We start from the raw sequence: 144,179 nt of genomic DNA, 5'->3' as shown, positions 1-144,179 counted from the left end.
CATAGGCTGCAGAAGAGTGCAAGGCCACTAGATAACACTGTGAGTTGCATTAGGTTAAGTGAGGAAGAGGAAAGGTGCAGTGCTTCAGTGTTCAGGCTGCAGATGTTTAACAGCTGCTCTGCTTTGAGCAAGGATTGACGCACTTAAACTTCTGCTTTAGCGATGTTTCTTTCTTCCTGATACCTGCAATATTGCCACATGTTTTTTAGAAGGACAAACAGCAACAATATGGTCAAAAGAGAGGTCACAGAAAGCTTAGAGAATCAGCAGTGACAACCTGCAGCAGTCCTTTGCTGATTGTTTTACAGTATGTGAATCTGTGGATACAAACAAACAGTTTATCACATCATGACAGAGAGGAATATGCATGACATGTATTGTGAAAACATGTAATAGAGCCTCCTGCTTCCTGATTGCCTTTGTTAGCTCTGTGCACACAAGGGTCTTGCAAACTCTACTATTTTGCATCTTGTTCAGATATGGAATAGCTCCAGCAGGCTCATTTCCCATCTCATCTAAGTGCCTTAAACAGTAATGCATATCTTGGATGTGTTTTCAAAGCCCTGTGGTTTATTTGCTTGAGTATTGTTATCACTAGAAAAATCAATGTCACTTCAGCTCTGGCCTACAGATCCCTTTTTACAGTATGCTGTTTCTTACAGTCTTGTAAGAAGCAGCACACTTGTTGTTATGTAAATGGTTATTTGTGCCCATTAAATTTGATCTCCCTGGTAGGAAAGCATGCAGTTCCTGGGGACAGAAATCATATATTATTTTTAATTTCATTGCCATACTCCTTGTAGTGCTTTTGAGCTTAAAAATTGAGTGCTACCATTTCCTAGTGCTCCCATCTTACTTGCCTATGTCAGTGAGACAGGAAATGGGTCCAAACTGTTGCTTTCAAAAGCTGGTGGTGGATGTTGTAAAAGCTTTCTTCTTCACAGTTTTTCCTTGATCCCTCCTGCCACAAAGCGGGAGGAACCACAGGGGCATGCACATACCTTGCATATAGATGTGAACCGGTTTGTGCTTGCAGCCAAGGTAAGCATGGTGTTCAAGGCTGGAGTTTATTTTTCCAGTTAATATAACCAGTGTCCTTTCTGTCTGAGGATAAAGCTCGTTCTGGGTGCACACAATGTGAGAATCTTTTTGCTTCCTTACAGCATTCAGCTCAAGGGTGACATCCTTCAGACAGGCTTTGGCACCAGAGTCAGAGCAGGGAATTGTCACCAAGGACATAATTTATGATTTTTCCTGCAAGGAAACATTTTGGTGTAGGACCAGAACCAAAGGATCAGCAAGGAAGATAACCAACCCACCCTGCCCTGCCCTGACACAGTTCTGGTATGGATGGTCCTGGTGCCCCAGCGTCAGTGCAAGTGTGAAAATGAAAACCAAGAAAGGCCAAGATACAACTTTAAGAGAAAGCACAAAGCCACAGACAATGGGGAGGCATTTCCATCAGTAGGACATCCAGGGTTCATTGTGGGTCACATTAAATGAAGGAACATCATCTGCACAGGATGCCAGCTCCAAGACCAACTCTTATGTAACCATGGGATTATGTATGGGACCTATGGTTCAGATAAGATCTTTAGGGACATGCAGTCTGCTGCAAAAATGCAAAATTGTTTGGCCAAGCACAGGTTCTGACACTTCGCCATTGAATGAAAGCCTGCTGTGTCTTCAAAGGGAGAAGTAAAAGGTCCCTCCTGTCTTTCTCTTGCTTTGACCAAGGATGATAAAAAACATTTAAAGCAGCAGCAAAATTAACACATTAGGATGCTATCAGCAAAATCTGCAGTTCTGTGTTCTGTCTCCCAGGCAGAGCGGCAGGAAGCCAGCAGGGGTTTTCTGCATGCCAAGCATTCCCAAGCATTGCGGAAAAATTTTCCCATCCTTTTTTTCCCAAAGCTGCCTGTTTTCCAACAGTGATTGAGTGCTGGCAGTATGTTTCTGATTGCTTGGATGTGAGCAGACCTGTTTGTGCTGATGCACTGCAAGGTGAAAGCTATTTTTTGTTTTCAGAGGATAAAAATGGCAGTTTTTTCTGTTCTCCCCTTATCAGTCCAGAACTTCTATTGCTGATGAGTGTTAAACAAACTGTGGGTATACCTGTAACTATTGCAGTTATTGCTGGCTCTTTCCAAAAGTCCTGGATTCGCTTCCCTCCATACCCCCCGGGGGTTTTTTAATCTTTTTCAGTTTGCTATGAAGTGTAGGATTTGGGAAAGTTTCGAAAACGCCTGTGCTGCTCTCTGATTTGTCTGTGCCATTGCCCTTGTGCTGAGTGGCTGTGGGGTTCTTGCCTCACCAAGTCACAGGCAGTTCAGTCCCAGCATTTGCATTATGTTTACCCTGGTCAGTGTCTGATAATGGCAATAGCTGGGGCTCCACCTGATTTCAAGGCTGGGTGGAAAATGTTATAGCAGAGACAGGTCATATAACATCCCATATTGGCACTGCAAAGCCATGTTCTCTCATGTTCAAGGACTGGAAGTGCCTCTAACATTTACCAAAATTTTGTTTCTGTCATCACATCTGGTGGGAATCTGGCCACACTATATCTCCATCATTGGAGGGGCTGTGAGGTCTGTGGGTTGTCTCAACAATCTGGTGTTCACAGCAATCTCCCTGCCTGTCCCTGAGAATCTTTAGCACACTGAAAAATTAAAATACTCAGTTTATGCATTAAATTTTGAGGGCTGAAGATAAAATTTCTGCTACAGATTGAATGGTTTCATGTTTAGAGGCAGACAAAACACAAAAAATACAGCAGCAAAAAGTATCTAAGGTAAATGTGAACTTATCTTTAAAAGTTTGGTTTGATTTGTTTGTTTGCTTGCTTTCCTGCTGTAGTGCTTTCACATTCCCAGAGGTTTTAATAGCACTTCTGAAATCTGCACTTTGGCTCTGCAATTAGAAGAAGAAAAAGATAATTTGAGTGGATGGATTTTTTGAGTTTGATTGAAAGGCTCTGCTCATATAAATTAAGCTGGGCTGACTTATACCAGAATATTTGGCCCAACAACTTAGTATAACATCACAGATGGCATATTATCTGTGATCTGACAGTCATTTGCTATTCCATTATGGTGCGAACCACAGTTCGTTAAATAAGACATAAAAACTACACTTTTCTCAAGTTCCAGGAAAATGAACAGATGAATTCTGAAAATAATGAACTACAAAGATAAAGTGGCTATGTTCAGCATTAATAATAATGAAAAAAGAATTTGCATCCTAAGCAGAGCTTCTCTATGTCTTTCTGCTAGAGATTGATGGCATCGATAAAACCTAATGTCACTGAGAACAGGATTTCCTTGAGCAATACAAATGAGAAAGACATACTACTAGAGCAGCATTGCATTCAATCAGAAGGTCAAGTTCAGTGTAATGTTTTCCATTGAACAAGATAGAAGTTATATAGTCCTGAGCCTGTATATTTCACAATCAATGTAGAACTTCATTGGCATGCACTACCTATGCCTGTGTATAGTGCACAGCCTGGAAACAGGACAAATGCAGATCTTGGGAGTCTGAGGGCTTTGTGGTAAAGCTTCTAAGATAGTGTGAAACCTGGCTCTGAGCCCAGCAGCTACCTGGATATAAAAGTGATGGAGATGTAACTACATGGAGAGACTCAAAAAATTTAAAAAGAAGGAAAGGAGCTCAAGCACTCCAAGGCAGCAACATTTCCCATCAGGTCACAACAATAGATAAGCAGTGGTGGAAGAAAAACAACTCTGAGGAATCTGAGGCTACTGCTGTTCCTGTCCCAGGTCCCAGCAATGGTCTAGTAACCATAATTGTTTTCAGTCAGGCAACCATAAAGTTTCCCTTTCTCACCTGGATGTTACAGAACGCCCTGGTCAAAGAATCTCTGCACAGAATTACAAAAATAAGTTAAGATGTAAAGGAGAATGAATACTTTCCCTCTCAGAAGAAAATATCAGTGAGTAAAAGGACAAAGAAAAAGTTATTTTGCTGAGAGCACCTCAGATCATGCATCCTTCTGTTTACTGCAGCATATGTACTGTAGGTCCATGTAGGTAGTAAAAAAAAGTTTAAAAAAGTAAAAAAAAAAAATTGATGTAGCCATCGCTTTTGATGGATGGGTAAGAAGGGAAATTTTCCATGTTTCTTTTGCTTCTGTGTTTTTCTCTTCTTTTCTTTATGACTCTCTGCTGTTCTCTTCAGTTTTGCTCGACCTTTCTTGGATCCTTTAAGCCTCTTCAGGCCCAAATTAAGACAGAATACTCCAGGCACAAACTCTGAGATTTCACTCCCAGTGTGACAGAATGAGTGCTTGCTGAGGGAAGCATCTTCATCCTTCAGATCAGGTCTCCTGTAATCACAAAATATGACAGGCCTGAAACTATCCATCAAAAAACCTAAGTGTGAATGTTATAAAATTAGGCACATTAAGAAATGTGTACCTGTGCCTGGTGTGAATGTGTACATTTTAAACCAACAGAAAATTACTAGATTTCAAGATAATAATTTTATTGTTGATTATTGAACCTGTTTCATTACTTCTTATTGCTCTGAGAAAAGCACTGTATCTCAAGCTTAAGTCATAGAGGTAAATAATTGAATGCCAATGTCATCTTGCTATCCTAGAGATTCATTGTAATTTTGTAATTTCATTATCACTTTTCCTTTTCGCTATTCTCTTTTTTATAAGAATGTAAGGAAATATCTAAAGGAAACATTTCTTTTCTTTTTTTTTTTTCTTGATTAACAAAATTACCATAATCTTAGCTTTGCAGCTAAGAGGAAGGACTGTATTAATTGCAATATGTGCTGTACTGGGCCAAGTCTGAAAGTCAATCCTTTAGCAGCCAGTGTTTAAAGTTCAATTTTAAGGTAATCTGGGGGGTTTTTTTAAAAAGACCTGGTATATTATTTTTCATTCATCTTGAGTGAGGTGTAGAGCTGGAGGCACCTTCAAGGAGCATGGGGGATGGGTGAATACATAGCTTGCAGTCCACCCCTTCCCTTACAGACAAGCACCTGTGACTATTACATGAAATTTGCTTAGAAATTTCTTTGGACCAACAAGATACAAAACCAGAGAGGTAGTCGTGTAGTATTTTTTTTTAAGAATATGTGCATCTGGTTTTCTCTGTGATTGCCTGGGAAAGGTATCTAGAAAGACCTTCAGAAGGCAGTCTCCTCAAGCTCTCACAAACTGCAAGTTCTCTGATTCATGATTCATTATTTTCTTTCTGTAGCTTCTTCTTGTTGTTGTTGTTGTTTGGTTGGGGTTTTTTGATTTGATATTTCTCATGCATAACACTCCAAGTGACCAAGCTGAGAAAAGCAAGAGCCCAAGTGTCCAGGTTGTGTGTCCCAGTCAGGCACTGACTCAGCTTGGGTGACTCATGTCATTCCTCATGTTTCATTTTCTTCCTTACACAACAAAACTACTTACTTCCAGACTGTTGTCTTAACACTTAATTTATTCATGATCCTGAAGACCTTAAAATCATCAAATGAAGGGCATTAAGTAAATGCAACATGTTACTGATGTTCTCCTTACTTATTATTCATCATAACTGAGAATGGAATGAAATCCAAATGTTAGGATTAAATATTGGTATTGGTAAATATAGCTAAGAAGTGTATTCCTAAACTTATAATTTCAAGGTTATCTATTTTCCTTTAATACAAAGAACAGATTTGACCTGCAAAAATTAGGGCCTGACTCAGTCAACCCTCCTGCACGTAGGTAAATGCACTGTGATGGAGTAGTTAACTAGATGAGAAAGCCAAATGAGATCCTTAATATTTTCACCTTCCTGCATTGAGGTTTGTATTTCATTACATTAATTGAAATATTCTCGTGTATATTATCTCTTTGACCTATACCTATAATTGATGTTAATAAGACTTAAGATGTCACACCACACCAAAAAACTACTACAGGCTATTAGCTTTGAGTCTATCAGTATGATTTCCACCTGAAAAGTAGTACACTATATCTTTAGCCTAAGTAGGCTCTTTGTATAAGAACTTCTTGACTGATTTTCATGTATTTCACTGATTGCCAACCATTCTTGTTTTGCGTGTTTGATGAGGAAGTGCTGCTAAACTCCTGCATGCTTGACATTAAATTATATCATGGAAATATTGAGAAAGAAAATTATCCCATTTAGATTAAATAACATTACTGCTTTGAAAAGATATCCAAATTTGACAGAATAACAATTTCACTAAAGCTATTATACTTTAGGAGATGAGATGACAGGAATTCTGAAGCTTACTGTATGTGTACTCAGGCTGACCTGATGCCTTTTAATCTATCAGTGATATCAATTATGGGGAAAAAGTAACTAAATTGATTGATTGATTGATTGATTGATTAAGTGGGACATGACCTTGAGCTGAATGGAATAGGTGGGTAGACTTTGACTGGGTTCTGAGCAGGGACTTTGCACTGAGATGGCATTTGGAATCTGATACTTCATACTCTTTGTCCCTGACAACACTGGGAACACTGTTCTTGGAAAAATTCTGGGAGAAAAGCGGCCAAGAAACAGATATATTATCTTGTGAGGACCCTTTCTAAATGAGTTGTCTAAAACTATTTTCCATCTGTATTATCTGCTTCAGATGAAGGTGGGGATTTTACATGTCTTCTTTGTCCTCTTTGTACTTAGGGAAAATTTGTATCCCACTGCAAGTCTACACTGAAACTTTTGCAACTACATTTTCATTTTGAAGTGGTGGTGGCTGAAGGAAAGACCAGAGAATGAGATCAAGCTATACAGAGGGGTTCCCAAGTTCAGAAACACATCCAGCAGCCCTCAGGCCTCATCACAACTCTGAAACCATTGGACAACTAATGGCTTCGTTTGGGGCATGGCAATGAAGTGAGGACATGGAGGGCAGTGAGGACAGGGCAGCACAGTGAGGGCACGGCAGTGAGGGCAGGGCAGGGCAGTGAGGGCAGGGCAGGGCAGTGAGGGCAGGGCAGTGAGGACAGGGCAGGGCAGTGAGGACAGGGCAGGGCAGTGAGGACAGGGCAGCACAGTGAGTGAGGGCAGGGCAGAGCAGTGAGGGCAGGGCAGGGCAGTGAGGACAGGGCAGGGCAGGGCAGTGAGGGCAGGGCAGAGCAGTGAGGGCAGGGCAGTGAGGGCAGGGCAGTGAGGGCAGGGCAGGGCAGTGAGAGCAGAGCAGTAAGGGCAGGGCAGGGAAGTGAGAAATGGCAGCTCCTGCAGGCAGGGCGGGTGGGAAGGCTGCCCTCTGACCATCTGAGGGTAGTGAGTTGAGTGGGGAAACAGTCCCAGTAACTGGTAAGGAAGAACAAAGAGGTCCTTTCAGTCTTTTTAGCATACTAGATTAAGCTTCCTCAGATACGGTATTGACATGCCCTGACGCTCAGTCCCCTGTAGCTGTGAGGGTCACTGAGCCAGCCATGTCAGAGGTCTGCAGACAGACAGACCCGCCGATGGTAGATGCAGCTCTCCAGATCACTGGCTGCTGGGAGTGTCTGATGTCTCTGTGAGGCTGGGACAGAAAGTCTGCAATGGTTGTGGAGCTGTGTCACCAGGTTAGGGAGCTACAGGAAGAAGTGAACAGGCTACATAGTTTTCAAGTGAACCAGTTACTTTCAGAGATGCTATAGCCTTAAGACTCTCAGGAGTCTTGAATCCCTTTTTAGTTTAGAAGCAGGTGGATTTCAAACCCTGTGGGGGAATTAGTCAAAGGACTGTTAGCAAAAGGTCTGTTAAAGATGAAAGCTGGAAGCAGGTCATGGCACATACCAGGGGATACCATTCCTCCTCCTTCCCAGGATTTGACAAAGAGGACTTGTACATTCCACAATAGGTATGAAGCTCTGAAGACAGCTGATGAGAGGGGTGAAGGTCCATCTGGAAATGTGGAGCCTCCTAAAATAACACTAACTGTACCCCACATCATGATCTCCTCTGTTAAGAGGAAAAGAAAGGTAGTTTTAATAAGAGACTCCCTTCTAAGGGGAACAGAGATCCCAACATGCAGACCCTAAACTCACTGGGAAGTCTGCTGTATCCCAAGGGCTCACATGAGGGACATCATTTGAGAACTCTCCAGACTAATAAGGCCCTCTGATTACTATCTGGTATTGATTGTTCAAATTGGAAGTGACAAAATTACATATAGAAGTCTGAGGGCAAAAAAGAGAGTTCAGGGTCCTGGGATGATTGGTAGAGGGATCAGGAGCACCTCAGTTTTTCCAGTAACAATGAATAATATTGCTAGGACTAGGCAGATATGTGAAGTCAATGAATGGCTCCAAGGTTGGTGTAAGAGGAAGAAGTTTGTGTTTGTTGACCATGGGATGATCTATTCAACACCTGGTCCCAGATGGGACACACCTATCTCAGATGGGAAAAATAGTTGTAGCACAGGCTCTAGCAAGGCTTGTTGACAAAGCTTTAAACTAGGTTATAAGAGGGAAATTGTCAAATCCAGTGATGAACAATGGGATGGTGTGCCAAAACGTGAGGAAAGGAGCACTAATGAGATGATTTAATATGCTTCACCAGGCATTGGCCACAATGTACCACGCTTGAAATGTTTCTACACTCATGCACAGAGAATCAGGAACAAATAAGAGGAGCTCAAAGCTTTGGCCCAGTCCCAGAGATTTGACATCACTGGAATAAATGAAATCTGGTGGGATGACTCCTGGGACTGGAGTGTTCTGATGGATGTTTACAGGCTCTTCAGGAGAGGTGGGCAGGAAGGAGAGGTGGGGGGCCAAAGGGCCCCACATTCCATACATTCTAACCCTTCTAAAGTATATAGAAGGGTAAGATTGTATGGAGTTCATGGTTGGCAATGGCACAGTTGAGAGCCTCTGGGTAAGAATCAAGAGGCAAACAAATAATGTCATCATGGGAGTCTGCTATAGACCATCCAGCCTGGACAATGGTGCTGATGATTTATTCTTTGAGGAACTAAGGGATGTTTCCAAGTCTACTGCCCTTGTCCTTATAGGGGACTTCAACTCATCAGAAATTAACTGGGAGCATCACACAGCTGGTGCAAGAAGGGTGCACAGCTGGGCCAGAAGGTTCCTAATAAACTTGGATGACAACACTGTGGAACAGGTCCTTAGAGAGCAGGCTCAGAAAGATGTCCTTCTTGATCTTCTGCTTGCCAAGAGAAAGGGTCTTGTTAGTGAAGTGGAGACTGGTGGCTGTCTTTGCCTCAGCAACCATAAAGGGATCGAGTTTAAAATCTCTGTTGACAAAAGGAAAAGTGCCGGCAAAACCTCAGCTCTGGACATGAGGAGAGCAGACTTCAGGCTGCTCAGGGAATCAGTCAGTAAGGTACCCTGGGAAAATGCTTCTGCAGGTGCTGGGTCCCATCAGTGCTGGTCACTTTTTAAACATCACTTCCTAAGGGCAAAGGAGCAGACAATTCAAATGTTGGAAGCTATGCAGGCAAGGCAGGCCAGCTTGGCTGAACAAGGATCTTCCCTTGGAAATACACCAAAAATGGAAGGTGTATGCCAGTGCAAACAAGGTCAGGTGATGTGGGAGGAATACAGATCATCAATGTGGGGAGACAATTTATGCAGACAAAGCTCAAGTGGAGTTGAAGCTGGCCACAACTGAGGGGGACAGTAAAAAGAGTTTTAAAAAAATATATTAATGGCAATTGGCAGTGTAAAAATAGAAGATGGTCACATCACAAACAAAGACAGTGATACAGCAGAGGTGTTTATGCATTTTTTTGCCTCTTCAACACAGAGGATGCATCAAGGGAGCCTAAGTGCCCTGAGCTGGAGGAACAAGAATGGAGGACCAAGAGCCTGGAGGACTGCAAGAGTGATCAATTCCTGTGCAGGACCTGCTGCTTCTGCTGGATTCCTACAAATCTATCGGGCATAATGAGATTCATCCGAGAAAGAACAAAGAGCTGCTGATGTCATCATAAGACCTCTCTCAATGATTTTTAACCAGTCTTCAGAACCCAGGGAAGTTCCAGCTGACTGGAACCTGGAGAGCATTGTCCCAGTTTTCAAGAAGGGAAAAAAAGGAGGACCCTGGAAACTACAGGCCTATTACAGTCTCACTTCAGTTCCTGGTAAAGTTCTGGACAAAATTATTCTGGGAGGTATTGAAAAGCACCTAAAGGATAATGCAGTCATTGGTCACTGCCAAAACAGGTTCATGAGACAAAAGTTCTGCTTAGCAAACCTGATTTCCTTTTACAGCAAGGTAACACACCTAGTTGATTGAGGGAAGCCAGGTGATGTAATCTTTTTGGATTTCAGATACTGTCTGTCACAGAATATTTCTGGACAAAATGTCCAGCACACAGCTGGATAAACAATCAAGTACTGGATGAGCAACTGCCTCATGGGTCAGCACAAGGGATTACAGTGAATGGAGTGACATCAGGCTGGGGACTTGTCACTAGTGGGGTTCCACAGAGCTCCCCCTTAGGCTTTGTAGTCTTCAATATCTTCATTAATGAGTTGGATGCAGGACTGGAAGGGATACTAGGCAAGTCTGCAGACAATGCAAAACTAGGAGGAACTGTTGGCTGTCTTAGAGGCAGAGTGCTCCTACAGAAAAACTAGATGAAGTGAAGGGCTGGACAATCACCAGCTCTGTGAAGGTGAACAAGATTCTGCACCTGGGATGGGGCAGCCTTGGATGTGCAGACAGACTGGGGAATGAGATGCTGGAAAGCAGAGACACAGAGTGGGACCAGTGGGTCCTGGCTGATGGCAAGTTGAACATGGTCAGCAGTGCCCTGGCAGCCAGGAGAGCCACACATGTCCTGGGGGGCATCAGGCCCAGCACGGCCAGCTGGGCAAGGGAGGGATTGTCCTGCTCTGCTCTGCACTCCCATGAGGGTGGCCTCACCTCGAATGCTGGGGACAGTTCTGGGTGCCACAATAAAAGAGATATACACAACTATTGGAGAGCCATGAGGGGAACACTTACAAGGAGCAGCTGAGGTCACTTGTTCTGTTCATCCTGGAGGAGACTGAGGGGACACCTCATAGCAATCTACATCTTCATCACGAGGGGAAGAGGAAGGGCAGGCACTGATCTCTTCTCTGTAACAGGTCTCAAAAGAGCGGCCTGAAGTTGTCTCATGGAAAGTGTAAGTTGGATAAGAAAAATTGGATATTAGAAAAATGTTCTTCACCTAGAGGGTGTTTGGTCACTGGAACAGACTCCCCATGGAAGTGGTCACAGCACCAGCCTGACAGAGTTCAAGAAGCATCTGGACAACATTCTCAGGTATGTTATGTGGCTACTGGGGATGTTGCTATGCAGGGACAGGAGTTGGACTCAATCATCCTTCTTGTTCCCTTCCAACTCAGGATATTCTGTGATTCTATTATGAGTTGCACAGGACTCATTGCTAACTTTAGCCATCACTATTGAAATAATGTTGTGATGTGAATCCAAGTGGTTTTTTTGGGGGTTGTTTTTTTTTGTTTGTTTGTTTGTTTGTTTGTTTGTTTTTTGTTTTGGTTTTTTTGGTTGTTTTTTTTTTTGGTTTTTTTTTTTTTTTTTTTTTTTTTTTTTTTTTTTTTTTTTTTTTTTTGTTAAGTTGTTTAAACTAGAAGAAGAAAAAAAAGTTTTGAATGGATTACTCACCTAGCTAAAGCTTTTCAGCCATGTCACTCTGCTGGATCCTCCCTTCTAACCTTCTAACACACAGGAGAGAAGTCACCTGTCTTCCTTTTCACAGGCCTTCCATAGGCCTCTCTGTCTCCCATTCAGTATAACAAGATCAGCTCCCAGATCTGATCACTCACAATGATCCTACAGAGCTCCATGATGGATCTTCAGCACAAGCTCTTTTCTGCTTGTTCTGGTTATCATTTAAACCCAGCTGGCAATTAAGACCAACTCATCTGCCCACTCACTCCCTCACTAGCAGGACAGGGAGAGAATTAGAAGAATAAAACTGAGAAAACTTGTGGGTAGAAGCAAAGACACTTTAAAGGGTGACCAAAAGCCACACACGCAAGCCAAGCAAAACAAGGAATTCAGTCACCACTTTCAATGGGCAGGCAGTAGTTCATCCATTCCCAGGAAAGCAGGGCTCAAGCACACACAGTGGTGATTTGGGAAATGGCATCACTCCAAATGTGCCATCCTTCCTCCCTCTTCCCCCATCTTTATTTGCTGGATATGATATCATGTAGTATAAGAAATCCCTGTGGTGAGCTGGGCTCAGCTGTCCTGGCTGTGTTCCCTCCCAACCCTTTGTGCACCCCCAGCCTTCTTGCTGCCAGGGTGGTGTCAGGAGCAGAAAAAGCCTTGATGATGTGCAATGGCTGCTCAGCAATAACCAAAATGTCCCTGTGTTACCAACACTGTTTCAGCACAAGTCCAAAACATGGCCCCATACTAGTCACCATGATGAAAATTAACTCTATGCCCAGAACTTGGACACTGCTTTATGTTTTGTTGCTCTTTACCTCTCCTGCTCTGCCTGAGATCAGACTCATCAACTGTCCTCTTGACACCTACAAAAGACTATCTCTTTCTTAGAGCTAAGTTAATAAGTCTTTGGCTCATCAGGCAGGATCTTCTGCCTTGTAATTTACTGCCTGACAACACCAATTTGTTTATTTTGTCTTACATTAATTGCCAATTTTTTGTTAATGAAGTCTCTGTTTGTATGTACCTGCAAGTTTTGGGACATCAGTTTGGTTTCATTTCTCTAAACAGGAACATTACCTGTAGGCAAGAGAACTGGAGAAGAGCACCACAGCTGAATAGATATCACTGCTATTATTTACAGAAGCACAACACGCAGCAAGGCTTTGTGAAAATCACTGTGGAATGCAAAAAAGAAATAAACAAGTTAAAGGAAAAAAAGGGAGAAATAGGAATAGGACAGAAGAAGACTAAGACAGTACAGGAAAAATGAAGAAATATGAGGCAAAAAGGAAAGAGCGAAGCTGAAACTGAAGTAAGAGCAACAGGGAACCTGGGGACAAGAAAATATATTAAAAAAGCAAGTCTCTGGAAGGTCATTTCACTGATGCACCACTATATTATTAAGCTGAGCTGATGGATATTAGACATTTTGCCATGTTTTTTCTGTTCCCTGTAGAGAGACTCATAAAACTATTTCCATCTGCCTATAAGCACAGCAGCCAGCCTAGATCCTCTCTCACAGTAGCCCTGTCCTAGGACACTGGAGAGCTCGACGCCAGATCCTCCCATGTACCCCTGTGCTTCCATCCACACACTCCATCTACTTCTTGGCACAGCACAGATAATTTTTATTACACTCTTTAGTTTGGGTGTTCCCAGTCTTTCTTCCCCCAATTTTTCCTGTACAAACAACAGATTGCATTGCATCCAACATGTCAGTTTGATCTACAAAGGGAAAAACAAACTAATAATCCAGCTTTTCTCTTCTTCTGTCAGGCCTCCCATGCCTCCTTTGCCAGATGTTTTTTCTTGGACTTCTTCCTAAAGATTTCTATTTCATTTTCAGTACAGCTATTTAACTTGGCTTTCTATTGGCTGTCTGTGTTTCTTCTACATTGCTTTACAAACGCCCTGCTAGCTCTTCCACTCTGCTTAAAACAGTGAGACATTGCTCCCCTTTCAAATACAGGGAAAATGAAGGAGGGAAGTTGTGAAGTTCACAGAAAACACTGCCTGCACCAGACCACAAAACCACAGTATGATCTCTTATTATTACTGTAACAAATGTTCTGTGTCAGATTCTCATTCCCAGATTTCTCCTTCTGAGTATCATGCACATAAAGACTTCAGTGCCTATATATTTTGGTCATAAATAACTTTCTTTGAGCCTGGACTGCAGTGACATTTACGAGACACTCAGTAAACTCCGTATTGCCTGGTAATATGAGTACAAAATCAACTACAAGTACTGTACCCTGGGAAATTGAATAAACTGTGTTGTTTCACTCTGCCTTTTTGCAGGAGCAATGCAGTCTTAAAGATGTGAAAGGCTCAGGTTGGTGGCTTGTTTTGGTTTGTTTTGGTTTGGGGTTTTTTGGTTTTTTTTTTGTTTGTTTTTTTTTGTTGTTGTTTTTTTTTTGGTTTTTTGTTTTTTTGGTTTTTTTTGTAGTTTTTGTAGTTTTTGACCAAATGGAACTGGAGAGAATTTTCAACAAACAGCAAGGGAGAGTAAAAGCTATTAATTCACCTTAAAATACTTAAATATAGAGCTAATTTATGTAGATGATTATTTGAAATATTAATACCTGTGGAAGTATATCTTTGTCGATCAAATAACATAAGTTCTTTTTTTGGACACAATGTGTTCCGAAATGCTGTTGTGACAACTACAGAATTAGTTTGCTTCCACCCCTCTAAACCAAAAAACCAAACAGTTCACACACATGCTCCCTTCTATCTGAAATAAAAATTCTGCTATAAGTTGATTTCAACTCAAAACTAAAGCCTAATAGTTTTTACATGAAATTCTCATTATGTGAACAATTCCCATTGAAGTTCATAAGTAAGATTGCCTTTTTGCATGCTGTCCTGGTTTAGGGCAAATTATGGAGGAAACTTCCAAAGGGGTCCCTCTGAAAAACAGATCCAATTTGTCCCTTCCCCCACTGGTTTGGGAAAATACTTCCTTGGAGATAAGTGGAAAAAACTGGTTTTTTAACAAGCAAAGTAGCCACAACTATAGAAAATGAATAACATTAAACAATAAAACCTCCCATTGTTCTGAAGAGACGGCAAATTCAGAAATTTGTGTGAGCTGTAGCTCAGCTTTCTCAGTTTCTTATCGGTCCCTCCTGGGCTGGAAAATACCATGTCCCAGGCCCTGGTGGGCTACAGGTGTGGGCTCTCAGTGTTTTTCTGGGTTTTCAGTCCAGAGCAGGCCCAATCAGCTCCAAGAAAAAGAAAAGCCACAGTCCAGGGAACTTCTCTGCCTCAGCTAGCTAAAAAAAACTAACTAAAAAGCAAGGGAGAGCTCTCTCCTGCTGTCCGTGCTGCAGGCAACACAGTCTGTGAGCAGTAATGCTGAAGCTCTTATCTCTGTGTTTTTGAATGCAGTCACCTCAGACATTCCACTGCTTCTCCTTCTGCCTCCCTTCATTCTCAGATCTAGTTTTAAAGGTGCAAAACTTATTTCTGGGCTAAACAGATGAATGGAGATACCATTCAGCATCATAAAGACACCCCAGGACACATGCCTAACCAAAACCTGAATTTTATAATTGCTATCAGAAATGCTGTCATATATGGGAACAGAAACAATGTTACTGCTAAAATTTCACTGTTTCATAAGAACTGAGTTAAAGGATAAGATTTAACTTAATTACATGCAATCCTTAAAGTAAACAGCACAAACAGAAATTGGCTAGATAAGTTTGAAAAAAATCTATTATTGGACATTTCAGCAAAAGGAACTAAATTCTCTGATTAAATTGCTTGGTCTTGTTGACCTTTTACTAATAATGTATTCTGGATGGTCCTTAATTTTTTGTGAAGGACACAATTCTTATTCCACTTACAGTAATGTACATTCCATTCTTCTCTGAAATGATCTATACAAAGAAAAAAATGTTTGCTCTATTGAGACATCTTTTTTAACAGAAGGATGTTTTTTTTAACCTTGTCTGTGCTGCAGGGTGCTGGAAAAGGCTACTTTTTCTCAACAAATATTACAAGCACTTGGAAGGCAGATGATTTGATCAGATGATGAGTAATGAAGTACATATTATGAGCAAGTTGGGGGATATTTGTCAGCAGTTGTTTTTTCACTTGGACCTACAGTAACTATTGTTGCATTACTAGAAAAAAAGCAGTGAAAGTTATCACCTGCCTGACAATACACAAATGAGCCAATTCTGTAGTAAAACCACCAGCACCATCGTTACTGGTGATTCATTCACAATTTCTTTCCAATAGTAATGAAGAATATATTTCATTCATCATTGAGCAGCTAATTTTATACTTATTTTTCCTGATTCATCCAGTCTTTCATGACATTCATATCCCCGAAACACAGAACTCTTTTTTCCCCAGGCCTTCAAAGGAGAATCTATAAAACACTCATGCAGAAAAGCAGTGTCAGATCAGATAACCTGAAAGGAGGTCCTGTGTCTTTCTTTACACAGCTCTACAATACATTAATGTACAGAGAGTCCAAAGTACCACTTCTGGCAATAGAAACGTATTGACACAAAATCTTAGGGGCTTTCAGAGCTTTCTTGAGAGTAGATAAATTGAAATAAGATAATTAACATATTTTTGAAGTTAACATGTAATTTCAAATATTAAAAAAGCTTATGGAAGGACATGAAATCCCCTAGTAGTCCTTGTCTTAGTTGCAAATGCATCTACTTTTCTTTCTGTCTCAAAGCAATCAACTTTACACATAACTCCAGCGGTCCTTATAAGAAACACATTTCTTCTTAACATTTTCTCTGGGAATAAATTAGAATTACACCTGGCCCTGAGGGATTTCCCCTGTATATTATTTCTAGGATTGCATTTGTCTGTGTTGAGAAAGAGATACTGTGATTATCGTCATCTGATCATTTCTGCAGCAGGAGGGCTCTTGCAAATTCCCACCAATAATTTGACTGTATAACAACATTTACACATTCATTTAATGAGTATTCAGACTAGTTCAGTCCTGTAAAGTCATTGTTTTCTGATTTGCTTGTATTCGCTCTACTGGAACTCATGTTTAACCATATTCTCATGTCACTCCAAGAGAGAGTGATGCTTGCCTAGACTGCTGATATCTTGAAATTGGTATTACAAATGGCACAGACAAAGACTTTTTTGGCTAGGTTATTCACCAAATGCCTGTGTTCTGGTTCAAGAATCTAAACTTTCATTTTCTGATAAAGACTATTGTTTTCCTCATTCTATTTTAATTAAGTTTAGAGTAAAAATCCCACCCATTACTTGCAAATGTGACTGATGGTACTTAATTCTTCAGAGCTGCACCGTTTAGCTGTTTGGTATTGATGAGCCAAAGCAGATTTTTGGCTGTTTGTCTTTGTAAGGTGGGCTTGCATGTTGGTCAGCTGTCAGGTGGGAAGGCACCAGGATGGTCAAGGTGCTCCAAGAGGTGATGGTTTCACTGGCATCACATCATGGTGAGACACATTGCCAGAAGGCAGCAGTGAAACTCCTCTCTCCCCAGACCCTTCACAGTAAATCCTCTCCCAAGCTCGTCTGAAAAAGGGACCATCATTCTTCCCATACTTTGTTTCCTTCATTGTATTTACCCAAAACTTGATAAATACATTCAGTATTTACATTCATCCATAAGTGAGTTGTATGAGGCAGCCATGCTGAAGTATATCTAGAGATCTAAATACACACTGTTCAAAGCTTTATTTCAAGACCAATATACACAATAAATACTTCAACTATTTTTTAATTTCTAAGTCCCTGTAAGGCAGCTGAAGTGAAGGTTTCCTGTATTTGTACAAAGCCCCTCTCCCTCACATCAGTATTTCTCTTCCCTGAGGCTTCAAGTTGTGGTTTTATTATTTATAAAGAAGCTCAAGGATCTCTCAAACAAACAGAAAGATGGTTCCTCACATCAGGAGTTCACAATCTAAATAATAAAACCTTGGGGTCAAATCTACTGCTGACACAGACTGCACAGCTCCACTTCATTTAGCTGAGTTGCACTTGCACATTCTAGCAGCAAAAGCTTAATCTTTGTGTTCGTAAAATCAGGTGTTGTTGTTTTGATGTAGTGAATTTCATTAAATTATTTTACAGCAAGAGGAAAAGACTGCTTGTCTGTTGAAGTGTCCTCATTTATTTCAATGAAGTTCCATAACTAATATCTGAAATAATGATTTTAAAAACTAAACAATGATATGCTTGCTTCATCAGGGGCGTGTAAGTTAAAAACCAAAATGTTTACATTTTTCTTCTTTAAGTGGAAAAACAAGATTTAAAAGATATAAGAAAATTAAAAGATATAGGAAAATTTAAAAGATATAAGAAAATTAAGCTAAAGCAGCTTAATTGGAACTATATGGTTTCAAGTGCATATGTGAGCCAGATCACTCTTTGTGATGAGCTGAAACTTCAATTTCTCTTGAACAATTGGTTCAAGAGAAATTGGTTTTCAACCATCTTGGTTTGTCTTTCAGCCTATCCTTCTGTCATTAACCTCAAAGAAGCAAAAAGGCTTTACATTCCTTATATTCCATCAATTATCATTATATCCTTAGTACTGCAAGTATAAGCACTAAACTTTGAAATGTGTTAACAATCATAGGAGTTAAAGTTTTCTCAGAATGCATACCACAGGCAAGTAACTGATTTTAGGTATTTCATACTTGCAGTGGAGATATAAAACCATAACTCCCAGGACTGCTGTCTCCATAAGGGAAATAACAGAATGTACACTATATATTTTCCAGACAAAGTTTTCACTGTTTGACCATTTTGGGCAGTCCTTAGTTTGCTTAGTGATTACTGTCTTTTTTCTGCTGTAATTTTTTTTTTCTCTTTACCAGATCTTGATGGGACATTACTGCTCAAAAGGACACCTGAGCCACACTATGAAACTATGAAGTGTTAAAGAAGAATGGTCAACATCTGCCTCATTTTGGTGGAGTGGCTTTTGGCCCTTGCTGGGGGCGTCACAGTCAGAGCCCAGACAGAAAGAACAGTCAGTGGTCATCTCTGTTCAGCCCTTCCTCAACACGATGCAGTTGAGGAGTTCCTGGAAGTCACTACAGATGATATTTTGCAGAACAATTTCCCCATGTTTTGCTTTTTGTTTCTTCACAGAGAGTAGGAAGGCTCTAACACACAGCCCACCCTGCAGGAGACCCCACTGAGGATATGGCAGGATACAGTGTCAGAGGGAGTCACTTCCATGGGGAGCTTTCTCTGAAAAAAAGGAAGTAAGAATTATATAAATCTCCCTTTTTCATTCTTAGTGCACTTAGAGCCACTCTCAGAGAATAGCAGTAGAATCAAAGCCACATAGTTCCTGCCCCAGTTATCTGTGTCCAGGTGATGGCTTTTGCCTCTGAGTTCTCAACTAGAATGACAAATGTAATCATTGCATATACTGTGTATATTCTCAGCCATTTCTCAGATTTTCAGTAATCTCAGAATATTGATTTCATGTCTTTTCCTCAAGAGTCATACACAAGTCAAGAATGACAAGCACAATAACCAAACTATTTCAGATTCTTCTATCATTTTCACATCCAATATTCTTATTAATTTTCTTATTGACCACTGAAGTAGGATGTTTATTACTTAACATTGCAAAATACACCAAATAAAATGAAAACCACCATTAACAAGGCTTTTGTGAATTTATGTCAATTACAAAGAACATAAGTTTATTGCCCTGAGATCTATCTGCATGTTTATATTCTGTCAGATGTTTTTAACAGAGGCTTAAACAGACTGCATAACTGCTGTGCCTCTCTCTCTGGCTGTGCCCTGGAGTGTGCCTTCTCCCAGACCCAACCACTTCCTCCTCAGTTCATAGGACTGATCTCAGTGTGACAATTCTACTTTATCCATCAAATCTAGTGAGATGTCAGGGTCCTAAAGAGCAAGAATGAGATCAGCAAAACTTGTCTCTGAGTGAACACAGCCTTGCTAGTTGGAGTATACTCACCAAGGACCTCTCTGCATCCTTGGTCCACCTCCATTTGGTGAAAATAGTCCTGCACTCCCTCATGCCCAGTCTGAACTTGTCTGTGGTCAGATGAGTGCTTTGTCATACAGCTATGAATAGATTTATACATCTGTAACTGTTTGTAAGCTCTGACCCACAGCTTGGTGGAATCACCACATTGCAGACAAGTTTTAAGATTGGTTTTTTTCAAGCATTTAATATACTTGGCATCTCAGCTATGGTTTTTTACTACATTAATTTAGATAACAGTCGCTGCCACCACTTGGTCACCATGATGTCATCTAAACTAGAATCTGATCTACTGCACCACAAAGTCTCCAGAGTAATTCTAAATTAGCTCAGAGTGGCTTGGAATTGAGCAAAACCATGTTTATTCTCATCAACAGGTTTTGAAATAATTTTCAAATGCAATCCTCTTGCTCATATGCCTAATGTGACGTGTAGACACATTATGTTATTAGAATGCCATTGCAGATTTTGCTTTGATCTCTACATTTCTTTTCCTGCAAGTTAGATCAAAGCCTATAGGATCAGAAAAAAATCTGAAGGGAATGAAAAATAAAGAATGGACCATTTTTGTTAAGATATTTTTCATTATTATTGCTACATTTAGTTTATTTGAAGAGGGAGGGAGGGAGGGAGAGGTGGTACTTATGCAAACAGCGCATAGGTCCAACCCACCCACAGCTAATTGTCATGAAGCTCAAGAAACAGCAACACATAAGGCCTCCACTTATTTTGTGGGTAATATGTTGTACTTTCTGTCAACTTCCAAAAGAAAATAAATACTGTTTTTCTGTAGAGGTCTAGATGGACTGGAAAAACAATGGAGAGATGAACAGAAAAGCAAACAAATTCTGCCAAGTGGATATTATTTTACCTCTCTCTGAACAGTGTTCACTAATTAGATAATTGAACTGTGAGGTTATAGCAAGTAGCTGAACTTCTTAGATCTATATATAATCAAGTTTGTTTTCAAACTTTTTCTAACATATAGATGCAAATTGAAATGCATGAGAAGATGTAATAATTTGCAGAAATATATTTGCTTTGTGTTCTAGCAACACTTATAATCCATGCTTCTGGACCCTAGGGACATGCTGACTATTTCTACAGTCCCCAAAAACAGAGTTAAGGGTGTCATCTCTGCAGCCAATAGGTTTATCTACTTCCAACATTCTCTGGAAAATTTTGAGGGATCCTGAAACTGTGCCCAGTGAAACCATAAGTCTCCATTCTATGCTACTTCAAAATTAGGGTATCTTAGAATTTCTGATGAGACATCAGAAATAAAGAGAGAAATCGCGCAAAGTTTCAATTGCTGGACGCTTCTTTCTTCAAGGGGCAGCACTGATCCGGTTCATACAGTGGTAAAACGCTCCCAGGTGCCCAGGGACTCTGTGTGTGCAGCATCCCTGCCCGCAGGCAGTGAGATAAGTTCTTCCCCTGCGGATCTTGCCGGGACCCCTCCCAGCCCCCAGCATGCAGCTGAGGGCGTCTCCTGGCTCCCCGGCTCCTTTCTCAGGGCCCCAAGCCCCTCGGCAGACAGCTCTGCTGTGGCTTCCTCCGGCTGCCCCAGTCCCTCCCGGGTGGGCAGCGCCCCGAGCGGGGGCTCGGGCTGCGGGCGCTGCCCTGGCGCAGCCGCGGGCTGATGGGGCCGGAGCTCTCCGCTCGCTCGGGAGGCACACGCACGCCAGCTCGGGGCGCCTCTTCTCTCGTGCTGAACGTGCCAGCAGCATATGGTTGTTGTATTTCACCTCAGCCGGGAGTTGCGTGGCCTGGCCAAATGTCAGAAACTGTGTCAACAAATGTACAGATTATTTTTTTTTTCTCTTACACAGCAGAGCTGTAACAGCTGTGTTCATGTTTACTCAGCATGAGCATGACTGTGTTGCAGTGAGTAGAAAGCTGGGGGGATTGGTTCCATTTTTGTTTTATTTTCCACCTTTTTTTTTTTTTTTTTTTTTTTTTTAATAGAGAAGAAAGAATGGATTTAACCTCCCTAGGAACACAAAAGCTCTTCTACATTCCTGTTGACAATGCATCACTGCTAGATTTTTTTTTTAAGCTTCTTGAAGCACATAATCAGATTTCTAAGAATAGAGCATTATTACATCATATGCACTTATCCAAAACACAGGAGGTTTGCCGAGTGTCAAGGGATGGGATCAGTTGCTAGAAAATGTGATGCTTCTAGAGTCATGGAAACATGGAAATAGAGCACCCTGTCGTGCACAGAAGGATTGGTGTAAAGCTTATGCACTGGTGGTACAATTTCATTGATATTATTTTTCAAATGTTTTCTTGCTTTTTTATTTTTTTTTTTTTTATCTTGAAAGATCCAAAAAACTGCAAAAGACTTATTGAAAGAGAAAGAGAAATCCACACCACTCACATTTTGACACAGAGAAATATTAAGTTATATGCCTATTCCCAAAAGCCTCATTTTTATGAGCATATAATAACTATTATCTATTTTATAATATATAATTGTATATATAAATAATACTATAATATATAATAACTATATGTTCCTAGAGTATTTATTTGAAATTGAATTTTTCTTATTCTCATAATTCTAGCAAAATTTTTGTTACAGTCACTGTGAATCTCTAATTGTGTTTGTAGCATTTGCCCAAGGTGGTTTTATTATTTTTTAAGAAATTATTAATTATTATATGAAAGAAAATTTTGTCAGCATTTAAAGTAATATCACATTATGCATATTACTGGCTAAATGATAAGTGAATAACACAGGAACAACAGCATCAGCTTCTCTATTCATTCCAGTGTCAGGAGACACTGACTGGTTTTGTCCTCTGCATTTTACAAAACATAAGTACCTCAAAGGAAGGAATCTTCATAATCTAATCTGATCTCATGGAAAGGTGGTCAGTCATATAGATCTTTCAAGAAATATTGAATTCATACAAAAATGTGTCAGATCAACAACTATTTCATCTGAATATTACACACAGAGGAATATTTCTGCTAATACATTACATTCATTAGATCCCATTAGAAGGGCACTTTATTAAACCCAAGTATTTAAAAAGTGATAAATGTATTGTTCTGTTGTGAAAAAAGATGGAAAACCAAAAGTTGTTTCAACTAGAGGAGGGAAAATTAATTTTTCTGGTTTTATGTGCAGTGAAAAATGGCAATATTTTGAAGTAATCTGATGATTTAATGAAAAGTAATGAGTGCAAAAATAATCAAGCCATTTCCTATAAAGTAGTGATTAATTTCTTTAAAAGTTATTTTCACTATTCGAGTTCAGAATACGTTTACAAGAAGAAAGCCATTGTCAGTAAGTTGTGATATTCCATAAAAACTGGCTAAGAGAATGACCTGCAATAGTGTATCACACAGCAAAATCTAGGACAGCATTGAGTCCTAGAGTAAGGGGGTTTTTTAAAATTTTTTTCCAGAGTTTCAGCTTATATATAACTGATTTGTGTTGTCATAAGAATGCTGTTAAGTATTTCCAGGAAATAATTTTATTTGTGAATTTTGTTTTAGACTATGAATTGCCTTAGTAAAATGTGCCAAGTCTGGTTAATCCACTAAATACTAATCTGCAGAGAAAATACTTTCTCTTGTTACTCACGCTACAGTTTGTATCTGGTAAATTAGATCTCCACACCCTCCACCTTGTGTGCTTCATACAGAGAGCTTGACCAGATAACTTGCTAGTCTTGAGAAGACACTGTGATTTCCAGTCCCCTTTGGCAGAATGAGTTAACCCACATAAAGGTGAAACTTCTTGGTGAAATATAAACGGGGCCACAAGAGCAGCTGGAGCACAGAAGCTGCTCAACTACAATCAGGCTGGACTGTTTCCCGTAGCAAGGCACCAGAGAGAGCCTTGCAGTTGTGCAGGCCAACACAGGGGGTGTGCTACACCTTTCCATGGTGAGGATGAGCAAGAGGAAATGAGCAGAGTTCTGCATTATGATGTTCTGTTGATTCTGTTGATCTGAAAGCTTTGCCAGGGGATGATCCACAAAGTGGGTGGGGAACTTACAATCAAATCACCCGTGGGCAGCTTTGAAAGAGCTCTGCTTTGAAGCAGGTGGCATAGTTATGTTCCCATTCTGCCTACTTTTGTTGTGCACAGGACCATGGCATTGTGCCATTCTTAGTAGGATCTGCTGTGTTACCTGTTGTGCTGGTAAGGCTCTGAGACATGAGTGGTTGGGCACTAGGCCATGCTCCTGCTTCTGTGCCAGATTCATCCCAAGCTGAATTAAACATCATCACCATTGGGGTCATGGTAGATAGCTATGAGAAAACTCCTACTGGCCTTGGCATTTAAATCATTGTCTAAATACTGGAAACATGGGAGTCTTTATGAGCATTAGCAAGACAGGAGAATGGAGTGACTGGAGGGCATGGGGTTAATGGGAATATGAAGATGACTCTGTAGCAGCTTTGTCAGGGCTGCTACAGCTGTTCGTATCATTGCTTCTTCTCTTGTGCTGGAGTAGAGCTTTCATGATTAAAGCTCTTCATTCTTCCCTGCTGGTGTAGTCAGACTAGAATATATTATTTCATAACACTCCAAGACTTAGAGCAGCAGCAGCCTTGCCTATAGCTGGACTAAATCCAGAAAACAGCTCTTAAACCGCTCCATGTAACAGCAGCCAAATCCACATACCAGTTAGAAAATTCATGCAATGTAGAGATCATCCAAGTGCTTGAGTGCTCTGATACTGACAAATATATTCAGCTATTCCATTTTAATTTGCTGCAAAATCTTGGCAGAGCTTGAAATGTATTCACTTTCAGACTTGGAGTCACTACAGCCTGGGGTGGGCAGCAGATAAGGCTCCTTTCACAGGATACCTTTCAACGCCATCTGTGCTTTTCTTTGGGTTGTTGAGATCTGACAACTACAGTTTAAGGACAGCCTATTGTTTTTAAGTATTTATTGGGTTGTTAGGAGTAAGGTAGATTTTTCTGCTCTTATTTCACTGTTTTTCATAAATTAAAAAAATCACTGCTGATACAAAGTCAACCTTAATCAGAATTTAATTTTATACCAAAACAATACTTTTTCACTAATTTTCTGACAATTTGCTTAAACTAGAAGCACAATAGGTGTCTTGTGCATTGCTTATGTCTTGCAGTTACAGAGAATTCTGAGGCTATGATATGCAGTAATTGTTCTGCAGGACTCACAGTAGCTGTTAAATACTTAAATGTTCACATTTCATTACCAAGAAAGACTTTTTTATTATTTTTGTGTTTTCTTGACGATGTACTGCAGTCTCCGATTCAATGTGCAAAGTACTATAAATTTCAAATCAGATCCGTGCATTAGCTGTTTTAAAAAAGAAAATGGTTAGTCAAACCTTTGCCAGGTAACAGTTGATGGAAAGACTTTATTATATCCTTGTATTTGTTGGTCCCAGAGGAGAAAACTGTGCTATGGAGCTGTGTACTTGGGAACCAGAGTGTTTAAATGATAACTCAGATGAAACCATTTAACTGAGCTGTCACTACAAATACAACCTAAGGATCTCGGTGTTCTTTTTTACAATACACAATACTATACTGCCGCCTAAAATCCTCATTTAAAAAGAACTGTGTCATAGGGGTCACCTCTTAAGGCCCATTACATTACAGTAAATATAGGTAATGTGATTTATAGTTACAGATAGATAGATGTATGGGTGGATGGATGGATGGATGGATAGATAGATAGATAGATAGATAGATAGATAGATAGATAGATAGATAGATATGATATGCAATCATAGTCACAAAAGAAAAATGCTGTCTTCTTAAGTTCCAATAAGAAATCTAGGACCATGAAAGTTAAGACAAGACATTAACATGGAAGGGATTTGACAAAATATCAAACAGCTTTCTGATCTGTTGTCCACAATCATACATTCAGCTATTTTGAAAACTATGTCCCATTACATGTGATCTGTGCTTTCAGACTGTTGGTGCCTTTCTGATTTATTCAGCTCAGTGAGAGACAGCCAAGATGCTGGCATTTATTTCCAAAGTCACTCAATTCCCTTCAGAGCTGTGAAAGCCAAGGTGTCTCGGCTGAATCACAAAACAGTTGTGATTGGAAGGGGCCTTCTGCTCAAAGCAGCGTAACCAAGGGGAGCCTGCTGAGGCCATGCAGAGTTCGGGTTGTGTTTATCCAGAGATGGAGAATCCACAACCTTCCTGGGCAATCTGTTCACTGCCTTGTGTATCCCCTGCAACCTGTATTCAGAGAAGGAGCTCCACTGAAGTCACCAGAATATTCACTTCTAGTCCCACAGACCTGAGATGGGACAATATGATGACAGCAAGTCATTTTGACGTAGTGAGCAGTCAGCTAGACAGACAACATAATCTCAGGCAGATATATTACTGACAAAACACAGGAACCAACTGGCAATATTAAGTGTTTAATATTAGAAAGTTTTTTTAAGAGGTTGTGTGGGAAGAACCTATAATATATGAAGGAAAAGTATGTTATTACTATCATCTAATTTGACTCATAGTTGCTTTGCAGTTGACCTATAGCACTGGCTTTAACCCTTTAATCAATGTATTTAATTGCTATATACTTTCAGAGCTGTTTCATCCTCAGTCCAGCCGGTTAGAGATCTGCAAGGCAAAAATGTGCACTTTTTCCTACTAAAAAAGTATATAATATGATGTCTAAATACTCAATCTCTTTCTAAATGTTCAGCTTCTATAGCTATAAAAAGGATCTTCTGGACCATACAAGTAGTTGCATTCTTAAACTCTCTGTCTATAAAGGCTTTTCAAACCAAATTTTTTTCTATTATTATCATCCTGGAATTTGATAGTGCTTTGCAACAATTACAACAGAACTTGACATGTATTTCTCAAACTTAGGAAAGAAAGCTCTGTACACCATCACTGTAACTCCTAGTAACAACAGCTTAGCATAAAATATCAGATTTTGCTCTACATATGTAGTGTTTCCGGTTTTTTTTCTAAAAAAAAAAAAAAAAAAAAAAAAAAAGAAAAGAAAAGAAAAGAAAAAAGCTAGTAATTTTTAAATGTCATCTTTCTGGTTTTTTGTCTTAATGTCCATTTCTAGTGTCATTCCCAGTTATGGACCAGTTATTTTTCATACAGCTGTTTTAAAATAAAATTTAAACAAAATAAAACATCACCTGCTATGGATGACCAGAATATAATTCCATTGTAGTAAAATGGAATTTTAATGTTACTCAGAAAAAAATTTATTTTTTCATGAAAAAAATGTGTGAAAGAATGCTGACATTTTCTGCAAAACATAACTTTGACCTCAAATTCTAAGATGGCTAAGCTAATTAACATTTCCTGCTAATGCTTTCTAAATCTGAAAAGAGAATGACAGCACAAGAAACAGCTACTTTCCTTTTAAGCACAAGATGTAATACTGGTATCTAAGTGCACTTTAGCTGGAGATATACCTGAATTCATATACACCTGTATCTAGAACACTGCTCAGAGCACAAATGTTTCTCTACAATAAGCTACTTCCACATGAAACGTTTGGAACTGTATTAGAAATGGGAACAACACCGTGTCTATCTTCTGCTGCAGTTTGCAACAGCCCCGAGTAGAAGGTCTGCTTGTCTCTGCAGAACAGATCTCTCAGACACAGAAAGCAGCAGTACCTCAAAGGTAGGAGACATCACCCGTAAGTCACATAAGTCATAAACCATGTGGGGTTAAGTCACACTCGCTAAATCTAAATAGCAGGAGTTTCAGTACAGTACTATTTCAGTCCACATTTCCACTCCTTGAGGGGCTGGAGAGTGGCCTTTGGAGCATGTGTTTATGTGGGTGTGATATTCAAACTCAGCTTTTACACCTGGAGTTTCAATGCTCATGTCCATTTTAATAATTTATGGTCATTTGCTATTGCTTCAAAAAGCCTCACAGATCTTTCATTTTTTGTCAGCTTCAGAATATGGTGAGGTGTCAAACCTAATTCTTCTCACAGCTCCTGCATGGCAGTAGTTTGCCATCAGAAAAGATACTGAACTTAGTCACTATGCAATTTCCATCACCCCAAAAAAAGATTGCTCTAGGGGTTCTTGTCTTCAAATAGATGGCAAAGAAATGTGAAACAGTGTCGTTCCAGCAGCACAGGGTACTGCAGTGTTTCATGGTCATTGCTATGTTTTGTGCTGGGAAGCTGTACTTTATGGTAATTGATTACATAAAAATTTCTCAAAATTTAAAGTCAGCTTGAAACAAAACAGAAGCTTGCTTTGTACATGGCTTCAGTTTGCCAATTACGTGTAAAATTCTACAAGCAATTGTGGTAGGTGTTGGCTACTTTACTGCTGGCACTTCCATCTGAATACTGGTACTTCAAAGTTGGTGAGCTTCATTTGGTGGAGACCCACAGCAACAGAAAGAATTCATGAAAAAAATGCTTTGAATGCACACCTGAGTATGCGCACCTGCACATGCAAGCAATCAGGGTTCCCTGAGCAGGAGTCTGCTGAGAGGTGGCTTGGCATCTCCTCCCGCAGGTTTTGGCAGACCTAGGCTAGCTCTCTCACAGCCTGGTGGATTGTTGGTTGCCATCAGTAGTAGGGACCACACCAACCTGCATCCCTGCTGATGGTACTGCAGGTCGCAAGTCTCGGCTGCAGGGACAGCATTATTACATGGCTCAGGGCACAAAAATCTCACATTTTTCTGAAGATTGTTGTGGTGGACCACATCTGCAGGACTCCTGCTTCTAAACATCTCTCCGGAAAAGGAAAGAAGTTGTCAAAGTTATTTGGAGAAGAGTAAGATCTCTAAAAATGCAGGCCCTTGGTCTCGCCTTGGGGATGTGCTAATAGAAAAAACAGTCTTAAACAATTCTTGATGATACAGTAATTGGAAATTAGGTAAATGCTTAAACACTTAATAGAGCATCATATTGAATGGTTGAACAAACATGCTCTGTAGCTGTGGGAGTCTATGCACGTTCAGCTCATCAGTATCTACATGGGCCCCAGAACCGGCATGTACAAATCCACCTTTGCTCAAGCTCAGGTGAAGGATGAGGGGCAGGGTGAAAACCTGACATGAGAGAGAAAAGATGGAAGGGGACCAAGAATGTCACTATCCTTACAAAAAGATGAAAATAGTTTTCCTGTCATCACACACCAGATTTCCAGTGATGGCTTGAACACCCAAACTGAGGATTACATAAGTAATTGCATCAGGACAGATGTGAAGTTTCTATACTGACTGTCCCAGTTTTTAGAACACTAGGCATTGTTCCCTTAAAGTAAATAACTGCATATATGAATTGTCAAATTATATATTGCATTTTATATATTACAGAAATTATGTATTGATATCTCATAAGTGGAGTTTAAGGTATATATTGTTCAAATGTGCAAATAGATACCTGATTTTCTTACCATTTTCAAAAGCACTGATATAGTATATTCACATGCCTGTGTAGCTTGGCAAGGGCAGTGATGTAACCTCTGTTTGTGTAAATAATTGTAGTGTTTTGAGCCTGCGTAACATCGTTGAAGAACCCAGAGATCATGTTAAGATTTATGATGCCATGATTTAGCAAATGAAATTTGGATCTCTATATGGCAAGAGACAGCACAGATTAAAGCAGGTAGCCAAGCTCATTCCTCAGGTGATGGATTTTGGTAGGACTGTAGAACCAGTTATTTCATCCAATGTCTGTGGATATAATTTTACCTTTTTTTTTACAAAATGTTCAGTGGGAGCAACTAGAGGATTTCATAGAGTAATGTGAAATGATGAGCAATGATAGGAAACAGAATGGAGGTCATCATACCGGGTTAAAATTTTAATTAAATTCACCATCTATATAAATGTTATTTCTCCTATTGGTCTCAGTAAACGTAATGATAAAAATAAAATTGAAAACCTGAACAGATTTCTGGGCCTTGTGAACTTCATTTTCAGAATTAATAATGAAGAGGAAATATGTTTGAAAGTGCTTGTTGCCCCTTAGCAGGACATGTGGAAGGCTAAACAAGACAATGGGATGAAGTAGCAGACTGAATAAAAAGGAACCAAATAAATGTAACTGATGGAATGGAGAAAAAATAACAGGAATTCTTCTGTGCCTGGATCTTCCTGATCTTCGTGGATCTCTTGAAATATTGGTAGTAAACTCCCAATCATCCTCAGGTAACATCTTCAAGTTGGTGAAAAGTACTATTAAAGAGATGTTCAACAGTTTAAATAGCAGACTGTTTAAAAACAAAATCCAGATGGGTAATTTGGTGACTTGACGAACCATTTGTCTTGTTTTTCAGATGCACTGGAAAAGTACCATAACCTTTCACAAGAGTTAGCAGCCATGATAGTTTGAAAAATTAGCTTAAGTGAAGGTATCTACTCTGCGCAGTCATTTCATTAATCAGATTTAACATGTTATCTGCAAATCAGGATTCAAGCAGTTTGTGTTTACATTATCTCTTTGGATGGATTTTCTCTCTGAAAAAAAACATGTTTCACAAAATGTTGAAGACAGCTTCCGTTTATAGTTTTGTGATTTGGGTGAGTGCTTGGACAGCTAAGAATGCCAGACTTCCTCAAAAATAAATGCATTTTCACAGACAAAGCCAATAACTAGGTATTCAGGAAGAAGCAGAAGGAATAATGGTGGACATTTTCCCACGTGTTGTCTCTAACATCAGACCTTTCCTACATCCCTCTCTACTACTACTAGGCAAAACCAAAAGTTATCATCACTGCACCCAACAGCTTGACAAATATTCCTTCTTCTCCTTTGCCAGTAATACCTTACCTGGCTGCAGACACATTGCAGCCATTGCTCATACCGTGATCCATTGCTCATACTGTCTCTTTGCTACCTAAAATGTACATTCGTTTCATTCACAATTTCAAGTATTGCAGAGCACAAGTCTGTCTACTTGTTAAGACCATGGCAAGGTTGAGAGCTGCTTCTGTCTGTAGAGCTCCTGGGAAGTTTTGTAAACTGGTATCTAGTCAGGATTCTGGCCTCCAGGCAGAACATTGGTCATGCACCACTGCCCAAATGCAAGGCATTTTTCTATCCTTCTACATTTCTATATGATGCTGCAGAGCATTGCTTCCACCAAGATACTGCTCCCGTTGGTTTCATTCTGCGGAGGTTATCCTGCATGAAAATTGTTCTGCAAGGTGTGCCCTACATGGGTGGCTTTGAGCACACCCATGTGTGTTCAAAGGGTATGCTCATGGGTACAAGTATTGAAAAAGGTTTCTATTTCTATACTTCTGGTCTACAACACCACAAACTTTCTTTGAGAAGCTCACCTAGATGATACATTGAACTCCAGGAGTTGCAAGTGACCTGAGCAGATGTCACCCCCTGCCTCATAAACTCAGGCCAAAATTTAATATAATTGATAGATAAATTTCCAGCCATACAGTGAAGATTCTACTGGCCTCAGAAGTTCAGAGACTATAAATGTACAGACAGGCTTTAGGAAACACCTGGCAAAAGGAATTAAATATAGGCTGGGTGAGAAAGTTATTCCGGAAAATTCAGACAGGCCAAAGTTCTCTGTACTTACAAAAAGTGAACATGGCTGTTGTCTATGATAGCAATAGAATTAACTGAGACAATTTGCTGTTTTAAGTGATTTACTGCTAGTTGTAACCATTCTTCACTGCCATTGCATTACCAGATAAATGACTCATCACTTACGGTAGGAGCAACTGGCTTTTCAAGCCACTCTTTCAAGTGGGCAGAAAGCCAGCCAGCTGCTTCAACAGGCATGCTGTAGTCTCTGACTCCTGGATCAGCATACCACCCTAGGAGCCTCTAGCTGAAATATGATGAGCACAATCTGCTTCAAGTTAGTCCCAATTACAGATAACCTTCCATCATATTTTTATTATACAACTAAGAGAAGGTTGCTCCTCTACAGCACTTTGTCTGACACATGAGTCTTTCAGAGCACAAACTGCCTATTGAGGCAAAGACTGAAATAAAGAATTGGTCACAGCTGTACCTTTCACCTCTGAATGAAATGTGGAACATTTCCAACCTCAAAGCTCTACTAGGTTGCATGCTGTCGTGATTTGCTACTGTTGGCAAGGCTTGGTCATCAGTGCTGCATAGGCCTCTGTAAATGCCAAGGCTGCAAGCTGATTACAGTGCTGGAGCTGTTGAACTGTTGCCAAAAAAAGCCATGTCTCTACAACGATTGCACTGCTGTGCACTTGTTAAAAGTTCATTCCTTTAACTCACATATTACTCGGCTAAGAAGCAGTTTTTTCTAAAATGCTTCTAATGTTTTCAAGGGTCTACTCAAGGAGTAACTACTACTGAGGATGACTAATAACAGTACAGTTTGGGGCTTTGCTCTTAGTGGTATTTTGCAGCTTTAGGGATTTCTCTTGTTAAAATCACATGGACATTTTGTAGCTAGTTTCAACATGACTGTGTGAATATTAAATAATTAATTCAAAATTAATGCAGTGATATAGAAAATTATCCATTAATGCCCTGACTATCTAAGAGCTCTGTTCATCACAAGACAAGAATTTGGTATAAGAATATTGCCCAAGGCTGTTAAAAAATTTTATCTTTAGAGAGTGTTACCATGTATGTTTTGTGAGCTACTTTAGTCAGCTGCTTCTTGTACCAATTTTGACAGACATACGGCAAAATTTGTCCTTCTGCCCAGAATGCAAAATAAGTCCCAGTTCTCAGACTGGCTTTCTCTCAGTCCTTAAAGATTTTTCTCTTAATGGTTGCTTTACATAACTTTCATGTGTGTCTACCATCTATCATATGGAAGGCTTCAAATCAAGTTTTTAATTTGTGATTATATTGTTGGTCTACTTCAACAGAAATTAAACATTAGAAGGTGTTTCATATGTTTCTCTGCTCTCAAAAATTGTCTCCTAAACAGTTCTCTGTATCTCCACATAAAGTACTACCACTGTAAATTTCATGGTTTGTAAGAGCAATCACAAAAGAAAAATATATGAGCTGTGACAGGGAGGGCAGTTGTTTTGTTGCTTAACTTAGAGTGACAGACCTTTCTTAGCCCTTCCAAAAAGCCCTTTAGCAGAGGATTTATTTCACAATATTTTATTTGTTTGGGTAAAATAAACCTGTGTTATGTATTTTTAGATTAAATAATTCCACATTAAAATGCTATAAACTGACCTACTGTTGACTCAACTGCAGGAAATCAGATTTTTAAAGTGACATTTACAAAACACTTAATAAGTAAAACAGTAGTTAGAACTTCAGCACTTACACTGACAGACTCAAATTAGTTTCTAGTTTTAGCAGGGAGGCTTGAGGTATAAAAATACAAAATTTCTGATGAGAATTGGTATGAAAGCATACTCTTACATTTATGTATAATTCTTCTTTTTGCTGAAGACATATATATATGTCAATACATACAATACTAAAAATTTCTAATCCAGTCAAAGTACTGGGGCCCTACAGTGGTTCTTCTTGTATACATTAATAGCTTATACATGGAGAAATTCATATTTCCCTTTTGATCCTCATGGGTATTGCCATGAAATAAATAATAACAAAGTGAATTCAGCAGGACAAATTCTGTAAAACTATGGGACTGGGGCACAAAGACAAGTTTTCATGTCCAATTTGTAGCTGGCTAACTGTGCATATGCAGAGTCTCTTTGGCTGAGACTCTAAGCATTGCAGCATTACAAATCAACAAGACTAGCAGCTGCACTATCTTTTCTGTCTGTGTTTCAGGAATAAGCATGATATTCAGGAAGCTTTTATGTGCTGGTCAGATGCCTTACTGCATCCAGAGTCAGGATGAAAATCATGGTAATCAGCAACACAGAAAAAATAATCAAATTGTGGCAACAGAGAGTCAGTTCTACTTTCCGGCTAGATGAAGTGAGAAACATGAAGGAAGAATTATCCTTAGTATGTTCTCAATCTCTTCCTTATTCTGACTCTTGAGCTTCAAAAGCCATAAATCATAGTCAGAGCTTCTGAGGTATTTTTCTTTTAAAGAATCTCCTTTAAATACTCATAAAATATTTAATAAATCTTCAGTCTGGGCAGTGAGCCAAGAAAACATCACTAGGCAATGCTGCAGTCTAGTTCAAGACCCCAGCACAACTCCAGTACATCACTAGACTGTGGTGATACTGAAACTGAGCAAATGATTGCAGACAGGAGTTTCTGTCCCAGAGGAGGAAGGGACACTGTACCTTTGCAAGCATGTAAGCAAAATTCACAGGACACAACTGAACCACATGACACAGATTTCTAGTAGGCACTAGTAACACACGGTGCTTTCTGCATAGGTTTACCTTTCACTATATTCCTGTGGGAAAATTGTTCTAAATGACCAAATTATTTCTGATTTGTTTATGCCGCATACATAACATACCATCCCACAGATAAAACTTCCCACAGATAACTTCCTAATGCATTGAGGTATTTCCCAAACTATATTTGAACATTTAATCTTCTATTCAGCCCCATCTTGCATTGCATTCAATCTTCTTCTTCTCAATACAGAGCTGTCAAATATGGCAGTGTAGCATCAGCTTATTTCCTCTTCAGTTTTCTGATTTTGTCTCTGTTCTTACTGGCTTCTTGCCTTCTTTCTATTTAGATCTTTTTCAGAGACCCAGTTTATTTATGATCTCACAGACACAGTAATCAGCTGTCTTTACCACCCACATATTTAAGATGAAGAAAGTGAAAAGAAAAATGGTGACATTTTCTAAGGGAGTGTCAGAACATTCTAACTTGTCTGCATTTATTTCCTAAATAGCTCAGACAGAGACACTTGGGTTGGGTTTGGTTTGTGTTTTTTTGGTTTTGTGTTGTTTCTAGGGGTTTTTTAATACAGAAATAATATCTTTTAAAAAAATAGAATTACTATGTATTTCAGAACAACACAGTCTAAAAATCTGTGCTCTATGCAGCATGCATGTTGCATTTATGTATGTTGCAAAAAATATATATGTTTATATCCTGTGAATATATAAAGAAATTCTTGTCATGAAAGCCTTAGTGAGTTTATAGTGTGAGGTTTATAGATTCGTATTTTTCTTATTTCTTTATCAATACATTGTTTTCATGCCAGTCTAAGAAGGTTTTTCTGGGAAATAGGATAAGTTGAGCTGGTTGAAGCAGTGAGCACTCCCTCATCTAAGCCCTTAAAGAGTCTGAGAACCTCTGTATTTAAAGCCTGCAAATCATAGAAAATTTCTTCAGTGAATGACAGCATAACTTGTCTTTTTCAAGAGAATGTTATCACAGTTTCTAAGGACCTGCTGGGAAGATTACTATCAGTAAAATAAACCAAATGCTGTCATGAGAATATATTTGTGACACATTCTGCACCTCCCTTCAACTTTATTTCATTGTTTCATCACCCTGCTCTCTGATGTGCTGGGGATGGCGTGAGCCCTCCGGAGCCAGCTGCTCCTTCTGACAGTAAGGAGGACCATCAATATGTAACTCCTCCTGCTGCACAACTCCAGTTATGACTGCAAAGACAAGTCACCCAGAGTTTTGAACCATGGAGTTGCTAACACTGTAACTTACTTTCTGCTATGGGAAGAACACAATGTTCTATTCTGGGAGATGGCTGTTTCCCCAAAATGTTCTCATTTGCCTAATGCATTTACTGAAAGATAGGACATTATCAGCCTACGCAGAAAATGCAGGAGTGGTGTTATTTCTCCAATATGCATTATTCATTCAGAAGGAGAAAGCTTTTCTTGTTAAAAGGAAGTTTGTTAGGCTGAGTTGATGTGCCTATTACTAATAAAAAACTGAAACATGGTTTTAGTCATCTAAACACAGAACAATGCATTTTATTTGTTTAAAAGCCAGAGCCAAAATAATAACCAAAAGTTAATTTTGGTAAAAAGAATACAGTAAATTCTACAGAAAGACAAGTTTGTTACAATACATTTTTAGCTGTAGAAATGGAAGTGGGGAGGAGGGGGAAAGAAACAGCATTCTGAGAGTTTACAGTACTGAAATTCTACTTTTGATACTACTCTTTGTGAAAACAACAGGGCATTAAAGCCAGGCAGGAGAAGGCCAAGATCAACCAGAATGACATCATAGAATGGCTTGAGTTGGAAGGGACGTTAAATGTTTTCTAGTTCCAAGCCTCTGTCATGGGCAGGGATGCCATTCACTAGATCAGACCGCCCAAAGTCCCATCTAACCTGGCCTTGAACAATTCTGGGAAGGGGCATCTGTGGCTTCTGTGGGCAATCTCTTCCAGTCTTTCATCAGCCTCTGAGTAAAGAATTTCTTTCTAACATCTAATATAAACATGCCATATTTGAGTTTCATTCAAGCCATTACCCCTTGTCCTGTCACTATCTGCTCATATAAAAAGTTTCTCTCCCTTGTTTTTATAAGCCCCCTTAAGGTATTGAAAGGCTACAACTGAGGCCTCCCCAGAGCCTTCTCCAGGCAGAACATTCCAGAGATTCTCAGCTTTGGATCATCTTTCTTGCCATCTTCTGGATCTACTCCAACAGGTCCATGTCTTTCTTCTGCTGAGGTCCCCACACCTGGATGCAGCATCCCAGGTATGTCTCATGAGAGCAGAGTAGAGGGAGAAAACCCCTCCCTCTCCCTACTGGCTGCTCCCTTATGGTGCAGCCCAGGACAGGACTGGCTTCTGGGCTGTGAGCACACACTGCTGGGTCATGTCCAGCTTTTCATCCCAGGGAATCCCCAGGCCCTTCTCGACAGGGCTCTCAATGGGTTCTTCTCCCAATCTGTCCTCATATCTGGGACTGCCCTCGCCCAGGGGCAGCACTTCACACTTGGACTTGTTGAACCACGTGAGATTCCCATGGGCCCACTTCTCAAGCTTGTCCAGGTCTCTCTGGATAGGATCCTGCCTTCTCAGTGTCTCAGCTTTGTGTCATCTATGAACCTGCTGAGGGTGCACTTGATGTCACTGTTGATGTCATTGATGAAGATACTGAAGAGCACCAGACCCCAGATCTCTGTCTGCCCTGAGAAACACCGCTCCTCACCTGCCTCCACTTGGAGGGTTCACAAGAGCCATTGACCACAAGTCTCTGGCTGTGTCTGTCCAGCAGATTCCTTATTCACTGAATAGTACATCCATCAAATAATTTCTCTCCAATTTGGAGGTAAGCATGTCCAGTGGGACTGCATCAAAGGCCTTCAGAGGCATAGATAGATGACATTGGTCAGTCTTCCCTCACCAAAAGTTGCAGCCATTCCCTCACAGAGGACCACAGATTGGACAAGTGAAAATAATGTTGGCTGCCTCAGATCATGCCCTTCTTTTATGTGCCTTACTATATCTTCTAGGAGGATCTGCTCCATGATCTTTCCAGGCACAGAGGAGAGGCTGTAGTTCCCTAGACCTTCCTTTCCTCTCTTTTTAAATATGGGAAAGCTGTTTCCCTTTTTCCAGTCATCAGGGACTTTATCTGACCGCCATGACTTTTCAAGTACAATGAAGAGTGGCTTGGCAAAAATATCAGCCAATTTCCCCAGGTCTCTCACACATCCCAGAGTCCCACTGACTTGTGGCTATCAGAGATGATCAGAGCCAGGCAATGGGCTGCAGAACAGGCTCTCAAGTGTTCATTGTTACAACACTTCATGTGCTTCAAGGCAGCAGCAGCCAGAAGTTCAATACATCTGTGGTTTAGAAACTGCCCTTCCTCTCCCACCTCATCAAGACAGACAAAAGGCAGAGATTAAGGGTTGAGATAAGAACAATTTACTAAAATCAACAATGAAATAAGAAAATGAGCAGGAACAGCATAATATTAACAAAAAAAGTGTACAAAGAGAGGGTGATTTACATGCAAAATATGCTCACCCTGACCCACTGTACCACGTTCTCAGGACAGTGCTCAGAATGGTGAACCAATCCTCCCCAGCCACATTTTTCTTTCCAACCGCAACACACCTCTCCTTGGAAGTGAGAGTCCCTCAGTTCCACTCCCAACAGTGTGTTCATGGTATAGAATAACAACCTAGACATGCCCACATGGCTGCTGGCTACACAGTTGCACAGCTAATGTGGAAAAATGAACTCTGGCCTGGCAAAAACCAGGACAGTATCTCACAGGACTGTGACATTTGCCACTGATGGGTTTAACATGTGAAGTATTTTTTTTTCATATTTTACAGAAGCATAAATTTGGTATCACTCCCCATCACAGGAAACCAGCTGCATAGAAATTTAATACTTTTCTTTTTGTCCTGCTATCTTAACAGCTTTTTACTATTCTGCTTTTCTTAATCAATTCATAGTTAGAGCTTGAAAGTGTGGGAAGAAATATTTGGAAATACAAAGTGAATCTCTTCTCCAACATTTTTTAGCTGAGGCTTTGATGGGAGTTGGGAGTTGGGAGAGACAAAGACCCTTGTCCCCTCACATTTACACATTCAGGTAATACGAAACTCCTCTCTGTGGTGACACTGTTTTGTGCTACTTCAAAGAGTGCAACCTAAATCTATCTCTCTGTCAGTTTCCCTTCAGCAGTATTAAAATAAATATTTGTGATAATGTTTGATACTTAAAGACATAACAGAGCTAGATGAAGTAAATAAAATTATTATTTGACACTTTATAAATATTATTTGATATTTAGACATGTGAGTTTAAGATAAACTGTGTTGACCACGAATTTTTTTCCTAACATGTCTACCTGCTGTATTTCCTACAATCTGGTGTACATATGTGCTTCTGTAGTTATAGTAATAGTGACATGTTGCAGTGATATTATGCCTGTTAGCAAGTTGTTATGTCAGTTTTGCATGACATACATGACAGTAAAGGAATGGATAGATGAACAGTCTGCCTAAGTCTATCTGCACCAGCTTTCCAGCGAGAAGTCCCTTTTGTTTGGTACTAATGTCACAGTGATGCACCATGGGTTTGATTGTAGCTGTGAATATTCATGCAATATTGTGTATTTGTACTTCAAAAAGAGCTGAACTCACAGACTGTGAGGATTAGAGATAACCACACTTTATTTCTTTGGGAAATCTGGGAAATCTATTAAGAGACAAAAAAAAAAAAAACCCACAAAACGTGATACATTCAAAGAAATTCTGCAGAGTATGGCCAACTTAAGCAATGGCTTAAACAAACAAAATCAAAGTGCATTCAGGGGATACACACTCACCCTAAAAACTAAGTATAGACACTTCCTTCAGGCTGGTATTTGATATTTAATACTTTTTAATGAGATGCTTAAATTAGTGGGTTTTTTATTATTCCCAGAGCACACATATTTTCAATGCATCAAGTGGAAATAAGTTACTAAAAAGTAACTTAAGAAAAGAACATAAAAGATTACAGTACAAATATTTTACATTCTATACATTCCAATAGACATAGTCAATGGCAACTGTAGTGGCAGGTCTAACTCTAAGGTACACAATTCATTCCTTCTAAGAAAAAAAACAGCTAGGACAAACATGGATATATGAGAACTTATTCTCACAGTAAGTAAGCTTTTCCATCTCAGCAGAGGAAACACTTGTGTAGGGTTAGTTTCTGTGGCATCATGGAATATCCCACTTCACAGATGGTAATTTCAGAGGACAAGAGAGCATGTTTACTTGAGAGAAGCCTCTCTGCACACCACAAGCAAGCCACTATGAAATAAACTTTTTAACTTATTTGGTTTTTTCCTGTGGTTTAGGGTTTGGTAGTGTTTTCTGTGTTTCTATGTGTTTCTGGTTTGGTTTAAGATTTTGCGGGAGGGAAGATTTCTTCAGAGTCCCAATTCCAAAAATTCACACATACTTTTCATGTTTTAGACAGAGCTTCACTTGTCTGTAACAATCTTGATTACAAGGTCTGCATATTAGGTTTTTTTAAATTTAACTGTGTATTAATACATCTGCCTGGGCACCTGACAGGGTAGATACCCCCACTTTATATGATGAAAAGACCTGAAAACCCAGACCTGTCTGAAGAGGAAGAAAATTCTGGCCATGAGCTGCATGCTCTTCTCCCACATACTGTGTTACTTGGGTAACTGATTGCTGATCTTTTCCTCCTCCTTCCACTTCATTAGCCTTGGTATCTCCTTATGTCTTCCTGACTTCACTGATGTCTTGTCTTTCATCAAGGAGACTGTTTTGCCCATCAGCTTTATAACTGCCTAATCTTCAGCTTTACCTCTGACCACAGCTCCCGCACAAATTCTTGGAAAGGGGCAAATTTCTCCATTTCTTGACCTACTGGCTTCTGGACATCCCTTGTCCTACTGAGCATGTCACTTGTCTCTACCATGTCTATCCATATCAAAATAAATATTTCTCTGCAACAGCAAAGAGGTAATAGTCTTGTAATTTCCATGTTGGAAAAAATTTCTGAAAACATTGTCTGTAGTGAGTGCTTTCACTCATTCCTTCTGCTTAGATAAACTTCCAGCTCAGTGTAAACAAGAGTCAAGCTGGGGCATCAGACATCATGCAATATGAAACTAAATGTGATTTTTGACAGGCCATAGAATTGTCTGAACAAACATGTTTTATAATACACTTCCATAGTCGTCAAGACAGAGTGGAAGTTGAGATGCTTTTCATCACTATCAAAGATCAAAATCCTAAAATGGTTGTAGAAACAGAATCCTAGTTGCTGCAGCAGCTACTACCCTTCACTGTCTTTTCAACCCTTTCACACATTTTTGGTGGGAAAGAGACTAACAGAGCAAGAAAAGAAGGTGGATAATTTGGTAATTCTGGCACCAAGTGAGCAAGCAGGCTTTCACTTGGCTGTGAGCACAGTTTTTGCAGTGCCTCTAGAACAAAATTAGCTTCCAAGAAGTTTTTGAATGCAACCTTGCATATCAAATGACAGATCCTTTCATTTCACCTGCTCTCTGTTCTCCCTCACTTAATTGTACAGATCCTTGTCCATTAAGGATCTGTATGAATGTCCGTGAATTCTTAAAGCAGTGAATACAGTGAAATACAGTGAAGATAATTCTTGAAGCATTTTGTTACAGTGGGTGTACGAGACCAGAGCCTTATGAATTTTTTCTTCACTGAGTACACTAGCCTCTCTTCAAAGGAGCGGAGTAAGTCTATTACAGGACAATTTCTGGGATCAGAATGGCATTTATCCAGCATGAGACAAACTTGCCTGACTAATGACTTAAACAGCTATAGCCAGGGTTAGGCTAATTCTTTATTCCTTAATTTGACTAGATAAAAGTCATGTGTCTTGTAAATGCTCTAGTTGCTCTGTCAAACAGAAGACTAATAAATCCGAAGAATTTCTATTATTTAATAATAGAGTCTAATAATAGAGTCTAAAAAAGCCAATTTAGTGCTGAGAATGGAGTGAAGGCTAAAAAGTAAAAGTCTTCCTCTTCTAGCCATCTTATGTAATGCAACCCTTTACATGAAGAGGAAGTAAAAATTCACACCACTGGCAATCTCATACACCATTGATGTGTCATTGTTGACATTCCCACAGAATTAATTTTCCCAGCTTGGGTGTGTAAGCTGTAAGGAAATAAAATTTGGATTTGCTATTCTGGTTATTGCAAATAGAGATCGTTACTATTGGAAGCTAGCCTCTTAAATACCCATCATTTGAAACAGTACCACGTTTTCTTTCACAAAACAGATCTTTTGTGTTCTTCAGCACTCTTATTTGTGATTTTTTGGGATATTTTGGGAACCATTTTGTAGGATGGTTTCCCCAGCATTTTGCTGCATATAGGATGCCTCAGAATTGACCTCCTGAAGTTCCAAAGGACAGAGAGAAAACAGTAGATACAGGAAGGAGGTAGAAAGGGCATAAGTATGTATGAGGAAAAGGAAAAGAAGTGGAAATAATTTTATAGGAAACTTAACTAACTATACCTCTAGGCTTAGTCAGTCCCTGGTGCCTCATTCTTCCAGTAATGCAAATACAAATCTTTTTGTTCTATTGAGTCAATGTAATCATGTACGCCTGCGTCACAGTCTGTCTAATATTATTCCCAACCATTTATTTTCAGATGGAACTTCCCACAGTTGAATGGTCCATAACTTTAAAATTTTCACTCTGGTTTCATTCAGAACCTTGTCAGCTCATTCTTCATTGCTCCAAAGCCTCAAATAATCCTTTAGCACAGAGCCAATGCAAACTTTTTAAGCAAAGTAGCTGGGAAAAAAAATCAATTTGCCAATTTGTCCAAAACTGCTTTTTCCTTTTTATACTCATGAGAAACTCCTGAAGAAGATACTAAATTATAATTTTAATAATTACTGAGCCATTTTAGTATACAAGCTTCCTTTGGTTGCCTCAATAATTACCAAATAGCTACAAATTAGGAAAAAAATTGCTCTTAAAAGAGTTTACTATTTCAGCAAACAACTAATGATGTTATCAACATTGCAATTTTATACCCTCAAATTAATAACTGGAATTATATGCTATTTCATGTAATAAAATTATGCCAGTATTCAGGTAAACTGCATCCAAAATTTTTATGGTATTTTTATTATGTTGATTTCCAAAATATATTTAGGAATTTGCAAATCCAAACATCATTTGTAGTGTCTCAGATTTGTTGAAAAAACAGTTGAACTATTGTTCCAAGAAACAAACCACAGAACAAATTTGTCAGATTTGATGAGACAACTCAGATATTTACTTGCAGGGAAACAGCACAGTACTTGGAAGGATAAATTAGTTATTTAATTGCAATTTCTTTATGCATGAAATATGCAAATTTCTTATGTTAAACAAATGGTGGTTCTTCTCTTTCTTTACATTTTTATGTCCATTACAATGTTCCTAAATACTGTCTTAAAAGTTGCTTTTAGAATGCAAATTCCATTCATTCTATTGTTAGGGGCTAAAATGTATCCAAGCAATTAGGTCAGTATGTGCATATGTGCTGAAACAAGTTAATCTTTAGAAAGTGAAGCTATTTCTTATCCCATGGCCAAACATTCTCTTTACTGACTCAAAAATTAGAAGAATCATTAAGTAAGAAATGATAGTCAAATAAGCATTTTTTAAAATGATAAAATGGGACATGGTGCTCTGTCAAAAATAAAATGCATCATATGTTGTTGTCATCTGGCTTTCCTGATAGGCTACTTTCAGCCTTTATTTCACTAATTTATTACCAGTATTTTTTTAAAATTATTCTGATGTAGAGCTGTGCCTTTTTATTTATAGTAAAGACTGTTCTCTTAATTACATTACTAAAAATAGCTTCATGAATGGATAGCAGCACAGAGTATAACACAGTGCAGTCTGGGTTAGGGTCATCAACAGATTATCTCCAGATCATCAGGATTACGTGATTACCCCTGTGAAATGTAGGTGTGTTACAAATTAAAAATTAATTAGATTTTTACAAAAACTATTATTAAGTCAAGATAACAAATGTTGGCCTACATATATTTAAGTCATTATGTATTTAAGTCATGATGTGTTTTAGGGTGGATTTGATCAATAATACAGTGAAGCACAAAAAGAAAGCTCAGATTTTTAAAAGGTCTTGTACTGACTATACTGAGTAGCCTTGGTATAGGGGTTTTGCTGTTATTACCCTTTCCATTCCCAAGTGAATTTCAAATATGTCTTTATCATGACCATTTTTCCCTCCTACAACATTCTTCTAACATTTTTAACAAAGCCAACTTCATTTTTTCTTGGCAAGTTGGAGATTTGATTCTCCTTGGAATATAGAACAGAAAAAGGCTCCAGCATTTCCCCAGCTATGTGAAATTCAGTATAATGGATCAAAAATGTTTTTAAGGCAAAAAATTCCTTTGGAGTTCTTGTGAACCAAAATGCCACTTCCATAAGACCTCATGCTCTGACCAGCCAAAACAAGTCCATTTCAAGGGATTCTCCGAGAAGTCTGGCTCATAAAAATATTCTATTCTGCAGCAGCTGGGTGCAAAATTCACTGATTCCTCTTCTTGGGAGGAACTTATTTGATGAAACTGTGGTTCTTCATAACATATCTGTGTGCACATAACATTTACACACACAGATACCGAAACTCTTTCTTCACCTATCAGGTAACAGGAATTACCTTTCTAATAAGGGACTGGAAAATAAATCAAAACACACCTTCAAAATTAAGTATACAATTTCCTTGCACCCTTCACTAGGAAAACAAACCATGTTACAATGGTATTGCTAACATCACTTGTTTAAATATGATATGTACTGGAAAATGGAAGCATAGAGATGTTTAATGCTGTTCTGACTGTGCAGTATGGGACCTCAGCCAAAAAAAGGAACTACATGAAAATACTGACTTAGATATGAAGGTCAAATTTAGTTCAGTCAGATTTACAATGAAACAGTTGTGAAATCAATGGAACCACTCAGAAGAGACAGTTGAATGACATGAAAATATATTAAAATAATATATTTCTATTCTTAATCATTAAGTACTCCATGTGAAGGGAATTGTATTTCTCCTGCCCTAATAATTGGGTCCAAAGTCTGTAGGTTAGCAAGGTTAATAGAGAAACACATAAATGGACCATGATGGAGTCAACTTGAAAGCTCTTCCGGACATGCTTAAAAATTACTTGCTATTTGTAACTTATCTATGTGTGATTTATTCATTATTTCACTGTTTCTAATGCAATCTAATTACTATTCACATATCTACCACTGAAAATTTTCTCTACTGTTTGTTTTGATTTGCATGCTACCTGTGTTTTTGGCAAAATAATTTTGACATACTCAGATGTCATCTTTATGAAGTACTCTGTCAAAGACAACAGCTGTCAGAGCAAACTCAGAAGTCCTGGAGAGACTGAGGGGGTCAGAGGTGATTCACGATTTGCTCCTGTAATAGCTTCTTAACAGTGGTCATGAAATTCTGAACCATTTGTCCATTATGACCAGGCTGAAAACTTAATTTTTTTGGCTCATAGCCTTGCAAAAATCAGCCTGCAATTTTCTAGCTGTTTAAGCTTGAAAATCTTATGTGGACTTTAATAAGTTAAGAGCCTTCAATATGCGGTGTATACTACCAGCCGTTAGATACTACTATGGAATTTGAGAATGCCAGCACATCAATGGATATATGCAGAATCTTCCATGCTTGCTTCCATGCATAAAAGGCTTAATGGCCTGAACTTCATTGCCATATATTTATATTTCAGCTTTTACAGAGAGAAAGGCAGTCATATATTTCACCACTGTGATATATTATTATTATTATAACATCATTGTTATATAAAAATTTCTATAATCTCTTACTTTGTTGTTTTCATGATTAGAATTTTTATCAAAAGGAAAGTATTGGCAGACTACCACTGTGATATTTTAATTGCTACTCTGGATAGGATTACTGATACCATTTCATGGCACCAGCATACATGTCTACAGGATTTATTACTCAGCTCATGTCCGCTCTTTTATGGATTTCATCCAAGAGATGTTTGAATATCAAGCTCTTGAAATGTCTCCCTTGTGGTGATTCAACTGCACTGAGCTGCATCAGCAAATAGGATTGACACGAAGGCAGCAACTGTTACATTCCACCACAGTTTGATTTAGAGCAGAATTTTTTTAGATATGTTCCACTGTAACCCTTTTCTACCCATTACTTAAAGCAAGTCAAGTCAAAATATCAGTTTAATGGCTTTAAAGAGATTCTGATATTCCTCTGAAATTTCATCTTGCAAATATGAAAAAATAGCTTAGGTATGATTCATCATGTGAAGAATAATCCAAATGCACTTTATTTTTTCAAGTAATGCTTAAGTACTTAAAGAAAAAATGGTTTAAGAAATCTTAGTTGTCAGAATATTTTAAAGGTACTTCAAAATATGTAAAATCTAGAATGTGAGGCACAGAATCTCTAGGCAACTAGCATTTTTGTTTATATATTCTGTTTCAGTGATGAACTGAGGGTATCAAATAACATTCAGTAAGTCTGCTGCACACATAAAAGTACTTGTGAGTGAAAATTTGGCTGTGGAATAATTGACACTTCATTAAATATTTGGCTCTAAACTTTACACTGGTAGGTCAACATGCAACAAATATAAAGCAGGTTAAACGAAGAGGTCAGTATACTGCTAGTTCACTAATCAGCCACTGGCATCTTACCAGAAACAGCACGTAAATCTCATTAAACTGCTCTTTATCTAAGTGGGGGAAGAATATACCTCAGCTGCCTTCGTTGAAGGACAAATTGCATACAAGCGCTAAGACTCTTACTGCTCTCAGTGGTAGAGGCAAAGAACAAAAATATAAGTACAAATAGAATCTGCCAGGTGTCATATTGTAATTGTTAAATAATGGAAAACACTGGAATAAGAAAAGACAGTGGCTGAAACCTGGTGACAGATATGAATGAAACATTCTCAGTTTTGTAATTATAAAGTGCAAGTCTCAGATCTGATAAATTAAAGTCAGTTTTACCATGGCACAAATTTCCACAGCACCATGTGAACTTCAACACTAAATCCTGCATGTCAATAGTGATTAATTTATAGATCTTGTCCTGGGGAATTATTAGCTGTGCTGAACTACAAAACTGATACGCTAGAGGTGGGGTATTACATGGAAATGATCTCTAATTATGTACTACAGGTTAAAGAGTGAAGTAAATGCTGTTTATGGTTGTTTTTAGAAAAATTACTATCATGACATTGTCCCTGAGAAAAGTACAGGAATAACAAAAAGAATATATTAAGTGCTGGGGGGAAAAAAGGAAGCTAATTTTCTACAAGCAAGTCTCTTATAAAAAAACCAAAACAGTACAAGAATGTGATTTCTTACGTAAAGACATTGCTGCAAGGAAGGCTAATGATACCCTGGGCTGTATTAGAAGTATTGCCAGAGAAGGGATGTGACAATGATGAGGGGAGAAGAGAATGCTCAAGGGTAATGTCATCAGTGTATATAAATACATACAGGAAGGGAAGAGGTGTCCAGGCTCTTTCCAGTGGTGCCCACTGACAGAACCAGAGGCAGAGCCAGAGAATATTCCTCATGAATGTAAGGAAAACTCTCTTTACTGTGCAAATGACTGCACAGTGGCCCAGGTTGCCCAGAGAGGTAGCAGAATCTCCAGCCTTGGAGATTGTCAAACATGGTCCCAGGGAACCAGCCCGATATGACCCTACTTGAGCACAGAGGTTGTACCCGATGATTCCAAGAACTGCTTTCTAACATCAACTATTCTATCTATGAAATATATTAGGATTTTAAAAATATCTCCAAAAGAAAATAAAGCCATTTCTGTAGTTTATACGGAATCATATGCTGTTATGTATTCAGAAATGAAATTTTTCTCACCTTGAACTGCCATAGCCATGTGCTTCTTCTCTTGACAGCAAATTATTTAGTCCATCACTTCTAAAATTAAGCATACCAAAGGAATGAATGAAACATATTAAACCGACTTATTGTACCAAAACACATTTTCTGGTTTATACAATTTTTTTTTTCCTAATTGGTATGTTGAGGGATATTTTTTTATTATTTTTCAGAAAGGATGTAGTACAAAGTTACAAACATGGGAAATCAGCCTTGAAAAATTATATCTATGAAGAAAATTCTAAGCACAGGTTTTAAAGAAAGAAAAATAAGGCCTTCTCCAATTGGGCAGTAATGCAAATCTTGTGAGAAGAAACTTCAGTAACTATTTTATTTTTAATTGCAAGGGAAGTAAATATATTTATATTTGATGACTATAAATTCAATTTAAAGATGTCAGGCAGAAAGGATGCTCACCTCCCTGTGCAGAAAAACAAATAGGTTCACTAGAATGTAGTATTTCCTATGGAGTAAGCACACTGCCTGTTGAGCTCTGCAGCAAGCTGATGTCTAGGGAAATTATTTCCAACATGAAACCACTGATGATCCATGTGGTCATGATAACTGATCACAGACATATAGGGAAGGAACAATGAAAGCCAGCAAAATCAAAGATGTGGCATTAAAAAATTTAATGTTAAATAGTGCAAAAAAAGGGAAAAAATGCCATATGAACATTAGAGAGGTGACAGAAGTCAGTCAAAATGTGTAGGAAAGAGTTTGTAGTAATGCCAGGAAATCGATAGAGTTTAGGTCTGCAAAACTATTACAAACTCCCCTTATGACAAGAGGATCTACATATAAACTAAATTCACAATCTGAATATGACAAAGATGAGACATGAAAGAATATCTCAAGATACCTAAAGAATCTTCTTAAAGAACAGAGAACTGCTTGAGACTTAAAATTACATAGTAGTTGGAGAAGAAAAATATGTTTTTACAGCACTGAAAGATTTCAATCTAGAAATGTTAGGGCTAAATTTTTTATGATGATTTTTTATTGATTTTTAACAGAAACAAAAAGTCCAGTGTTCTAAAATTCTGCCCACTGTGGTTGCTCTTCCTTTCAACAACCAAAATTAGAAAATAGTACTGGATGAAGATCATGGGAGCCTTTTACTGTAGGCCAGTGAAAGAGAGTCACAGGCATTGCATAAGAATAGATTAAGCATATAGGTTTTCTCTTTTGTAAATGAAAACATTATCTAATAACAGTGCTATGAAGATTGAAAGATACAGACAGCTGACTTTCACCCCTGATGGGGCACATTCCTTTCCTCAGCTCCCACATCTCCAAGGGAAGTGTGCCTGGTGCAGAATGAAATACCACCCTGAGGGCATTTGTGTGTCTTCTTGGAAGTATCCTTTCCAAAGTCCAGGCTCTCAGAGGCATTGAAAAGGCATGTGGGATAGGACCACAGCTACCATGTACTCCTCACTCCTTTACATTTGGGATGGAAGTGAAAACCAGCCATATTAAATGTCCGAATATATGCAAAAGGAATGAAAGGCTCTCATGTGACCTCCACCCTTCCTTTTATATTTACAACATGATCAGGCACAATTTGCTCACAAACAGTGAAATTATCATTGCTTTCCAACTTCCACAGTGAGTTCAAGGGAGATTGTGCAATAAATATCCTCCATAATCTCTGGAATAGTTTTGGACAGCAGTCAGAATGCCTCTGGAGATCATGATGAAATACATTTCAAATCAAGAACTCTGCTGCCATTCAACCAAGCTGAATGTCTCATATATTACAAATTAACTTAGCTTGGTTAACATCTGTTAAGAACTATGATATTTTATAAAAGGTCAGTAAATCTATTTCCAAACATGTTTCCTTAGCAAGAATGTTGATAGCTTTTACTGGAATGCTTTCCAGGGGTGCTTGTCCTTTGACAAAGTTCCAATATTCGAGTAAACTTAAGTCAAATTACTCATTCTTTCTTTTGGGGGCTTAGGGAGAGGGAAAGATTTTTTACTCTCATGTGTGACATATTCATAATTCTGTCTTCTTTTTTTTTAAATCAGATTTTAATTCTGTATTTCAACAGCCATTTTTACTGGGAAGAAAAGAGAGTGGTGCTTTTCAATTACAGTTATTCTGTCTTGATAAAGAGATGCTATTAGACTTATCAAAGGTGGTTGCCACAGCAGTACTGTGATAACACAGACTTATTTTGGAATTATTTTTCTGACTTAAACATAAGAATTTTATTAAATACTTGACCTCATTATTATATCTAGGTGGATATTCCCATGTTTAAAAACTTGATGCTCTTGAGAAATTCAATTCTTTGGCCTTTTGATCTACACTGGGCACTGAGTGAAATTCTGGTACCACATAAAATATCGGAATGGTGCCAATGCCTTTGATGAAGTCAGAATTATTTAGGGACTATGTCATAATTTTATATTTACTATACAACTTACCTGACTATCTAGACCTAACTGTGACTTGAATGCTGCAATATATTTTAAATTGCAATTGTGAAACCCATATAATGTCTTCTTTATATTTGTAAGCATAACAAAAAAACTGCAACAATTTAAACAGAAGAAAAAACCTAGGCTTGTTTGTAACACTGAGACATTTGATAATATAGTTCTTATACTTCTTGAAAGTTACATTTGCCATGTCATCATTTTATAAGTTATTTGCAAACATGACATGCTGGAATGCAAACAACTGATTTCTCTATTTTTATGTCATCACTTGGGATCATGTATCCTAACAGTTCAGTAATTGTATTTATTCTTAATGCAGCATAATATGTAAGAGGACAGACAAATGACAGGTGTGTGAAACCTGGCACAAATCTAGCTGACCTGTCTACAGATAGAATTTTATGGTTTGGATTTTTTTCATTCATAAAATGAATGTTAAGCAGATTTCTGAGAAAGAAATAAAATTGTTGTATTACTTGAGAAGAATACTGCAAGTATGTATTTTTATCAGAACATTTAGGAGCACAAACAAGTGTGTCCTTTGATATCCCTTGTATCCAGAACCTTGAAAATACGTCTGATAATTTTTTAAGTGTTTGGTATTCACTCTAGATGCCAAAGACAGTGCACTGTGTGTGGGACTTCCAGTTATCACACAAACCAATAACCTCTGCAATTTCTAGGCCACTCTTTCCCCAAATCTTTTTATCCAAAGACTCTTTTCAAAAAAATTAGTGGCATTCCAGAGTGCTCATTCAGCATCCCATTCCTGTCACCACCTCTGCTTTTCCCTGCCAGCTGTACTGCAGTTGCTAAGAGAACCCTCACCCAGTCAGGCTGACCAGGCAGGCAGGCAGACAGGATCCTGCATCAGCACTGCAGACAGGTCTGCCCTGGCTCCCCAGCACACCTGTCCAAGGAGCACAATGCAACAACACCCAGGCTGCTTCTCCAGGCCAAAATGGCTTCACCAAGTATACTCCATACTTCATAATTTGGAAAATGGTGCTTTCATAGAATCACAGAATCATGGAATGGTTTGGATTGGAAGGGACCTTTAAAAGTCACACTGTCCAACCCTCCTGCAATGAGCAAGGGCATCGTCAACTAAACTTAAGTGAGGCATAATAATTTTTGATTTCTGCTGTTACCACAGCCATTATCTTGAATAATTATAGAAATGGGCATTAAAATAAGCAACCTCTCAAAATCTCATGGAAAATCTCCTTTTCCTCTACCATTTTCCATTAAGTTGACATGCAATTACAAAAATTGGTAATTTAAGTATTTCTGAATTTGTAGTTGTCATGCATCATAATTCTGAATGTAACACTTAAATCATCACAAGTAACTGAAAACATGAGAAAATCCTACCCTAAAACTTGACCCAAATAAATAAAATCACTGAAGATGAATAGTCTTGTTGAATTCTGTTGAAATTAAGCTCCTTTTAGACTTAGGTTCTAACAATTCACAGAAATGGTAATCAAGGAGCAACAAATTAAGTTACAGAACTCTTTTTCACAAGAAAGAACTAGCTGAAGTAAAAGGAAAATTAGAGACTTGGCAATACTTCTCTTTCCTTTCTCTAAGTCCTTGTTATTCCCAGCTTCACTGCTCACAAATCTTAGACACCTACCCGACATCTTCACTAATTAACTCTAGTTATTTTCTATAATTTTTTTCATCTTTCTCAAATTAGCCAATCTCTAACCTCTCATAATATTTTCTTTCAATCTCCAGCACAACTATCTTGGAGATAACTCACATCCCAACCTTCACCATCGGTTAATGTAGTCACCGGCACTGCTCCTGAAAAGAGGAAAAGATGTTTTCAGCACTCTTACTGCTGTTGCCTCCACCCCCTGTAAAGACAAAAGCAAGAGGACTGTGCCTGTGTCTGTACAACACTCTGTAAATTTTGTCATCCCCGCAAAACAAATCTTTGGCAGTAAGCACTTACATCTTTTCTGCTGTTCTCTACTACTCTATGCTCTTGGCAAAGGAGTTGGAAAATAATGCAGTCATAGTGACAACAGATTATATTCTTCATGTAGCTCATTCAGCTCCTTCAAATATCTCCAAAGATTTCTTCTCAGAATTCCTGCTGCTTCCAGATGGACAAACTAACTTTATGAAATATGAATCAAAGGTTTCAGTGTTCCATTGAAAAAACTTCAGTGGCCAACCAAGAACAACACGAAGATTTCAGAAAATGTTCATAAAGAATTTTCTGTTAAAAAAGGTACCTAGACAGATGATAACAGTTCTTTTGTGTCTGCAACTGCTAATGACCTTGATTTATGTGTTTGATGGCCTGCTTCACAATTTTTTCCCATTCATTTCTTTAACATGGCAATTTTCAACCCTTCTGACCTTCAGCCAGCCCAATTAAACTATATGCCTAAAGCATATATCTAATTTGTTTTAAAGTTTAAACACATGATAATCAATACAATTTGACATTTATTCCAGAACATTTATATTTTAAATTCCACTTAACATGTACTTGGCATGCTATGACTAATCTCAGAGAAACGGCTGGTGTAGACTGCTTCAGGCAACAACAGCTTTAGTTGCTACTGCTAAATTTATCTTCAGTTGGGAAGCAAAACCTTTAGGAAAGCAGCTTATTCCTTTGTAGAGATACAAAATAGAAACTAAGTTGAAAAATACCTCAACAGCTAACACTAAACACCATCTTGCCAGTATATAGTTAAAAAATATTTTTAGCTAAAAAAAAAAAAAAAAAAAAAAAAAGGGAAAAAATTCCCAAAAAAAAAACAAAAAAAAAAAAAAAGTGGATCAAATTCCTACAAGCAATGACATAAACACAAAAAATTTATATGTAAATTCTCTTAACAGTGAGTCCCCATATGAACAGAGATAGTTCATGAAATTCACTAAAAGTAAATACTCTTTGAATAGGCAAAATAGCAGTGATATTTTCAGATTCTTGCAAACCAGGAAATAATTAAGTTTGTAACTGGACAATACTGAAAATCTATTCAAAATTTTGTCTATGATATTAATTAATCATGCCTATGAAATCAAGTAATTTGTGTTATTTCTGTCTAACCAGCAAAGCTGGTTAATCCTGTATTTCTCACATTTAGTGACAAGGTCTTGGCCAAGGTTATCATCTTACTTTGTCTTCATATATAATGCTTCCAAAATATATAAACTGCATATTGTCGAAAAAATCCTGCTTCATTTTATGATAGGAATTAACTGTACATGAATATGTACATTTTACTTCTTATATATTCCTTCCTTCCTTCCTTCCTTCCTTCCTTCCTTCCTTCCTTCCTTCCTCCCACACTCAGGCTATAAAAAAGCCTTGGAGACACAATTTAGCACCATTCATACTGGTATGGAGTACACATTTCCCTGCAGTTTTTTGTCTCTACAGTCTAGCAGCCATAAACCAGAGGTGCAACACTGGGTAGCACTTCTTCATTTTGCTCTCAGAAAGGGCTTTTGTAAATTGCCCACAGAACTTCAGCTGTAGCACAATCACTGGGTACTTTGGAAATAGTGCCAGAAACTAAAGAACAAAAAGTGTACAGCAGCTGGAGACTGATTGGGGAAAAAAAAAATAAAAAAAAAAGAAAATATAGTCTTTTCAAATTAATCCTGAGATAGATTATCAGGCTTCCAGAAGAAGTAGTTCTATTATCAGATCTAACAAGGTAAGAAACATCACAATACAAGGAAGAATATGCAAAAATGAAAAATGAAAAATGCCTTTTCTTCATATTTTGTGGAGAGTCACACATTTTACCACATTAGATGCCCAGTCTTCACCTGTAAACACATGAAGTAATTTCAGTACTGCAGAATGTTAATCAGACATCAGAGTCCATGAGCATACTTAACTGAGCAAGATAACCAAGAAAGACCAGAACAAATGCTGGATTTATCTTGCCATGTAAGCAGAGGCAACACTGCAGGTAAAACTGCTGTCAAATGGTCATTTTGAGAAACCACCAAATTCAAACCTAGTGCCCAAAGCCACGTTCTTGTCCACCTCTGACCTGAATAAGGCTCACAGTCCTGCTCTCCTAACTTCATGCATGTTATAAGATGAAAACACATCGTCTTGGCTTTGATAATCAACAAAGCAGTGATACTAGCATTGAAACATGATCCGTGACTATGTAAATTGGTATCTCACTGATATGTATTTGGCAGTAATACCTCTTCCACCTGCTGCTTTCAAAATTGCTAACTCACTTTACATTGATTTCTAGGTTTTATTCAATCCTAACTTTACACTTATAAATGGAAGACAAAATCAAAAAAATTACACGACACTATCAGCATCTGTAGAGCACCTCAGATTGTTTCCGATTCCTCTATACAACTCTTCAAAAATTCACTTAAGTCATTCTTTGTAAGCTGGAGGGCAAATTTTCATGGGAACCGTACAGCTTCCTTTATTACTACGAAATTATGTATCTCCATGCTTTTAGGTGATGAATCTCCATGCTTGATCCTGTCAAGTAAAATCAGGTGCTTAAAAACCAACAAATGATAAAAAATGATAGTGAAAATAACTAAGTATGCTCCTAAAAACAATTTGCAGCCACACAGACAGACTTGCAGTCTAAAATTTTCAAAAAATTAAATGTATGTCTGTATAATGCATTATTAGCACAACGTAGAATTAAGCTGGTTTCAAATAAACTTATTAATTGTTTAGCACACACCTTTGGCTTTCTCAGTCAAAATTATTATACTCAGAAAAGAGATAAATTAGCTCTGGCTTGCTATGTGCTATCATGACTAGGCTGCATCAAATAGCTACATACCTTACCATCCCAAAAGACATCAGTGCCATGGAGACAATGCTAATTTTGCAATAACCTGTTTACTTCATGTTTTGTTGATAGAACACAATCAGCAACTGAAACAGATCACCAAGGAAGGACCTTCTTTTGTATGGAAGATGCCTTTCACAGATGATTTCTTCCAAGTGTGCATGGAAAGCAAAACTTTTTAAACATACTCTGCAGTAATCTATCACTAGAGTAAAAGGGATACATAGATTATAGATTTATTTGCCTTGTTTAAGTACAGCAGACTAGTGCATCAGGTCTGAAAATGCATTTCAATGAAGTATAGCTAACTGAAAATTCATTGCCTGTTTCTAATATTTCATTTTATTTAAAGAAAGAAATCTTCAGAAAGTTGTCAGGAAGTTAGTAATCTGAATTTATCTTAAATCTGGGTAAAGGTAGATCTTATCTTTCATTCTTCCATTTCTTGATCTCTAGCTAGTGGAAGGACACAATGGGCCTGGATAATTTTAATTATGCCACCAAAAAAGCAGTTTGGGAATTGGAGATTGTGATGTAGAGTAGCAGTATGGCCACAGAGGTTTCCCTGTCCCCTTTAGAGGAATACTTGAGTAGTTGACTATGCTGCTTTTGTAGCCTTCTTGTACTATGAACTAGTTTAAAACAGCTGTTTTAGGTACCAGAACATGCACCACGATTTGAGTATTTGTAGCTCTCCTCTGCATATCAAATAAACCCTGTTTCCACGAGCTCACTCCCACATCTTTGGGCAGACAGCTGGGCCTGAAACAGTATTGCAACTCTCATTTTAAATTATTTGTGTGGGCTGGACCAACTAGTATGTTGGTACTGATGAACTGGCAGGATATCAAACAGGCAGAAACTATCCCTTCCTTTGATCAGTTCCAACATTTCCTCATAAGCACAGCCCCTCTTCTACAGCTGGCTCCCTCCTGTTCATCTCAAGACTTGGACTTTGTTATATTTTGGAGACCCTCATGTGTCAGATTTGACTGCAGCTGACTAACAGGTTGAAAACTGTCAGGGAGAGAATAGCAGAGGATTGGGCATCCAGGCAGATCATGATCACACAATCTTTTCAGAAGGAAAACAGGCCAGGACTTTGCCAGCAGATTGCTGACAAAGGTGGAAGTAAGCTATAGGACATATGTTCTGTACTCAGGAAGGCTAAACTGGAAGATACAGCCCCACATACCTACTTTCCTGTAAGCGGAGAGATTTTACTATGACATAATGAATTTACTGTGATTGTTACAGGTGTAAGTATTAAGGTATAAATCACAATTCAGTATATAACTATTACAATCTGCTCAGAAAAATACACAGTAAAATATTACTCAAGAAAAATAATTAGTATGTAATTTGACTGTGGGCAGGAGTTTCAATAGAGGGAAGAAGCATTTTGAATGTGTACGTAACAGATCTTCCTGCGTGAGATCTTCCTTCAGTACATAGTACTGAAGTGTTAGTATTTGCAAGATTACCAGACAGATCACAGGAAAACATACAAATTGAGGTAACTGAAGTAATAGACAATGAATGTATTATGAGTATAAAATTCTGGTGTTCAGACCAGTTGTGTTTTCAAATTTTCCTCTGCAATAATTAGGAAATGTAGTGTGGCGCAATACTAGAGCTGAACTTATGCAGCAACATTTGAGTGCTGACTTAGACAAGCGGCTGGGAAGCCCCATTTATGGAAGACACTGTCAAAAGCTTTTGTTGTTGTGAAATCATAGTAGTATGTGGGGTTGTGGAAGGGTTATGTGTATACCAAAGAGGCAGACTGAGAGGATTGTTTAAATGAGGATTGAGAGAAGAACATGAGTTTCCAAGAAGACACACAACAGGACCATAAGAAAAGTTGCCAACTGAGTTTGTCTCAAGAACGTGCTTTTCTAAACGGTCTATAAGCTTTAGAAATTGGGTGAAAATTATCAGCTTTCACTGTTTAATAAAAAAGTAGCTAGTGCTTACAGTCAAGGAGATAGGACGGCAGCACAATTAGAGATTGCTACTGTAACTTGTTGGGGTGCCCACAGCCATGAACAAACATGCAGCGGTCTTCTTGCCACGACAACTGGCCACACATCAGAGAATTACAGAATACAGTGGTTTGGGTTGGAAATACTCTCCTTTGGACCTGTTCCAACAGGTCCATGCCTTTCTGGCATGAGGGCTCCAGAGCCAGATATAGAAGCCAGAGGGGAAGAATCACCTTCCTCAAACCTGCTGGCCTCATGTTTTTTGATGCAGCCCAGTGTTCAATTGTCTTTGGGCTGCAAATGCACCTTGCCAGATCATGTCATTTTTCATACACCAGTACCGCCAAGTCCCTTTTCACAGTGCTGCTCTCAATCCATTCACTCAGTCCATTGGGAAGACCCTGTGCGAGCACTTGCACTACCTGCCTAAGATGAAAGCAGGGCGCTGCACCTTTGCTGAATAGCCCTCAGCCTCATTTTTGATTCTCTGTTACTTTTGGTGCAGCTGCAGCTGCGGCCGGAGGGCTGCGAGCGTGAGGGGGTGCGGGGAGAGGAGGCCGGCCTGGGGAGCCTGGCGGGGCCCCAGCGAAAGCAGTCCAGTGCAGCGCCCCTTAGAGCTGGGGGGCCAGGCCGAGGCAGCGAGCGGCCGCGCAGGGCCGGGCGGCCATTTCACCGCCGCCTCCATCCCGCCCGCCGTTGCCAGGGTGACCGGGGCAGCGGCGCCCCCGCCCCCGGCCCCGCCCCGCGGCCAATCGAGGGGCGGCGGCGGCCGAGCGAGGTTCCCTTTGTTCAGCCATTTCGGGGGCCGGAGCGGCGCCGCCGGAGCTGTGGAGGGAGAGGTCGGGCCGCTCCCTCGCCACTCCCCTGCCGCCGGGCTCTGGGATGGTGTGGGTACGTGTCCGGGTTGCGAGGGGCGGGGTGGGACGTCCCATCCCCGGTAGTCGCCAGCACCGCCGCGTGCCCCGGCCGATGTCAGGGGACTTCGCAGTGCTGTTGGGCGGGGAGCCGGTGGGGTCTCGGCCGTGGGCTGCCTCTTCCGCTCTTACCGGGGATGGACGGACGGCTGGACGGCTGGATGGACGGCTGGATGGACGGCTGGATGGATGGATGGATGGACGGACGGACGGACGGACGGATGGATGGATGGATGGATGGATGGATGGATGGATGGATGGATGGATGGATGGAGTTACGGGGTAGGCAGCAGCTGGAACCTGAGGATCCGGGCAGACCCCCAGATACCCCCTCCAGCCCCCCCTTTCCGCCGGCTCCTCCCGGAGTGACGGCTGGCGCCTCTCCGCAGCATTGTGCCGGAAAGTGAAAGTCGCTTCAGGATAGAGGAACGTGGCCCTATTTCCTACAGTAGTTTCTGGCATGTGTGGGGTCCTTCTGTACCGATTTTCCTCGGTGGGGTTTTAAATTTTTGTTCCGAAATATTAGGCAAGAAATCTTGTGATTGTCTAGTACTTTCGTTTGCATAGGAAGGTCGTTAATTTAGGTACTCGGTGGAAATTGACAGTGGAACTTGTGAACCTTCTGTGGGGTGACTGTACAAAGGACAGGAACGCTTTCTGGGCTGATTAGTCTGCCATATATTTGTTTCCTTGCTGTGAAGGCTATAATTCCTCTCACTTGACTTTCTGCTCGAGACCTGAGAAATCCTCCTACTACTCTGAGGTTTGTTCTGCGATGAATTCAGGCCACCACAGCTTCTTAACCTGTTTGCTTGTCCTCTTGCATAGTTAAGTACTCCTTAATGTGGCATTCGAATACATCAAAGGTGTGGTTAAATCCTTACAACCCGCGTTGAATAAAAAGTTGACTTTTGTTCCTTCTGTAAATGAGTAATTGAACAGAAAAAAAGAGTCATATACCCAAACTCTTAAAAGGAGCCTTTGATAGAATTAGAAACTGAGCCCATAAGTCTTCATTCTACATCTGCTGTGTGAACTGTAGTTATTTTTGAGTGGTATGTGGGAGGATGGAGGAAAGGTGCCTACAGTTGAGAAGAATAGTTTCTGTATTATCAAAATTACTTAAGAATGCATTTTTCAAGATTCAGCTAGCTTATACTCAAAGCAGGGTAAGAAAAAGAATAGTTATGATGGTGCAAAGACAGATTAAAAGCAGTATGTTGACTGTGTTAAAGGAGGAGAGCTTAGATTAGAATGAATATTGACTAAGGACCATGATTACTGTTGGATACAGGAGATGGCACCTTTCATTGACTAATACAGATGCAAGCACAGCTGCTAAATTGAGCTATGCCTTGTGACAGGGAGGTTAAGACAACATAATAATGGCTTTATGAATGTAGGCTTTTACTGGTTTATCTGACACACTTTTCTGTTGTATTTATTTAGAATCCAGTTAAGGAGTTCTTTTATGTGGATATTCAATAAAGCAGATATGTGTCCTTAATTTTTAGCTTCAGGGATGGGGCCTGAAACCTTTCATAGTCAGGTGATAGGTATGCACAGAACCGTTCAGCATACTGGCAGTGCTCTGTGGTAGAGTATATCCTGTTCATACTTCAGGCACACCAAGATGCTATGGCTACAAAGGAGAGTGGAGGGAAGGCTAAGTACAATCCTCCTCCATCAAAGCTGGTGTTCAGAATCTTCCCAGTTAAAGATTGGGGCTGAAATAGAGACTGGTATTTTATCTTTTAAATGTCTTAATAATAAAGATCTTCTGTCATGGATCCAGTGTTGTCAGTGTCATAAAAAAGGTTTATGTCATAACAAATTTTACAACAGTTTTATGAACTTGATATGCACTGATCAGTGTGTTATTATCAAGTTGTGACAGTAACATAAAACAGGGAGGATTTTTTCTTTGTTTTATGTTTGAAAGGCTAGGACTGCTTTTCTGTTACTTTCATGCCTTAATATGTTGTGATCAGTTTTGATCACAGAAATAAATTCCACCCATTAATTTCGTTCCAAATTCTACAAGTATTTAAGTACATGTTACAGTAGTATGCTCCAATCACTGAATCCACTGCTTTCCACTCACTGTTTTACAGTATTGATTTGGATAATTGTGGTAGCTTTTCTACATACATTGATAGATTTCAGATATATACTATACAATGTTTTTATTGCATGTATTGTACATATATAAATAATACATTCATATACAGAAATATACTAATATAGCTATATTATACAAGTCATACTGAAATTATTTTAAATGTCTCATTGAAAGAGATATAGTTGTGTAGATCCACTGTTTATGTGTGTGACCTGTCATGTACATGATAAAACACTGTACATATTTATGCATGTATACATGGATGCCATGGAATATGGCTTTTTCTACTAACAATATGAAATAAACCTCCAAATGTCACTTTTAGCCTTTAGAGGGTTTTCTTTTCCAAACAAGGCTCCAGAGTGAAATTTAAACAATTTAAAACCAATTGTTTGTTAATTTCCCATGTACTGAATGCATTTGAAATTTTGAGTTTGTGTGTATATGTCTGCATCTAGTGTGTATGTCCTTGTCTATGTGAGTCAAATTTCAAGGCATAAAATGAAATAAAATTTGTGTCTAAAGAAAATTTTTGCATTTTAAACCTTGACTATAGAATCATACTCTTAAATTATTCTTCTATTAAGTAATTTAATTTTGTAGAGCATTTTCTGCAAGTCATTGTGTGATACCCTTAAATACTGAAAACGTGCTGCTTATGGTGAGCCTTCCACTAAGTTAGTTTAAATATTAGGTCAGTGCTATATATGAAAGAAGAAAAGACAAGACAAAATGTTTTCAGCAGAGAATAGAAAATAGGTGGTACAAAGATGCTTACTGTCTTAGAATTCAAAAAGAGCACACTTGCAGAAATGATAGTGTGATAGTACAGACCAGATGTTCCCAAACTTAGTAGGTATATGATCATCGTCATCAGTCACTTCTGGCATCCAGGGTCATGCTTTTCCAACCATGCCAAACCAGAGCCTCATCTATGGCTCTTCTCCCACCTTCCCTACTGCACGTTCCTATCATTCAAGCTAGCATTGCTTTTTTTTTTTTTTTTTTTTTTTTTTTTTTTTTTTTTCACATTTAAGCTTTTCTATCTGTTCTTGCACCCATAAAAGTTTATTCTTTATTTCAGACTTCAGTCACGTAATTTCTCCTCCACATACCCATATCATCAACCTTGACTTCCAGAAAGAAAAAGTGGAACTTTGGCTTCCCCTGCTTTCATGTACCTCCTTAATACTGTTCTTCCTGCTTTACTGTGTTTTGGTCCTCTTCTTCTATCCTGAACCAGAAGTGCATTCTGTGTGGGGACAGCAGAGCTATTCATTGTGTTGAATGTGGGTGGTGTCTGCAGTAGTTCCTAACTGTTCCCACAGGTTTTATGGAGGCCAAGGCGCCATTGCTATGCTGGCTGTATAGGAGCAGTGAGACACAGAATCTGTGGCTCAGTTAAATTTTGAATGTAGCATGGAAACAGTCATAAGTGGCGTTTGTGCTACAGTTTGGCCACCTTTTTTATAGACGAGGAAGGAAAATCAGTAGCAGACAAGCATGGAAAGCCAAGAGTAATTTTCATCAGAGACTAAAAAGAACACATTGCTTCTTCTACTAGATAATCTAAATCAGTGCAAAAATCCAAACAGATATTTCAGTCTGTTTTACATCAGTGTTTCTTGAGTCAATTCATCAGGAAAAAAAAAAAAAGCCTACCTTAAATTAAAATAAATTGTTTTTCCTTGTGCAGACAGGCCTTGTCTTTAGAAATCAGGAGTGACTGCAGTCCATTAAGTGTAATGCAAATAGATGAATGTTGTGTAAGAGGCAGAAGCTTCAGTTGTTGAATCTGACCCTTGAAAAGTAGTTAAAACCAAGCAAGATGAGCTTTAAATGGGAGCTTTTGAACAAATGGGAATCACATTAACAAGAATACAAGACTCATGTAGTTGCATTCTTTGCTTGTATGTGAGAAAACAGACTCCACATTGGTGTCTGGAGCAGAGATGCTTTTGGAGCCTGTTGAAAAAGGAATGGAAGTAGGTCAATTGATGAGGGGAAGTGGTTGGTTTAAAAAAGCTTAATGTTGTTTCATTATTCTCTGTAACACAGAGAGCATATATGCCCTAAGTGCAAATATATTTCAGATATATTCCTGTCTTAACATTTTTTAACATTCCATAAATAAGAATTTATTTGATCATTTGATTACATTGACAAATGAGTTCAGACCCCTCCTTCCGAAATCTTCCATGTATCCATAAAAGACTTCGTATAGTCTCCTTCCGTTTCTCCACTAAAAAGTGTAACACACTGTAACTTCACAATTCCTTGCTTCTGGAGAATCCCTATTCCCCCAGGAGGTAACTGTTGGTTTTCTGAGCCAATAAGTACTTGTAATATATTTTACAATCTGTGATGATAGTATGTTTTTCAGTTTAGCAAGGAATCCTGTCTTAAACGTTGTCCATTCCAGTTGTTCTCTTAATTTCTTTGTGATTACACAGAATCAAAATAGCAAACAAAAATGAAATACAGCACAATTGGCAGTATTCAAAGCATCCCTTATTTGCATTGTACATTTCAAGGTATGCTGTGTTTTGGTTGCTACTTCCAGTTGCAGTCTTTTCAGATGTGGGGTGGAAAAGATGATGCTGAAAAGAGAATTCTAGGTTAGACTTGCATATAAACACCATAGTGTTCAGCTGTAGATTGTTTTGTTTGTTGTTTCTATTTTTAATTTCAGATATTGTTGTACAATGTTATAAAGATTAAATATTTATTTTAGCTATGAGAAAATTAATAGACTATATAAAACTGCATTTTCTACTATTTTAAATATTTTTAATAGTTAATAATACAAATTTTTGTATCAGCACATGAGATTGAGAATCACCAGACAATTGAGAATACCGTCCTTACCTTGTTTCTTTTTGTTCTACGTAACATGGCTAATGGATCATAGTGAGCCTTTGATAGTTTTAGCTCCATTGGGGTGCGATTCTCTCTCTCTCTTTTTTTTTTTTTAATTTTTTTTATTTTAAGATTAAATGAGATAGGAGAGGCTGCCTTTTGATGATCTCTTTGTAGGTCTTGCTTTGGGTAATAATGCTAATTTAATTTAACATAAGGACAATTTCTTAACCACAGTTATTTCTTGGAGCTTGGGAGAAAGAGTATACCCCTGGAAACAAATAACTATCCTGAATTGTGTGAAGACATACAAGTTGGACCTAAACCATGGTGGAAATTTGAAATGTTTGCCTGTGAATTTTTCATAATCTGACTTGGTATTTTTGCAAATAAAAGGCAATATTTCTATATATTTGGTTCTAAAATTTTACAGGTAGGAAGAACAATAATAGAAAATAATATTTCTATTTTTCTTCACATTTTCTTCTTGCTCTTGTTTTATCAGACATAATAGCAAAAATCCTAAGTCTTAGAATTAAATATGCTAAAGTGATAAATAGGAAGGTGAGACATTAAAAAATAATTTGAGAATTTGTTATTGCTGATAAAATATTACATGTCAGAAGGAATTCTAGAAAAGGTGCTGTAGTACATGGTCTTGAGCTCTGCAACATCCATCCCTTCTAGTGTCTTCTGTGGAGCTTACAAAGAGGTACCTCAAGTTCAGAGTGGTTAGATATAGTGTAACATTTTCATTGCAATTTAATCCTTGGGTCCTCCAGAAGATGATATCAATGTAAGACAATAAAATTCATTACTCCATTGCAACAGCAATATGCAGATTAATTACTTCAGCCCTGTTATAGGTAGGTCTGAAAGAAGGCAAACAAATTTTTACCTCAGCTATCAGTTGACATTTTCAGTAAGCGTTATATAGAGAAAACTATTTATTATACAAACGTCCTTTAAGATTATGCTAATTTAGTTGTGAATGTGTTTGAAACTAACCTCTGATTTCCTCAGTTAGACTTTTATTTTTGATTTTGAAATTCTGAAAAAATATTAAAATCACTATTGATCTTACCCATGCTGAACAGCTTTAACACTCTCAGTGTTAAATCATCAGGCAAGACCATGTTTTATAGAAGTGTTTTCATTTGTATATAAGACATTCAGTACATTGTCAAACAGTCAGTTTTGTTATTGAAGTTAATTTGAGAGAAGTTAAAAAAACTTGGCTGCCATATTATGCAGAAAATAGGGGTTTTTTTTCAATTTAATATATAATTTCATATTTAATTTTTACTTATGGTAGTGCCCAGAAGCCCTACATATGAGGCTCTAATGTGTCATATGTTTAACAAAACATCTGCATATGGAGCCTTTTCTGCGTACGGTTTACAACTGAATTACAAAATAGAATATAAATGTTTTCCAGTAGGCAAATACAGGGAGAATAAGAAGTAAGAGAGAGACTTAAAACATCTGTGAATATTTCACCTAAGGAGAATTTCCACATTAAATGTGCGAAAGGGTAGAAGGTATCTTGGAATGCCTTTTGCATTACACATTTTAAAGGGTATCATATGAGAAAGCATGGTGCGGGTCAATAAATTGGTCCTCAAGGTGAAGATCATAAAATCACTATCAGGAGAAAAAACCCATGTTCCACATTGTGATAATGTATAAGAACTGTTATATAGGAGAGACATATTAATTTATTCTTTTGGCTATATACAGTTTAGCCTGTGACTTTAGTTTAAACTCTTCATAGATTTATATTTCATGTACTGATTGCATTACTTTTTTAGGGCAAAGATGATACATAGAATGCCAGCAAGTTTATTTAGTGGAGTTGGTGAAGTGATTTGCGACAGGTTTTTATTAAAAATGTATTTAAGTGGCCTTCATTTTATTATATGACCTGTGCATTTAAGGCAGATTGAATTATTTTAAATTACAGTTTCTCCACTAAATAAATTTATTTTATGTTTGGGCAAAGCAAAAAGAAAACCAAACCTTTAAAAACCTTGATTTTTTTTATGGTTGTTTTGTTTGTAGCATTTTAAGGGAATTAATATACATATGTATCATTTAGACTAAGGAACTGATCACAACAAGTAGTCTCTGATTCAAATACATTTTAATATCCTCCACAAACCAACATAAAAGTATTTAAATTACTAAAATATAAAAAATTTACAACTTAAATAAGAATTACAGTTAAATCCTCATCTAATAACATTTTTATATGTTCAGATTCTTTAAGCCTATGTTGCTTTTCTAACCTGAATGCATAATGTACTTATAATTTAATTTTTGGTTTCTAATGCTTCTTCTTTCATGAAATGCTGCATTTTAACCAGAAAGCTAAAAGAATTGCTAAGGAAACTGGTAGCAAGTTGATTAAGGTTGCATTAAACTTCCCAAGGAATTTTATGGGATCATTCATCTGTACAGTAACAATCTCTATCTGTGCAGAAACAGCTATGTAGCCACTTCAGCACAGGAGCTTTAGGCAAGGTGAATTGCATGCCTTCAGACTTGTTTGCAATTTCCTTTACACTGGTTCGACATTGCTTCAAAACTGATCTCACAGCCACAGTTGTGAGAATACCTTTAAAAGGACAAGGCTAGAAATGAGAGAATACAGTAAGAATTAAACTGTTATACTTTTGGTTTTAAATTGCTTCCTGTATTTGTGCCTTTTTTAAACTAGACAGTATAAGTCCACAGTCTTACCTGTAATTAGTCAGTGATCTCTTAACAGTCATTGCTGGAAAAGGCCATGAAGATGTGTGTAGAGGAACTCCTACAGTTTTCTTACATGATATCTGTTGGCTTCAAACTATAGCAACTTGAATATCTTGTTTAATTGGACATCTGAGACCTCTCTAAACCCTCATCTTCAGATGTCATATTCAAGAGCATTTAGAATATGACTGAATATGCTTAAACTGAAAAAGTTGAAGCATTTTTCCACTGGCCATTTCTATTAGATATTCACTGTGCATCTATTAATTGAAACGGTCTTCACTCCTAAGATCTTTCCTTGCCACAATATCTAGTCAGTTGTATTTCTTTGGTCAGATGAAAACTAGAAATTTTCTTTAGGAATTTTTAATACTGTTTTAATTTGTATCGATAATCTGTCTTTAATAAGACAGACATTTCTCTGTTCTTTTGTAGTTGTCTCACAAAATTTCTGCCAAGTTAATCTTGAAGCACTTGTATTGTAACTCTTTGTTGTATTAAACAATCATACATTCAACTCGTATAATTTCTTACCATCTGAAAATACTGATATTCAGAGAAGGCAAAAACACTGGTTTTGATGTGTCTGCAAATTCCACTGTGTATATAGATGCAGAAACAGTTTGGGGGTGGCAGTACTTCTGCCTTTATCATCCATCATTGTTTTTTACTCCCTTGTTCATATGAGGCTTGAAAAGGAGTGTGCAGTCATTCTTCGGCATTCTCATTAAGATCAATATGTCCTATTTCCTTATTTACCTTAAAAGTTTTGCTTCTTTGATTAGGATGGGTAGTGTATAATCCTTTTGTTTATGTGAATGATTGGAGCATTTGACTGCTCTCACTGATGAACACATTCTCTTTTGGAAGGAGCTCCATTCCAGATCAGTAATTATTTCCTCACTCTTTTCCACAAGGATGTAATTTCACAATATTTATCTGACATTAGAAATTAGAGAACACCCTGTTCTCAGGCTTACTGGTAAGATTGAATTGCAGTTTCTTGCTGAAGGTTCTGAAGGTAGATCTTCCACTTGTGTACCTGCCAGCTCATATATGACCCATTTATCCCTAATCAGGACAAATAACTGCTCACCGGAGACATACAGGGACTAATAGAAACTGAATTACTGCCATTTCCTTGAGGCAACAGCATCTTAAGAACCTTAAATAAGCCACTCACTGCAGTAAGGAAATTAATCAGCTATGCAGGGAAAAATACGCTAGCATTCTATTACAACGACCAGTGATGATGTTTTAGTCAGCACTATTGCTGTCAGTATTGCAAGTATCACCAAAGCACCAGTGTTGTCACCAATGACAGATCAGACAGTGGTAGTGTCACTGACAAGTGCATGTCTTAGTGCGTGTTCTGTGTGTAAAGGTTTTGAAACACATAGAGTGTTTAGGTTCTGAATTCTGTGTACCCTGGGATGCAAGGTATTTTGCCAAGAAGTAAAAATAACACCTAATCTTGATTAATCAGGTCTTAAGGCTCCCAATATCATTTTTGCCTTGAACCCTGTACTGAATTCCAAATTATGCCTGGTGGGCTTTCCAGAGGACACTTCTCAGTATTTTGAGTTTTCTTTACAGTTAGTTTCTTTACAGTGGGTGTATATTATGAAAAGACAGTGGTATGATTTAAACAGTGTAAAATAACTAATTTTAATAATTTAAATTGGAAGGTCAAGAGATTTAATTTTTTTTGTATTTGGTTTTAATTTAGCTTTTCTTTTCCACAATGGATTGTTTTTACCTCATTTATGCATCAAAACATACTTACAAATACATATGCCATTTGAATTGTATTTGTTACTTCTTCCTACTAGCAAAAGGTCTTCAGCACCTTTACAAGCTCTCTTTCTTATTTAGTGAGATTCCTAATTTTTACCCTCTAATGTATTATTATTTTTTATGATTGTTAAGATGTTGTACAAAAAGGAATTTAAATTAGTGAACTATTTAATGGGGTATATATCAGTACTTTATATATATTTTGCACAAAACTTGGTTGGTTTATAAACACCTACATAATGACAACAGTTGGAGAACTATGATGTATTTTGGTTCATCATGGTGCAGATTTTTTTTAACATTAGCTTAAAAACAGATCACCACTTACTTAGATTAAGTTTTTTTTAAACAGTGGTGAATAACATTATTTTAAATAAACAATGCATTCTTTTCAGGTCCAAGAACTTCCCCAAATTTGACACTGTCCCATGATGAGGTGTAATCTCCTTTACATTTGCTATATTTAGTAGCAGGAATGATTTTGTCTACAAACATTACTGTAAAACAAAAACAGCAGATGTTTATCATGTGCCTGTGCCACCAGCGCTCATGCACAGGCCCTGTCTGTCTTGGCTGAGCCACCGTGAGAGGAACAGGCACCATGGAGTCTCTCACTGTATGACTTTCCCTCCAGGATTTGCAGGGACCACCTTCTCAACCATGCAGTAAGTCAAAACAGGAATTATGCATCTGTTAGTGTCTTCATTTGTATTAATCTCTGTTAGTTGATAAGAATGAACGTATAACTGAAAGAAAGTGAATGCTAGAATTTCAGGGACTGCATCTTTTTTCACAGCCTTATACCTATCCACGTATATGGTTTTTTTCAGTTGTAACTTCATTTGTAAATTGAATCTGGTAGTTTCCTCAGATGTTTTCAAAAGTCTGCATTCTGATCTATCACAAGGAACAGCTTCAAAAGCTGTGTATCATTTTGATTTTTTTCTGTATCTTGGGGAAGCCTGAATTACCAATTAGAAAAAGTGAACTTCAGCAAAAATCCTCCAGCAGATACCAGTTGCTTTGCATCATATAGCTCAGAGAAAGAAATCTTACTGTATTCTTTAAGTTGGGAGTAGAATAGGGTTCATATGCACTTGACATTAATAATTCTTAAAAGAATTTTAAGGAGGCAAAAAGCTGGATTTCAGACATAAAATTTGACAGTAGAGGTTTAAATAAGACTGGACTGGCAAGAATGATGCCTTTCATCCTTTCACCCACTTACTCCCTTTACCATTTAAGATTTCAGCTGATTGATCTGGTATTTTTTGTCACAACTTCATGAGGTAATGTTTTTCTCAAACAGCTCTCCACTGAGTTTCAGATTGTTTTCTGACTGCCAGCATTAAAAGCATGTTCTGCCATTTTAGTATCCAACGTGTGTGATTACAGTAGGGCAAATCATTAGCCTGTTTTTCCACTTGGTATCTCTGGCTGTGGAAATGAAATTATCATAGAATCATCAAGATTGGAAGGGACCTAAAAACTTATCCAGTCCAACCATCCACAACCACTGTCACCACTAAACTACATCACCCAGTGCCAGGTCCAGATGCCTGTTGAACACCTTCAGGGATGGTGACTCCAGCACCTCCTTGGGCAACCTGTTACAATGCTTGACCACCCTAACAGTGAAATTTTTTTTCTAATATCAGAATCTTGCCTGTCTCAGCTTAAGGTCATTTCGTCTTGTCCTCTCATACTGATACATTTGAAGAGATGGTGCGTCCTTGTCTAGATTAGTTGATCAAAGGCCTTTTAAGTCTAGATCTTTGCAGTTTTGCACTGTCTTCTACTTCATTCAGCTGGACATTTCATTAATGATAAGAATGGTGTTTCATCCTGTCAAAGCAGAATTTGAAATCAAAATGCTTGTGGTGATTTTGTAGTTGGTGAAAGCTTGGCAGGTTTTTTGTCCTTGTAGCTGAAAATGTTGTGTGTCTAATTGAACCCATAAACAGCAAGAGATTTGGGTTTCAGTTCTGACCTGTAATAAGCCTGTGCTATATATGGGTGTTTGTTATCCTAATTTGAATTAAGTCTTAATTGTTGTACAAAACAAGAAATGTTAGTGCATGCTGAGGCCAGTCATTCATTTTATCTGCAATGGTGTGATGGTTTTGTACCTTCATATATATGGAAACTATATTGCTGTGCTCTTTCCTCTATGCTCATTTGATGCATGAGAAGAGGTATTCATTAAATAAAGAGGGAATGCACTTCTGTCAGTAGAGTGGAATTACAGGCTGTCAGTTTTCTTGAGTACTGTTTCATCTGTTCGATGGGATTCCACAGTGCAGGCTTTTACAGACATTATCTGCAAAAAGAAATACTGCTCCTCACTTTTGAGAAAAGAAGCCATGAATTCATGGACCGTGACTGCAACAATAATGAGCCATAACAGCTCTCCCTTTCACACTGGCAACAGTGTAACAGATTTCATAAGCAGATATGTTATTGTAACTGTAGATACCCTCAGAAAAAGTCTATCATCAAATTGATGGTGTTCTACAGACAGCAAATCACATTACAGAATTATTTGCCTTGAATATTGAAATCCCAGTGCTCCAGGAAATTTGAGTTCAGCTTCATTACGAGGTGTTGTACTATGCGAACATTTGTACACATACACAATTTCTAGTTTCATACACAACATAAGACAAAAATAAACTCTAGCTAGAATTATCTCAGGAGGGTAGAAAGCTAACATTTCTCTCAGTTTCTTCAGCTTATTTGGCTCCTAGACCTACTGACCAGAGAGAATGAATAACAGTAGGAAACAAAGGTCAGTTAACGGTACACAAATCTGAAGTTATATTACCTCAAAGCCCAGACATTTGCTGCCTTGAATGTTGTTGTCAAATTGCTCCAGAGGTAAATAAATTCTGTCTATAGATATGAAAAAAAGTTATTTTTTAAGATAATCGTAACCCTACCAATGAAGCACTTTCTTAGTTTGGTACATTTCACACAACTTTTTTCTTTAGACCAAGGCTTATTATTATCTGATGCATCATGTTGAATTTGGTTAATCTTCGGCTAGGTGGTTTTCCTCTTGGTCTTTTTTCATCCATTGTGACATTGAAGAGCTCTTAAAAATCAGGGGGTTTTTGCAACCTTAGTTACCAGGAAGAGATTCCACTCCATTTGGCAAGTTAATACTCTGGGTGCCAGTCTTAACCACAAAGTTCTACCTTCAACAGAATTACACTTGCAATAGTGGAATTGGTTAGTGCTGCATTAGAAAACAGTAAGCCTATAGCCTCTTCTGTCTCCAATTTTTATACAACACAAATTAATGTTGAGACTCCATCTTAAAAATATTTTTCTAAAGTTTGCTTTGTTTCTGTTTAAAACAATCCTTATATTATTACAATCATCCCTGCAAAAGTAGAAAATTAATTTCCTAGACATTTCAGTCTGGAACACAAAATCCTTTCAAATGTCTTCATAGCATCTCCTTAGTAACCTCTCTGGTGTTTCACAGGGTCAAACTGTCTTCTTCCTAAGACTTCAAATTAATTGTGTAATAAATGTTAATCTTGTATCATATGGCTGAACTCAGACTGCATCAAATGTTTTAGAATGGATGCTCATTTGATATGTTGCATGTGAGGACTACCAGTATTCTTTTGAAGTAAAAGCTTAGCATATGTCTCCAGGCACAAAGCATTGCAAAATAGTATAGCAGTAGCTATTCTGCATGAGCTCCTTCACATAAACACATTTATTCTGTGTTATGAGAGCTATTTTTCTGCTTTTCTTAATCTACATCACTCTTAGCTTGACATAAGAGGGTTTACACAGAAAGCTGTTATGGAATATGTGTTATTTCCTCTGTGCATACCATCCTTTGCAGAGAAACACTGTAAGCAGTTTGTGAGGAAATTCAGAAGGCTGGATTTTAGCAATTGATTGAATGATTCATTACCATTATGAAATACCAGTATTATGGGTTACAGTGCCTGAATTTTATGGCAAGAAGAATGCTATTAGAATTCTCTCAAAAAATTTTTAAAAATTCCAATATTACCAATGGAATAAAACTAAAGAATGGGAAATTTTTTTCTAAAGGGTTAAGTGGCTGAGACTGTCTGAAATGAGGACTATTTTGAGAATTAATTTTTATTAGAGAATAATTACTTGAAACTAATTTCAAAACCACTGGCAATGAAAAGTTGTAGTTTCCAAATGTACAGCTTGGAGTCTATGGCATTCGAGGGGTGGGACCTCTTCCTAGCAGTGCAGATCCCAGTCTCTTTTTTGGCTGCTTGTTGGGAGGGATTTGCACCAGTTTCCTGTTTCTTCTGTAAGTACACTGAGACTGTGGAGGGATGGGGTGAGTATTCTATTATGAATCTCCTGTTTGTTCTGTCTGTATGTGTTTTGAGTGTCAGAAACCAGATTCTAATCCAAGTTCTTGTTGGCATCTGTTTATAACATAATGAAAAGCAACAGGAGAGATTAAAAGACCAAGCACCAAATGCACTCCAATGTGATGGTAAGGACACTTTGGAGAAAAAAAGTTGGGTTAATCACCTTGGGAAGAAGCAAGAATCAAAGCCTGTTTCATACATTCACAGCTACTACTCTAAAAATACCTGGATTTTGAAACATTTCGCAGCAGTACATATTGTAGCCATTTCTTTTGTTTCATGCTTTAGACCAGTTTTAAACAACATGTATTCTTCTGTTAGTATAATACATAAAATAACTATATACATACATATGTAATGCATATTTTACATATATACATATGTATCTAAATTATTAATTTTAACCCGAGATCTCCTGTGATATATTTTGGGGCTAAGTTTAAGACAGAGTAAATATTCAAAGCAGTTTCTTCGGAGTTTGCACGCCCCAACCTCTCCCTACTTCCCTGCGTACTTCGTCCTGTTCCCTCTTTACACGTGGAATTGGGAACTTCTGAGATCTGTTCAGCATTCAGCCAAATGACGTAGAAGTGCAGCAGGTACCACGTTCCTGACCCCGGGGTCTGATTTCGCGCCCGCACTTCTCTTCCGTGGGAAGGCGGGAGCTCGCACTCGTTGCCGGGCGCTATCCCAGGGGGCTGGGCCGGGCCCGGGGCGCCCCTTTGCTCCTCGCCTGTCCCATTTGCTGGAGCTTTCTGTCTCTTCTCGGGTGGGCGGCGTAGGCTCCCCCTTTCCCATCGGCCAGGATTGAGGTGCTCGCGTTCTGTCGCCCGCAGGCTCCTGGCAGTGTGGGACGCACCGGGGAAAGGCGGACGGCGGCGCCGGCGGCCCCGAGGCGGCCCGGGCGGGCGGAGCCGTGCCCGGCGCTAGGACCCAGCAGGACGCGAGGCGGCTCTTCGGGCCGGATCACAAATTCGTCGTGACTCAGTCTCTGCTCAGCGCGGAGGCAGCGGGAGCAGGTCAGTGTCCTGCGTCTATCCAGCGGCTGCTGGGGTGCGTGGGGGCACAAGAGCCAGAGCACTTCCCTTCCCTGGCTCGGCCTTCCTTCATCTCCGCCCGCCCCCGCCCGGGCCCTGCCGCGCCGCCAACCGCGGTCGCCTGTTGTCTGCTGTTTTCCAGACAGCCAAGATGGAGTACGAGTGGAAGCCCGACGAGCAGGGGCTCCAGCAGATCCTGCAACTGCTCAAGGAGTCCCAGTCCCCGGACACCACCACGCAGAGAGCCGTGCAACAAGTATCCTTGGCCGAGGCTGGCGGGGTCCCGGGAGTGGGCCGGGGGCGGCCGTGGGCAGGCGGGGGGAGCGTGGCCTGCGCGGCAGCGGGGCCGGCGCTGCGGCAGCCGGGCCTGCCCGGCTCGGCCCGGCCGGGGAGCCGCCGCAACGTGGGGGCCGAGCCCTGGCCGGAGCGGGCCGCCGTGGCGCGGCGTTTGAACCACCGAGGCGGCCTGTGGGCCGCGGGGCCGCCTTCACCCGGCGGGCACTGGGCACCTGTTGCTAACCCAGAGACAAGGGCCGCTTTGGGTTTGACCGTAGGGGGCCTTTTTTAAAATTAATTAATTTATTTATTTTCAAAGCCTGTGCTCTGGCGCGTCTCCGCCGATATCCGCCGCTCTTTCGGGCTCCCCCGCCCAGCCCCCAGGGCGGCCCGGCGGGAACGGGGCCCTCGGCCCAGCGGGTCCCGCCGAGAGGGCCGGGAGTGCCCCGCGGGGTGTGCCCGCTGTCTCCGCGGCAGAGAGGGGGCGAGCTGGGGCCTCTCGAGGTAATCTGGCGCCGGGATTCGAGGTGAAAGCCGTCGCTGATGGGGGTAGTGCCGCTGGCGGAGCCGCTGCCTGCGCGCCCTCGTGGGCCTGCTGCTTCTGACACTGCGCATTTTGGTGCGTGGTGAGGATGTTTTCATTTGTCTGGGAGCTTGATCCTGAAACTCGGCTCGTTCAAATTCACGAAAATGGGAAGCTCTGCAGTGTGTAGCTTCTTGTACTGCTTTGATTTGGTGTTGGTATTGTGGATTGATGGTTTTTTCACCCCCATCCCTCCTCTTCCCCTTCCCCCCGCGGCGCCCCCCCTCCCCTTCCCCAGTCACTTTTCATTGTAGAAGTAATGAATAGCACAGTTTTAAGGAGTAAGGATTGAGAAAGCAAAACTTTAAATTGAGACTGATAGAAGCATAGGCCTTAAAAAATAAAGGCCTCATCTATTGTTTTCTGTGCCTTGTTCTAGCCATAAGTGCTATGAAATTTATAGAAGTGCTGGAATTCTATGAGGAGTTTGTTATCTGGATCTCTTTTCATTTAAGGCATTTTCTTGAAGGTCTCCATAGAAGGCAACAGAATCTGTTTAAGTAGGTAAGAATGTATGTGTGTCTGCATACATTTATATTAAGAGTTTAGCTTTAAGCCAAATTTGCTCCACTTCTAGACATTTGTAGCAAATGCGGTGAATATCAGGAAGGCTTCTACACTGGTCTGAAAGGCGAAGGTAGAGTGCATCTTGATCATCTTATTTTTTCAGCTGTGTTCTAAATTCTTAAAATATGATTGCTTTCTTTGAAAAATCCTGAACAGAAGAGTCTAAAGAAGTCATCATCTGATAATGCCCCAAGCTTAAACTGGTGCTCTTTAGTATTTAACATATCAAAGTTTTTATAGGAACAGTGTTTATAATGTAGCTTTAGTGTAAAATTACTTTAAAGCTTTGCTTCAAATAATTTAATTACATCTTGTTTGTTTATTGAGCTATAGCATCATATATGCATGATGGCCAGTATAAGTGATGCTGTCTGTCTTGATGATGTGTAGAACTTGACTGAACAAAAGTCCTTTCAACTGATGTTTGAAATTCTTTTTAGGTGATAGTGAAAACTCCCTGCTGTGTCGATGTTGGCTAGTAAAGGTTAGAGGTAAAAGGTTTTGTGTGTGTTTGTAAAGGTTCCACAAACAAACAAAAGGAATTATGATGTCTGTTGTGTTCTAGGATGCTGTTTAATAGCATGTCCAAGCAGGGTTGTGTTTAATGGTTTCAGATTTGCAGTACTTAGTCCATAATTTTTTGTAGAAAAATCAAAAAACTTGTGTGTTTATTCTCCAATACTGTTTCTTTATGAAGCTGTTTTAGCACACTTGGGTGTTCAGTTGTCAAATACAATGAAGTGGGAAATATACATTAGCTAAAAAAACCCTTTGTTAGTAAAGTTATAAATTAGTATGGTTTCAGATATTTTTCAATTTAATTTATTGTATGTTTCATGTAATGAAAAAGGAAAAGGTAAGTGGGTGAAGAAGTTGCTAAGAAAATTGGTCTAAGAACTAGTCTTAATTTCTTAGACCAATTAAGTGTTTTCTCATTAAGTTGCTGTTAAATACTGCTCTTTTTGTGCTTTCTTCTCCTTGCTGGTATTTTTTAATCCATTTGACTACACAGTTGTTGGTAATGTTCAGCTGCCTGTTCTGGTGATGCAGCTTTACAGATATTTTTAAGGATCTGTTAATTTTTATGTCTGTCCATGGATTTTAGACTTACCCATAACTAAAAGCTATTGCTTCAATGAGAAAATTACAGAAACTGTTTTTAGGTTGTTCATGCTCTGTATGTCATGAGCTTATAGTCAGAGCTGATTGAAGTGATATAGCAGTACATAACAAATATAACAGTCTTTGTATCCAGAAATCTTTATGTAAAGATTCAACTTTCCTTAACAGTTTTTCTCTTCAGAAACTAGAACAACTCAATCAGTATCCAGATTTCAACAACTACCTGATTTTTGTTCTCACAAAGTTGAAGTCTGAAGGTAAGTTCGTGAGATATTTTTTATTTTACCTTTTTTAGCCTTTAAAAAGAAATGTATTATTTCGCTTCAAAGAAGTAGAAAGCTAGCTCTAGTCAGCTTCCTGGTTGGTTGAGCTGGCCATAGTCATGTAGAATTCACTTATGCACTCAGTGGTCTTTGTGGGGAAAAAGATCTGATAACTTGTTGATACTTGCAGTATCAGCCTTAGAATGGAATCCATTCTAAATGGCCTGTGAAATCTTCTGAGAATATTAGAACATCATACCTCTATTGGACTGCAGTAAAGTTGTGGAATATCTGTGAAGAATCATGGCTACATACATTCTAAAACATACTGCTAAGTTCAATTATGATAATTATCTCTGCAGTAACGAGACTGCTAAATACTGTGAAGACTACATATTTAGAGTTGTCCAAAGATGTCTGTCATAATCATCATTCTGAAGATTTAACTGTAGTAAAATACAGTTAGAAATCAATCATGTTGTTTTATTGCTATGGACGTTACAGTACAGACTGTATATGGCATAGTGTATAGCCTTTACTGGTTGGTAAATTCAGCCAATTACTTTGTGGTCAGAGTGTGTGAAAGATTGTCTTCTCTGTGGACTGCAGCTATTGTTTTGAGGTGTCCTTGATAAAGAAAGGAAAATTAGTTTCAAGATCTGCTTTAGCACATCTGTTTCTTTACATATGTTTGTAATTGTGTTTGGTTGTTCAGGTAGTTTTCTTGGTTTTTTCCTTTAGTGTTGTGCTACTAGTGCTTTTTCTGCCATTTGGTGTTTCATGTCTTTGTTTATGAATGCTTGCTTTTCCCCTTTGAATTAGATTTTACTTATGTGTGGCCCTGTAACATTCAAAGAATTGTCAAGAGTGTCTACATTTTAAGTACTGTTTTGGTTTCATCAGCTTGCTTCAGGAGGGAAGCAGAGAAGAGAATGAAAGTATATTTTACTGTTTCAAGGGTAGAGTATATCTAAATGCTTTTGTGTGTTCTGTGTAGGAAGTCACCTAATAATCTGTAAAATCTCTTCAGTCTGAGAGCGTTTTCAGGACTTGAGTCGGCCAGGATAGTGTATCTTTGAATAAGATGCCAGTTTAGGTACCATGTCCTTTATACCATTACCAGAAAAATTTAAAGCAAAGCAGTTCCAGTAGTGGGATGTGGAATCTGTACAAAGGATGTGACAAGGATGTTTCACTTTTTTTTTTTTTTTTTTGTCCATGAATTTGTTTTCTGACACTTCCTGATTTCACTTTCTTCATTCACCACTTGAGCCTGAGGTTCTAGATTGTCATAGATATTTGGTGTTTAGTGGTGTGTCAAGATCTACCTTCCTAACAGAGCTATTTTGGTTATTCAGTAGTCATCTTTTCCCTTCCTTATGTTCAATCACATTGTAGAATTTGATAAAGAGTAGGAGATGCTAGCTGTTCCAAAATGGTTGGGTAAAGCTGTTTTATCTGAGGGGAAAACAGCAGGTTGCGGCAGGTTGAGGGGCCAAGCAAGCTGGGAAGAAGTAGCAAGTTAACTTCCAAGGAGCAGTGTTTGGATAAGATTGCACTGATGTCTCTCACATACACATCAGGTATATTGTGAGACTGTTGAAGAACATCTGTTACTTTGGTGATGCTTTTGTCCTGCATCATGACATTTTTAGGGTCATAGTGCTTTTGTACAAAGCAACTATTTTTTACCTTTGTATCTCTGTTTCTGGAAATTTGCAAAATTTGAATGTACCATAACCAAGTCTGGTTGGTATTTTTCATAGTGTTTGCCAAATTCTAAATTCTAAATATTCAAATTCTGTTGCCTTGCTTAGGTAGGACTAATGAAGAATGGCAGGAGACTGTTGACTGGATTTGCTTTGAATCCAACCAACAACCCTTCATCTTCCCTCATGCTCAAGTAAGATAATGAGACTGTTAGAACTGCTGGTCAGCAGCTGCAATAGTTGGACAGACTCATCTCAGTAGATACCTGACTTCAGGATGACTGAGAAAGCATTCTGGTTTCTTCCCTCTTGAAGTGGATTCTGTTAGCTGTCTGTCTCCACAGCCTTGCCATAGACCAAAGCATGGATATTTGTACTGTTAGAAAGTTTATGCTTTTATTGTGTCCATACTATTCCAGCAGAAGGAGCAATGAAAATAGGCTTATATTTGACAGATTTTTCAATAAAAATGAAGGTGTTCTCATAGTCCACGAGAAAAGATCTTGGCTTGGTAGCAGATGGAACTGAGCTTTGATTCAGTTTTTGCTACTGTTGAAACTTCTGCTGAGAAAATGGTACTTAAGGATACATTTAGGTGACAGCTCCTGAATGTGGGAATTCTGTAATTTGCTTAGTTGAAATGTGTGTTAAATAGTATCATTCTACTGCAGTGAAGATTGCACCACTTTGTCTTTGACCTGAGTCTTACACCTCTGTGGACAATTAACTTTGCAAGAAAACTTCTACAACCCTTCATTTACAAAACTGGCTTTCATGGAGCCCTGCCTTTAAGATACTAAGGTAAACCTTATGTGTAGGAAATTTGCTTTGTTTTAGCACCGTTGCTGTTCAGTTGAAAAAAGCTGTTACCTTCTTTTCCTCTAGTCTTACTTCCATCAAGCTTCTGTTTCTGAATGCTTATGACTTACTGGTTTAAGACCTATTGTGATAATCCTACATGTAAATAGGGGTTTTCTTGGTTTTGTTTTTGAATTTTTCTGGGCCCTGTCCAAGCTTGTTAAGCTTGGGTCTTCCTGGAAGCAGGAATGCCCTGCTGCTATTTCATCAGTGAAAATACATGGCCTACTTTGCTTCTACAGCATGTAGCCCAAGGTTTAAGTACTTAATTTCTTTCTTCTTGTTTTTTTGTGTTTGGTTGATGGGGTTTTTTTTTTCTTGTTTGTTTTGGTTTTGTTTGTTGGTGGGAGTTTTGTTTGATTTTTTGTTTGTTTGGGGCTTTTTAGTTTTTGTTGAGGGTTTGTTTGTTTGTTTTGATTATTTTAAAATTAATGTGCATTTCTAAAGATAGAGTTGGGAATCTGAATGAAGCCCAGTGTTAAAAATATCACAATAAAAAACTTGTTAAGGAAACAGCATTCAGTTAGACAGTAGGCAGGCTGATAAAATAAGATCCAAAGCCATTAAAATTTAAGATAGAGATCTGTAGAGTGTATGTATGTATGTGTATGTATGTATAGATCTCTAGGGTGTATGTATCTGTAGATCTCTAGAGTGTATGCATCTATAGATCTCTTCCCATGTAGTATGGTGCTTAGAGATCTTCCTTAGGTAGATAGGATGGAGTCCGAATGAAAAAAGAGTTGTTTTGCTAATTTATCTGTAAATGAAGATATTACTTGTAGGCACTGTTAGTGTAGTTATTCCTTCTTGGAATGGAAGGTAAAAAAGATAACAGATAATGCAGTGACACTGCCCTGTCCTTGGTATTGGGTTTGTGGTTTTGTTCTTCTGCTGTCCCCTAAGATGAGCTCAGAATCCTCTAGTCTTCTATATTCTGTTAGTAATTTGTTTTCTGGAGTGTTGTGTGCATGTTGCTTCTACTTCTGAGATAATTTTCTGGTTTTTTGTGTGTTTGACTGAAACAGTCCAGTGCTACATGGAAGCATCAGTTCTGCTTGTTGCTTTTTTCATTAAACTGCAGCTTCCCTTCTTTGATCCAAGTCATGCATCTATATCCCCCTTTCTCTGTTTGCGTTATTGCATCCCTAGTCCAGGTATGTTTCTTTGAAGGAAAGTATGAAAGTGTATTTTTCTAATTTCAGCCTCTTTGCTGTCTTGCTGAGGCCCAATCTAGTCTCTGCCTAAGGTGTGTTGAGGCAGTTTGTCAAGATATGTGAAGCCTGAGGCAGGTCCGAACTTCTAGATGTCATAATTTGGACAATTCATACTGCAAGCAGAAGTACTGAGTTTGTTTCAGACCTTGTTGACTGCAATGATGAAATTTCCAAGGTTGCCTATATGAAAACTTGCTTTGTTTATGCCTTTTGTAAATCAAGGTTTGTAAGATATTTCTTTCTCCTTCTACTCTGAAATAGAAATAGCATTCTTCTTAATTTGCATTGTCCTGTTGTAGGACAACTACATCAATTTCCTGGTGTTTTCTGCTTAGTTTCAGTCCAGAATTACACCACACTTTTATTTTATTTTTATATCCTGAACTTTGTGAATGGGAGATGGATGTGGCTTGCACTAAACTATGAAAAGATGATGTCCATTGCTATTTAATGGGACATGTTTAGTTTTACATTATTTCTGTAAAGTTCTGCTTCACCCCCCTCCTTGTCTGCTGGGGTTTCAGCAGGTACTTACGCTAATGGGAAAATATAGAGAGAAATGCATAATGGTCTTGATACTTTCTGCTGGCTTGTAAAACTGCAGTTGTCTATTCTGTTGCAGTTACACAGCTGTGATCTTGTGAAGGTGTTTTAGTGACTGACTTTTCACCCCATCCAAACATGGGAACTCCACTATTTATTCTCCGCAGAGTGTTATCTGCATGGATTGATTGGTCATAGTGGTGTAAGGCTATTGCAGTCAAGGATCAGAGTCCTTAAAATGATCTTTTACTCTGAAGGTGAATGAGCTGAAACTGAGAACACTGCTTTAGTACTGTTTTTGTCACAGGCCTTAAGGATGGTCTTTTGAGCTTATTTCCAAAATACTTCAGATTTTTGTAAAGCAGTTGAAGATAGAAGAACATGGTCTCTGCAGTTCTTGGTCTTGTTCATATGATGATCTAGTCATTTAGAGTACTTTACTTTGATCTGGAACAATACCATGGAGACAGGTCCTGTCCCTTCTCTCTCCTCTCCCTCCCAAGTTTTTGTTTCAACAGAGCTTTTCACAGATAGTAATTTATGTTCTGGTAATCATGACACTAATAATTAATCTAGTTTTGCACATATAATTCAAAACAGCTTTTTATCAGGTATTACTGAAATGTAAAATGGTCATGTGGGTTTGATGTGAATGTTTTCTGATGAGTCTTGAAATTTAAACTTGATCCAGAGAGCAGTTTTCATGAATCCATTCCATTACGATCTTTCTTTGCATGTTGCTGTTGAAATATAATTGAGGCTGAGCAAGAAAAAGACTGTGATGTGAGATTACATATCAATTTGCCAGTTACCCATTTCAAGAAGATATCTTTGATGAGAAGGAGTAATCCAGAAAAGTGATTCAGGAGTTTTAATTGTTAAATTAAAGCAGAAGCTCCACTCCCCTACCACTTCCCCCAGTACAGTCACCCTACATATCACTACTAAATATATAGAAATAATTGCCAAGCAGTGAAACTGATTGCATTACTATTCAGAAATCAAGTCAGAATAATCTGCCTTTACAGTTTAAAATGCTGCATACCTTATATAGTGCCCTACTTAACAACAGCAAAGAATTTTCTTCTCTGAAGTTCAGATACATGAAGAATTAGGAAAAAACTAACTTAGATTAATGAGTGCATAAATCTAATAGTTGAGTTGCCTAAATATCTTAAGAGTAGAATCATAGAATATCCTGAGTGGGAAGGGACTCATTCACAAAATCACAAGTCCAACTCCTGGCTCTGTACAGAATACCCTCAAAAGTCACACCATGTACCTGAGAGCATTGTCCAAATGCTTCTTGAACTATGTCAAGCTTGGTGCTGTGGCGACTTCATGGTGAACCTCTACCGGTGCTCAACCACCCTCTGTGTGAAGAACCTTCCCCTAATATCAAACCTAAATCTTCCCTGACACAAATTGAGGCCATTCCCTTGGGTGCTGTCGCTGGTCACCACAGAGAAGAGATCGGTGCCTGCCCCTCCTTTTCCCCTCACAAGAAGAAGATGTAGACTGCAATGAGGTCTCCCCTCAGCGTCCTCCAGGCTGAACAGACCAGGTGACCTCAGCTGCTCCTCATATGGCTTCCCTTCAAGGCCCTTCAGTATCCTCATGGCGCTCCTTTGGACACTCTCTAGCTTTTCATTAGGCTGTTGTGGCACCCAGAACTGTCCCCAGCACTCGAGGTGAGGCTGCCCCAGCTCAGAGCAGAGCAGGACAATCCCTCCCTTGCCTGGCTGATGTCCCCCAGGACACGGCTGGCTGTCCTGGCTGCCAGGTCACTGCTGACTATGTTCAACTTGCCATCAACTTGACCCCCAGGTCCCTTTCTGTGATACTGCTTTCCAGCATGTCATTTCCCAGTCTGTCTGCACATCCAAGGTTGCCCCATTCCCAGCTGCAGAATCCAGCACTCATTAGAACTTTGTACAGTTGGTGATTGTCCAGCTCTCCAGTTTATTAAGGTCTCTCTGCAGGGTCTTTCTGCCTTTGAAGAAGCCAGCAGCTTCTTCCAGTTTAGTATCATCAGCAGACTTACTTAGTATATATATTGTCAGATAATTAATTTTGTAAGGTTAGTAAAAATTCCATGGCTTTCCCCAGTGTGCTCACTAATTACTCCTTTCCATGCTTCTTTAGGGATTTTGTAGTGCAGGTTTAAGTAACGTCTTCTCCTGACAGATTATTTATTTAGAGTTTTGAAAGAAACTGAATTTGATTGTGGATTTATTATGTGATTCAGTGCTTCAGGAGCACTTTCCTGGAGCTCCTTACTTTGAACATCCAGAATCAAGAATATGAAATCTCCATTGTTGTTTCTTTCCTTGTTCCTGAAGACCATACAAGGAAAGAATTACTATGTCATTGTCTGAAGTTCAAGTAGTCTTGGATAAGATCTGGTTTTGCCTTAAAATAAATCTTCAGGTAAGGTGGAGGTATTTAATCAGCTCTTTCAAGCCTTTCCTTAATGTTTCTTTACAAGCTGCAATGAGTATTTCTTTGTATGCTATTTTAAAAAGCAAACTCTCATACTCAATGATGTTTGGGTGTTTTTTTACATCAAACCTAAGTGTACTTAAAATGCCAGTATCGAGCATTCCTATGGGGTGTTTTCCTGCAGAAAGCAAAAGTGTTGCCGGTGTTTCTAAAGGGATTCTGTTCACCATGCATTATTTGATTCAACACAGTTCAGAGGTGCCTCCTATTTGGAAGGCTGTATGCTGGTGTCTGATTTAGGCTCCTTGGAAGCAATATCACCACCTCTTTCTAGATTTTCAGAAAGCATACTTATTGTGGGGCATTGGGATGATAAAGTTTTTCAGTATGTGTGTTACCTTGTAGTGCTGGGCCAGATGCAATTGGATAGCGAACCATTTTTATAATGCCAAATCTGTTTTAGTAAAGGAGTGCCTGTTACCACTTTCATGTATGAGTTAAACATCTTTCCTTTAATGTCACAAGAGAGTGGAACCTAGAAGAAAAAAACCAAAATACTTTTACTACTACAAATAATAGTATCCACAGTATGTTTTACCAGCTCCAGAATTAAGTATCTTTACTGTCCATAGAAAAGGCATATCTTGACTCCACAGTTTCATGCTAGTACCAATAATAGGATAAGCATTACTACGGCTTTTGCAAAACATTTTAAACTCGTTTCTTCTCCTTCTGTAGTAAGATAATATGCACTCTTTAGAACCCCCATGAAGCTCAGGCCTTCTGTTTTCAATGGGCATTCAGGAGTAACTGTGTCATGACAGAGCTACATAATTATCAAAGAATGATACAGTAGTTTTGGTTGAAAGGGACAGTAAATATTAATTTCAACTCCCCTGCCATGGGCAGGGATGCCACCCACTATATCAGATTACTCAGGGCCCTATCTAACCCTTGAAAAATTTCAGGGATGAGGCATCCGTTACTTCTGTGGGCAACCTGTTCTTGTGTCTCACCACCCACTGAGTAAAGAATTTCTTCATATCATCTAATCTAAATCTCTCCTCTTTTAGTTTAAAAATCTTCTCCCTTGTCTTACCACTATCTGTTGGTGAAGAAAGTCGTTCTCTCTGCTGAGAGGCAGCAATTGAGGTCTCCCCAAAATGTTGTCTTCTCCAGGCTATACAACCGCAGGTTGTAAAGGGGTCTTCAGGCTGTCTTCACAAGAGAGGTGTTCCAGCCCTCTGGTCATCTTTGTGGCCCTCCTCTGGGCTTGCTCCAGCAGGTTACTGTTCTTCCTGTGCCGGAGACAACAGAGCTGGATGCAGCATTGAAGATGGGGACTCACCAGCACAGAGCAGAGGGGCAGAATCCCCTCCCTCACCCTGCTGGCCACACTGCTTTAGATGCAGCCCAGGATGCGGTTGGCTTTATGGGCTGTAAGCACACATTGTTGGCTCATGTCCAGCTTTTTATCCTCTAGTCCTACACAAGGCTGCTCTCACTGGTTTCTTCTCCCAGTCTGTACTCATATCTGGGATTGCCCTGACCTAGGGGCAGTACTTCCCCTTGGTCTTGTTGAACCTCATGACATTCTCATAGACTTATTTTCTCAAGCTTGTCCAGGTCCCTCTGGGTGGCATCCCTTCTTCCTGTTGTGTGCTGTTCAGCTGCACTGCTCAGCTTTGTCATCTGCAAATCTGCTAAGGGAGCACTCAATCCCAGGTAACAATGACTGCAATCTGCACTGAGACTATGTAGGAGTTTGATAACTGCTTTGCCCTGCAGCAGTTGTCTGCTTCATCTAAAGTGTCACACACTGGCAGTTCAAGCAAGTGTAGATTCAACAGGACGAATTTTTAGTTTGATATCTCCAAGGAAAAAACATTCACATAACTTCAAGTGATGGATGTTTTTCTCTGAATCTGTAGATATACTACTGATCAGAGAAAATTCTGACTGGCAAGCTGCAAGTCTCAGGAGCTTTGAACATTGCAAAATGATAAGAGCTCCCAGTTTTTCACATGTTCATTCCCCTGTAAAGAAAGAAGACTGATGAAGTTTTAGGTGGAAACTGAAAACTAAAGAGACTAAAGATGGATTTATAGTTGCTCAGAAGAGCAACATGGTCACTCAGCAAAGCATCTCAGATAAGTCTCATTTTCAATGGTACTCTTAACCTTCCTGGTAAGAACTCTGGTGTAGCAAGATTAAAAAAAAAAAAATCTAAGGTCCTAAAATAATAGCAATAATAAAATATTAAATGTATGAAAGTGTATTGAATTAAAAGCAGGTCTGTGCTCTTTATTTTCCTATTTTAGCCAGATACACAGCTGCTTCGGAAGAACACCTCCAGCTGTGCCAAACCTATGTTGTGATGTTTACCAGAGTATAACCTATTATTACTAATTAAATGTCTAATGATATTGTTCAGAAAAGTCAGCCAGAATGAAAGGAAAAAAAAAAAAAAAAGAGCACACTGAGTACAGACTTAGGAAATAAACAGGAGAAAGTTTTCCTTCCATTAAGTCCTTTCATTAGGGGAAGAAGCTTTACTGGCTGCTAAGGGTATCAGAGAAACAAAGCAGTCTGGCCTTAGAACATTTACACTTGCATGTTACCACACAACTTTCTGTTAAGCTGTACCTATAGGGTATAGACAGAAGGAAAACTAATCAAAATTTCCACTCTGCAGCACCCTGTGCAATACCAATGTTGTATCCTGTATTTTGTGTTTCCCAATACTCAGCAGTTTGAATAGGATTCTGAATTACTCTTTTTGATAACACAGTGTTAGTTTACTCATTCAAGTAATCCTTGTGTACCAACAGCTATTCAAATCACAGATTATCACGTATTTTAAAGATTCACCTTTGATATATTCAGAGAGTGCCAAAACCTCTACTCATCTGACAAAGCAATTTCTTCAGGTAGATTAATGTCTCTAAATCTGTATTAATTCACTGCCAGGTGCTGTCTAAGCAAGTTCCATTGGGAATGTCATAGTTTCCTTTTCCTGTGCACTTGACTAAGCACAAAAGTCCATGTTGTCATCTTCCTCCTCACCCTCAAAAAGTAAATGCCAGAGATATGACATTACTTTTGAAATGTTGTTAAACTACAGCACTGTCCTGCATATATTGTATAGTTGGGGACCTTGCAGTGAATCATGTTCTCATCATGCTAAATCCCAGTTTCTTACTAATGATTATTCTGCTTTTGATAGAATTCTGGGACTGGTTTAGCTGCTGAATCAGGAGACAACATGAGACTTCATGAGAGTGGAAAAGTGCTGGGACAACCAGGTTGTGGAGATTATTGATAGAGAAGCTGAAAGCAGAAGTGAAACCAGAAAATTAGTTCTTTGACCTTTTTTTTTGTTTTGCAAGTCTGTAGAGGTATACAGAATTTGACATTTTGTTTGACATGTGGTAGTTATTAGTTAGAATACAAAACCTTCCAAAACTAATTGTAGTGGGTTGATCTGGCTGGATGCCAGATCCATGCCAAAAGCTGCTCTGTATTTCCCCTTCTCATCTGGATATGGGAGGGAGAATATAACAAAAGTCCCTGGATTGAGATAAGGGTAGGGAGCAATCATTCACTGATTACTGTCACATGCTTGAGGAAATAGTTTTCTCTATGACCAGTCAAGTCAGATTAGGGTTTTGACAAATAAAGCTGAATCTTAAAAAACACCTCCCTTCCACCAGGGCCTAACTTTATTCCCACTTTCCTCTACCTCCTCTCCCCCAGTGATGGAGGGGGACAGGAAATGAGGTCTGTTGTTTGTTCACCACATGTTCTCTCTTGCCACTCGCTCTTCTTCAGGGGGAGCACTCCTCTTACTTTCCTCATGTTCCAGTGAGAGATTCCCTCCCACAGAAGAAAATCCTCCACAAGCTTTTACAACATGAGTCCTTTTAACAGATTGCAGTTCTTGCCAAGCTGCTCCAGTGTGGATCCCTTTCATGGAGTGCAGTCCTTCGGCAGCAGACTGCTCCAGCGCAGGCTTCCCATAGGGTCACAGCCTCCTTTGGGCATCCATCTGCTCTAGTGTGGGATCCTGCGCTGGCTACATATGGGTATCTCCTCCAACATGAACCTCCATGGGCTGCATCTCCTGCCTCTCCTTCAGTTACCTTAATGTCTGCAGGGCTGTTTCTCTTACATATTCTCATACTTCTCTCTACTCTGGCTACAATTGTTCTTGCATAGTAATTTTTTTCCTTTCTTGATTCAGAGAATCATAGAATATGCTGAATTGGAATGGACCTATCAGGATCATTGAGTCTAGCTAGCTCTGCACAGGAAGCCCCAAGAATCACACCATGTGCCTGAAACTGTTACCCAAATGCTTCTTGAGCTCTGTCCTGCTTGGTGCTGTGACCTCTTCCCTGGGGAACTTCTTCCAGTACTCAGCCACTCTATTGGTGAAAATCCTTTTCCTGACATCCATCCTAAACCTTGCCATTTCCTCAAGTCCGGTCTTGGGAGTGAAGAGGTGGGCACCTCCTCCTCTGCTGTTTCCCCACCATCGCTGATGCGCTTGGCCTTGGCCAGCAGCCAGGTCCATCTTGGAGCCATTTGGCACTTGTTCTGTTGAACTTGGGAGGACACTTCTTGAAGCTTCTCAGAGAAGTCACCTCCACAGTTCCCACTCTGCTACCAAAACCTTGCCACATAGACTCAAGTGTAATAACCAACAAATTTATTTTTGGTAAACAGTTCAGTACTTCTCCCATATAGTCCATAGTTCAGTCTTATTTACCATCATTTTAAGAAGCAAACTTATTATTCAGTACATATGCAAAACTCAGTATCAGCAGAACATTTCCAACTTTGTTTTGGTCTCTTACAGGCAATTGAGTTAAATTATTTTCCATGATTCACATGAGTCAATGGAGAGCACTGATTAACTTCAGTCTAGTCACTACATTTCAAGGTCATTTATGTGTTGACATACACTGAATGTTTTGAAATACCATCACTCCACTCCTGACATGATAGTAACCATATTCATTTATGTCAGAAGTGTTACACTTAAGGCATAGTCCAGTATCAAAAAAAAAGGAGGGTTTTTTTCTGGTAGGAAGCTTGTGAAGCTGTTTTTGTGCTGTATTCTTATATATTAGAACAAAATAAATTTTTCATTTTCTGCTTCCCATATTACAAAATTCTTGTTCATTTTTAGTTTCCCATACCACACAGTTCTGGTGGGCTTTTTATTTTTTGGTTTTATCTCTTTTAAGTCAGTCTTATTAATACATCAGAAATTTTTATGTGCAACAGTGACACCAGTCATTGTCAATACCCATTTTGTATATGTACATAGTAAATCCATATTGATAGTTAAAACACAGAATGACAGCTTATTTCTAAAAAAGACTTTACAGCCTTAAGGTGGAGATTGACAGACAGGCAGTTCTGCCTTAGAAAAAGTCTCACCCTCACATCTAATGTTGCCAATATCACAAGATATCACAACAATATAATAGCCACACTCATAAATCATTATATCACAGCTTGTGAATGGACAAATGTTCTCATCCCAGTCACTCAGTTCTTGTAGCAATCCTAGCAAGTTATGTTTGACCTGCTTGTCAAACTAAAGGGCAGGAAGGAAATGCACAGACAGTGGAAGTAGAGGCACAGCACAGGAAAGACACAGAACAGGTCTAGAGGAGGACCACAAAGACCATCAGGGGGTTGGGACACCTGTGCAATAAGGAAAGGCTGAGAGGGCTGGTGTGATCCAGAATGCAAAAAGTAAGGCTTTGAGGAGATATTCTTGCAGCTTTTCAATACCTGAAAGAAGGCCTATAGGGAAGACAGGGACAAACTTCTAAGCCAAGCCTATTGTGACAGGACAAGTTGTAATGATTTTAAGAAAGAAGGATGGTTTAGATTACACGTACGGAAGAAGTCTTTTACAGTGCGGGTGGTAGAACACTGGAACAGGTTGCCTAGAAAGTAGTGAGTGCCTCATCCCTTTAAACATTCCAAGTTAAATTGGATGGGGTCATGAGGAACGTGATTTAATAGATGTTCTTGCCCAAGGTGAGGACGTTGGATAAGAGAACCTTTTTAATGTACCTTCAAACCCAAATCATTCTATGATTCTAAAAGGCATGGTGAAGCATGTGCTTACCTGGGCTTGCCGGTAGGCTACAAAAAGCTTGTTGCTTCCACATATGCAACCTTTGTCATACAAACCCTCGGTAGAGGAAATGTGGCTGTTTGAGGACACACTTTGGTTCTTAAAAGCATTGCAGTAACCCTAAAATAATTTGTGTAATGTGGCTGTGCATCCATTTGCCTTGTCTGTTAATAAAATTTGGAACTATTATGAGAATCTTAGAACTGAAAATTTACTGAGAAACTGATTTACTGATAATTATGTGGTTTTACTTTAAAGTGAGGCATTGTGAGAGAGGAATCTTCAAGTGATGAACTGATTTGGCACCAAAGATGATACTAAATGCCAGAGGTCTGCTTCACATTCCTTCTTTTTCTTGTACTATATGTTCTTGTAAATTCTGTACTTCAAGCTGACTGAGACAAAAGGAGACAAGACTGTGAGCTTTTTTGATGGGAGAAGCATATGGCTGACAGAACAATCACAAAATCTATGAAGACCGAGGGGTGTCTTACTCAACTCTTAAGCCATCTGCCTGTAATTTTGGTGTTGCAGCAAGAATTCCATCCAGAACTATATCACTGTCTTCTGACAGTGTAACTGTTAAGTTGTTGAAGAGTCTGGATTCCGTAAATAACCTTGTCCAGTCATATCTGAAATTTTTTTCTTAAACTAAGACTTTAAGATGCAGTGTTATATCTTTATTTATATTAATGCTTGGATATCAGATTCTGGGCTGCTTCTCTGTCTCAAGTGGTTGGTGTTCATTTAGCACAAAGTCCTTTGTGATTTCTGCTTGTCACCTCTCAAACCTTTGATAATTGGTTTTCCTTTTTTAAAAAATTCTTCTTCTTTTTCTCATTTTGTTACTTCTTTTTCATTTGTCAGAGATACCACTTCCTTTATGAATCCCATGGAATCTTTGTTGCAGATATGTGGGATAATGACTTTCTATGAAGAATAGTTTTTCTGTTCTCTGGGCTAAAAGAATGAATTAAAGATATTTCATACTTCTGCATACCTTAGAATAGTGTGTGAAGAAAAAGAAATGGTCCTGAAGTTTCACCTGCATGTGATGTTTATTTTTATCTAAACTGGTTGACTAATCTGTCTGGTTTTGACAAAAGTAACTTAATAATGTGTGTATCTCTGCTTGATTAAATTGAAGCCGTTGCTTTGTCCCTTTTGTAGCTGTAGCCAGGCATTCTAACGGGTTAATATTTTTCCGTAATGCGGTGTTTAATATTTTCATTCTAGAGTTTATCCTAATAGTGACTAGACTACTATATTCTAATCAGACTTTGGTTCTCACTGATTTCTTTCACGCCAAGAACATAGTGCTGGATGATAAGGAGTTAGAGTAACTATTGTATTTGGCGTCTCTGGCTGTTAACAATAGTGGGGTTTTTTATGGTTTGCAAAAATTTTAAAACATAGAAATTAAAGATGGACTCCTTTGTCTTCTTTTCTCCCCAGGCACAATTACAAATCATTATAATAATTTATGAATGACTGAATTTCTTAAAGGTGTGTGTACCTACCAATGGATGACAGTTATGTAAAGCAATCAGAGTTCAACATACTTTACTGGTGCAAGAATTGATGTCAAGATTTTACTTGTAATTTGGAGACTATCTCAAAATTACTTGATTTGACTTGCCAAGTAACTGTAGTAATACTTGTGATGGCTCACAACTGAGTTGTGAGGTTGAGAGAAATTTGTCCATGCATACAATCTTTAGTTTTTTATTTAAAATAATAAACCCTCTTTTCCCATGCTTCTCCCAGAAGAGGTGCTGGCAAATGTAGTGCTGTGCAAGTGCAGTGAGTTTTATTTTTTATGTTGTTTGGAAGTTGGTATTTAAATCATATAGTGTAGGTGAAGTTGTAGAATTGTCTCAAATGTATATTTATTGGATGGCTTCCTGGTTTATAAAGTTACTGAATTCTAAAGGACGTGTTTGTTTCTATGTCAACACCTTTGTAGTTCCACAGCATTCTGACTAATGCTTCTTTAGAACTGAAATATGTACATAAAAGACAAGATTAAAAAGTCTATGAAGGCACTCTGGTTTTGGCTCTCAACATCAGTTGATTAAAATGAATTTTAATTTCTGATCAGCCAAACAATTCCCTTTCTTCTGAAAAGCTCTGTTTCTCTTCTAGCTGGTACAAAGTGTCCAATGTCTGTCTGTCAGCTGTCAGTCAGACATTGCAGTGTTGTAAGAGTCTTGGTGTTGTGATGCAGTAGCTGTAGTTTGAAAGTACTTTGTATTTGAAGGTTGTATCTCTGATTTTGCTTATTTCCATTAAGTTAATAATAGTTTTGAAGGGTAGAATAGATCCATGTATAGACTAATTCTTGGCACAAAGGAATTCCTTATTTTGCGCAAATCAGGACTTCATAGAAAAAATTCAACAAGTGGCTAAAATGCTTAAAATTAACTTCCAGTGCTATTAGGGTTGCTGTAAACAAAATTTAAATTCGTTTATATTGTAAACTAACCCCTTCTGTATAGAACATTCAGATCTTTCACTTTCAGCATATGTCAGATGTATTACCGAGTTACTCATGCCCTTCGTTAAGAACGAAACATGAATCTACTCCACTAGAAATGAAAAATCTAGACCATTCTTTTTCCATTCCTCTACTTGGCCCAGTAACTTAGAGAAAGCTCAGTGAACAGAACTCAAACTGTTGCCTGAACTTAAATTCTTACTCAGTTCAGGTCAGTTATGGTTGCACTTATTTTTTAGCTCATACTGTGTAACACTTTCCTGTTAACATTGTCTAAACATTTTTTTTTCCTGCTTCCTCTAATTATGAATTTATAGATCGGCATTTTGCATTTCTAAAGGGATTGAAATCCCTTACTTCTTAGAAAAATTGAACACTATATTCATGTAGGAATAGGGGTAGAGGTTTTACTGCACAGTCCCTACATCATTTCCATATCCTACTGTGGTGAAAATGGGTTTGTCACCAGTTCCTTACAGTAAGAGTATTGCAGCAAGCCTGTCAGTATAATCAGAATGTCTGAATGTCTTTGGCTGACAAACATCTTTAATAGAGTTTCTTGTATCGCATGACTTCAGATCTGTCCTTGCTTATATGTATCTATTCAAAACTTTCTCTTAAAATGTAAAGTTTGTAATCCAATGTTCTGACTTTGCATAAACAGAAATAATGTATCACAGAATCACACAATATGTTGAGTTGGAAGGGACTGACAAGGATCACCAAGTTCAGCTCCTGGCCCTTCAACTTGCCATCAGCTTGGACCCCCAGGTCCCTTTCTGTGATGCTGCTTTCCAGCATGTTCAGCAGTCTGTCTGCACATCCAAGGTTGCTCCATTCCCAGGTGCAGAATCTGGCACTTACCCTTGTTGAACTTTATATGGTTGGTGATTAATTTGTGTACTCTGAACCTGAAAAGGTTTGCTGGGTGAGTTGATGGGTGTAGCTGGAAGGAGAGATAAGGAAATGAAGATTAATATCTATATATAAGCTGTGATCTTGTGGCATTTTCTGGAAATCTGTTTTATTTTTTTGAGCTGATTGAAAATTGTCTGTAATTACTTTCTGTTGCAGATGAGCCAACACGTTCCTTGAGTGGTCTTATCTTGAAGAATAATGTAAAAGCACATTTTCACAACTTTCCAAATGGCGTGACTGACTTCATTAAAAGTGAATGTCTGAACAACATTGGTGATTCCTCCCCCTTAATTAGAGCTACTGTAGGTAAGTTTGTTCTTAATGCTGTCCTCTTCATACTGAAAGTGTTTCTGATATGGGTGAAAGCTGTAGTAGGGGCATAAAGAGTTACTAAATTAGTAAAATTTTTTGTTTCTCAGAATTGTCACAACCTCAACATATTTCAATGAAATTTTTCTTTATTGTGAATATAAATATGTCATGCTTTAGATTCCTGTTATCTTAGAAGTGATGTAGCAATTCAGTTCATATTTCTTGAAATGTAAGATTTGAATCTTCCTAAACTGAGCTTGCTGCCAGCTTATATACCTAAAAAGAGGAACACGGTAAAGGCCTGAAAATATATCTACCTAAAAAGAGGAACACGGTAAAGGCCTGACTTAAGAGCTCTTGCTATGCTCTTGATTGCATCAATGAAATGGTTCTGTTAGCTGATTTTCTACACCCCACCCCCTATATGTACACATATGCACATCCCCTCAGGAGATCATCATACCATGCATAAAAGAGCTTCTGCCAGAAAGCAGTAGGTAAGTGTGATGTACAGAACTTCATAGTATCATAAAATCTTGAAATGGTCTCAGAAGAGACCTTAAAGGTGTTCTAGTTCCAGTGAGAAGTTTTATTTGTTACATGAATTTTTGATTTCGTAAATACCTTGTCTTGATATATCTCTTTCATAAAATATGTATATTTGTATTTTTTTTTACTTAGTTCAAGGTAAAGTTGCTTTTCTCTGTGTTCTTTGATAATATGATAATATGATTTCCTCCAATGTTGTAGTAATTTTTCTGGTCTGCTTAAAAACTAGAAAAAAATAAAATATGTATTTGAATACTGAAAACGGGTATGCTTGTCAGTTCAGAAAGAAATTCAGCTTCTCTCAGATGACTCCTCTTAGATAAAATAATCTACCAGTTACAATTTAGAATCATTTGCTTTTTCTATAGGATTCCTTCTCCAGGCATTCAGTTTATGGACTAAAGTCTAGAGAAAATTACTCATTTCTTTGAGTAATTTCCTGCTGTCTTGCCAGTTGTGAAGCTGCTTTACATTGAATTTTATTAATGACTAAGTTCCTAATGAGAGTAGAAATAAGTCTTTGAGTTGCAGGTAGTCTTTGAACTTCAGGTTATAGAAGTCATGCTTACTTCTTTATTCATAGGAGTTCTCAGTGGAGTACAGTGGAGTAGCTAAGGAATGTAATCCAGCTCCATTCATTTGGTTTGTTATCTTAAGGTTGTTTGGTAGTGGTCTGTGGGGTGTTTTTTTGAGGGAGTTAGGGGTTGTTTGTTTTCAAGCAGTTACTCTTTAATTTTTCCTGATAGGAGATGCTTGTGGATTAGTAGCTTAATTATTGTTCAGCTTTAAGTGATCTTTGCAGGGATTATTAAGCATATATGAACTCTGAAGATGAATAGCAGCTGATGAACTGCATGCTTGCATAAGTGTTGCTGTTTTGCATATGTTTGGCGCCTTTCTGTTTGAATTGCTGGATCCTTGCAGCTGTCTGACCTTGTAGCTGTCTGATACCCACTAGATCCTTGGTACTAGTGAAGTGTAAAGAGGTTACTACCTACCTAGACTGCCTTCTTAGCATGAGTTGGCAGGTGGAGATTAGAGCTGCTCTTTCTGCTGGGTACGTGTTTTTGCAGTTCAAGCACTATCAATTTAATGAGTCAATTGCAAATAATATCTCAGGAATTCTGAGAGCAAGAACATGAAAATTACATCAGTGAATGTTTAATGCAGTATTCACTCTCCTTTGTGGTCTCTGGTATCTAGTGCTAATCAGACCTTTTGGCCCAGATGGAGGCAAACTGCTTAATCCCATCTTCAGAAGTCACCTTGCTGAGAATGAGCACATGACTTGAGACCAGATGATAACTGCACAATGTTTTATCCTTACTTAGCTTGTCCTTATTCTAATCCCCAAGTGAGTAACACAGTGTATCTTCTCTGTGCTGTTTATCAGCTGTATAGGTTTTAAAACCCCATGTGCTAATTTTGTAAGATACATTCAAGCTGCCTTTGTTGAGGACCCACAAATCTACCAGGATGTAAATACATCTCTTAAGAAAGTGTCTACAACTGTTCTTAAAACTTTCTAGGGACTCTGGTCTGGGCCGGACTTCAGTATAGCTCCTGATTGAAAGCAAGGAGGGAAAATAATTTAAGTATTTGAAAATAGTGGAGGAACTGGAGAGTTTCACTGCAGGAGGAGGTTGAAAGCTAACGGTTGCTTAAGGGGGAATTTTGTTATGAAGTTCAGCTTTTAAAAGGAGTTCTTAAGGAGTTCAGAAATCAGCTTCAGGAGTTACAGAGGCAAAGCACCATCTGTACAGAAAGTTTATAATGGCATGTATGGTCTGAATTGTATGCCAGACCATTTCATCCTCTGAAACCAGTTCTAAGACCTTTAAAAAATCCAGCACATTGCATCAAAAGAATAATGCAAAGTATTTATTAGTTACTTTATGTCCTATCCAGGATGTCCTTTATTCTGTAGTGTTGTCCTTTATTCTTTTGTATTTAACCAGAATTTTAGCATTTTATTCCAAAAAAAATTATATATTGCGAGTAGCTCAAGGAAAAAGCTTGGGAAACTTTTTCCAACACTTTTTGCTTGGGAGATTACTTGTAGTAGTGTTGAGTTCTTCTGTGTTTATACTTATTAGAAGTAACTGACAGTAGCATAAAGGATTGTGCTAGCTGTTGCATTTTGCATTGAGGCAAAATGGACTCATACAAATTCAGTCCTCGTTTATAAGTAGCTTTCTCTGTCCCTGTCACCTAATTAGTTTTTCCCAGGATTTCTATATGTGCTGGAAACAGAATTAGTGATTCTTTGGGCTGACCTGTGTGTTTGCTGGCTCTCTCAGCTCCTAACTGGATGACCTACCATAGTGTTTTAAGTTCTTAGTGGGTATCTTGATCTTAGAATGTGTCCTTAATGTTTTGTGTAAACACAATAAAGTTGTAAACATGTAATTTATCCCTAGGTTGTAAGTTTATTGAATGGCAGATTCCCACATTCATGCTTTCATATCATAGTAGAAAAAGAAGTCACTTGAGGTGGAGACTCTGTATTTATTAAAGGTCCAGATTTGTATAGTGTTTAGTGAATTTAGAGCCAAAGCTGCCCTGCTGTGTTATTAATTATACAGATATATAAATGTTATAAATTATAATTTCCTTAAGTGAAGTTACTTGGTGTTTGATTTCTAATACTTGAGCCCTTCATGGCAAGCAGGAAGGAGCAACCCACCTTTGCTGTTCAAAGCCCTTCAAATAACATTTGCAATTAAATGTACTTCCTCTTTTTATGCATGCCAGTCCTTAACAAAACCATAACTTTCTTAGCTTTTTAGATATTTGAGAGGAGAAAAATATGAAGAATTTATATGAAAGAAGTGAAAGCATATGAGGTCTCATTTTCTCCATTCTTCTGTTTCTTTTAGGCATTCTGATAACAACCATTGCCTCAAAAGGGGAGTTACAGAATTGGCCTGAACTCTTGCCAAAGCTTTGCAGCCTGTTGGATTCTGAAGATTACAATACCTGTGAGGTAAGGAGATTTATAGAAAATAGAAGAGGATCATCTGAATTTCATTATTTTTTTCTCTCTTTGGGGACACTATGTGTATGTATTGTGTGTATGTCTGTCTGTATTTATACATGCCCATGTGTTCTCCTTGCAGAATGGTGGCTCAGATTTGATACTTTTTCTTCCTCTTGTGGTCCGTGTTCTTACTGTTCATTCAAACAAATTGATTTTCTTTGCATAAAAGTGGAATAAGATTGCAGATAGATAATCATCATATCTCAGCTCAGAAGTCTCCTGAAATTTCTGCTCTGTGATACCTCATCTTTTAGGCACCATTAGCATCATTAAGCTGATGTTGAATTTTGTCTTATATAAAAGTATTGTTCATTCTTCTTGTAATTTAACCTGGAAGAGTGATCAACTGCTATATCAAGGTGAAATGAACTATTTTGTTTAGTCTGTATGAAGGGAAATAAGTAAATAACAGTTTTAAACTAACAGAAAAAATATAAAGCTGTGTCTAATGTAAAATAATTAAGATTGTGATCACACCATTTGAATTTCTTAATAACATCTCCATGAAAGTGTGAAACATGAAGTACAAAGTGAACTTCAGAGACAGCTGATCCAAGATGCCACATTGTTGTGTAGGGTTTTGTACTTTTTTCTCTCTGGAAAAAAACCTCACATTTGAAAATGAAACTCAAATGACTATATCTCTCTTTTGTCCCGTAGCGAATTATGAAAGGAAATACAATTATATATGCAATTAATTTGGGTACTTCTACTTACTTCTTAAATAAAAATTAGCTTTTAAGTGTTCCTTCTATCCAAACATATTTGGATAGATGAGCATCAAATCAAACTAAAATTATCACTTAGTCATTGCTGACTCTCCTAGCTTGAGAGCTGACAGATGCTCAGATGCTGGTTTAAATAAAATACCTTTAAGAATATTTCAGTTTAGTCATTAATTAGTTATCTGCATTTACACTATTAACTGGCTACATTTACTGTATTGTGCTGAAATTACCCATTATATATTAAGTCTTAAATTTTGTTTTCTTCAGTATGCGAAAGAAGACACTTACTTGTTTATTCATTTTTAAACAGGGCGCTTTTGGTGCTCTTCAGAAGATTTGTGAAGATTCCGCTGAAATTTTAGATAGTGATGTTTTGGACCGGCCACTCAATATCATGATACCTAAGTTCTTGCAGTTCTTCAAGCACAGCAGCCCAAAAATACGGTAGGTTTATGAGTTGTACTTACAGTTACCTGTTAAAATTCTGTTTATGTTAGCAGCAAGGCTGCTATTTTGTAGATCTGTTTAAAACCTGCTTAGCTTTTTTAAATGATCCTACAGAAACCCACAGAGATTCCATGCATCAGTGATTTTCATGTTTGTCTTCATAGTTAATACAAGAATCTTAACTCTTCATACAATCAGCCAATGATTCTGAAAATCAAGTAGCTTCTTTTAAGTTATTGCATATTATTACAAAAAATTCAGTGCTGTGCTTAGAACTTATTATTCTGATTAGAAATAGCAATTTTACATTCCTTTTGCAATGGCTTCAACAGTGGAAGAGTGAAAATTCTTTTGCTGACAAAAGTTTCTGAGTTCTGACAGAAGAAAAAATTCTGCATTTAACTGAACTTCCAGCTGAATCAAATTAAATGGATTCATCATCCCTTCACTGTAAAACTATATTAATCTTTCCAAAGTAACAGTATAAAAGAAAAATTCCAGAATTAGGTTGTTACTGCTAGTATTCATTACAAAGAACACTAGCTTTTACCCTGAATTGAGCCAGCTGAGTGCCCCTGCCACAAAGAAGGTGAATGGTATCCTGGGCTTGAGTATTGCCAGCTGGTTTAAGGAAGGTGGTCCTTACCTTCATCTTCCAGGTGAGATCACACCTGAAGTACTATGTCCAGTTCTGGACTGTTCAATGCAAGAGACGCATGGATATACTGGAAATATTCCAGCAAAGGGCCGTATCTGGAAAGGTCAAAAGAGTTGGGACTCAGCAACATATGTAAATACTTGAAGAGAGGGAGAAAAAAAAAGGCACCGGCTTTTTCCATTGGTGCCCAGTGACAGAACCAGAGGCAGTGGCCACAAACAGAAATTCAGAATGTTCCTTCTGAATATCAGAAAACAGCTTTTTTACTGGGAGGATGACCAATCACTGGCACAGGTTACCCAGAGAGGTGATGGAGTCTTCATCCTTGGAGATACTCAGTAGCCAGCTGGACTGGGCAACTGGCTGTAGGTGGGCCTGCTTGAGCACATGCATCAACCAGATGACTTTCAGAGGTGCTTTCCAACCTCAACCATTCTATGATTCTTTGTGTTTCTGTGAAATGTGTTTTAGCTTCTCTTTGAATATTATGTTTGACAGCTTTAAGGTGGCAATTCTTTATTGCCAAGAGTAGTAGATAGTGAAGACCAAGACTAATGACAGGATTCTAGTAGAGTTTAGAAAGTCATCTATGAAAGATGCTCACTAAGGAGATTACGAAACAAAGTGTGAACTTGGTTTTGTGGAAAGATAAACTTAATAATTCTATGGAGCTGGGAGAGAGGCAGAAAAACATGCTTTTTTCCTTACCACACTGCACAGTCTTTCACTTTTTTCCTGTGTTGCTATGTTTATGGCTTTGACACTTAAACCATTTTCAAGTTTAAAAGGCTACTTGCCTTCCCACAGCCTAGCCTCAGTACATAGTGCTGAGGTATGAAAAGGACTAGTAATGTCAGTGCAATACTTCAAATGTATCAAAAGGCAATTTTTGAACAATGTTTTATGACACAGTCTTCCAAGAAATGTCTAAACAGAATAGAAATTTGAAGTTACAGTAGTAAAAATAATGTAATGAATCTTCAAAGGGTTTTACAGGTAGTTTTGCCTTGTGCCTCTGCCTTGAGAATTTGACTTTTGTGTCTGAGAATGAAAAAGACCTGTAGGTAATGGTTTTGCATGTGGAATAGAAGGACAGTGCTTCGTTTCTTAGAATGTTTCTTCCACAAGTGTTTTAGTATGTATCCAACTATGAGTGTATTTTTGTTCTAAACTACATCTGTATTGTGAACACATTCTGGTCTCAGTGAATTGTAAACATATTGCAGAGACAGTTGCATACTTAACAATGAAGAAGGTCAAGCTGAAATACCACCATATTGACTTGTATGGAATTATTATTGTCTGAGAAGATCACAGTCATAAAATGCTGAAAAAGAGCATACATACTCTTCAGAAAAAATATGCCAGCTGTAGTCATCCTAGCCTACTTACTGAATACCTTATTTTAAAATATTTATTAGGTATATCAAAGTATAAGGCAGTACTTAAAATGTAGTTTAGTAATTTTTCTTGGTAATGGTACTGATGAATAGATTTATTCTCTCTTGTCTTTGAAGATATTTAGTTTATGCTTTTCATGCCTGAGTACACGTTAAAAATGTTTTTAACTCATGAAACATATATTTTAACTGTTTCTGTTGTAGGTCTCATGCAGTGGCATGTGTCAATCAATTTATCATCAGCAGAACTCAAGCTCTTATGTTGCACATAGATTCTTTTATTGAGGTGGGTGTGTATTCTTGGTTGGAGGTTTAAGTCAAATTACCTATCTGATTTATCAAGAGGTTTGAACTACGTTTTACCACCACCTCTACCCCTAAACTCTCCATTACTTATTGCCCATTCTTACCTTAAGCCCCCATGGATTGAATTCACTCTGTGCTCAGAGCTAACCACACCGTAAGCAAAAGAAGTAGGTGTATTTCAAAAGATGTTTCCTTTTCCTAAGGAGGGAGTGCTCTTGTTGTGTAAAGGTGCAAAAGTAATGGCAGCAGTCTGTCCCTTACCTGTCCTGAGAAGTGCATGTCACTGGACCTGTCTGCCATACTGTCTGAATACTGTTACTGAACTTGGATGAGAATGTTCTGTGTTCTCTAGAATATTTTATTTGCTCCTCTTATGTACTGACACAGTTTATATTAGGCTCAAATATAATCCAGAAGTACTGTTTTTGTGCCAGTGTTAATACACAGTGTCATATTTATGTATAAAACTATACACTGAAAGACTGAAGAGTTAATTTGCTAACCCATATGTCTTTAAAAAATAAAATAGTATTCTAAAGTATGTGTTGGGCAAGTACAGAGGTACATCTATCTCCTTTAGTCTGCCAGTAATGTCAATTCTAATACAAGTTGAATATGATGAATTGAGGTTTTTCAACTGCTACTACTTTCCAACAGAATCTTTTTGCACTGGCTGGTGATGAGGAGCCTGAAGTACGCAAAAATGTTTGCCGTGCTCTTGTAATGTTGCTGGAAGTTCGAATGGATCGCCTCCTTCCTCATATGATTAGTATAGTTGAGGTGAGTCTCATTTCCTCGTTTCTGCAGATTCCCCTGTTTGACATTGCAGAAATGATAAATTAAAAGCATTTGTCAGAACAGGTGTGTTGCTCTTGCACTTGCTAGCTCTTTGTTTCCCTTTAAGACTGAGATAGCAAAACATTATTCTTATCTAATTGCAAATTGACATTGTGTTTGACTGGCAGTGCATATGGAAGTTGTTTATTCTTCATTAAATCAATTATTCCAAAATGCCTGGGATCACAGCCAGGCATTGCTTGACCCTGAGTTTGAAGATTATGTTAAAAATCTAGCACTAGTGCTGAAACTGCTCCAGTTTACACATTGAAACTGTCACTTTTTTGGGTGTGTTGACCATAACCAGGATAAAGCATGTTATTTTACATTGCTGAGATGCTCTTTGAGCTGCTAATGAAAAAGTTCTAATGTAAATATTCTATTTTATGCAAGTAATTTATTTTTATATTGTGTAGTACATGCTTCAAAGGACCCAGGACCAAGATGAAAATGTGGCACTGGAGGCATGTGAATTTTGGTTGACTTTGGCTGAACAGCCAATTTGTAAAGAGGTATTATGTCGGCATCTTACTAAGTAAGTATCAAGAATTACAGCTCATCTTTATTTTCAGACAGTCTTCTTAAAATTTCAGTTGACTTGTTTATGGATACTCATAGAGGTAGTGTATATGGCTTGCAGTGTGCTTAGAAGAGTTCCATAGGTAGTTCTTGTGCATAGTAAAATTGAAAAGACTTCTGAGGGTTTCAGACCCAGTGAACTCCAGAAACAAGTGAACTGTATCACTTTAGTGCTTACCTTGAATTTAACAAGTTGTTACACTTCACATGAATGCAAAGATACGGTAAAATGCACTTAAGTGAGCAACTCTATGTGACATTACCTGTAATATCTGGTGTACCATGAACATGTTGTCTTGACTACTGCTATGTAGGCATCTCTGTGCAGTGCTTCAATGTGCATTGTCATGCAAAGGGTTCTTAATTTTTAAAAGAGCATAAAACAAAATGACACAGCTTAGATTTAGAAATCAATTTTGTATCAATTAGTCTTACAAGCTAACTTGAAGAAAGCCTGTACAATTTGTTCCTTCATACTTCTGCAGCCTGATAGTAGTTTGAGTTTCAGAACCTACTTCTTCAAAGTTTCAAAAAGTTTTCCTATGCTTCAAGAGATAGATCTTTGATTGAATCAGAGTAAATATCCATGTGTATAGTGTAAATACCTTTTTGTTTGCAACAGAGCTTGCAACTTCCTCCAGACTAATTTGAAATCTTTTACAACAGGAAATTAGTTCTTCAGTGTTGCTATCAAATGAATATTCTTTCTTTTCATTTATGCATTGAAGACTTTTTAAATATGGACAGAGTTCTCTCAGGATTTTGAGTGGAAGAACAGAATGACAGGACACACATCCTTCTCAGCAGAAAATAGCATTATAGATGTGAAGTAATTAAAATAGAAAAAAAAAATTTTGTCTTTCCTAACCAATTAAAAAATAGAAAATTGAGATTAAAACATGTACTATTGCAGAGAAAGACTAGGAGTTAAAACCAGGAGAATAAGTGTTGCAAGAAATTATTTTTAAATTTCAAACTGGTCTGATTTAATTCCTACTTTTGTAGGCAAAAGGCAGAAGAATGATACTACATAGTACAAGTTCTCAACACACACCATGTAGTTAACAGCTACTAGCATTAAATCTCTTTTGGCCTACATGAACCTTGGAACTTGAAAGTTCCTTGAAAGGCAACAGCCTCATATTAATTTTTTTAAAAAGCTTTTAAATTTCTAGAAAAATAAATTATTAAGAGTCACATCATGTTTTCCCCATGATTTTTCATTGTTGTGTATTTAAGGCAACTTATTTGTTGACTAGGGAGCTGTATAAGCTTGTCAGTACTTGATAATCTTAAAATTTTGTATGTTAAATTAAGAGTGGGACAGATACTTCTTAAACTTTTTCATGTGGTTTCTAATATCCGTTCCATTTTATGCCTGTGGACTTTTTAATAAAATGTATACTTCACGAAGTATGCTGCAGAAATGCCAATGAATTGGTGATAATGTTTATTCCTTCATTTAAAGTTTAGAACATAATGTGGCACTGCAGTATGTGAGTATTAGAGCAAGCCTGATACCTTCAAAAACAGCACTCACCTGCAGAATATAGCAAGATTGAGTCTGTCGCTGTTGCTCATCCCTGGTTATTAGTTTCATTTGGCTTGTATATTCTTATGCATTTTTTCTTTTGTTGTGGTGAACATGTTTTAATGGGAAGTATTTGGTTTTTTTTCCTTAGTACTTTTTTAGCTGTACATCTGTACAATTGGAGCCCTATAGCCATAGCCAGTTTAATAATTAAGTAAATCTTCATATGGATTACGTAAGATTTCTGCAATGCTGAAAGCTTGTCTTACTGAAGTAATCATGAGTTGATAGGAGAGATTAATGTACTTAGGCCTCCATCTTTAACAGTAGTGAGGTAGAGTCTTCATTGACAAGTAAATAAAGTGACAAGTACTATTTGCAAGAGTCAACTTATCATGCATATTATGGGAGTTTGAGATCTTACTGAAAACCTATACATGTAATTTCTGAAAGGTGCTTCCGAATAAATTCATCAGCTGTGCCATTGGGCTACTTCTATTTAAAAGTTTGCAATTTGAAATAACACTTTTTCTCATTACAAAGTATTGATGAATCTTATGACATGGAACTTGGTTCAGGTAATAGCTCTTTTTATCAGGCTAAGGTATTTCTTTTTTGAGTTGGGAGGTGAGGGTTACAGCCAAAGTTACGTCCCATATAAATTCAAACTGTTTTGCTTTTTTTATGTGTTACTTTAATATGTGTAAATATTTCTTTGTAGGCTGATACCTGTGCTGGTAAATGGTATGAAATATTCAGAGATTGATATTATTCTTTTGAAGGTGAGCATCTGTTTCTTTTACTCTGTTGGAATAGTTGGTTAGGTTCTAACCTGTAAATCAGAATGATTCAGGTCAGAGTGGGCAGACCTAGCCTACCATCTCTTCAGTGGAGAATTAACTTTCTGGGGCAAAGTATGCCGTTCCAAATACTAAATGCAACTGATGTGTTTGTTGGAAACTGATCTGTGGCTCTCCTGCTTTATCCCACTCCTCTCCCACACAATTTAGGCAGAGCTGGGATACTATTACCATGAACTACTGCAAGAATTCAGCATTAAAAAAATGTTCAGAACTAATTCTAATGCCTTGCAAGTTGAATACATGGCTTTTTCCATCCCTGCCTATGTCTGTGTATCAAAATTTCTCAATCACTTCTTTCCATTTCATTCCCATTGAGTAATTTCGTAACAAGAAGGTTACCTCTCTTCCTTGTATCTTTCTATTGCTTTTCTGGTAAATGCAGCAGTAGAACACAGAAACAGTGGCATTTTTAGATGAGCAGCTCAGGTGGGATGTGGATCTTGTATACACTTAAAAAATCTTGAACTAAAACTACATTGTTAACTTCCTTAAGCAATACTGTTGGACTAGTTTATCTAATTAAACAATTTGGTGGCAGGGGGATGTTGAAGAAGATGAAGCCATTCCCGATAGTGAGCAGGATATAAGGCCTCGTTTCCATCGTTCGAAGACGGTGGCTCAGCAACATGAAGAAGATGGTATTGAAGATGATGACGATGAAGATGATGAACTTGATGATGATGATACTATTTCTGACTGGAATTTAAGTAGGTCAAAGTAATGTGTGAAATGCTTTGAACAAGAGCTACTTGCGTAATATAAGAACCACAGTAAAAAGACAAGTTTGTATATAAGGAATACCAAGGCTTTTTTTGTGACTACAAAAATAATTATCTGCTGACATAATTGGTGGATTTATTGACAGGGAGCCTTTGAGATGACACTTTGACTTTATAACTGTATTGGCAGAAGCCATCTTATTTTGAATGGCAGATTGAGTTATAAATATTTATTTGATACAATTCAATGGAGCTTTCAGGCTTAATATTTTAATTCTATGAAATAATAAAAAATCCTGTATCACTTGTTTAAATTCAGTTTAAAAAGAGAATAAAAAAAAAGCTTTGCACATTGATAACTGGAGCAGGCTCAATAATGCTTTCTTTAATTTCAGACTTCCCTTTAAAATTGTTTTGTGTTTGGTTTGGGTTGTTTTTATTTCCATGTGAACATTCTACTGCCTATGGCCCTTACAGGTATTTCTTTTCTCAGTGAGAAATTTGCTTCTCAATACAGTACTAGTTGTGAATGTAGGAGGTGGCTCTGAGGAAAACAGAGCTCAGATATCCTATTGTGGGAGTCATAGGACCTTTAGGTTAATAGGCTATGTTATAAGGAAAGAAAACACCACAAACTGTTTTTTTAAGTTCAGAGACAGAAAATAGCTAGTGAAATTCTGACAAATCTGATTTGAATTTTCTTTGCAAACAAACTCATTGTGGAATAATGCTTTGAGATGTGGACATAGCCACATAGGGTCTTTCCCCCCAAGGCCACAAGTTTTCACAACAGGTGAATTTACCTTCAGGCTTATGGCTGAAAATTTTGAGACATATCTGAAGAATTATTGCTGTTGAAAATATGTTTGCAAATATGCTTGTTTCTGTAAAGCTGCATGTTGGAAAAAAAGTGTAGTTTTATATTCTTTATATTCTTTTTGTCGCTGCTGTGTGTAGAGATTGCAGATTTAAATATGCATTTTCTGTGAAAGAGCTCAAATGACATAAGGTGCCCTGTGATGCACGGTTTTGATTAAAACAATGAGAAAGCCGAAGTTTTTCAGGAGTGGTGGCCTAAAAGAGAAAGAGTAGAACACTTCAGAAATCTGTAATAACATATATTATCTGAATTTGAGAAAATTTGTATTATCTGAAAATCATAACTGTGTGCCCTATTTTGTATCTAGTATTCTATATTCCAATTTGAACAGAGATAAAGCACCAGCATAGCTTTACAATTAGCAGCATTGCTGACTGACGAGACCAGTGCAATTCTTTATGGCAGATTAAGAAGGAATTTATATTAAAATGGTTTTCTAAGAGCTGTGGCTTAGCCCAGGAGCACAGTGGATCCCTCTGTAGTGTAATGGGGTGGAAGTATGTTCCCTCCTAGTGCACTGAGAATCCATTGGCCGCTCAGAGTTAAAAGGGGAATTATATTCTCTAACTATACTGTTTGTATAATAAGCAGAGATTAACGACTTCTAGTTGTTTCAAATCCATTTCTTTTGTTACTTATTACTAACAAGTATTACAACTCCACATTCTTTATTCATAAAAGTTTGTCTAAAAATTTGCATTGTCAAAGGATGTATATTTGTCCTTCCTCTGATACGACTTCCCAGTCTATTTTTTTTTTGTTCTGCTCCCCTATTTCTTCTGGGCCCAAATACATTCCTCAAGGAGTATGTTTAAAATAATAACTTTTCATAAAATTATGATTCTAGAATTTTTTAAAGTTTAAAAATGCTGACATGCACTATGTGAAAGATGGCACTTGTTCCCCAGGAATAATTGCTGGAATACTCTGGGTTTTCTGCTTCAGAAACCTTGAAACATTACATGGAGTTATTTTCAGCATTATTTTCCAAAGCCTTATGATGCTCTGTAACACTATAATGTTATGAAGCAGAGGGAGGGAAGGAGTGTTTAGGTCCAGCATTGAATGCCCATATGAAACTACAAGAGGTAAAATACAGTCCCACTACCTGCTGAGAACAGCAAGAGAAAGACCAGAAAAATAAGGCACCCTTTCTCCTATATTTATTCTCTGTAGAGTTGTCTGAGTCTAACACTGTTGATTCCCTTCAGGGAAATGTTCTGCTGCTGCTCTAGATGTCCTAGCTAATGTATTTCGTGATGAACTTCTACCACACATCTTGCCACTGTTAAAGGAATTGCTCTTCCACCCCGAGTGGGTAGTTAAAGAATCTGGTATCCTTGTTCTTGGTGCAATTGCTGAAGGTAAGGCAACAGTTCACATTAGGTTGTGGATATTTAAATTGGTTCTAAAGTAGCTTGGGTGAACTTACTAGTGCAAGCAAGCATATATGTCCTTAGCTGGTTTGGTTTTAGTGATTAATCTCTTCATCTACTGATAGGTGACTGCAGTTATTTTATTTTTAATTTTAAAATATATGCATGTTTTGGAGGCTAAACAGATTACATAATTTCTTTTATTTCTCCTTTTCTAAACTTTGCAGTATGGGGGTGTTGATGTCTCTCAAAATACTAGCTTGATTTCATAGAAGGTAAATATTCAATAAATTTTAGCCTTAGATTTTAAGTTTTTCAGAAATGGAGAAAACCACTCCTGTGACTTCAGTACACCAAGATGCCTTTTTTAGATGGTCCTCTATTTAAAATAGAAGAAACTTCCATTCTTATTTACTTATTCACGGTCTTGCTTGTCTTTTTGCCTGAAGTTCCAGCTTCTCTGTCGCTTCTGCAAGCTGAAGAAGTAGATTTGGGTTCATGCCTAGATTATCTTTTTTTCCCCTCACTGTCTAATGAACATACTTTTTTTTACTGTTAATAGAAAAGTTTTAGTTGGTTTTGATTTGAAGTCCAGCAAGGTGGAAGTTAGTTTTTCTGGTAAATCTCAGTGTCTTCTTGCCCTTGCTGACTTGAAGGGTGAATCTTTTATTCTTGGTCAATAATGGTAATTATTATTATTTATGCAATAGGTTTTTTTTAGAACTTTATATAAATTTGTTGGACTTGCCTTGTTAAAATATTTGTATTTTTAACTGAATGTTGTGTTCCCACATGATAGAGAATGAAAGTATGTCTCTCATAGGAAACAGAAAATAGTGGAATTTTTCATTAATTCTGGTACTGCAATAGCTTTATTTTTCTTTCCAGGCTGCATGCAGGGTATGATTCCATATCTTCCAGAGCTAATCCCTCACCTTATTCAGTGCCTCTCTGACAAAAAGGCTCTTGTGCGCTCCATTACATGCTGGACTCTTAGTCGCTATGCACACTGGGTAGTTAGTCAACCCCCAGACACATACTTGAAGCCATTAATGACTGAGTTGCTAAAGCGTATCTTGGATAGCAACAAGAGAGTACAAGAAGCTGCCTGCAGGTAAGCCAAAGCTTAAGCAAACATCACTGTCCATTACACTGCTTTTGTTTCCCATGGGAAGCTATTTTCATGCCTTTACCAGTCAATGCATGACTCTGTTTCTAGCTCTTAACATATTCTTCCTCTTAAATTAGAGTAGATGCAACTTTCTCCCAAAATATGATAACATGAAAAAAGTCAACATCTATTTCTCTTGTGCAGTTTGTTTTCAGAGTAAAACACCAGCTTAAGTAATTTATTGTAGTAAATTAGCTGCTTGCAACACTTACTTTCAATATATGCTGTTTCATTGACCAGAAATTTGGCCTTTTTTAAAAATGTCTGTGAATATGGTCAGAACTGAATACAGTGGAAAGCTGTCCTATCATTGCATTACTGAAAGTGTTTGTACTTAGCGTTACCAAAACATTTTGGTTATGATTATTTCAAGGGATATTATCTTTCTCTTGAAACAAAATGTTGGGATGTAAGATTCCTTCTCCCCCATGTCTACTTCTTTAAAAAAAAAAAAAAAAAAAAAAAAAAAGCTTAATTAACGGACACAGCATTAATGGAATGGGAATATGTGCACCCTCTTGTGCATCAAAAAAATTTACGTCAGTTTTTGTCAGACTGGAGTGTACACAGCAAGCTGTCAATGTTTCTTCAAGAAACATTGTTACCTCTGTCTCTGATCACCTGAAACATAATAATAGTATCAATAATAATAATAATAATAATAGTCACCCCCAAATGTCAGTAGTGCCTATTGTTTCCTCTTTGTCTCCAAACGTCTGCAAAAATTTGGCTAGCAAGTTTGGGTAGCTTTAATGTCTTGTCTATTTATTCTATTAAAAGAAAAAACCAAATGCAAAAGCCAAACAAAACAAGCAAGTAACCAAAAAAAATCCCCAAAGGAAAATCTTACACTGCTCTTCAAGCTTTCCTTGTCCAAAAAATGGCTGAAAATCTGCATTTAGTTGACGCAACCATGTGTAGTTAAATGTGGTGTAGTTAAATAACCTCAGCTGGTGCTTATGACAGATGGGCAATGTGCCATGAAAATCAGGAAATCTAGAATGGAAATATTAAAAATTACAGTACACCTGATTTTTAAATTATTATTAAAGTCCATTGTCAGACTTGAAGCATGTTTAGAGATACTTTCTTTGGAGCAGAGATTCGCTAAAATTACTGTTGCAATTATAAATAAACTGGGAAACTTTACCATAAGGAAAATGTAGAGTTGTTGCAAGTCAAAACATATTCACTAGCTTTTTTAATTGTAAGGAAATACAATGAACATTCTTGGACAACAACAAAGAGCTTCATCCCAACACTGAGTAGTTGCATGCATTGTTTATGTCTACCAAATTTAAGATGGTCACAAGATGGTGTATGTTTTTGTTCCTAAATTCTGTATAGAAGCAGAGGTCTAACATTCACTTCTGTACTTTCAAGGAACTGCTTCTTTACTTGGCAACACACAGAATGATATTTTACTGAAATACATTTTCCTGCTCAAGTTGTATGCCTTTCTGAAAGAATACTTCATAATAAAATAAAAAATAAATAATTCAATAAATAAAGTAAGAAAGCTAGCTACTTAGAGTTCACAGTTCTCTTGTGTTAAAAAAACCCGCATTTCTGTATTTGGTAGCATACAGTGAAGTGATCACCTCATGCAGTGGTGCATGCATTTTAGTGCAAAGACAAGCTAATAATAATCTTGTTGAGAAAGCTAGGCCAGCTCAATAATTTTTTCCTTTGCTTAATGTTTGTCTGAAGCAGTGTCTCTGGTGTGGGGGGATTTTTTTGATTTTTGTTTCATTTTGGATGGGTTTCCTTAACGCTGCTATTGAAACACTGGATAGACAAGCTGAAAAGTTTCCATGATGTCATGATGTGTGCTTTGACCAAGAGCAGCTAAAACTGTTCATCCTATGTATTGCTTTTAGCTTTCCATATCTTTCTATATCTTTTTCTGTGTCATGAACAACTGACAGTACAAAGTGATGTCTGCATTGTACTGGCACAGCAGCATCAAAATGTCTACGTGCAGCTACTGTGTACATTAAAGATAGTAGTCCATTTTTAACTTAAGTAATCAGCTTTTGTTGTGGTTCCTTCTGTTCTAGTTAGTATATTGTAACTTTTCAGCTAATGCTTTTCTTTTAAGTGGGGGACTCCCTATGGCAATACTTTAAAATTTTGTTCTTCACAATGTAAGAGCTGGATCCTTATGGGTGATTTTGTGTTCAGTTAAAAAAGTTCTAAGTTATTTAAGTATTGCCTTTTTGGAAGTATATTGATTTGAGGACTTAAATACATCTTTATGTTTAAACATAAATAGGTTAAGTAGGGTATTTTGGGGTTGTCTTGCTTCATTATTTCCAAGGTACTAACCTGTTTTATTGTCCTTCAGTGCCTTTGCTACTCTAGAAGAGGAGGCTTGTACAGAGCTTGTTCCTTATCTTGCATATATACTTGACACTTTGGTCTTCGCATTTAGTAAATACCAGCATAAAAACCTGCTCATTCTTTATGATGCCATAGGAACTCTAGCAGATTCTGTAGGACATCATCTAAATAAACCTGTGAGTATACCTTATGTTCTGTAGAAACGCTCATCATATATTGAAAAACTGGTTGAGTGGCTTTTGTAGTGTGCTTTATATGTTTTTAAACAAAAATTCTGGATTCAATAATATTTGCATGTAATATACATAGACTGTATGTAATTTTCACACTACACAAATATTCCCCATTTTGAATAAATAATTGTGTGTTTGGTGGCTTGCAAAATGTACTTCTCATTATTGTGACTTTTTTTTCTTACTCTCAGAATTTTTCAGCTCAAAGGAGATATATATAGATATGAAATGGGATTTTAAAGAAATTGGTAGAATGTGTGTGCTAATTTCTAATGACTTTTTTGTTGTTTGTAACCACTTTCGGTATAGCTAAGCTGCTCTGTCTTTCCAATGCATCAAAGCACATCATCATTAGGGATTGCTTTATCCAAGAGTGGGATAGATGTGCATTTTATATCTAAAAACACAGAATCCTTTGAGTAAATCACAGAGAGCACAGGCAAGTGTAGTGGGGTTTTTGTAGTATACATGTTCATTAATAGGATATACATATATGTCACATGCATGCTGTTGAAATTTGGTTTATTTCTCTATAGTGCTTCACATGACATAGACAAACTAGAATAAAACAATTCGGGTTGTTGCCATGGCATTTTATTTGCCATTCAAGACTCCACACTATCAAAGGACATATTTTCCAATCTCTCTCTGGCCCTGGCCAGCTTGACTTTTGACAGCACCAGGAGGAAGCTAAATGGGAGCTCCTGGTAATGGTGGGACTTTCTTCAGTCGCTTAAAATATTGTATCTTTGGACATAGCATTAGCTGGCAGCATCTGTTGTCTCTTTGGATACTTTCTGGGAGCAACAGTACTACAGGGATGCCTTGCTTAATGTCCTTGTGACTGTGACAGCAGTGGCCGAGAAGATGCAACATTTTATACAGAATTGGTAAGTGCGCATTTCTGGAGGGATAGAAAATTACTTTCTTCATGGATGAATAATTGAATGAGGAACAGGTTTCAGGAACTTCTGGGGATAGAGTTGTAGCATCAGGGCAATGGAAGATGATTGAGAAAAGCAGGTGGCAGATGTACAACCAGATTGTATTGCTGGTGAAAACATTTTCTGTAGCCCCTGAGTCAATCCTATAGATATGTAACAACCCAGGCAGCTACTAAAAGTTGCTAGACTGAAGCCAAACCTGGAGGAAAAGATTTGTTTTGCAAAGGTACTTATGTGCCTCAGCAAAAAATCTTATGACATAAAATTTAAGTTCTAATATTCAACTACTTCTATATATTTCAACAATGGTTAAATTACAGTGTATATATATATTTTTTTTTTCTCCTGAAAAAGTAGAATATATTCATTTTCTAGCTTTGAAATAAACTAGTATGCAATTGAGTGCTTCAGTAGCTGATGCATTTTCATCTTAAACAGGAATATATTCAGATGCTAATGAGTGAGTATACCTTATGTTCTGTAGAAGGACTTCCTGTATTTGAAAAATTTGTTCAGTGTTTTTTGTAGTGTGCTTTACATATTTTAACTAGAAATGCTGATGTTTCCGTGTACCTTTTATTAGTGCTGCATGCTTACACAGGTAAAATACATAGACTGCACATAATTCTCCCACTACACAAATATTTGCCATTTTGAGTAAACAAGCAAAAAGTGTGTGGTTTGTTGTGAAATGTGCTGTTCGTCATGGTTTTCTTCATGCTTCAAGTTTTTTTAGGTCAGAGGAGATATCACTATAGGTACCGCATTTGGACAAAGTACAGATAACAGGCAGATGTGGTGAGGTTTTTTTTAGAGTACATGTATTAATTAGTAGAAGATGTGCATGTCATGTTTGCATCTTATGATGGTTATTGAGACTTGTTTTACTTCTCTATAGCGCATCAAATTACATATACGCCCTAGAAAAAAAACACTTTTAGTTGTTTCCATTTTACTTGCCATCTGGACCCCACACCATCCAAGGACCTGTTTTTCAGTCTCTCTCTGAGCCTGGCCACCTTGATATTTTTACAGTACCAGGAGGAAGCTGAGTGGCAGCTCCTGATGAGGGTGGGACTTTATTTAGTCAGTTAGAATTTTGTACCTTTGGACATAGCAAAATCACTTGGCTCTTTGGATATCTTCTGTAAGCAACAGCGCTTTAGAGATGCCTTGCTTAGTGTCCTTGTGACTGTGGCTGTGCAGTGGCAAGGAATCCAGCTTTATAAAGAAGGGCAAAGTGCCTCCTTCTGGAGGGATAGGAAGTTACTTTGTTTGTGGATGGTTAGTTTGAGGAAGAAGTTTCAGAACTTGGGGTCATGGATATAGGGTTGTAGCATCAGGGCAGTAGAAGATGGTTAAGAAAAGTAGGTGGCAGATGTAGAGCCACAATGTAAATATAAAAATGTTTTCTGACACCTTATGGCAGTCAGATAGATAACCTGGGCAGCTATGCTAAAATCAAACCTGGAGGAAGAGATTCCCTTTGTAAAGGTACTTCTGTGCTTTAGGAAAAAATATCAAATGCAAATTGTAAAATCTAGTATTAAAATATTTCTATGAATTGCAACAATGATTGAATTATAGTACGCCTGTTTGTTCCTTTATATGAAAAAGTAGAATATATCTCAGTTAATTTTTAGCTTTGAAATAGAGTGATATGCAGTAAAGTGTTTTAGCAGCATTTTCATCCTAAACAGGAATATATTCAGATGCTAATGCCTCCATTAATCCAGAAGTGGAACATGCTGAAGGATGAAGATAAAGATCTCTTCCCTTTATTAGAGGTAAATATTAAAATGTGAATATTTTTTATCAAGTTTTTTTAGAAACTATTTCTTTTTACTAAAAGTGTTCCTCCTAGGAAATATGACTATAAAAGCTGATATTTTTTGCTATTTTCCATTAGGGAAAATATATCCTGACTGTGGTGGGAAAATTTTATGACTGAATAAATGTCCTTAGGTTTAGCAGAAATAATTTAGATTTTTTTCCTGCCATTTTGGAGTGGTTTCTTTGATAGGATTCTTTTACAAAAAAGGGTTCTATCCTCCTTTTATTCTTGTCTTCTCTCTCCTTGCTCTCCCTTCATCCCTCCATTAAAACTATTGTCAGACAAGCTGAAGGTATGAACCAGGCCATGTAGTCTAATGCTCTCAACTTGCTGAGTGTGAAGCACCTCTAGAGGAAAACGCCTCTAGAAAAATTAGTTTTGTAACTCTTAGGTTATATTAGGTCTTGTTTATGGTCAAGATACTGCAGCTTAGTGTAAGTGCTGTCTGAACTCTCATAACTGGTTCTGTATGCGTTTCCTTGGCTAACTCTTAAGAAGATGCTGCTGCTGACAAATTTTCTCAACTGGCGTACGCAGGAGTGAGTAACAACTTGCTGATAGTTGCCTTGGCTCAGCTAAATCAGTACCGCCTTTCTAGGTTGTGTTTACTTAATCAGTTACCTGTTGGTGTACTTGATATCCTAAGTTCCAAATTCCCTCTCCCAAGTAAAAAGACTCTTCAGGCATGTGAAGAAAAGTAGTGACTGCTTTCTCTCTCTCCTTTGTTTTTTTTTAATTCCAGTGCCTGTCGTCAGTTGCTACTGCCTTGCAATCTGGCTTTCTTCCATACTGTGAACCTGTGTACCAGCGCTGTGTAAATCTGGTGCAGAAGACACTTGCACAAGCCATGGTATTTTGCTATAACTATTCCAGTGTTACTTTGATAAACCAAAGTGTTAACTATGGAAAACTAGAGGTGTGCAGGGAAATTGAGTATCTGCATGAAGGTGCAGTTCTGCAGCTTTTTTATCGTGCTTCTGAGAGAATCTGCTATAATTTTGAAAATGTGTACTTATTTGTTGCAGTTGCATAATGCTCAGCCAGATCAATATGAGGCTCCAGATAAAGATTTCATGATTGTGGCTCTTGATTTACTCAGTGGTTTAGCTGAAGGACTTGGAGGCAACATTGAACAGCTAGTGGCTCGCAGCAATATCCTGACACTAATGTATCAATGCATGCAGGTGAGATGAGTAAGCTATTTAATCTACACATTTCCTTTATTTAGAGAATCAGAAACTCGTCTAGAATTGTAATTTTTTTCTTCCTCTCTTTAGGACAAAATGCCTGAGGTACGGCAGAGTTCTTTTGCGTTGTTAGGTGACCTGACAAAGGCATGTTTTCAGCATGTTAAACCTTGCATCGGTATGTTTCTTTTACATGTTTCCAAAATGTCTAAGAGGTTGTATTAGCCATTGTTACACTCTCTGTTCTGTGGGTTGCCTTTTTATGGTGTGATATATGGTAATTTTCTGCAAAAGTCTGTAGTCTTTTGTCCCTTTAATTGTATGTTAAGAAAATATGTTCTTATTTTTGTGGACAGTGCGAAAGTTCATTTTTCTTCTTTATTTTTATAGCTCTTTTTGTTCTACTTGAATTTATTGTTAAGTAAAAATATGTCTAATATATAAATCCAAAAATGGGGTAGCGATTAAGATTTTACTTAGTTTTTCTGCTTTGTTTTTTATTTCTGTGGAAAGTAGCATCAGTGATACACTTCCACAATGTTTGGTCTTTCTTCCCACAGATATTGTTGAGATACACTTGCCAAATGAATGTTTGAATAGGCTTGGAATTTGAAATTATTTGGCAGGTGTTATGATGGCCTTTTTTTTCTTAAAATTTAATCAAAGATGTAATTGCCTTCTAGTCTTTGTTGTTTTTTCAGGGGTAGCTGAATACATGGTTATCCAAGTGATTTGGGGGATGTTCAGCCATATGATAAAACTAGTGCTTGTAGCTGTGGTTTTTTTCTCTTCCTATCTCTCCTCTCATCTGAGAAAGGGAAGGAGAATATTTGTACATAAAAGTTACATAAGGATAAACCCTTTTAGGAAAATTCTAAAAGCAGAATTTGAAAATATTTGCATTTACCTGCTTAGGTTCTAAATTCCAGGTTAATCTGATAAATAGCTGGAATATAGCTCTTGTGAATCTGAATGTAACACTTTCCAAGTATTTAAATAGGCTTACGATCTTTTTCTTAAACATCCCTTTTTTTCCCCCCTCACAATCCTAAAGTAATAGGACAAGATGGTTGTATTGTGTGATGAGTTTTTAAAATGTTGTTCTTTCTAGCTGATTTCATGCCCATTTTGGGAACAAACTTAAACCCTGAATTCATTTCTGTGTGTAACAATGCCACCTGGGCTATTGGAGAAATCTCCATCCAAATGGGTAAGATTTTTTTTCTTGGAATATTTGCATATTTAGAACGGTTTGTTTGGGTTGTGGATTGTTTTTTATTTCTAGTGATGCTTTCATGTTAAAAATTTAAATTCAGTTTTACATCCTTGTCTTTGACAGTAAGTTCAATGTACCAGATCTAAATAGATCGCACCAGAACTGGTTTTGTTATGTACTTGGCTTTTATAAGCAAAGCAACTCTGTTTTGCACAAGCTCTTACAAGTCTCAGTCTTGTAGCAAATTATATATCTAGATTCTAATTGGTTTCTCCTATTATAACATTTATTATATCTATTTCTCATCTATTTAATAATTCTTCTAGTCTTATTTATGTATGATACACGGCAAATGTATGCAGTAACACTTAATATTTAATTTCTCACTGATTTTGATGTATGCATGTCCTTACACGTGTACTGTATATATATGTCTAGTGTTGGAAAAAATGTAATTGGCCTATATAAAACAATCAACTCTTTCAATTTACAAAAAAGTGCTCTTTGTTTTAGGATAAACTTACAATATCATACACAAAAATCTAGATCCGTGATGGCAGTTTTACCACAACATAACTGAAATTATGTGTAATTTCTGTTACCTGGTCACTTAATAACAAATTCCTAAAAAGAATTCTAATAATGGCATGCATATTTTATGTTCTGACTTTGCATTCCAAATTGGGAGTAATACCCAAATGCCTTACTGAATTGGAATTTCTGAGGCTTGTTTCTTCTGCATTTATAGAGGGCTTGTTCTGGTATGAAAAGCACCTTCCATACTTGAGAAAAAAATCATAGATAAAGTGATGGGTTTATTGTTTACTATTTTATTAATTGAGGATTTCTTTTCCTTCTGTTTGAAAACTGTCTTGTAAGAAAATGACAGTTTAATTGCTATATCTGACATGATTGTATATGATGCAAGTACAATGGTACGGTTGTACTTTTTGAGCAAAGTAAGAGATAATTTGAGAGAGATTTTTCAAAGCATTTTTTTCTTTCTGTATTCTCTAAACTTAAAAACTGCACTTTCTCTGCCTTTCTATCTTGTTTAGTATGGAAGGTGAAGTTAAAGGAAAATTTACCTAGTTTTATGGCATATTATAGGGACTACTTCTTGAAAAGGAAATTTTGAATCACATACCTAGATGTGAAATATACCATGGAATAGTGTAACAGTATAATACTGTAATAGTATAACCATGTAAGTTTTTCTCACCCCTGCCCTGATCCCCTCCTCTGCACTGATGGATGTGTAATACCTGTAACTGAGATGCAATAGTTGAATGTATGTATGCTTCCATTATTAAGAGAATTTTTGGAAGCATCTGAACACTTGATTTTTTTTTTTTCAATTCTCTTAATAGTTATTTTAAATGTGGATGGATAACTGCAAATAAATGTTGAGTGTGGTGTACTTATTATAAGTTTGTTGTGGGATATTTTGTTGTGTTCCACTAGTATGTGCAAGAATATTACTAGTTTTGCTGTAGCTTGCTGTATAATTAATTATGAAAACAATTGTGAAAACACACTTTGACAGAGATTTCTGTTCCTTGTTCAGGCTGTAGCTGTAAGAATTTACAGATTAAACTTAAAATTGTATTTTCATTTGAACTTCAGTGAAGTTTTGTAAGATACCAAAAAATTTTAGACACTGTGTATGGAAATTGACTAATACCAGTACATTAACAGTGAGCTGCATCACATGAAATTGACATGTTTCAGACTGCTGGTATATCCTACACCAAACTTTTATTTGAGAAAGCATCATCTGCTTTATTGCATGTTTCATGAAACTGTTCACAAATGCCTGTTAATTAGAGTGTTGCATAGTATGTCCCTTGAACATAGGTTTCCTTTTTCTGCTTCATACAAATCTGCTGGATTTTAGTACTATTCATGTATTTTGCTTCAAGTAATTCTGATACATTATTCCCCACCCTCTCCTTTTTCTAAAGATTAATCTTTCGTGAGTTGAGCAAACACCATTAAAACACATTTGCATAATGATACTTTCTTTGGTCTGTCCCTCGGAACAAAGAGCCAAACTAACTGATCATGCGATGAAGCAATTTTGCTTTTCATGTGTCCTCATGCTTTGGTATCAGAAGTCAGATTCTTGTACATCTTATGAGGAAAACTTTTGTGAGCAGGAGAAATATTAGGATTAAAGAGTTAATGTTCTGCAGTCAATTGCTTTGAGTTAGCAACCATTTTTAATTAAATTCTTTGTGAGATTATGAAGAAGACATAAACATTTGAGAAGTGTTCTATCTATTTAGGATTTTCAGGCAGACCACAATATATTTTATGTAAAAGTATTTGGAAATGTATTTTTACTGATAGATTAGGTCTATAGAAACCTTGAATTCTAAATATTGGATAAAATAAGATGTTTAGAATACTTGATAGTAATACTGAAAATTAATAATTTCCTTTATTAAAAAATATCCATTATAGCGCATTTCAATGAAAACTTTGTGTAGAGGTAAATTTACTGTAAATGATTACTCTAAACAGGGACAGAATGACTGCTTACATCAGAAAACCTTTGAATTTTAAAATTGTGTTTTTGGTGTTCTCTCATACTTCTTTGATTTTTTCTTTTACCTTGGAGAGTATACCATATATGTTGCTGCCTCTTATTTAGGGGGTGGTAATAAACAGCACTGGTGAAATCTTATGTTTATTATCATACACAGATTCTGTTGGTTTCTGTTTCTGAGTTATTTGTTGTTTTTTCTTTATTTTTTCTCCTCCCCCCTCATTTGCTCATGTCTTGGTTGGCGTTTGGTGGTGTATAACCGTGATTGCGTTACCTTAGCAATAACAATTGGTCGTCTTGGTTACGTTTGTCCTCAAGAGGTGGCCCCCATGCTACAGCAGTTTATAAGACCCTGGTGTGTATTATTCAATCTTTTTTTTTAATTCATTTTTCTTCACTCTCTTTCTTTCTTTCTTTCTTTCTTCTCTCTATCTCACTTTTAGATATATTTTCAGTTGGTTACAAAATCTCAATCCTTAATCATTGCCAACCATGTGACTAATCTTGTCCTATCAGGTTTGTGAGTTTTTAGTAGCACCGTCATGTATTCTTTATGTTGTGGCTAACGACTAATTTATGCATGGGATAAGATTGTCACATGCTTGCTGTGTTAAAGCTTGACAATGAAAGAGCATTTTAAAATCCACCAGAATGATAATACAATGCATGCAAATATTGTAAAATTTAAACTGTGCATTACCTAAAATTCAGTCTGAGGCTTGAAATGCTGTAAGGAATATATGTTTATAGATTTGTTACGTATAAAATAGCTTGCTTGCTGCTGTAAAAGTTCAATAACTGTTCTGTAAGTGGTATCTGACATAATTCATACTGTGACAGTATTTTATGTTCTGCTTCTAATAATGGTAGTTTCTATAAGTATTTTAGATACATGTTTCCTTTGTATTTAATGGAATAGAGGTCACACTTTCTGACTGCAGTATAACAAAAAGCCAGATTCTGGAGGTGATGCCTGATGATTTTATGCTAGTAAAAACTGTGTGCAACAAGTGTTTTTCTAAGTGTTCAGAGCTGTGTTTCAGATTATCTTATCAGTGTGACTTATTCCATCAGATACTGTCATCTAGTTTTGACTTGATTAAAGAAAAGTAATAGAGTTATCTAAGTTTTGCTTTCCAATTTGTTAGGTGCACCTCTCTACGAAATATAAGAGACAATGAGGAAAAGGATTCAGCGTTCCGTGGGATATGTACCATGATTACGGTCAACCCCAGTGGAGTAGTCCAAGTAAGACACATTAATAGATGCTAATTTTCATTTAAATTTCACATAAATTTATGTGAAATTTAGTGAAAACTGTATGTGGAGTATGAAAAAGTTTACCTTGAAGAGATTCCCTGCAGTACCTGATGTAGCTTTATTTTGAAGTCAAGAAGCCCAAAATGTTTATATTGTGAGTGATGTGTGTCATGATCCTTCAGAAATTGTCGTCTTAAAAGGAAAGGGGAGAAGTACTTTTAAAATGAGTTTTTTGTCTTTTACTGGCAATTAATATGTAAATATTGAACTTTGATTAAAATAACTGTATTTTGATACTTCTGTCAGGTTGTGGTCAGGATCTGTATGCAAATATAAGGTAAAAGTTGACATTCTTATACCCATTTTCCACATGTAACCTAGGTTTTTAAAACAAGAAACAGAAGAAAACAGTAACGACCGACCCCTTTGTTATTAACACTTGGGTAGGGAAGATTCTGTTTCAAATTCAGATCAGTTTTTCAAGGAGTCAATGTGACAATGAACATGCATTTCTTTAAAATAAATGGTACAATTGTAGAATAGAATATGACTTGATCTTTAGTCTCCACACCTCCAAAGTAAAGCTGTATCAATATAATATTTTATAAGAGGAAAACAAAACTGATCTTTCCCTTTTCTCTGCCTGGAATTCTTCCTGAAACACAAGAATTGAGTGTTTGCCTTGTTTTGAAATGTTCAGTTCATTTCATTTAGGCCTTATTCTGTACTTTACATTTCACTCTTCTACTACCTGTTCATTCATGTAGCTTACAGAGAGGGGTTAAATAAGGACCCATTTCATTAACTCATCTTTTCTCTCTAATCATCCTCAGTTCCTCTTTCTTGCATTAGCAACATTATTTTTAAAGACTGGTGTTCTGTTAGTGTAGGAGGAGGTAATGACAGCAGATGAATGGAGTATAGGGATGGAGGTGGCTTTAGTTTTGAACCTGTATGATAAATGTTCTCTGTGTTCCAGAAAAAAATTACTTTAAGAAATAAAACAAATTTTTTTCCCTAACTGGAAATGTGTGAGAGATACATTTATTGCTTGTGAGTAAAGGAAGCAGACATTGAATTTGTAGGTGTACTGAACGAATTAAAGTTATACTAGTGTGGTCCAGAGGGGAGAGCTGTTGTTTTCACTGTGGTTTAATTTAAGATACTCAGCAACTTCTGTAGCTGAACACTTAGGCATACAATAATTTACCGTTGTCTGAATTAAGTGGAAAATAAATGCATAAAAGCCAAAGCAGTTGTAAATTAGGATCAAAGACCATCCACTTCACAGAATGAATATCAAGCATTGTTTTCAGATGTATAAATTGAGATTTCTAACCTATATGATTGTTTAATTTTGTAGGACTTTATTTTTTTTTGTGATGCTGTTGCATCATGGATTAGCCCAAAAGATGATCTTCGAGACATGTTCTGTAAGGTAAGGTTTCTAAGATAATAGTATAAACTAGTGGTGGTTGTTTTACATCCTCTGGTTTCTTTCTGTTTCACTTGCTAGTGAAGGTGTTTTCTAGCACTTACTGTGTTTGTGGTCATGGAGACAAAGCAACATGAAAATCCTGACTTCTTTTTTTAGCCTCTATCATCTTATATGCATTTGGATTATTCCAAAATTTTTAAATAGTTGCAAAGTTCACTTGAGGTGTTTTCTGAAGGGATAATGATCCTCAAACAACTTTTCATAATCTCCAGCCTACTATGTTTTCCTGCATTTGGAAGAACAGGAGAAGTTATACTACATGTAAGACTTTTTTTTTTTTTTTTTTTTTTTTTTTTTTTTTTTTTTTTTTTTTAGATTTGTATGGTTCAAGACTGTTTTTTGTCACAAAGATGGCTACTTTATTTTGGAGACATGCATAAGTTTCAAATTAAAAATATGCCAGTGGTATCGTATCTGTTTCTCATAACTCCTGCTGAAAATAAGAGATTGATTAATCCTTCTCAGAATCCTTCTTAGTTGAGTAAGTTTCAAGAAACTAACATGCAGTTATACCCAAGAATACATCCTTAGGCAAAGCGTCAGTAGAATTTAAACTAAAGGACTGTTTGCCTTGTTTTAAGTAAGTAAAAAACAAAAAAGCCCTGCCCAGAATGTGATGCACTGTATTTTGACCCTAGTGTCTTAAATTAAAAAAAAAAAAAAAAAGGCAAGAGAGGGAGAGAGAGAGCAAGAAGTGGTTTACCTCACAAGTTCTAAAGTGAAATCCCCATTTTTAGGAAGTTCTATGTCAAAAGTAAGGTTCATGATATTCTTAAAGCAAAAATATTCTTAAGTACTTATTAGGATCATGGGTTGGTATTGGCACTTTTTCTTCAATTAGTGACACGTGTGAGCATCAAATCAGAAGCTAGAACTTTTCTACCCCATTTTTAAGAGCAAAGGCAGAAATCTTGCTGTCCTAGGTAGTCTTTCCAATAACCAGCCTCCTTCCAAGGAGCATTAGATCTAGAAAAGGTGCAGCTATGAGTATTCTAACATCAGCAGAATGAAACAGCAATTACAACTTAAAAGGGGGTCCTGGACAGAGTCTGTGATGATTGCCCAAAGCAGTCTCACTGCATGTTTTTGCACCAGTCCTTCAGCAGATTAAAATCCTCTTTTTCAGATTCTTTCCAAGTGATCTGTTTGGGAATCAATGCATTCAAACTTAAACAGTGGTTCTTGGTCACTTGGCATAAGGACATCCTTGCTTTTTTAAGCAAGCAATTTTATAAAGTAGTTTTGTAGGTTTTGCCTTATAGGAAAGGACATAAAGCTTTCTTCAGTGATAACACACAGGGTTTTTAGACAACTTCTTCATGAATTTGTGATTGCTGTAGTCCAAGTAGATGTTTTCTAACAGTAATTATGACTTTTCAGGAATAAGGGAAAGAAACTGGATTTGTCCAGGTTTTGGGGTTTTCTTTAAAATGTATTTATTCTTTAGTACTAGAACTGGAAGAGAAGATACTGTCAAGAACATGGATAGATGAGCTGCCAGTGTTAAAATCTAACTCATAACCTTTTGTCTTTCACTGAGCATTCTTAGATTTTCAGGAGTTAGTTCAGCTGGTTAGTGTGACTCTTTGGGTTTAGCAAAGAGCCTGCTTGTGGGAGAGAGAAAAGCAGTAAGTTAACTGGTTGCATGTAATGACATTACCACTACATCTGTTTAAAAACAGCTCTACTTGACAGTCTTGTACCATGAACTTGAATTTTGACATTGCCTTTTATTTGAGGAGACTGTTCCACAATTCAGTTACACTGAGTGTAAAAAGGAAAAACAAAACTTTAGATTTTCTTGGTATAATTTTCTATGAGGAACAGTAATTCTGTCTGCTTTTGTCCATTCTAATGTTTCGCTTTTACTTGCTGTTTTAAGAGATAACATACTAAGATTTTTTTTAATAATGTAATTTCATTTTCAGGTAGTTTATTACATCAGATGGTCCAAGTGGAAACCTGTAGATTATTTGTTTTCCTCTTTTACTGGCTTTTGACTGCCATTGACTGTGGATCCCTGTTATTTCAAAACAAAGAAGGTTTTAAGAGATTCATTTTTAGTGAAGTGGTCTTAGAGGTTCCATGCAGAAAACAGAGTTCTCAAAGACTTTATATTTGTGCTAGAAGTTGACAGGTATTCATTCTGTCAAAAGCTGACTGCCATTTAATTCAACTTCCCACAAAATACTTCACATCTGTCAAAAAATAAATGTGAACACAGTAGTCTTAAAATATATTAACTGTGTCAGTTGATAAGGTGGATGGATGGATGGATGGATGGATGGATGGATGGATGGATGGATGGATGGATGGATGGACGAATGGATGGATGGATGGATGGATGGATGGATGGATGGATGGATGGATGGATGGATGGATGGATGGATGGATGGATGGATGGACGAAAAATGAATTTAAAAAATTATAATGGATGGATGGATGGATGGATGGATGGACGAAAAATGAATTTAAAAAATTATAATTTAAGCATTCTGAAATGGCTTAACCCTAGGCTTTAAGTTACCTATTAAAAAAATATATGAAAACATATACATACACTGGTTTCTTTGAGTAGCTATATTCTTTGTCACCTTTAAAGAAACACATTAGAAAGACCGTGCTCTAGTTCCTTTGCTTCTTTGTAGCATTTCGGTATGATATTGGAGAATTCAAATTGCCAGATGTACAACTCAGCACTTCGTGGTTTACTGCATATGATGCTAGTAAATAATGTAGCCTCTATTTTTTGCTTGTTTTGATTTCCCCTTTCTCATTTGTAGATTCTTCATGGATTTAAAAATCAAGTTGGGGATGAGAATTGGAGGCGTTTCTCTGACCAGTTTCCTCTTCCCTTAAAAGAGCGCCTTGCAGCTTACTATGGAGTTTAACCTCATGCACTGTAGCTGCAGTCCCATAATTAGAGGTAAGCACATGAGTCCTGTTTGCCAAAGAGAACTGGGACTTTCTCCCGGTTTGCATCATATGAAACATAATTAATTCATCAGTCTAGAATTGCTGAGCTACTACTTTATATATGAAGGAAAGAAAGAAGGAATGATAATATACCTAAGTGATGGTGACTGTAGCAAAAGCATTTGTCTGATTTTTTTTATTGTTACAGAGAGAGAAAGAAAGAAAGAAAGAAAGAAAAACTGAGTCTATGATACACACATTAGTTTATCAAGAAAGTTGAAAGTATAGGTATGACGAAGTGCTGGTTCAAGTTTAATAAGCAAAGTGATGAATATGATCCTCAAGTCATCATACTAAAGACACAGGCTACCTTATATGTTATAAAATAATAGATGGCAGATGTGGTCTAAGTGGGAATACTCTGCTAGGATAAGAAAGCAGCTTTGTTAACACACCAGCTGTGAGAAGTCTAATGGCCTAACTACATACTAAAAGATATTTCCACTGAATAAAGAATGCTATGCTAATAACTACAGTAACTGTAAAGCTTGATGTTTGGGGGAGTCTGGTATGTGTTTATTATTGCCATGTTCCATTTTGTGTGTCAACTCAGAACTGTTAGACACTTCTGTGTGGAGAATGATTCAGCTTCGACAAAGAACAGTGAAAGTGCATTCCAGAGTACCTCTATTATTATACCACCTTGCTTTGTATGCTACCTGTGTATGCTGTATAAAGTAAATTTCTCATGTGTGATACTGTGATGAGATTATTATATTACCCAAAAAAAAGAATGAATCAAGTTTATTCTTTTAGTCTTTATACAAATTTGATACTTTTAGTAGAATTTTTGTACTGAAATTATGAGAGTGAGTCATGCAGTTCTGTTTAGTGTTGGAATGGACAACTATTTAAAATTCAGCCTAAGATTTTTTCAAAGTCAGTGTCATAAAATTTTTGCATTACATGTTTGATCAGAACAATGGATTAAAAATAAAACAGCTACATACTTATCAATGAGAGCATTTTAGTTCTGACATAAGGATGTTTTCTCTTCCTGATTAAAAGGAAACAAAAGTGATAAAATCCACCATTGTTCTCAGTTTCAACTGAGAGAAGCTATGGCTATCTTGGTTGATCCACTTGAAAGGGAAGCTGCTAGGTCAGTTGCAGATATGTTTAATATTCTTTCTTAATGTCATAACTACCTCATAATTTTGTGCTAAAAATGGAAAAAACTGGTTAGAATATATAGGGTGCTTTTATCTTAAATCTAAGTTTAAAACAACAGTGGAACTGTCAATGTAGCTTCAAAGCATATATTGTTGTTTTATGAATAATAATTTATCTGATACAAATGGGCTGGAACAGACTTAAAAGGGAACATTAGACATAAATCCATTTTAAAGTTATAGGTTGGCACTTAGTGCTTGAAAAAGACTCTTTGTTTATGTACCTATCTGGCAGAGGTTCAAGGTAAGATGTAATTATACCGTTATCTTTTCCCTTTACAGGTCCTTCTGTCTGGGAGACTATGAGGGAGCCTCTGCACCCAGGGAAAATGTTACCCTTTACTGGGGGGAAGGGTAAACCAGTAGGGAATACAGTACAATCCCAACCCTACTGGGAGGGGCGGGAGGGAGGTGTTGCCGTCACTGTATTAAGTCGATGTTGGGAAATGTTTTAACATCTGGAGCCTTTGTGGGTGGAAATCTGTCTCCTATTACACCTCTGCACTGGATGTGAAGAAGAAAAAAAAAAGAATCTAGTCACAAAACAGCACATTCTGGAATATTATGGGGATTTGTACCAAAATAAGAAACCATATAATTGAACCATAGGGATACGTAAAGAGGAAAAATATTTTGCGCACAATAAAGGAAACCTAAGAATGGGGGTCACAAACAGTAAAAGGCTTTCTTTTTTGTTTTCTGTTTTTTTAAGTAAGGGTTTTCTACATTATTTCATCCTGCTTGGTGGGATTCCTAGATATTTGCATGTTAATGAAGAACTACACAAACGAAGTTAGTACAGTTAAAATGCAGCTTGTGTCTGTATTAGGAACAGGCACTTGCAGTGTACAGTATAGAAACCCCATCATAAAATAATAAAGGTTAACTTGGACAAAATGAAGCAACCTGCAAGCTGCCAACTAAGTCACTCCTTTCATTTTGGGGTAAGGAGAGGTACACTGCACAGGAAAGATTGACATCTTAATTTTTATGCTAAGAAAAACAACCAAGGTAGTGGATATGATTTTATTATTGTACTTTGTTAGTTTTGATTTCTAGAGTAAGGCATTATTCCTAACTTGCAGTTTAAGGTTCAGGCATGCGTTCTGGCTCATAGTGATCAGAAGTAATATTAATTAGTGGGAAAGTAGCATGCTTGCATAAATGTTTTAACATCTGGAGCCTTTGTCGGTGGAAATAGTCTCCTATTACAACTCTGCACTGGATGTGAAGAAGAAAAAAAGTCTATTAACAAAACAGCACATTCTGGATTATTGTGGGGAATTGTACCAAAATAAGAACCATATTACTGAACTATAGGGATACATAAAGAGAAAAACTATTTTACGCACAATAAAGGGAACCTACAAATTGAGGTCACAGACAGTAAAAGGCTTTCCTTTTTTTTAATGTTTTTTTAAAGTAAGGATTTTCTACATTATTTCATCCTGCTTAATGGGACTCCTAGATAATTTGCATGTTAATGAATAACTCAAATTAAATTAGTACAGTTAAAATGCAGCTTTTGTCAGTATTAGGAGCAGCCACTTGCAGTGTACAATATAGAAACCCTGTCAAAAATTAATAGAGGTTAAGCTGGACAAAATGAAGTAACCTGCAAGCTGCAGATGAGTCACTCCTTTCATTTTTGGGGTAAGGGGAGGGACAAATCAAAGGAAAGATTCACATCTTAATTTTTGCATTAAAAAAATTGAAGTAGCATAATTTGGTTACTGTAATTAATTAGCTTTAATTTCTAGAGTAAGTCATTATTCTTAACATGCAGTTTAAGGTTCAGGCATGCATTCTGGCTCTTAGTGATCAGAGGTAATTTAAATTAGTGGGAAAGTAGCATGCTTGCATCACATAGAATGAAATTGGTATACATTTACCTATGTGGTATCAGTCTTATGTTGCAGTTTACCAATTCAATATAGCCCTGCAGTTAAAATTCTTTTTCTGAGATTCTGTGGATCATATTTTTATTAAGAATATAGTTATGAAGTACTGTAGTTAACAATTAGGCCTTGAAATACCTTTTTAGGATCTGTTAAGATTAAGATTCATATTGTATTGTGTGTAACCTGCACAATGTGGAAAGCTGATATAACTGTGCAAAATATTTGCCTCTGTGCTGTCAGTGTGATGTGCTTTCTGCATGGTTATATACTAGTGATTTTTTCAGAATCTCTAAAATGAATTACATGGTAAGACCCGTTAAAGGCTGCATAAATGTTAGTTGGCACGTAAAGACAATTGTAGAAGTTGATGACAATTGCTATATTTGTGTTTATTCCCACTCAACGTATTATCTTCTACGCTTTCTTTTTGTTCAAAGCATGATCTTAAGAGATGTTTAAGTTAATGGATGTAATGCAGGGTATCTACACTGTATCGGCGCATGTTGGTGGCCCTTTGTGATGTAGTTAAATGCACAAGGGTGCAAGTTTAAAGCTACAGAGTGAAAGTTGGTTTGGATCCTCTTCATTTCATTTGTTTAGCTTTTCTGTTGTGTTTTTTTTCTCTACTTACATGTATTCCTGTGAATAAATCCTTGTTAAGTTAACGCTTTACTTTTCCTTCCATGTGTATTTTCTTATGTACTGTGAATGTGAAATCCTAACTGGTACACTTGATCTTGTGTCCATCTGAAAGTGGCAAGTCTTTATTAATTTAGATTGCCTAAAGAGTATCCCATGATGATAAAGGAAAATGGAGAGATTTTTAGCTCTGCTGGTCAGAGGTAAAGCCAGACCTTTCCATTTTTCAAGTGCTGCATTATTAATCTGCAAAACAAAATTAAGCCATAACAGCCTTTTTGTAGATTTAGTTTCTCACCTTTGCATTGCAGAATGGATACTGGATAACAGTTTTTGGGTTAGTTGGTGTTTTCTGGTTTTTTGTTTTTTGGTTTTTTGTTTTGTTTTTTTTTTTTAATTTTATTTTTTCTTTCTTTGCTTGATTGGTTGGTTTTTGGGGATTATTTTTGTGTGTTTTGGGGGGTCTTGGAGGGGGTTGTGGTTTTTTTTTGGGGGGGGTGGTTTTTTGTTTGTTTTGGTTTGGGATGTTGGGGGTTTTTTGTTATTTTTGTTTGGTATGGGTTTGGTTTGGTTTGAGTTTTTTTTTGGTTGGGGCTTTTTTAAGAACTTGCTCTTCTTTGCATGGTTCTGTTCTTTGACTGTTGAATGATTTAGCTATTGCACTGAAGTTTGAGCTGTGTGAGTGTGAACTTAAAAATGCTGTTTAAAGAGTTTAGATTTTTTTTTTTTTTTTCAGTGCATGATCACATGCATGTTTTATGTCCTGTCCCCATCCTCCCCCCAGGTTTTTTTTTGGCTTTGCAAATTTTAGTGAATTATGCCTGAAGCATAGTTTGGACATGTACTGTATGAAATATAGTTGATAATGCCAGTACATAGTATTCATTCAATTTGATCAAATTGCATGTGATAACTTGCTTTCAAGTTACATTACTTTGATAGCAAACCAAAAATACCTTCTCAACTAATAACTGATATATATTAGTAAAATTCAATTAAAAAACTTTAATTTTGAAAGGGAACATCTCTGTCCAACATTTAGCAAGGTGGGATATAATTTTAGACCCGAACTTGCTTTAATTTTAAGTGTGTTTAAACATTAAGGAAGAGTTTCAGAGAAATGACATTAAAAAATCTGTAGAATAGAAAACCTACCCAAATAATACAGTAGCATAACAACAAAAATCTGGGTTTAACTAAATTTCTTAAATTTCAGAAAGCCCCTTTAACCAAATAAAACCACTCCACCTTACCTTGGATTAGCTTAGGATGCCACTTTTGTACATATTTGTTTTAATACTTACTTGTACAGATATGAATTGAACTGTTATGACAACAAGGAAAATAATTAAAAAGGGCAGGAATAACTAGTACAGGAATAAACAAAACAGAGTTTTGTATCAATAAGTTCTCTCATGGTATATTTTAAAGCCAATAAACCATATACCTATTGCACAATATAGTGCAGAGATTTGCAGAATCCTTTTAGGGTGTAATGTGAGGTAAGGGAAGTTCTGAAACAGCATTAATATTTAAAACTGAATTATTGCATCATGGGATATGTATAAAAAGCATCTTAATTCTTGTGGTGTAGTCTTGACAGTTCTTGAATGTTGACTGAATGTTCTGGTAGAATTGTGAGTTTGTCTTTGTTACATTCCAGTGTTTCTGCCTCTTGGCATGCTAAAAGCACGGCTTACTTCATTTGCTCCTTACACACTGAAAAAGTGCTGTTAGTGTGCTAAACTACAGAAATAGCCGCTGCTATGTAATGGTGTAGATTTTCTACTTGAATAATTTTGTTGTAGGAACCTCAGGAGGTCAGTGTTTACTGTTTTTATATATGCCTTTTTCTTGTTTTGAGTTTCCCTTTTTGAAGGATTCTGAGAGTGAAAAAAAGCTGCTGATCAACCTAAGTTGGTAACAGAAAGTGTATTTAAAATCCTTATAAATGCATCTTTTTGGCAGTTCAAAATTGCTGTTAAATTAGTCTTAAGTGAAGTTCAATATTAAATTTTTTTCATAACAGTCAGGAAACTGCTCATTTCATTTTGGAAAACAGATTAGACTAGTTCATTATTTTAACCAGTGCAAGCAAAAGTAATCAGTTTTGTATTATTTTTTTCCAAAGCTTGATTATTTTCTTAATCAGTGAGTATGTATATATTTAAATTGTAAGAAACTAATTCTTATGTTTTAGTTCATTGCTTCTTGAAGCTTGTACTCAGAAGATCACTTTTAGAAGAATAGGTTAAAATTTGTAATCATTATAATTTTTTAAAGTTATGAAGTAGCATAAATTTTGTGACTAATAATATTGATACACACTGTGATTTTTTTTTTAGGACTTTCATGTTAGCATCAGTCTTAATTACTTAAACTGCATATATTGTATAATAGCAAAATGTATATTTTAAAACTTCAAGTGGCTTTCCTCAAGCAAAACTCAATGCTACTTAGAAATATTGAAATACTAGCTTTATCTCAGGTGAATACTCTTGTACCCTTTTTGTTCAGAACACATGCTAATAAAAATGTGTTGTAATTTTATCAGTTTATGTATTTCATTTAGGCAGCTCCTTTTTTCTTAAACTTACTCTAAATTAACCTTCTACTGTGGGACAATAATGACTTTTGCTTCACCTATATTATTCATATTGAATGTATTAACAGATAAGGTGCAAAAACATTCTTCCCTTAAGGAGAATGCATCCATATTCAAACAGCTGAAATATTTCTTTTAAAATGCTTTAAATGCAACATTAAATTGGAAATCTTCTGTTTTAGATATTTTCAAGGAAAGAAGTTGTAACTTAACACTAGCTGCTTCCATACTATCCCTTTCATGAGGATGACAAAGCTTTTATATAGGGTCTAAAGTGTGACTTCTTGTCTTAGATGAAGGTTAAGCTCTACAGTGAAATGGCAAAATATTCTGCAGTTAATCTCAGATAGATGCTGATGTAGTTTGCACACATATTTGTTATAACATTACATAACCTCACCTTGAATAAATAAAGCTTGTTCAATAACTATGTATTTCGCTCACCTATGCATTCTCCAGGATGATTTGTATCCCATCAGTCTTCTATGTATTCTCCAGTAGAAACTGCATTTCGTCTGCCACTGATGCTTGCTCTTTGCACTTAACAGTTGGAGCAAGCCAGTTTTAAATGGGGAACTGAGGCAAGTACTCTTTTACTTGCCTTGTATATTCTGCTAAAATAGTGATATTCACTCGCTTGAATGTACGTAAATGAGGGAAGTTTGAAATTACTCTATAGGATGAATCCCTGTGTGGTGTTACAGTATGCTTTAAGTAAGCCAAATCCACATCTCAAAGAATTCAGCACTTACAGTATAGTATCATTTTTCTATAAACTTGTTCTGTTGCGTTACTTTCACTTTAGGTATCTATTTCCTTATTTCGAGTGAGCAACAAAATTAACAAGGTTTGTGTCTTTTTTGTGAGGACAGCAATGAGAATAGAAAGATTGGTATAAGGAGGTTTATTTGACTGTTGAAATCTGCAGTGTAGTATCTTTTTTTTGTGGAAAGAGATAGATAGTTATGTTGTACATTGTCTGACTTAGTGATACTAGAGACTTCTAAAATTTTTAATTGGGTGAAGTACACAAAACAGATTTAAATGAAAGGTGACCAGATCTTTCTGCTGACAACTTAGGTTGTATAAGTTTTGCTTGAAAGCTTTAAATCCTATGTTTCTGTATCTGCCACAATGTTGGAATGTTTCCTTCAAACATATCCTCCTGCAACCTCTCAAACTGTACTAAATTGAGTGATATTTCTTAAGTCTGCCTATGTGCTAACAGAACTTCATTTTAAATAGAATATGGTTTTAATTTTTGATAAGCTGCTGAATTTTAAAAGAGTTTTTGGGGCCACCAAATATTTTGGATCATGCAGAGAATATATATTGTACTGTAGTAATTTTGTATTTACATTTGTATGATGTGACATAATAGATGTGAATGTTAATCACTGCTTGACTATGTTAATAAAGTTGTTGAAATATAGATGTTGCATTCCAATTTTTGATGAATGATTAAAATTTATTGTTCAGTTTATGTTTTGCCTGACCCAGTAGTACACTCTTCTAATTCACATGTGTAGATACTAGAATCTCTGAATTAAGGATTTTTGTTTTATCTGAAAGAGCATAGTCTTTGGATAATTTAATGTTAGCTTAGTTTAGATACATCACGCTGCTTGAAGGTAGATCAATGTATGAAAAAGGAGGTTTTGGTGGATTGAAATTATAACCTGTTGGGTGATAACTGGTAACTGCTTTACTACTGAGAAATGTTACGTTAACTATGTTTCTTTAAACAGTTGGTACTTGCAAGTCTGACCAAATGGGAAAGGGGAGAAAAACTTTGTACTTATTTCCTGGGCTATCAATAATGTGAATAATTAAACAATGAGTAAACTAGAAATAAATTAAAATTATTCAAGACCTTGAACCAAAATTTGCAGTAGTCTTAGCCTAATTTTATCTAGCTTTCATGGGATCATGGCAATACACACTATTTAAAGAGCTGTCCTTATAGAAATTTAGGAAGTTCTATAGTTTAGAAGTCTCTAAAATATGAAACAAGAATTTCTTTCAGTCCACTCATGTGGAGTTGAACATTTTTATGTTCGCTTCCAGTTTTAACAGTTGGTCAGTAGCATGTAGACAACTTAGACCATGGCATATGTCTAGCACAGATTGCTTATCTATTGATCATTTAATTGAACTTAGTCATTACACTATATAAGCAACTGACTAATGTAGCAATAAAGTGCATAGATATAAATAAATAATACAATGAAATTTATAGTAGAAACTAATTACTTGCACACTTGGCTGAAACTCTGTTTAAATGAAGGACTTCAATTTCCAGAAACAAGAGAAGGTCATGGAATAGCAGTGTAGAGACCAAGCTGCTTAGCAGAAATACCAGTTCGTGGTGGCTGAACACTTCAGTGGCTGTGTAGGAGGGGATTGGAGAAGTTTAGCTTACTTTCAAATAGGCATTCCCACTCACCTTATGTTCTTACAGCATACTGCTGTCAGTAGTTTGTTCAAGTCTTCTACTATCAGCTCAACACCTGATTTTAAGCTGCGGTCTCTAATTTTGAGTCTGAGGTTAATTACCTGAATTTAAAAACGTTAAAAGGATGAAGTACGTTTTGAGTACAACAGGAAATGAATGTTGCAAAGCTTGTGGAAAGGTGCAAAAGATTGAACATAATTGTACATCATGGTATTTATTTTTAAAAAACCCCACATTTAAAGTTGTATTCAAGTGAAGAGGCATTTCAATAGGCAGTGTATAGGAAATAATTTATGTATGTTAAGTGCTCACAGACTAGTTGGTAACTTTTGTTATCCCAGAATGATACACAGTGAAACAGACTGCATTATAAAGGACTGATCTTTCACAGGCATTTTACCCTTTTTCTGCATAAAATGAGCAGTATGGACTATTGAAACCTCTCAAAAGACATCCAAATGTTAATCTGAATAATGATAGACTTAAAATTAAGTCATTCCCTATAATCCATCCAATTTAAGCAAAGCAGATCTAATTATTCTGCACATGTATTAATACATAAATGTATAAATGAAGACATATAAAGAATTATTTTTGAGTCATGGCTTTTCAGGGGATTTTTTTGGTGACATCAACTCCTTGTCTACCAGACTTCAATTTGAATTGTGAAAATTAAAATGGAGGTATTTATATATATATTTATCTTTTTCTGTAGATGTAGGTGTCTTCAGGTATAATTATTACTTTTCTAATCTTAATCTATAATTTTGAAATATATGGAAATACATATTTCCATACTTCCAAATATATTAAAAAATGGAAATAAAATGTTGTTATACTGACAGTTTTACCTATTTTTTCCTTTTCTTCGTGCCCCTTGGTAAAGTGAGTGGTCATAAATTTCCTTTATTAAATATACAGAACTCAAAGTCTTCCTGTGTCTATAGCATATGGGTTAATTTGGATACATAACTACTGCAGTGTTACTGTAACTTATTGCCAGTATTTTAAAATTTTCCATTATTTCTCTCTGCACCCTCTTTGTTTAATAGAAATACCAAATAGAATTTTATTTCTGTGATAAATTACACAAAGGGAAGTGAGACTTACTTACTGTCCTTTTACCCTGGAATTATTATTAAGTAATGTCTTTACAGGGTAGTGTATATTTAATTTACAGTTTTCTCAAGCTATCTTTTAGCTTTACATTTATTTTGACTTCTTGAGAAGTTTCTGTGGCTTGCAGGTATAGAAACTAAAGGGTTCTGTAGTTTGAAAACTCAAAAACATAGTGAAGGATACCATTAAAAAAGGAGTTTGCATATGAACTAAATCACAAAAAATAATGGAAAAATGTTTTACAACTAGATTTTTTTAATATGTATTTTTCTTCCTAGAAACATATCTTTCAGTGTCTTCTTTTAATAAAATCATTATCTCAAATGGAGGTTTTGAGTCATTTTACATGGTGGGGTTTTTTTTTCTCCTTAATGCATTGATGGTCATTGTCTTGCATATATGTTTTTCATTCTGAAATGTACATGCTCAAATAAACATTTTGGAATCATGTGTGTAAATATATGCATATTTTCCTTGTAGCTTTGGAAAATCACATTAACCACAAGACAAATTAAAAATTAATGTATTCATTTTTAAAAATTCTTTACATGTATTAGCATAAGGCAGTAAGACAGTTGCATCACTTTCTCTAGTAATACTCTGCCATAGGAATATGTAGGCAGTTTTAATTTTGTTTGCATCACTTTCTCTAGTAAGACTCTGCCATAGGAATATGTAGGCAGTTTTAATTTTGTTTATCTCCATCCTCCTTATCCTTGCACACCAAACCTGTTTTCATCATTGGGCCAAAAGCAGCTGGAAGCCAGCTGGAACCTTGGACCATAGCTCTCATTTGTGTGGCCAGCATTCACTCAGTCAGGTAACTGTTTCTCATTCCATGAAGAAAGGCAGTGTTTAACACAGACAACTGCCTGATGTAATAACTCAGAGTTTCGTTATTCTGATTAAGACCCATAGGCATCTTGGTTACTTTTGTACCTTTAAAACAAACAAGCAAGAAAAAAAACACAGAAAAAAATAAAAACAAACGTAAAAAGAACACAACAAAAAATAAACTTTCAATGACTTATGTGTGAGCAGACAGGAGGCCTAAATTGTTACTACACATCTTCAGAAGGAGTTAGGCTTTAAGAGTTTTATTGAAGTGACAAGGACACTGAAGTTCACATATTTTTTCTGTTTGCTAAAGCTGGTGGCTGCCAGTAGGTAGGCATCAGTCTATGGATGTTAATCAAAGGTAAGAATCTTTCACATAGCATTACTTTTGTCCAAATACAAGCCATTCACTGACCATCCTTTTCATACTGACATTTTGATTTGTAATGTTAAAAATTAAGGATTTGTATAGCCAAATCATTTCACTTGTTTCACAATATTTCATTGGCTGTTTCCTACCTAGGCAGCTAAAATACCTGTCCAGACCAATATCTTTCATTATTTCATTTACTGTCTTGCATGAACTCAATCCCAAGCAGTTGCTCTTCTGTTAGTATAGTAATACTTAAAAGCTGTCTTTGGTTTATTAAGAACACAAGTACCATCTATTCTTATATATGCTGTCCTAAGAACACTTTCTTGAGATACCACATAATCTTATTAGCTTAGCTTCACACCCTTCCACCAATTACCTTTTCTTTGTATATTATAAAAAGAGTGAAGAAGATCTTTGTGATCAGAGCGTCCCCACAGTTGGGGGTGTACTATGGAGCACTTTGCTGCTAAGTAGTTGTACAGTCAGAGCTTGCTCTTCTAAACACTTCATGTTTCTTCACTTTTCATTGAATTTCAGTGTATTAAATACATTAGTCTTCTTTTTTTCATTTGGGTTATTACTACTAGTTGACTGCAAATAAGCTGCTGCTCCAAGTTTCATTGATTGACAATATTTGCAGGTAGGTAAGCATGCAGGTAATATTAAAAATATTAAGGTGCAAAGAATATAAATTCAACTAAACATTGAATATACTCTTTAGGGTACAGTTGCATAATAATTATCCTGTTAATTCCCCATCTTACATAGAGTATAGATTAAAAATTTCAGTGTGGTGTTACTGAAGTAATGCACCTCCTGAATATGTTAGAACTATCTCCCAGAATTTTTCATGCAGGACTGAAAGGGGACAGGAAGTCAAAATGGAATCTTCAACCACTCAGCTATTCTGGTTTGTTGTTGCTAATGTTTACTAAGACTTTCTGAGCCTTCCATTTGATTGATGGTTGATTTAATGAGACATGCTTTTGGCAGAAGAGCATTATTATAAAGGCAGACCATTAAGACCAAGTGACTCACTGTGAAACAATGCTGTTGGCTTCATAACTTAAGTAATTGAATTAATGAATGGGAGACAATCAAGCTTGGTGTCCAGATCAATAGAAGCATGCAGTTAACTATACAGTGAGTACAGATGATGCAGCCTAATGGAATCCATAATTCCAGGGATGTAGGAAACAGTGCCATTAAAAGTTGCTGCAAATCTTCAACAGAACATGTATATTATTCCTTAATTTGAAATAACTTTGATGAAATATTGCACCAGGTTTAAAGAAATTAAGTTGATCTCTTACTGTAATAACATGGCTGTGACTGTTGACAAATATTTTTGTTCATCTAATACTTAGAAATAACATTAGAAACACCCGTCCTACCAAAAGTGTGGTGTAGGCCATAATCCCAGCAATGTTCTCTCATCAGACTACATTTTCAGTTTATGCATGTATTTCAGAAAAGGACTTAGCCTGTATTAAGATTATCTAGAAGAATTCCCTTTGAATAAATTATTTCAAGTTAGCTGTATTTGCTGCTAACTTTATAATCTCTTTTTCCAGATTTCTTTTTCCTAAGTTTTACCAGCACTAGCATTTTGCGTATGGGATTTTTGTTAAACTTCTGTTACAAAAAGGCTGCCGTAATTGTCTAGTAATGAAGGTAATATGTAGGTCATAAGCAAGTGAATTATTAAACTTCTCGGTAGTGTCTGCAGGTATGCAGGTACCATTGCTTGGTTAGAACATAATCCTGGTAGCTTTTAAGTCCTACAAGGTAGCCTGACAGTACTGACCAAACTGAAACAACTTCTGAAAAGGAATTTGCTAACAATTCACTCTGCCTTCACTTCATCTTTTGTTCTACACCACAGTGGTAAACAACTCTGGCTTTTTATATCCCCTTCTGCTGCTTGTAATCTTTCAAACAGAACTTTCAAATAGTGAATACATTTTATCTGAATCTGTTCCTTAACTCTTAATTTATAAGGATCTTTACATTTCAGCTAGCTCATTGGCAACTCATTATGGCAATAAGTTATATAATAATCAGTGTTATTTTTGGTAATTGTTTGGAGTATTCTTTTTTTTGGATTATTCTTTTTTTTTAATCTTAAAATTAGTACGTGCAATTCATGTATTTTACTGATAATTGAATACAGTTATTTTACATAGAGTTTATAATTCATTTTCAGATAGCTTAGACATAAAACAAATTAACTTAGTTGCTATAAGTAAAACCAAAATACAACCTTTATTTCTGTTGAAAAAAGGTTAATATTAACACTTATAAAACTAGAAGCTGGAAATATGGGAGAACAGGTATGTGGAGATGCAGATAGTGAACTGCACAATCAGGGATACTCTTTCTGTAAGACGAACTGAGCTAAATGCCTCCTTTAACAGGTATTCAATCCATATTAACGCCAAATGCCATACTTTAAAAAAAAAAAAAACAAAAAAAAAAAAACAAAAAAAAACAACCCTAGCATTGTTTTCTGCCATGGGTAACCCAGAACGTTACTGTATTCCAGATCTATCTGTGCCCAAAATTTGTTACTGTCTCTTTAAAACCCTACTGCCGGAAAATGGAACTGGGGAGGTGCTGCTGTGAGTATTTTAAAATCGGGTTTTGGAGGCAGCTCGGCCTCTTTGACCGCCTGATTTTTGCCTTGCTGGGCTCTTCATTTTTGCTGAGGCAGAGCTCTCACTCTGGCTGCTTTTTTTGGCTCTTGGCTTCTTGCTATAGTGCCGAGGCAGTGTGGACGGAGGCTTTTCAGGTTTGGGTTCTCTTTTGGGTTTGTTTTTTTTTCATCTCAGAGAAGCTGCAGTTAGTGGTCTTGGTCTGCCGCAGGGCAAATTCCACCAGCGGCGCCTGGCCCAGGAGAGAAGACCGCGAGCCACCCTAGCCCAGCTGTCCTGCCTTACCTGCCCTACCATCTCCTGCAAGAGAAAAGTGAAGGCCCTCCACGAGTTCTAGCCCTGTGATCCGGAGAATGCCAGCTGGAGCTCCAGCCATCAGGGAGATAAGCAGAGCAGTGAGCAGAGGGAGGACTGGCACTCTTTTTCCCTTTGTCCATGAGATATGCTTGGCTGGGGAGAGCCATCTTTGCGGGGAGGTAGCCTGTGAGATGTAGCAATATTGTATCTAGCAATTGTTCACTGTTATTCTTTGCCTGTTGCTGTTCCGATTGTTGGTAAATTCTTATTTTTTCACTTCTAGTCGTATCTGTTCCTTATTGGTGGAAAAGGGTTGGTTAAGCCTGTAAAGGGAAGCTACTCATTCCAGAGTGTTTCTTCTTTAATTCTTTAAAACTGAGACATAAAATATAACTGGTGAACTAGTTAGCTAAGATGTCTCTTTAGTTCTTCATACCCTTCCAGTGAGGTTTGTTGTGATGGTTCTTTAACCTTACACTCATGTAGATGATGAGAGGAACTGCTTTTCTAAACTATTAAAAAAATAGCAATCCAGGAAACTATTTTGATCTTCTGTGAACACTGCTGAAAATATGCAAGGAATTCTTGTTTTATTATACAGGACTCACTGTGTATTTATGGCTTTCAAAATAATGTCCCTTTCTCTCTGCCTCCATTACAGGAGGAGAACAAAAGAATGACTGTACTGGGACAAAGAGTCTACCTAACCACCTAACCTAGTATCTGGTCCTTGGCATACCTAGGGAGGAAGATAAGACTAAAGAAGTGTAAATGACACTATTGCAAAGTATTTTCAAATTAACATGCAGACCAGGGACTTCCAGAATAAGGGACATTGTTTCCACATTAAGTAATCCATTATTGATTTCTCTATGTAGAAAAGTCTCGAAATGTAATCTCTATCCTGATCATGACACAGATCAAAGTGTTTTTCTGTATAACTCTACCTATGCTGGAGCTTGCCTTAACGTTAAGATGGTGCATTTCACTCAAATTTATGTGGAAAGTTGTTGAAAACCTGAGGATGGTTTTGCTATTTCTGTCATGGTAGATTGCTGAAGAACTGCAACAGTTGCTTCACATCTAGTATAGCAGCACATAAGGGAGAACTATATAGCTTTGAAAATATGGAAGACAGGAACTTTTCTGTGAAACATACACGTGAACTCCTTCCGTCATAGCATAAAATCTGTCCCTGTGAAAGGTGTATTTCTATCTGCTATGCAATGGAAAGCTTCAGCTCTGCTCATGCGGCATTTATCTTTTGTTTGTCTTGGTGTACATCCTTACAGATTGAAATGCACACTGCAGGATGTACTATAACCATGTCTTTTTTTTTCCAGAACAGATCATAACGCAGACTGCTTACTTATATTAAGTAAAAAGAGGACTAAAGGTGTGTTCTTCAAAAATGTAGTCCCATAGTGTTACAAAGCAGAGCAATGCAGAGTCCCCTGACAGGTGCAAAAGAGAACTCCTTTATTGCAAAAACTAGGTCTTTTTAAGCAGTTAGCCTTTTATCAGTTATGTACTTCTAAAATACAACAAACATCATCCAACCAACCACCATACACAATGATGTGAACACACAATGGTTATACAACTTGTTTTTCTATCTCTAACTCAGTTGAGTCACTCCCAGCAGCCTTTTCTACTTAGCCAAAGTAACAGGAGTGAGCCATGATTTTACAAGGCTTCCTTTTGTAAAGTTTTACCTATCCATATCATTACAGTATGTTATTACTGTTTAAAATTACAGTACACATGCTCCTCTTATCAAAAGAGAGAGATCCAGATCTAATAGTCTTGGGACTTTTAAAGAAATTTGTCGTGTGAAAGATACAGGAATTTTCCCTGTATTTACAACTTATCAATTTGGCATACACTGGAACTTTGCTAGAACACTTCTAGAAAGAATGGAATTTCTAAACTCACCATGGAGTTACAGAAGTGATGGACTAAAGGTACAGCCATTTACCAATAACTGTTATAGCATTTCAGAATGATACTGCTCATCCTCCACAAAAAAATATCTGTAGTAAAGGTAGATGAAATTCTGTAGCTTTTTAAACTTCTGAACTACATTTCTCCTAACCATTTTCTTTCATGGAAGTCTTTAATCAGCATAAATTTGATACAAGTTGGTGAATTCATCAGGTTCTGAGGGATGTCTTGAAAGTTCTGCTCTATGCCTTACCTAATAACATACAGAACAAAGTACAAAAACTGTTAGTGTCAACGTGAAAGAATGTGAGGTTTTTCACACCAGAATTAACGGTTTCCATAAGGGAGGCGAGCTCCTTGAACATCCATCTGACAATATCACCATCTTACTTTTTCTGGTTTGGATAAAACTTTGAGCTGACAAAACCACAGGTCAAGTTGGGATAAAGCACTTACTGCATGTTTGCATTGGGCAATGAGCTGCAGCCCCTCACATTGCTGCTTAGACCTGGCCCTCTATTTTTGGTCGATAATGAAAACATGACTACTACTTTGGGCAAGGAATCCTATTAAGGTAGAACAGGAACTCTCCGGAGTCTCACAAAGACTCTGCAACAAAGACTACCTATCTATGTATATATATACACACACACATATATATACACACATACACACACACGGAAAAGGAACACTCCAGATACAGACTGGCCACAGGTGCCACTTGAGTGGCCCTGTGTTCTGGACCAATAATTAGCATCACCCCCACTGGCTAATACTCTGTACTGAGCCAACGAAGGGTCTGCAGACTGACCCGTCACAGAAGAAGGTGAAGATCTGAATTAATCAGTTTCTGCAGACACTTTGGCTTTAGATGAGGTGCATCTTTGTTAGGAGCATGCCACTGGAACCATAAAATCCCGTGGAACAATGCTGTTAGGAGGGCTGACTATGCTTTATCAGCAAAGTTCCCTGCAGGACTTAGTCATCATCAAGGACCTTGCTTTCAAGGACCTCACCCTACCTCGTTGGAATAAGACTTAGTTGTGAAGCCACTTCACAGAATCACGGAAGATTCTGAGTTGGAAGGGACACAAGGATCATCGAGTCCAACTCGTAAGGACATCCGTAAAGAAATCGCATTGTGCTCTCGTGACACGTGTTGTCCAGCCGCTTCTTTATGTCCGTCAGGCTTGGTGCTGTGACGACTTCCCTGGGGAGCCTCTACCAGTGCCCAGCCACCGTCCGGGTGAAGGTCCTTCCCAGAGCAGGCCTCTCGTCTCCTCCGGGCGCGGTGCCGCTGCGCGCGCCCTTCCCCGGCGCCCTCTGGCTCTCGCGGGGCTTCCAGGCCGCAGCCGGGCTCGCCGGTGGCCGGGCGGCGGAGGAAGGATGGCGTACTTCGTGGAGAGCTTCTGGGTAGGGCAGCGCCGCGGGCCGGTGACGCCGCGCCGCCGGCGGAACGGGCAGGGCGCGGCGCGGGGCAGCCGCAGTCCCCGCTGCGAGAGCAGCCTCGGCTCTTACGCCACCCCCGGGACTGGGCCGGGGCCTGGCGGCGGAGGGTTCGTGCCCGCTGCGTCCGCCACGGCGGGGCTGGGCCCCGGTGAGCGGGGTACCTGCAGCCCGCGGCAGAGCAAGGGGATCGCCGGCCCTGCCCGCGCCGCCGTGCTCGGGCTCCGCTGCGGAGAGACGGCGGGAAGAGGGATGGGGGGGTATAGGATAGGACAGTATGGGACCGGATAGCATGGGGTGGGTGGTTGCCGTGAAGCGGTGGGCCGAGGGATGCGGGGACGCCACTGTGTGCGCAGGGGTCCGGCGCTCGCAGTCAGCACGGTGGCTGGGGTGGCCTGGGCTGCAGTGGGTCTTGGTGCTGTACGGGAGAACAGCACGGGCTGTCGCAGCTTCACGTTTGCTTCACGCAAAGGCAGAGCTGCGCCTCGGCGCTCCGCGCTTTTGTACCGGTAGCTCGTCTCCGTGTGCCCGTGAGGAGGTACGGCCGAGCAACAGCCGGCTTAGGGAAACAACAGGCTTTCCAGCTTCCTTTGGACATGCGATCTTGTAAGTCATCTCTGCGCAGATATCTGGTTTTTGAAGTGGGTAAATACATATGGATAAAAAAATAAATGAGTTTCGCGTGAAATGCAACTAGTTTTCATTGTGACCATTGCTGGTTTGAAACCTTAAAATAAGCGTTCTCGTAGTCACCGGACTGTTTACAAAGTTGCTTCTTATTTAATTTTTTTATGTGCCTCTCTACCAAGAAGTAGCAGAAACATAAAAATTGTTATTGCTTGAGACTGAAGTGAAAAAGAGACAAAATAGCTTTAGACGCATGTTGTTTCAATTGTAAGCAGCAGTTATGCTTAAAGTTCAGGAAAAACTAATTTCACAATTACCCTGTTGTTGAATATAAGGCATAGCTCAAGTTTATGTTTTGTTTGCAATCTTGTGTTTAGTTCTGACTCCTTTGCTCTCAACATACTATTAAAATTTAATGACCCAAGATACTAGATTTGCTCTCTCACAAGTACAAATCTGCTTAATTTGAAGCCTCAGTGTGGGAGATCAGTATTAAACTAACATGTGGAAGAATTTTATTTTTCATAAAAATTAGATTAAAATTAATACAAAAAGATGCATTTTGATTGGAAAAGCTTCTATTTTCTCCTAAGATTAAAGCAAAACAGAAGTCATTTATTCAGCTATCACAACTGAAATTGAGCTTTTCTATTAAGCTTTGTTATGTACTGTGGTATGTTCATTTAACTGTCTGATCAGTTGTGTTTTGTTTTGTTAGTAAGTCAGTTAAATTGGTGAAGGCAATGGGCCATTCCCTTATGTTCTGTTTCCACGTCTGTGTCTTCACAAATGCTTCCAGCAAGTATGAGGTAGAAGATATCTACCTCAAATTCCCATTTTTCTCTTTCTGCTTTAAAGAGTCTCTAGCTATAGCTTTGTTAGGAAAACCCCTAGTGTGGGTTACCAGTGAGTTAAGACATGGGTGATTCCTTCTGTTAGTACAGGTTTTTCTCATGTGTCAGAAATGACACAAGGTAGGACAAGAAGTTTGTGTTTGTCTTGCGCTGATGACAAAGACATTAGACAGGGTCTTAACTTGCAAAATTTCACCAAGAAATTTTTGTGATACCATAGACAGGGTTTTATTTTGTATAGACGTAAAATTAAAAGGACTAGGGAATGCTCCTTCTTTCCTGCTGTGGGTGAATATTTTTCAAGATTAACTGTAATGATGGATTTGAAAATCTGAAGGTATTGAGTTTCTGTATATCCTCAGAAGTAGACATAAATTATAGGTTTGTGCATTTTTAATCGTTAATCATCTTCATTTGCACTAACATTTCAGAATAGGTTGTTGTTCAAAATTGCTGCTGCTTTGGAAGACTTGGGAAGCAGTCCATGTAGGCTCTGAATTGTGGTGAGGAAGTTAAGATGGGAATTAGAAGATACATGAAAATGCACTGAATGCATGATGACTAAAAATAATGAAGATAAATTTGTAAGGAAAGTAGTAGTATGTAGAACTTCAGAAGGATTGTGTTGTCATTTCTTCCTTACTCTTCTAGGTAACCCCAGACAAAATATTTTTTGAAATGTGGAATAGGATAGTTATGCTTTTTAAAACACTGATATAAAAATGTATCCAAAACATAATTAATATTCAACTATTTGACATAGATGTTGTCATAAACTTGCAACTGAAATTGTACATTGGAAATGGAAGTCTGGATCTTAAGCTGTGTGATACTCTCCCTTGATTTCGTAATTTGCTATAAGTAACAGGAAAAGAGATCAGAAACTTAAGGGACTTTAATGATTTCTCCAGAAAAGGGGAGTGACATGTATGAGTGTATCAATTTTTTACACACTATTTAAGCTGCTGTCTTCCTAAATGTGCTCATGTAAACAAAACAAATCTTACCTTCTTGGTAAGTCTTGAAAATTGTCCTGAGGCTTTCCTCTTGCACTGCTTGTGAAAGTGTTTAAATAATTGCACACTTGGGTTTTGTTTTTGTTAGGGGATGTAAGAAAATTAGGTGAGCCTGCTAAGTCTTCAGTGTTCTGTAAGAGGTCAATGAGATTGTACTTCAGCTTTACACATCCTGAAAACAGTCTTATTTATCAAAGACCTCTACTGTCACTTTAAAAATTTACTATCATTTGAAAACTGTAAGGGTCTGCTAATGCAGCATGACATTCTAGAGCAATTTTCCAAGCCAGGAGGATATTTTTGGGTATCAAAAGTTATGAACTAGTAGTACAGGCTATAAGTGGCTTTGATTCTTATGACTGAGTTTTATGCATTCAAGTCACATGTCCAAATATTCCCAACTCCTAATTAGTATTGTCATAAAACACTGCATGCTTGCTGCTGTGCATGTGCTACATCAAAACAATGTCATAATTTAAAGGTAACACTATCATAAACTATTTCTGTTAAACATAGCTACATTTTGTCACTTCGAGTACTCTGTTTCTGGTATAGGAGTATAGAAAGTTGTTGATTATTGACCTACTGGTTTCGTAACAGAAAATATTGCTTAGACTTTGATGTTTTATTTAAACTGACGAGTGCAGGTAATTCTTATGACATAGTTTAAAGGAATAACTACTGACAAGTCCAGAAAAATAAGCACCTTCCAAACCAGTCAGTGGTTGTTTATGAATTGTTTAAAATTAACAAAATGAATTAAGCTATTGGAAGTTCTATGAATAGCTGAAGCTGGTTTCTGTGTAACTCTGTGCTTGGTAACTTTGGAAGTTCTGGCATATAAAAACATATGTATAAATTGGCTTTGACAATTTAAAAAAAAATTTTTAATTGATTGCTTTACTTGTAGCTTTTGAGAATGGCTGTGTTGAAGATTCGTGGGCTTTTTTTCCAAATACTTTTTGTGGTGCATAAAGGTTGGCAGTATCCTGGTTTAATAATTACAGTTTAGTGAAGAAGGGTAAGATGTGTTGTCTTACAAACTTGTGAGTATATTAGTGGCACAAAGACTTGTCATGCTGACATCTGGAGTTATATCCATATGTCTGTGTAGCACTACTCTTCTGCTGGGCATACAGCTGGATGCTCTGTCTCAGGAGATCTGTTGTACAACATTTACTTAGTATCCTCTCTGTACGAGTGCATGTAGCATGAGTTGGCAGCCTTCCCTCTGTTAGTTAAAAAATATTTTTAGTTACCTATGCATGGTGGGAAATCTCTGTCCTTCCTCATATGCGTAGAGCTTCTCCGGAGCTGATCTTTATTTGATATTTTGAAACAGGAAGGTGAGAATTGAAGTTGACAGGTTCTTTTTGTCAAACAACACTTTCAAAACTTTCAGAACTGAAGAAGATGTATTCATTACCCATGTAAGCATCCAGTGACTGCTTTTCTTTCACATTTCAATGCTCTCAATTTTCTACAGCTCTTTCAGACACTCAGAAATGGAAACTTACAGATAGGTAACTTCCAAAAAATGTAAGACCATAATATTAATCACATGAGTGTTTTTATGTATTCAGGGCCCATTAAATTAAATTATTTTCTAG

The 144,179-nt window shown here is 37.6% G+C and overlaps 2 protein-coding genes across 4 annotated transcripts in view; both read left to right on the top strand.

Moving 5' to 3' along the window:
• The first annotated feature begins 71,857 nt into the window (after positions 1-71,857).
• Positions 71,858-124,955, top strand: TNPO1 (transportin 1). Of its 2 annotated transcripts, none has more exons than XM_041486097.1 (24): positions 71,858-72,016; positions 72,177-72,290; positions 74,764-74,839; positions 91,346-91,495; positions 94,930-95,036; positions 96,129-96,262; positions 98,528-98,609; positions 99,287-99,409; positions 99,883-100,001; positions 102,298-102,358; positions 102,978-103,146; positions 105,250-105,402; positions 106,303-106,528; positions 108,933-109,104; positions 111,806-111,892; positions 112,682-112,789; positions 112,965-113,123; positions 113,217-113,304; positions 114,238-114,336; positions 117,173-117,248; positions 118,042-118,141; positions 119,517-119,591; positions 122,435-122,577; positions 124,082-124,955. In XM_041486097.1, the coding sequence occupies exons 2-23, from the start codon at positions 72,186-72,188 to the stop codon at positions 122,540-122,542; spliced, it is 2,577 nt and encodes an 858-aa protein (XP_041342031.1). In that variant the 5' UTR covers positions 71,858-72,016; positions 72,177-72,185; the 3' UTR covers positions 122,543-122,577; positions 124,082-124,955. The 2 variants fall into 2 exon arrangements, with proteins under 2 accessions (XP_041342031.1, XP_041342032.1); XM_041486098.1 differs by having other exon boundaries at positions 72,016-72,050.
• A 15,005-nt stretch (positions 124,956-139,960) lies between these two features.
• The window catches only part of FCHO2 (FCH and mu domain containing endocytic adaptor 2), an 83,685-nt gene continuing 79,466 nt past the window's right edge, over positions 139,961-144,179 (top strand). For both annotated transcript variants that reach the window (XM_041486044.1, XM_041486043.1), the window contains exon 1: positions 139,961-140,039. In XM_041486044.1, the coding sequence (XP_041341978.1) occupies positions 140,013-140,039 (27 nt within the window). In that variant the 5' untranslated portion in view covers positions 139,961-140,012. The remainder of the gene's footprint in view (positions 140,040-144,179) is intronic.

Source organism: Pyrgilauda ruficollis, unplaced genomic scaffold (assembly GCF_017590135.1).
Source record: "Pyrgilauda ruficollis isolate IOZ18807 unplaced genomic scaffold, ASM1759013v1 scaffold74, whole genome shotgun sequence".
In the NCBI taxonomy this organism is placed as follows: domain Eukaryota; kingdom Metazoa; phylum Chordata; class Aves; order Passeriformes; family Passeridae; genus Pyrgilauda; species Pyrgilauda ruficollis.
This window is presented reverse-complemented; position numbering and strand designations above follow the sequence as displayed.

Coding starts and splice junctions, on each gene's coding strand:
- TNPO1 (XM_041486097.1), top strand. CDS start 72,186: ATGGAGTACGAGTGGAAGCCCGACGAGCAGGGGCTCCAGCAGATCCTG. Junction 100,002..102,297: donor TTATGTCGGCATCTTACTAA/GTAAGTATCAAG, acceptor ATTTCTTTGTAG/GCTGATACCTGTGCTGGTAA. Junction 105,403..106,302: donor TCTTGGTGCAATTGCTGAAG/GTAAGGCAACAG, acceptor TTTTCTTTCCAG/GCTGCATGCAGGGTATGATT.